Source organism: Oncorhynchus clarkii, chromosome 17, assembly GCF_045791955.1.
Source record: "Oncorhynchus clarkii lewisi isolate Uvic-CL-2024 chromosome 17, UVic_Ocla_1.0, whole genome shotgun sequence".
NCBI classification, from domain to species: domain Eukaryota; kingdom Metazoa; phylum Chordata; class Actinopteri; order Salmoniformes; family Salmonidae; genus Oncorhynchus; species Oncorhynchus clarkii.
Genome location: NC_092163.1, coordinates 38,378,778 through 38,489,778, shown reverse-complemented (window position 1 = coordinate 38,489,778; position 111,001 = coordinate 38,378,778). Strand labels below are relative to the sequence as shown.

The window sequence follows — 111,001 nt, the reverse complement described above, 5'->3', positions numbered from 1 at the left end:
ATTGTCGTATGTCTTTTCTAAACATTTTTGTGTGGATACAGGACCCATTGTGCTACAAATGCTACAGCAAGTGTATATTTTTATTGAAGTAAATGTTTCCTCGCTAATATGAAATATATGCTCCTTATGTTTCCTAAACAGTAGTGCAAGCGATGCGTGTTAACGTTGAGACCGAGTGTCAGGACTCTTAACGAAAGAGCACCCCCTTAAAGAAGATACTACAGTCAATAGGCGCTTAAGCAGTTGGCTTCTATGAATGGGTAGGTTACATCAAAGACATCGTGGAGCTAACGCAAGATATAGGTCGGAAAACATACCTCAATGCAGTGATGGGATATGCCATTGTACTCCAAATTTCACCTTTATCCACACTTATACATCAAGAAGATTGAAATACTACCAGTTTTCTATGAAAACTGCCATTTTCATCCTCATGCTAGCTAGCAGTAGCCACAGCAGCCATTTTGGTATGAAGATGGAGCTGCAGTAGATAGCAACCGTTTTTCGGGCTCCTGGCCAATTATGCTATTTTGTGTGTATTTTTATGCTGACCTTAACTTTTCTTGTAAATAATATTTCCGCCATCATTTCCTATGACAGGAAACAGCTTTCGGACATCCGAACAGCGATCACTAACCTCAATTTGGATGAAGATTTCTACTTCAGCGAGTCGGCAGCTGTGGATGTACTGCTTATTCCAGACCAGGCCCTAATTCCGGGACTTGAAAGAGGAAGAGACGGCGCATGAGAGGCAAACAAGAGGGCTGCCTGACAAGACTACGTTGGCGAGTAAATAAACACCCTCTACCCTCCGTTCTATTGGCGAACGTACAATCACTAGAGAACAAACTGGACGAGCTTCGTTCTTGAGTATCCTATCAACGGGACTTGATGAACTGTAATATTCTATTTTTCTCGGAGTCGTGGCTGAACAAGAACATGGATAATATTTACTTCTAGATTGTTTTTCTATGCATTGTCAATACCAAATGGCAGATTTGGGTACGGTTAATGGGGGAGGTGTGTGTCTCTTTTTTAACAACAGCTGGTGCGCAACCAAAAACAACAGTGTATCTGCATGGAGAGAGTCTCCTTGATGTATGGGGGAAAAGTGTGTTTATCCCCAGGACACACCCAAGCCCAGGTGTGTCCCATTTCGCTGACAACCCTCCCAGCTCCGCCCACCGACATCCTATTAAGGAAAACAAGAGCAGAGAAAAATAATTTGGCAGACCGAGTGGGAGGGTCGTCACAATATCCCAACCAGAACCGAGCCATCAAAGAGTCACAATGCCAATACAGGACTAACATTGAATGCTACTACTCCGAATGTGGCGCTCGTCGGATGTGGCAGGGCTTGCAAATTATCACGGCTTTCAAAGGGAAACCAAGCCGCAAGCTGCCCAGTTACACAAGCCTACCAGACAGCATAAATTCCTTTTATGCTCGTTTCGAGGCAAGCAATACTAGCCCATGAATGAGAGCACCAGCTGTTCCGGACAACTGTGAAGTTTCTTTACTGACATTTTCAACCTACATGTTTCAAGCAGATCACCTTAGTCCCTGTGCCCAAGAACACCAAGGTAACCTGTCTAAATTACTTTTGCCCATAGCACTTACATCTGTAGCCATGACATGCTTTGAAAAGCTGGTCATGGCTCACATCAACACCATCATCCCAGACACACTGGATCCACTCCAATTCGCATACTGCCCCAACAGATCCACATATGAAGCAATCTCTATTGCACTCCACACTGCCCTCTCCCTCTCCCACCTGGAAAACAGAAACACCTATGTGAGAATTCTGTTTATTGACTAATAGCTCAGCATTCAACACTATAGTGACCTCCAAGGTCAGGACCCTGGTACTGAACATCTCCCTCTGCAACTGGATCCTGGTGACCCTCAACACGGGGGCCCCTTCTGCGTAGCCACGCACGACTCAAACACCATCATTAAGTTTGCTGACGACACAGCTGGCCTGAACACCGACAATGATGAGACAGCCTATAGGGAGGTCAGTGACCTAGCAGAACAACCTCTCCCTCAACGTCAGCAAGACAAAGGAGCTGATCGTGGACTACAGGAAAGGAAGGGATGAGCACGGCCCCCTCCACATCGACAGGGCTGTAGTGGAGCGGGGTGAGAGCCTCTGTGTCCACATCACTAAGGAATGATCATGGTCCACACACATCAATAGTCCACACACATCAATACTGTTGTGAAAAGGGCACAACAACGCCTCTTCCCCCTCAGGAGGCTGAAAAGATTTGGCATGGGCCCTCAGATCTTTAAAAAATTATACAGCTGCACCCTTGAGAGCATCTCGACTGGCTGCATCACCGCTTGGTATGGAAACCGCTTGGCATCAAACTGCAAGGCGTTACAGAGGGAAGTGTGTACGGCCAAGTACAATGCATTTGGAAAGTATTCAGATCCCTTGACTTTTTCCACATTTTGCTACGTTACAGCCTTATTCTACAATGGATTACATTTTTTAAATCCTCAGCAATTTACACACAATACCCCTTAATGAAAAAGTGAAAACGGGGTTTGAATTTTTTCTGCCAATTTATAACAACACTTATTTACATAAGTATTCAGACCCTTTGCTATGAGACTTGAAATTGAGCTCAGGTGCACCCTGTTTCCATTGATCATCCTTGAGATGTTTCTACAACTTGATTGGAGTCCACCTGTGGTAAATTCAATTGATTGGATATAATTTGGAAAGGCACACACCTGTCTATATAAGGTCCCACAGTTGACAGTACATGTCAGAGCAAAAACCAAGTCATGTGGTCGAAGCAATTGTCCGTAGAGCTCCGAGACAGGATTGTGTCGAGGCTGACATCTGAGGAAGGGTACCAAAACATTTCTGCAGCATTGAAGGTCCCCAAGAACACAGTGGCCTCCATCATTCTTAAATGGAAGAAGTTTGGAACCACCAAGACTCTTCCTAGAGCTGGCTGCCCGGCCAAACTGAGCAATCGGGGGAGAAGGGCCTTGGTCAGGGAGGTGACCAACAACACGATGGTCACTCTGACAGATCTCCAGAGTTCCTCTGTGGAGATGGGAGAAACATCCAAAAGGACAACCATCTCTGCAGCACTCCACCAATCAGGCCTTTATGGGAGACTGGCCAGACGGAAGCCACTCCTCAGTAAAAGGCACATGACAGCCCGCTTGGAGTTTGCCAAAAGGCACCTAAAGGCTCTCAGACCTGATGAAACCAAGATTCAACTCGAGAGAAAGATGAACGGAGTCTAGTACAGAGAGATCCTTGATGAAAACCTGCTCCAGAGCACTCAGGACCTCAGACTCAGGCAAAGGTTCACTTTCCAACAGGACAACGACCCTAAGCACACAGGCAAGACAACGCAGGAGTGGCTTCAGGACAAGTCTCTGAATGTCGTTGAGTGGCCCAGCCAGAGCCCAGACTTGACCTCGATCGAACATCTCTGGAGAGATCTGAAAATAGCTGTGCAGTAACGCTCTGCATCCAACCTGACAGAGCTTGAGAGAATCTGCAGAGAAAAATGGGAGAAACTTCCCAAATACAGGTGTGCCAGCTTATAGTGTCATACCCAAGAAGATTTGACGCTGTAATTGCTGTCAAAGGTGCTTCAACAAAGTACTGAGTAAAGTGTCTGAATACTTATGCATATTTCAGTTATTTGTATTTATATACATTTGCAAACATTTAAAAAAAACTGTTTTTTACTTTGTCATTATGGGGTATTGTGTGTAGCTTGATGAGGAAGAAAAAAAAACAATTTAATCAATTTTAGAGTAAGGTTGGAACCTAAAGAAATGTGAAAAAAGTCAAGGGGTCTGAATTCTTTCAGAAGGCACTGTATATCACTGGGGCCGAGCTCCCTGCCATTCCAGGACATCTATATTAGGCTGTGTCAGAGGAAGGCCATAAAAATGGTCAAAGACTCCAGCCTCCCAAGTCATAGACTGTTTTCTCTGCTACCCCATGGCAAGCTGTACCAATGCACCAAGTCTGGAACCAACAAGACCCTGAACAGCTTTCACCCCCAAGCCCTATGACTGCTAAATAGTTAGTCCGGGTAAACTATTGGTTAACTATTTAACTATCTGCATCTCAACTTTTTTGCACTACCGTAACTCTTTTGACTCATCACATACGCTACTGTTTATTATCTATCCTCTTGCCTAGTCACTTTACATGTACATATAGTGCCTTCAGAAAGTATACTCCTTGACTTATTCCACATTTTGTTGTGTTAGAGCCTGAATTCAAAATGTATTAAATAGATTTTTTTCTGACCCATCTCACACAATATTCCATGATAGTAACGTGAAAACATGTTTTTCAACATTTTTGCAAATGTATTGAAAATCTAATTTACATAAGTATTCACACTCCTGAGTCAACACATGATAGAATCACCTTTGGCAGCGATTACAGCTGTGAGTCTTCCTGGATAAGTCTCTAAGAGCTATCCACACCTGGATTGTTCAATATTTGCACATTATTCTTTATAAAATTATTCAAACTCTGTCAAGTTCGTTGTTGATCATTGCTAGACAGCCATTTTCAAGTTTTGCCATAGATTTTCAAAACAAAATTATAATTCAATGTCATCTTGGTTAGCAACTCCAGTGTATATTTTGCCTGGTGTTTTAGGTTATTGTCCTTCTGAAAGGTGAATTTGTCTCCCAGTGTCTGTTGAAAAGCAGACTGAACCAGGTTTTCCTCTAGGATTTTGCCTGTGCTTAGTTCTCTTCCGATTATTTTTTTTGTTATAAAAAAGTCCTTGCCGATGATAAACATACCCATAACATGACACAGTCACCACCATTATTGAAAACATGAAGAGTGGTACTCAGTGATGTGTTGTGTTAGATATGTATTCAGAACATAGTTTGCAGTTTTACTTTAGTGCCTTATTGCAAACAGGAATATATTTATTCTGAACATACTTCCTTATTTTCACAATCAATTAGGTCAGTAATGTGGAGTAACTAGAATGTTGTTGATCCATCCTCAGTTTTCTCCTATCACAGCCATTAAACTCTGTAACTGTTTTAAAGTCACCATTGGCCTCATGGTGAAATCCCTGAGTGGTTACCTTCCTCTCCGGCAACCGAGTAAGGAAGGGCGCCTGTATCTTTCAGCCTCATATTGATACACCATCCAAAGTGTAATTTTAAACTTCACCATGCTCAAAGGGATATTCAAGGTCTGCTTTTTTTAGGGGCCCTTCTTTACGAGGCATTTGAAAACCTTCCTGGTCTTTGTGGTTGAATCTGTGTTTGAAATTCACTGCTAGACCAAGAGGCCTTATGTGTATAAATAAGCATTTTGCAACACTATAAGCATTTCGCTACACTCGCAATAACATCTGCTAACCATCTGTACGTGACCAATAAAATGTGATTTGATTTGGGTGTAGGGTACAGAGATGAGGTAGTCATTCAAAAATCATGTTAAACACAGTCCATGCAATTTATTGTGACTTAAGCAAATGTTTTATTCCCGAACTTACTTAGGCTTGCCATAACAAATGGATTGAATACTTATTGACTCAAGACATTTCAGCTTTTCATTTTAAATTAATAAAATAAAAAAATCTGTGACACAAAATCTCAATTTAATCAATTTTCAATTCAGGCTATATATAACACAACAAAATGTGGAAAATGTAAAGAAGTGTGAATACTTTCTGAAGGAATTGTATCTACACTGAACAAAAACATAAATACAACATGTTTCATGATCTGAAATAAAAAATCCCAGAATTTTTTCATACACACAAAAGCTAATTTCTCTCACATTTAGTGCACAAATTTGTTTACATCCCTGTTAGTGAGCATTTCACCTTTGCCAAGATAATCCATCCACCTGACAGGTGTGGTATATAATGAAGATGATTAAACAGCATGATCATTACACAGGTGCACCTTGTGTTGGGGATAATAAAAGGCCACTCCAAAGATGTCTCAAGTTTTGAGGGAGTGTGGAATTGGCATGCTGACTGCAGGAATGTCCACAGGGGCTTTGAACTGAATGTTAATTTCTCTACCATATGCTGCCTCAAACGTCTTTTTAGAGAATTTGGCAGTACATCCAACCAGCCTCACAACCACAGAGCAGGTGTAACCACACCAGCCCAGGATCTCCACATCCGGCTTCTTCACCTGCGGGGAATTCATTCTGATTGGCTAGCTCACAAGTGGGTGGGATATGCCCTCCAGGGTCCACTCGTGGCTGCAGCCCTGCCCAGTCATGTGAAATCCATAGATTTGGGCCAAATGAATATATTTAAATGGATTGATTTCCTTATATGAACTGTAACTCAGTAAAATCTTTTCACTTGTTGCATGTTGTGTTTATATTTTTGTTCCGTAAATACTGGAGATATAGTACAAGTCAAAAAGTACCAGTCACAAGTTTGGACACACCGACTCATTCAAGGGTTTTTCTTTATATTTACTGTTTTCTACATTGTAGAATAATAATGAAGACATCAAAACTACGAAATAACACATATGGAATCATGTAGTGACCAAACAAGTGTTAAACAAATATATTTGAGATTCTTCAAAGTAGCCACCCTTTGCCTTGATTAAAGCTTTGCACACTCTTGGCATTCTCTCAACCAGCTTCACCTGGAATGCTTTTCCAACAGTCTTGAAGGAGTTCCCACATATGCTAATCACTTGTTGGCTGCTTTTTTCTTCACTCTGCGGTCCAACTCATCCCAAACCATCTCAATTGGGTTGAAGCCAGGTCATCTAATGCAGCACTCCATCACTCTCCTTCTTGGTCAAATAGGCCTTAGACAGCCTGGAGGTGTGTTGGATCATTGTCCTGTTGAAAAACAAATGATAGTCCCACTAAGCGCAAACCAGATGGGATAGCGTATCACTGCAAAATGCTGTGGTAGCTATGCTGGTTAAATGTGCCTTGAATTATAAATAAATCACTGACAGTGTCACCAGTAAAGCACCCCCACACCTTTTCCTACATGCTTCACGGTGGGAACCACACATGCGGAGATAATACGTTCACCTACTCTACATCTCACAAAGACACAGCGGTTGGAACCAGAAATCTCAAATTTGAACTCATCAGAACAAAGGACAAAGTTCCACATGTCTAATGTCCATTGCTCATGTATCTTGGCCCAAGCAAGTCTATTTGTATTGGTGTCCTTTAGTAGTGGTTTCGTTGCAGCAATTTGACCATGAAGGCTTGCTTCACGCAGTCTCCTCTGAACAGTTGATGTTGAGATGTGTCTGTTACTTGAACTCTATGAAACATTTATTTGGGCTCCAATCTGAGCTGCAGTTAACTCTAATTAACTCTGGGTCTTCCTTTCCTGTGGCGATCCTCATGAGATCCAATTTCAACATAGCGCTTGATGGTTTTGGTGACTGGACTTGAAGAAACTTAAAAAGTTCTTGAATTTTCTGCATTGACTGACCTTCTTGTCTTAAAGTAATGATGGACTGTCATTTCTCTATGCTTATTTGAGCTGTTCTTGCCATAACGTGGACTTGGTCTTTTACCAAATATGGCTATCTTCTGTATACCACCCTACCTTGTCACAACACAACTGATTGGCTCAATCGGATTAAGAAGGAAAGAAATTCCACAATGAACTTTTCACAAAGTACACCTGTTAATTGAAATGCATTCCAGGTTACTACCTCCACAAGCTGGTTGAGAGAATGCCAAGAGTGTGCAAAGCTGTTGTTTCATAGTTTTGATGTGTTCACTGTTATTCTACAATGTAGAAAATAGTAAAGATAAAGAAAAACCCTGCAATCAGTAAATGTGTCCAAACTTTTTACTGGTACTGTATATCAAGATACTTTTGAACCTCTATAGCTGACTCTGCTGGTGGAAAACAGTAAATGCACTGAAGCGTACAGATTCCTCTCCTTTCCTGCCTAAGCAAGTTCTGTCTGACTCTGGCATCATAACTGGGAAGAATGGGATAAGTTACGCTTTTAATCATCATTTTATCTTGGCAGGTTTTTTATTTGAGAGAAACAGTGTCAATTGACTACTCTTCCCTCTGCCAGCCTCTAGCTGACTCGATGGTTAACCCGTCAACCTCTAGTCAATCTTTGTTTTCATTTTAACAATTTACTATCTGTGATGTGCTAGATGCCTTGCTTAAGATTGATGTAAAAAGAAAATCAACTGGAGCTGATATGCTTGATCCAATTTGCTGCAGCTCTCTGCCCCCGATTGCTGAATTTTATAAATCTTATTTTTTACCTGACGATTACAGTATATCTAGTACTATCCCCAAGGTTTGAAAGGCGTCCAATGCACTCCCCCTTCACAAAGGTGGTGACCCTTGTGAACTAAATAATTATTGTCCTATTTCTAAACTTTATTGCCTAGCTAAAATATTAGAATCTTTGATTAATTCTCAGCTAAGAACTTTCTTATCATTGAAATGTATTCTTAATGTACATCAGTCGGGTTTTAGACCAGGTCATAGCACTATCTCTGCTGCATCCCTAGTTATAAATTATGTGGTTAACTCTTCATTGACCTGTCAAAGGCTTTCAATACTGTTGATCACTCACTGATAATCAGAGGCTGGTTTAAAAATTACTTGACATACAGTATGGAACTCAATGTATATCTACTGATGGTGTTAAATCAGGTTTCCTGGATATTACAAAATGTGTTCCACAGAAGTCAATTCTGGGTCCTGTACTTTTTACTGTTTACATGAACAATATCGACTAATCTGTAAAAAATTGTAACCTGCACTTGTATGGCGATGATACTGTTGTGTATGCTATTGCCCCAACGGTCGACCAGGCTCTAACTGAACTAGTCTGCATTCATTATATTACAGAAAAACTTTATTGACCTGAAATTAGTACTGAATACAGGTAAAACTAAATACAGTATATGCTGTTCTCTAGAGCGCATACAAATAAGTCTGATGATTTAAGCATACAGTTGAAGTCGGAAGTTTACATACACTTAGGTTGGAGTCATTAAAACCTTTTAACCACTCCACACATTTCTTGTTAACGAACTATAGTTTTGGCAAATCGCTTAGGACATCTACTTTGTGCATGACACAAAGTTGTTTACAGACAGATTATTTAACTTAAAATTCACTGTATCACAATTCCAGTGGGTCAGAGGTTTATATACACTAAGTTGACTGTGCCTTTAAACAGCTTTGAAAATTCCAGAAAATGACGTCATGGCTTTAGAAGCTTCTGATAGGCTAATTGACATAATTTGAGTCAATTGGAGGTGTACCTGTGGAAGTATTTCAAGGCCTACCTTCAAACTCAGTGCCTCATTACTTGACATCATGGGAAAATCTAAAGAAATCTGCCAAGAAAAAATTGCTACAAAATAATTGTAGACCTCCACAAGTCTGGTTCATCCTTGGGAGCAATTTCCAAACGCCTGAAGATACCACGTTCATCTGTACAAACAATAGTACGCAAGTATAAACACCATGGGACCACGCAACCGTCATACCGCTCAGAAAGGCGACGCATTCTGTCTCTTGGAGATTAATGTACTTTGGTGCGAAAAGTGCCAATCAATCCCAGAACAACAGGAAAAGACCTTGTGAAGATGCTGGAGGAAACAGATACAAAAGTATCTATATCCACAGTAAAACGCGAAGGTTCAAGCATTCCAGGCAAAAGGGAAGGTTACGCAATACTGCTTCTCCACTGATCCAGAGTGGAGAAGAGGGGAGGTCCGTGGGGCGACGCACAATTGGCCTAGCGTCGTCCGGGTTAGGGAGGGGCATGGTCGGTAGGGATGTCCTTGTCTCATCGCACACCAGCGACTCCTGTGGCGGGCTGGGCGCAGTGTACGCTAGCCAAGGTTGCCAGGTGCACGGTGTTTCCTCCGGCGCATTGGTGCGGCTGGCTTCCGAGTGCGGCTAGGTTGGGTTGTGTATCGGAGGACGCATGACTTTCAACCTCTCCCGAGCCCGTACGGGAGTTGTAGCGATGAGACAACAATTGGACACTACGAAATTGGGGAGAAAAAGGGGTAAAAAAAACTGTATGATTTTTTGTATGCAATTGTCTCAAACGCTGGGTGCGCAATTACGCAGCTACTTTCCCGAAACGGACTGGATTCATGCCCTGCCTCCAGTCCACTTACGATATCTGAACAAGAGATCCTCATCGAAATTGCAACAAGCGGTTCTGTGAAAATTGAATTTAAATCAGAAGCCACTGCCAGATTTCTGGATAGGGATGCGCTCAAGAGTTTCTTGCCTTGGCAAATAGCGCTGTGAAGATACCTATGTGAGAGTGGATTCTCGGCCTTCACTAGCATGAAAACTAAATACAAGCACAGACTGTGTGGAAAATTATTTAAGACTTAGACTCCCTCCAATACAACCCAACATTGCAGTTATGTGCATCCTTTCAAGCACACCTTAACCTGTGGTGAGTTATTCACAATTTTTGATGAACAAATAAGGTTTTGCATGTAAGATGGCTAAATAAAGAGCAAAATGATTTATATTATTATTTGTGCCCTGGTCCTATAAGAGCTCTTTGTCACTTCCCACGAGCCGGGTTGTGACAAAAACTCACACTCATTATGTTTAATAAATGTATCGTATAGCGTGTGTGTGGCAGGCTTACAACGATGGCAAAAAACAACATTTGAGAGTGCGCTGACCCTGGTGCTAGAGGGGGTACGCAGCTGGAGGCTAAATGTTTGAAGGGGTACGGGACTATAAAAAGTTTGGGAACCACTGCAAGTCTGGGGCAATTCACAAAGCTGATTTGATTCTGATTCTGCTTGCATTTTGTATTTAACGTGTGTACTTTCTGTAATTTAGGGCTCATCTGTAAATAAGACCATGGTCTCAGTATGACTCCCCAAAACATTTTTGTTCAGTGTACCTCAATTACTTTGCACACCTGCACACAAACTCGGTACTGGTACCCCGTGTATATAGCAGTCATTGTTACTCATGCATTTATTACTTGTGTTATTATTTCTCTCTTAATTGTTGGGAAGGGCCTGTAATTTAACATTTCACTGTTAGCCTACACCTATTGTTTATGAAGCAATGACAAATGCATTTATATTTGCTCTTCTGGCAACTGTAGGCCTACTGCATGCATCGCTCAATGACCAGCAATTTGAGTGATGAAAGAAATGCAATGCTGCACACATCAAATAAACCACACAAACAGCCATATGAAATAAGATAAATATTACATCAATATACTTTATTTGTATCATTATTTTCTTTGAAGATTTAATATGGTGTTTTGGCTGTTGTTGATATCATACAATATCCTCAGGTTTAGTCATTTGTAAAAAAAAAAAAAAAACATTAATGAGGTGTGTATAAAATAGGTCACCACCAAAGTAAAGGCAAAGGTCAGTCCACACACCTCCTCAAACATATACATAAAAATGTATGCATTTGACCTATGCATTTCACACACACATTTATATCTCAAACACTCTTTAAAAGTGATGGTTATTTATTTGTTCAACTTATAGTCAGTCGTAATTGGGGTCTCGTTTTTGTTCTGGCATGATCATGAACACTTAAGAAAAGTTCCATGTAAAAAAGCTAAATAATGTCAGCATGCAACAGTCTTTCACAGAAAGACTAGATAAAGGCAACAAATTAACTCAAATCTACCCTGTCCTTCACACAAGGAAAAGAGAAGCTACACTCATCCCTTGATACATACAAAAACAAAGTATAGAAACAACTGACAAAAACGATGGTGCCTCTAGAGGTAATCAACTCTAACCCCTAATCCCTATGCACTTGTCCAGGGCCAGGTTTCCCAATAGCAATGGAACATAATGTTTTAACGATGTAGCTTTCCTACAAAACAGCCAAAGATGTAACATGAGTTTCCCAAAACACCAAGCAGAGAACATTCGCCAAGTGCGTCGTTGAGGCATGTGTTGATACGGATATGATCTAAATAAAGACAGCGCTGTTCTCGGATCAGCGTTCTCCCTTTCAAATCATACCATTCAAATTATTCCACAATACTGACAATGGATGAGCTCCTATTAGAGATCACCTATGGCTACAAACATTGAGGAGGCTTATTCTAATGCTTACCCTATAATGCACTAAATTAAGATTTGAAATCATGGGCCTCCCAAGTGGTGCAGTGGTCTAAAGCACTGCATCGCAGTGCTTGAGGCAACACTACAGACCCGGGTTTGATCCCAGGCTGTGTCACAGCCGGCCGTGACCGGGAGACCCATGAGGTGGCGCACAATTGGCCCAGCATCGTCCGGGGTAGGGTTAGGCCGGACGGGATTTCCTTGTCCCATCGCACTCTATCGACTCCTTGTGGTGGGCTAGGCGCCTGCAAGCCGACTTCGGTCGTCAGCTGAACGGTGTTTCCTCCGACATATTGGTGCGGTTGGCTTCCGGGTTAAGCGAGCAGTGTGTCAAGAAGCAGTGCGGCTTGGCAGGGTCGCGTTTCGGAGGACGCATGGCTCTCGACCTTAGTCTCTCACGAGTCCGTAGTGGGAGTTGCAGCGATGGTGCAAGACTAACTACCAATTGGATATCATGAAATTGGGGGAGAAAAAGGGGTAAAGGTACCAAAAATAAAATACTTATTGAAATCATTGCGCTAATGTAGACTACACATTAAATCTATTGAGGCAAAAAAATGTAAAGTAGCATATAAATAGCTAAACTCAATTGATAAGAAATTTATTTCAATATATAGGCCTATATAGCCTAATGTATTTATCATTTAATTCAGACATCTCGGTTTTCGTTTGAAGAATCTTATATCCTTCACTTGTTGGTAACAATTGCAAAGACATTGGCAGCTTTGTATTTGTAGTCACATTCGTTCTGAAGTTATCAGTGGTAACAGAAAGACAGATAAACATCTTGATTTTGTGTTGAGCGGAGATCTGTGTATAAAGAAGTGACGCGGAAGGGCAAAAAAAAAACATTTAAAAAGATGCACTTTGCTGAGTGGTCGTTAAATAACTACCCTTTTCTTGTGCAACTTCAGTAACGATGGTTTTGGGAAACAGGTCGGACATTTAACGATGCTCCTACGTAGGTTCAAACAACGAACCAAGCCTTAAGATACATTGGGGAAACCGGGCCCAGACCCGTTACTATTGGGAATGTCTCAGCAGAAGGCCAACAACTCCACGTGGCCTATCAAAAGTCAAAGGGAATCCCTGGACAACCACTGCCATGACCAGACCACTAACTGGGTGAAGAACCAGAAGACACTGCGTTCCGCACGGGACTGGTGTTGAATATCCCTGCCTAAGACCATAGCTAAGGGTGATCGTGAGAGGGGGGGGGAATAAATAAAGCTAATAGCAATAACAACAACTAAGTTTTTCAAATCAGTCAGAATCTAAATAAAATAAGCAGTCTCCATGATTATTCAGAGCAGAACACCCATGTGGCATTTAGAATCTACAGTCATCCCTCCTTCACATCAGTCAAAAAAAGAAGTGGCCGGCGCTATCTGATTGGTTGTACTCATCCACTGATTCTTCTCACCTTACGTCTGATTGGATAGTTTTTCCATCGCTACGGCTCTTTAGTTGCCATGGCACAGGGTGGCCCCGTACCAGCCAATGAGCATGTCCTCTAAGTTTCTTAGAAAAGTGTAAGTATTCTCCTGTTTGTTCCATCTTTAAGAACTTATTGTCCTCTTTTATCACACCCTTTTTTTTTGGGAGAGAGAAGGGGAAAAGTCTCCCGAATGTCCACGCAAGGAAACTGTCAAGCAAAGGAAACAACTTTCCTTAGGGGAAGAAAAAAACAAAAAAACGGTCCAATCCATGGAGTGTATGTGACTGTTGAAAATTGTAATAAAACGTTACACTTTCATTTGAGTTTCTCAGAGGCAGACCTCCCAGCTCGCTACAACATCACTGGTTAATCATCAATAGATATATATATATAAAAAACAAAAGGGGAGCAGAGACTAGGGAACTGAAAGAAGACAGGACAAAGTGCAAGGGAGGATGGAGGGATGCAACAAAGAGATGGTGATGAGATACATGTTGGTGAGGGGAGGGACAACACTGAAGGGATGACAGTGAGTGTAACAAAAGGAGGAGCGAAGAGGGGGACTGGGGTGGGGTAAGGAGAGATGGCGAGACATGAGAGAAGGCTAGCTCCAGAGTCCTGCGTAGTTGCCGTGAAGGCCCGAGCACAGCGGTCCGCCGGCCACAAACAGCTTGGTGCCAGAATCGTCGTAGCAGTGTGTGTACACAGCGTTGGGGAACGAGTTAATGTCCGAGAAGTAGCTCCTCCACGTCTCGTCGTGATTCTGGGGGAAGAGAGAGAGAAACAGGTGTGAGGGAGGAAGGGTGTGACAGGATGGCAGAAAAACAGAGGAAGAGAACACTGAGGGAGAAATGATTCTTATCGTTTTGTGCCAGCATCTTGTCAAGGCAGGTCCAAGACACACTAATCACTGAGGTGAGGTGTCACTTAACAGTTTACTTCCAGAATTTTTAAATATATCCTGTATAAGTTTATGCAAAGTTTGACCAGAAGATCTTAAGTTTTCAACCCAGCTTTCCACCAAAACCACAGCTTCTTTTTGTTTAAATCTTAAATAAGCTGTTCATAAATATGTTCTGTTTCATGACAGTACTGTTTCAATCTAGAAATGCTATACCATGTCATTATGGAGACACGAGCTAATGTCAATATAAAGAAATCCGTCAATTCAAATAAATTCATTAGGCCGTAATCACATGGCTGGGAATACGCATCTGTTGGTCACAGAACTTTAAAAAAGGGATGGGGCATGGATCAGAAAACCAGTCAGTATATGGTGTGACCACCATTTGCCTTGTCCAGCTCCTTTGCATGGAGTTGATCAGGCTGTTGACTGTGGCCTGTGGAATGTCATCCCACTCCTCTTCAATGGCTGTGCGAAGTTGCTGGATATTGGCGGGAACTGGAACCCGCTGTTGTACACGTCGATCCAGAGCATCCCAAACCTGCTCAATGGGTGACATGTTAGGTGAGTATGCAGGCCATGGAAGAACTGGGACATTTTCAGCTTCCCGGAATTGTGTACAGATCTTTGCGACATGGGGCCGTGCATTGTTAGCTAGATTACTTTTCTCCAACGTGGTAGTGGCCATCAAAGGTGAGGATTTGCCCACAAGTCTGTTACAACGCCGAACTGCAGTCAGGTCAAGACAGTGTTGAGGACGACGAGCACACAGATGAGCTTCCCTGAGACGGTTTCTGCAAAAATCTTCAGTGGTGCAAACCCAGTTTCCTTAACTGTCCGGGTGGCTGGCCTCGACGATCCCGCAGGTGAAGAAGCCCGATGTGGAGGTTACATGGCCTGCGATTGTCTGTACTGTCAAGTTCTCTAAACCGATGTTGGAGGCGGCTTATGGTAAAGAAATTAACATTAAATTATCTGGCAACAGCTCTGGTGGACATTCCTGCAGTCAGCATGCCAATTGCATGGTCCCTCAAAACTTGAGACATCTGTGGCATTTTGTTGTGTGACAAAACTGCACATTTTAGAGTGGCCTTTTATTGTCCCCAGCACAAGGCGCACCTGTGTAATGCTCATACTGTTTAATCAGCTTCTTGATATGCCACACCTGTTAGGTGGATGGATTATTTTGGCAAAGGAGAAATGCTCACAAACAGGAATGTAAACACATTTGTGCACAAAATTTGAAAGAAATAACCTTTTTGTGCGTATGGAAGATTTCTGGGATCTTTTATTTCAGCTCATGAAACATGGGACAAACACTTTATATTTTGTGTTTATATTTTTGTTCAGTATAGTAATAGGAACTTTCAACTTGACGTGTTCTGCTAAGAGGGGTATACTTTACAAAGTGGAAAAACAAATAAAGCGTACCAGCCAGCCCTTCCCTGTGGTGAGTTTAAGAATGCCCTCTCCTGGGCGCTGCCGGAACCCGCCGGCCGGGCTGGAAGGGTCCTCCAAGAACCTCTGGGCTCTAATATCATAGAACAGCAGGGAGCCCTGTCCCGTGCCCACTGTCACTATGTGCTCATAGAAACTCACAGAGCGGATGCCTGGGAAGGAGAGAAAACACAGACAAGTTAAACCTCGCTTTTAATAGCTTCATAAATGTAAAAAAATAAGCTATCACTAACTTTCCGTTCAAAAGTACTGCCTCTGCACTTGTTTGTAATGCCGCATTCAAATGCTCCCCGGAATCTCGTATTTCCCGACATGAGTGCTTTCAAGTGCTTTTGAAGTCAAAAGAACCCTTCAACCAATGAGATTTTAGCTAGCTGGCTAACAATAATTTAGCTAGCTTTTCTTACGTTTACAATACAACCAAACTATCTCCATTATTTACAATGAAATAATGCACCAATAATGTAAATTGCTTTGTTTTATCTTTGGTTGAAAGGTGAAAGGTCAGTGAAGTAATGCCACAAGTCGTTAACTCCGGTATCATAATTTTCTCCCGACTTTCCCACTCGTAATCCCGACTTGGAAGGCCATTCAAGTGACATTTCTGAGTCGGAAAGTCATATTTCCACATAATTCCGACACCACTTGAAGGCAGCATAAGTGCAGGGCGGGTCTTGGAGAATGTTTGGGTTTTGTTTTGCTTCTTGGTGGAATGTGTTTGTAGTACCTCGTGTTGCCTCTGGAGAAATGAAATGAAATGAAAATTAAAGAAAGTTGACAGAACATTTGTATGCTATTGTGTTGTTTACATAGAGTGCATTCGGGAAAGTAGTCAGACTTCTTCCCTTAATCCACATTTTGTTACGTTACAGCCTTATTTTAAAAGTGATTAAATTGCCCACCCCCATCAATCTACACACAATACCCCACAATGACTAAGTGAAAATATTGATCAGGGAGGTGACCAAGAACTCGATGGTCACTCTGACAGAGCTCCAGAGCTCCTCTGTGGAGATGGAAGAACCTTCCAGAAGGACAACCATCTCTGCAGCATTCCATCAATCAGGGCTTTATGGTAGAGTGGCCAGACAGAAGCCACTCCTCAGTAAAAGGCACATGAAAGCCCACTTGGTTTGCCAAAAGGCACCTCAAAGGACTCTCTGATTCTTTGGTCTGACGAAACCAAGATTGAACTCTTTGGCCTGAATGCCAAGCATCACGTCTGGAGGAAACCGGGCAACGGTGAAGCATGGTGCCAGCTAGGGTTGCACATTTTGGGAATATTCAGAGGTGGAAACTTTCCATGGGAATTAACAGGAATATGGGAATTAACTAATTTGTAAGATAAATGTTTTTAAAATGAAACGTGTATGGAAACAGGTCAATTAACACTCAGTAAAAAGCCTCAAGCAAGATAAAACCCACATGGTAGCAAAAACTAACTAGCAGAAATGGTTAACAAGTTAGAAATGATTTAAACACACTTTGCTGTAGGCGACTATTTACTAGTTAACAAAAATGTATATCATATAAAATATATTCACCCCAACCAGTATTGTAATCAAAACTTACCAGAAAGCATGTAGTCGTTGGCTCAGACAGTGCAGTAGTGTGGGCTCAATAGCATCTCATTAGTGTGCAAGATCTTGAGAATCAGTTGTACATGTGATGGAAGAATGCACTGTGCATGCAGAGGGTTACAATTCCATTGAATTGGGGATAGTTTAACCAAAATATGTCACAAGACCTAGAATTGCCATATGTGTATCCCACAAAAAAGGTTCACTGTTCTAAGCAAACTTTTTTGATGAATTTAAGCAAACTTCCCCAAATTCCAGGGCTTAAATTTATCGGAAAGTTTCCGACTCTTTGCAACCCTAGTGGCAGCATCATGCTGTGGGGATGTTTGTCAGTGGCAGGGACTGGGAGACTAGTCAGGATCGAGGGAAAGATGAACAGAGCAAAGTATAGAGAGATCCTTGATGAAAACCTGCACCAGAGAGCTCAGGACCTCAGACTGGGGCGAAGGTTCACCTTCCAACAGGACAACAACCCTAAGCACACAGCCAAGACAACGCAGGAGTGGCTTCAGGACAAGTCTCTGAATGTCGTTGAGTGGCCCAGCCAGAGCCCAGACTTGACCTCGATCGAACATCTCTGGAAAGTGTCTACAGAGAAGAATGAGAGAAACTCCCCAAATACACGTGTGCCAAGCTTGTAGCGTCATACTCAAGACTCAAGGCTGTAACTGCTGCCAAAGGTACTTCAACAAAATACTGAGTAAAGGGTCTGAATACTTATGTAAATATGATTTCATTTTTATTTATTTATATATATATAAATTCTAAAAAAAAACGTTTTTGCTTTGTCATTATGGGGTATTGGGTTGATTGATTGATTAGGGAAAAAAACGATTTAATCCGTTTTAGAATAAATCTTTAACGTAACAAAATGTGGAAAAAGTCAAGGGGTCTGAATACTTTCCAAATGCACTGTATCCATTAATGCACCCTTTGTATGTGCATTTGCGTATGTGTGTATGTCAGTATCAAACAGTGTAGTGTGGTGTCAACTCCTCACCGCTTCCTCTCTCCCGGGAACTGACTGATTTGATGTTGTGAGTGGGCTGGCGGGGGTCCAGGAAGGACACATGGGCCTGAGAGCCCACTGCGTACACCGACCAGTCCTGACCATACGCCAGACACACATTCTCTTTGCAGTGAGGCAGCTTCGTTGACAGCAGCTATGGACAACAGATATATTGACTTGTTAGACAGCCTTGTTGAGCTATATGACCAGCCCTAAGGACAAACATGCATACAAATCGTCTTGACCAGAAACATTTGTTTTTTTTTGTGGTATGTGAGGACATTCAACCAAATGCAGTAGGGTTCAACACTGACTTATGAGGACACCAAACAAGTCTTCATAATCTTCAAAGTCTGCAAGTACAGGCACAGAACAAAGCAAACATTGATAAGCAGAGCGGACCCTGAGATACTCAAACCGACCTTGCTCAAGTTTTGCTCTGCCTTCCAAAGGTGAAAATAGCCATCCAGGGACACTGCACCAAGCTCCTGAGAAAAAGTGAGAAGAGCTAGCATGTAGGTCCCCAATTACAGCACAGATGTGTACTGGGGAACACAGGCAATGGTTTGTCTCTGAGGGCTAGGAGGGTGGTGTGGCTGACCTTGTGGTTGTTGTTGAAGGCCAGGGCCCTCACTTTGCAGTTGTACGGGTTAGTGTATTCCTTGGGGATGTCCTCCAGGGCACGGTGGGAGATATGAGAGTAGCAGGGGACCCCCTCCTCATCCTGCTGTCTCATAGCCTGGCTCAGCACCCCCTCGGACACCTCCCACAGTCCCATAGAACCGTCCCGGGACCCTGGGGAGTAGCAGCATATTATTGGTTGGTGGATTTCATATGGAGGCATTATATACATGAAAAACTATCGAGGATGAACAAAAGTTTGAAGTTCTCCCGGTGGCAATTTGTCACTTCAAATCTAATTTTATTGGTCACATGCGCCGAATACAACAGGTGTAGACGTTACTGTGAAATGCTTGCTTAAGAGTTCTTTCCAATGATGTAGAGTTAAAAAATATGAGAAATAGTAACAAGGAATAAAATACACAAGAATGAAGCAATAGACAGGGAGTACCAGATCAATGTGCAGGGGTACAAGGTATTTGAGGTAGGTACAGTTGAAGTTGTAAGTTTACATACACCTTAGCCAAATACATTTAAACTCAGTTTTCAGAACTACTGACATTGAATCAGAGTAAAAATTCCCTGTCTTAGGTCAGTTAGGATCACCAGTTCAGTTTAAGAATGTGAAATGTCAGAATAATAAGAGAGAATGATTTATTTCAGCTTTTATTTCTTTAATCACATTCTCAGTGGGTCAGAAGTTTACATACACTCAATTAGTATTTGGTAGCATTGACTTTAAATTGTTTAACTTGGGTCAAACGTTTTGAGTAGCCTTCCACAAGCTTCTCAAAATAAGTTGGGTGAATAATGGCCCATTCCTCCTGACAGAGCTGGTGTAACTGAGTCAGGTTTGTGGGCCTCCTGGCTCGCACATGCTTTTTCAGTTCTGCCCGCAAATCTTCTAGAAGATTGAGATCATGGCTTTGTGATGGCCACTCCAATACCTTGACTTTGTTGTCCGTAAGCCATTTTGGCACAACTTTGGAAGAATGCTTGGGGTCATTGCCCATTTGGAAGACCCATTTGCAACCAAGCTTCAACTTCCTGACTGATGTCTTGAGATGTTGCTTCAATATATCCACATAATGTTCCTTCCTCCTGATGTCATCTATTTTGTGAAGTGCACCAGTCCCTCCTGCAGAAAAGCACCCCCACAACATGATGCTGCCACCCCCGTGCTTCACGGTTGGGATGGTGTTCTTCGGCTTGCAAGCATCTCCCCTTTTCCCCCAAACATAATGATGGTCATTATGGCCAAACAGTTCTATTTTTGTTTTATCAAAGTAGAGGACATTTCTCCAAAAAGTACGATCTTTGTCCCCATGTGCAGTTGCAAACTGTAGTCTGGCTTTTTTATGACGGTTTTGGAGCAGTGGCTTCTTCCTTGCTGAGCGGCCTTTCAGGTTATGTCGATATAGGACTCGTTTTACTGTGGATATAGATACTTTTGTACCTGTTTCCTACAGCATCTTCACAAGGTCCTTTGCTGTTGTTCTGGGATTGATTTTCACTTTTCGCACCATAGTACGTTCATCTCTAGGAAACAGAACATGTCTCCATCCTGAGCGGTATGACGGCTGCATGGTCCCATGGTGTTAATACTTGTGTACTATTGTTTGTACAGATGAACGTGGTACCTTCAGGCATTTGGAACTTGCTCCCAAGGATGAACCAGACTTGTCAAGGTATACCATTTTTTTTCTGAGGTCTTGGCTGATTTCCTATGATTTTCCCATGATGTCAAGCAAAGAGCCACTGAGTTTGAAGGTAGGCCTTGAAATACATCCACAGGTACACCTCCAATTGACTCAAATGATGTCAATTAGCCTATCAGAAGCTTCTAAAGCCATGACAACATTTTCTGGAATTTTCCAAGCGTTTTAAAGGCACAGTCAACATAGTGTATGTAAACTTCTGACCCACTGGAATTGTGATATAGTGAATTATAAGTGAAATAATCTGTCTGTAAATAATTGTTGGAAAAATGACAAAGTAGATATCCTAACCAACTTTCCAAAACTATAGTTTGTTGACAAGAAATTTGTGGAGTGTTTGAAAAACTGATTTTAATGACTCCAACCTAAGTGTACGTAAACTGTATGGTTAAGTGACTAGGCACCAGAATATATAAGTGTAAGCAGCAGCATATGTGTGTGTGTGTTTTGTGTGTGTTTGCACATATGTAGTCTATGTGAATGTGTGTGGGTTTTGTGTGAGTGTCAGTGTAGTGTGTGAGTGAGTATACACTATATACACACAATAGTATGTGGACACCCCTTCAAACTAGTGGATTTATCAGCCACACCCATCGCTGACAGGTCTATAAAATGAAGCACACAGCCATGCAATCTCCATGGACAAACATTGGCAGTAGAAAGTCCTTACTGAAGAGCTCAGAGACGTTCAACGTGACACAGTCGTAGAATTTCACCTCTCCAACAAGTCAGTTTGTCAAATTTCTACCTTGCTAGAGCTACCCCGGTCAACTGTATGTGCTGTTATTGTGAAGTGGAAACCTCTAGGAGCAACAACGGCTCAGCAGCGAAGTGAGAGGCCACACAAGCTCACGGGACGGGTCCGCCAAGTGCAACATTCAGTACTAAGTTCCAAACTGCCTCTGGAAGCAACGTCAGCACAAGAACTGTTAGTCGGGAGCTTCATGAAATGGGTTTCCATGGCTGCACACTTGCACACAAGCCCAAGATCACCATGCGCAATGCCAAGCGTTGGCTGGAGTGGTGCATCACGCTTCACCATCTGGCCGTCCGACAGACGAATCTGGGTTTAGCGGATGCCAGGAGAATGCTACCTGCCGAATGCATAGTGCCAACTGTAAAGTTTGGTGGAGGAGGCATTATGGTCTGCGGCTGCTTTTAATGGTTTGTGCTAGGCCCCTGAGTTCCAGTGAAGGGAAATCTTAACGCTACAGCATACAATGACATTAACGATGATTCTGTGCTTCCAACTTTGTGGCAACAGTTTGGAGAAGGCCCAAACTGGTCCATACAGAAATGGTTTGTCAAGATCAGTGTGGAAGAACTTGACTGGCCTGCACAGAGCCCTGACCTCAACCACATCAAACACCTTTGGGATGAATTGGAACGCTGACTGGGAGCCAGGCTGTAGCTGAATGGAAGCAAGTCCCCGCAGCAATGTTCCGACATCTAGTGGAAAGCCTTCCCAAAGGAGTGGAGGCTGTTATAGCAGCAAAGAGGAGTGGGGGGAACCAACTCCCTATTAATGCCCATTATTTTTGAATGAGATGTTTGACAATCAGGTGTCCACATACTTTTGGTCATGTAGTGTATAGTTTTGTGAGTGTAGACTCACTGCAATATAGGGTCAATGCAAATAGTCCATTGAACTATTTAGCAGTCTTTTGGCTTCGGGGTAGAAGCTGTCTCCGAGCCTGTTGGCCTGAGAGCAGATGCTCCGGTACTGTTTGCCAGACAGTAGCAGAGTGAACAGTCCATCTTGGGTGGCTGAAGTTCTTGGCAATTTTCCAAGCCTTCCTCTTGACACAGCCTAATATCGAAGTCCTGGATGGCAAGGAACTCGGCCCAGTGATTTGCTTTGAGGTTGAGGGCGGTGCATTTGCCATACCAAGTGGTGATGCAGCCAGTCAGATGCTGTTGATGGTGCAGCTGTAGAACTTTGGGGGTCCGAGAGCCTATGCCTAATCTTTTCAGCCTCCTCGTGGGGGAAGAGGCATTGTCGTGCACGCCTTCACAACCGTGCGGGTGTGTGTGTACCATGTTAAGTCCTTAGTGATGTGGACGCCAAAGAACATGAAGCTCTCGACCCGCTCCACTACAGCCCTGCATTTCTCTTGTTGTCCGCAATCAGCTGCAGGGTCTTACTGATGTTGTCCTGGCACCACACTTCCAAGTTTGACTACCTCCCTGTAGACTGTTTCATGATCGGTGATCAGGCCTACCACTACCGTGTCATCAGCAAAGTTGATGGTGTTGGAGTTATGCGTGGCCACACAATCGTGGGTGAACAGGGAGTACAGGAAGGGACTAAGCACCCACCTCCTACCCTCACCAACTGGGGCTGGCCCGTCAGGTAGTCCAGGATCCAGTTGCAGAGGGAGGTGTTTAATCCCAGGGTCCCGAGCTTGGTGATGATGTTGGAGGGGACTATGGTGTTGAACGCTGAGCTTTAGTCTATAAACAGCACTCACAAATACTGAACAAAAATATAAACGCAACATGTAAAGTGTTGGTCCCATGTTTTATCTATTTAATAGTCTGATGGTCTTGAGATAGAAGCCGTTTTTCAGTCTCTCGGTCCCAGCTTTGCTATACCTGTACTGACCTCGCCTTCTGGATGGTAGCAGGGTGAACAGGCTGTGGCTTGGGTGGCTGAGGTCCTTGATGATCTTCTTGCCCTTCCTGGTACACCAGGTCCAGTAGATGTTGTGGAGGGCAGGCAGTTTGCCATCAGTGATGAGTGGGCAGACCGCACCACCCTCTGGAGAGTCCTGCGGTTGCAGACGGTGCAGTTGCCGTACCAGGTGGTGACACAGTCCGATAGAATACTCTGTGGTGCATCTGTAAAATTTGTGGGTTTTAGGGGCCAAGACAAATTTCTTCAGCCTTCCTCACCACACTGCCGGTGTAGGTGGACCATTACAGATTGTCAGTGATGTGTATGCCAAGGAACTTTTCACCTTCACTGCGGCCCTGTCGATTTGGATGGGGTGTGCACCCTCTGCTGTCTCCCGAAGTCCACGATCTGCTCTTTCATTTTTGTGAGGGAGAGGTTATTTTCCTGGCACCACTCCACCAGGGTCCTCACCTCCTCCCTGTAGGCTGTCTCGTCGTTGTTGGTAATCAGACCTACCACTGTTGTGTAGTCTGCAAACTTGTCGATTGAGTTGGAGGCGTGCGTGGCTACGCAGTCATGGGTGAACAGGGAAAACAGGAGAGGGCTGAGCACACACCTTTTTTGAGCCCCTTGTGTTGAGGATCAGCATCGTGCAGGTGTTATTGCCCACCTTCCCCACCTGGGGCTGCCCGTGAGGAAGTCCAGGACCCAGTTGCACAGTTAGGGTTCAGACCCAGGGACCCAATGATAAGCTTGGAGGGTACTATGGAGTTGAAGGCTGAGCTGTATTAAATGAACCGCAATCTTACATAGGCAATCCTCTTGTCCAGATGGAACTGCAGTGGGCCTAGGGTGTCGGGTAAGGTGGAGGTAATATGATCCTTAACTACCCTCTCAAAGCACTTCATGATGAAGGAAGTGAGTGCTAATGAGGCGATAGTAATTTAGTTCAGTTACCTTCGCTTTCTTGGGTACAGGAACAGCGGTGGACATCTTGAAGCAAGTGGGGACAGCAGGCTGGGATAGGTAGAGATTGAATATCGCCTTAAATACTCCAGCCAGCTGGTCTGCACATGCTCCGAGGACGCAGCTAGGGATGCCGTCTGGGACGGCAGCCTTGCGAAGGTTAACACACTTGAATGTCTTATGCCGGCCATGGAGAACGAGAGCTCACAGTCCTCAGGAGCGGCCCGGGTCTCCTGCACTGTGTTATCCTCAAAGAGGGCAAAGGTGTTTAGCTTGTCCGGGAACAAGAAGTCGGTGTCTGCTACGTGACTGGTTGTCCCTTTGTAATCCGTGATTATCTGGAGTCCCTGCCACATACATCTCGTGTCTGAGCCGTTGAATTGTGATTCCACTTTGTCTCTATACTGAAATGTTTCCTGTGTAATTGCCTGTAAACTATTGCTTTATCCATTCCCTTGTTACTACATTTCTTGCCCAAGGATCCAATTTTATTTCATTTGTGTGCGCATGTTCTGAGATTGTTCCCTGGTATTCCGTCTGGCCCAGAGGCCTTACGAGTGTTAACATGTTTAAAGGTTTTACTCACATTGTGATCTTGCTCTGTGGCCAGTCTTTTAGATCAACAGGGGCTTTCATGCAGTACTCTGCTGTTTTCCTTGCGGCAAGTGTAAAAGGCATTTCACTCATATGGGAGTTCTGCGCCACCGGGCATCTCACTGCTGAATTTCCCTTTGTAATCCGTTAGTGTCTTCAAGCCCTGCCACATCCGACAAGTGTCAGAGCCGGTGTAATAGGATACCACCTTACTCCTGTATTTTTCTTTTGCATGCTTGATGTCTTGGAGGTTGTAGCAGGCTTTCTTGTATGCGTCCATATTATTGTCCCGTTCTTTGTAAGTGGTAGCTCTAACCTGTTATCCAGGGTTTTAGGTTTGGATACGTTTGCAAAGTCACTGTGGGGACAACATAGTCTCTGCACTTCTTGAAGAAGCCTGTGACTGACATGGTAAACTCCTCCGTGCTATCAGATGAATCCCAAAACATATCCCAGTCTGTACAAGCAAAACAGTCTTTTAGCCTTGCGTCTGCTTCATCGGACCAACGCCTTATTGAGCACGTCACTGGTACTTCCTGTTCCAGCTTTTGTTTTTAAACAGGAAGCAGAACGATGCCGTTACGGTCTGATTTGCCGAATGGAGTGCGAGGGCATTCTATGCATTTCTGTGGGTAGAATAAAAGTGGTCTAGTTTAGTTTTAGCGCCCCTAGTGGTGCTATATCAAGTGACTAAAAGCTTGACAGTTCCTTCACACTGGAAGCAATGCACCAATTGTTGTTTATGAAGAGGCACAGCCCTCCCCACTTGGACTTGTCCGAGGCTGGTGTCGCCCAATCGTACCGCTGCATGGAGAAACCACTGAATTTTATGTTCATAGATTGAGCCAGCCAAGTTTCTGCAAGGCATATAATATTGCAGTTTTTCAAGTCCCTCTGATAGGAGACTCTTGAACGAAGCTCATCCATCTAATTATTGAGTGACTGGACATTTGCCAATAAAATGGAGGGGAGTGCCAGTCAATCTTCTCTACGTCTCAGTCTCACAAGGATGCCAGCCTGTCAACGCCTGTGGCGTTTTGGTAGCCCATGAAACAAAGGAATAGCGTCCTGTGTGAACAAGGGAACAGCCTGAGTTGAAGTCAGATTTGAAGTCGAAATCGAGGATAGTAACTGTCGATACGACGTCCAAAAGTTCTTGGCGGTCATACGTGACAATAGTATCAACTTTCTGTACAAAAAACGTAAAGATAAAAAAATATTTTTTTAAAGTCTCTAAATAGCATTCGTGTTGAAAATAGTAAGATGTAGGATTTCAGTAAGTGCAATCTGTGCCTTAAAGGCCTAGTGTAGTCAACATTTTTACTGTGTTTGTACTGTCATTTTTACTGTGTTTCATATACATTTCCACACAGAGATTGGAATAATAATGTGAAATTGTGAAAATTATGATAATGCCCTTTTAATTTAAGAGCTGTTCGAAAAGACCGCCTGAAATTTCAGCCTGTTTTAGTGGGATGGAGTTTAGGCCTTCCATGGTGACATCACCATGCAGTAAACAAGTTAGACCAATAAGAAAGAGAATTCCAAAGCTCTCTGGCAACAGCAGCTAATTTTCAGTTTTCCCCTCCCCACTCAGACCACCCCCAGACAATCGTAGCAAAATTCTTGCCTGAGAAATTACCCTTTTCTAAGAAGCCATTTGTTTATTATTTTTGACTGTTTTCATTGATAACAATCACAGTAAGGTAATTAATTACACAGAAAGTATTTGATATTGAGATAAAAAAAGCTGCATTGGACCTTTAACACTTACCAGACACCGCCATGCTGTCACTGATCCATGCAATGGAGAAGATCCAGTCATTATGGCCATCCTGAAAAATAGAGAACCCTCCCATGAAAAAAAATAAAATATATATGTTTTCATTGTATTCCAGGAATTGTATGACAGGGTCCAACATTTACTTTTTTTCCCCTCACTGGTCCGCCAGGCTAGTTGGCCAAAAATCTAATAGCACGAACAGAATTTCTACTGGCCAAGACATTGGGTGGTTTATAAATACATTCGTTGACATGCTTGTTTCATTCAGCTAGTAATAGGCTACATTTAGTTATTATGGTATATTAAAAAGCTGTGTAATATAATTTAGCAATGTAAGACATTACTCTATTCTTAAATAATTGTTGTATTAATTGGATTAACTTTCGTCTCTAAAGTATGTAATTTTAAAATAGGACGTTTCCCCTTTTAAGACAAGGGCTTTTCAAAAGCGATATCTGGCTAAAGTACATCTTTTTTTCTGGATCAAAAATGGGTTAGGTGGTGGGTGTGGCAATGAGCACAGTTGGACCGGCAAAATGTGAGAACATTCTAGAGGGACCCATCTTGGCAGTGTAGAGAAATTGTAGCATGTTAAGCCAATTTCCTGCAATTCTACACAAATTTGCCTTGGAGCTGAGAGAAGATGTTGCCGTTTTAAAAATAGTTCCTGGCAATTCTATGCATTTTGCCATGGTGTTCTTTTGTGCAAACATAAAATACAGCTAAATTGATTATTTTTTGAATTTTAAATTCTCCCTGAATGTCTAACAATTATTTTGGTGATTGCTAGTTTTCAAAGATTATATTATTTAAAAGCATAGGTCAATTATCTTTTCGGCATACTTTATATCTGGTTTTAGTCGTTTAAGTTTACACTGAAAGCGTTTGTCCATCCAGAAAATTATATATATTTTTTTTTTTACGTTGTTTGGACGTTGGCCCAGCCAAGGATTACAATGGCAGAAGAATCAATGCAATAGTCTCACCAAGAAGAATGCTAGGTGTCTTTTTTGTAGCTTATTTTTGCAGACTATCAACAGTAGCAATTATTTTATTATTGTAAATCACTTTCCCTAAAATAAATAAGCTCAGCGAGTGGATTGATGAGCGCTTTTAATTTATTTTTTACTCTGGACAGCTTGCGTATGCCTTGTGAATGCATCAACTCATGTAATGCTCAAGAAGGTGACTCGCGAGGAGTGTGGTTGAATAAACAGCCAATCATATTGCTCAAATACAAGAGTTTTCCGTATTTAGTCTTCAATGGTTTTCATTGGCAGACTGCGACAGAGCAGGTAAACGTCGAACTGGAACGCCAAAATGTGCTGAGAAATTACTGGCACAATCAGGCCAGTGACTGACAAGATGGACTGCCCCAACATGTTTTTACTGGCCCCGGGCCAGCGGGCCATTGTTAATGCCAGACCCTGTATGATCAGACTTTCTTTTAGGCTGTCTCAGCCACCACTCACATCTCCCACGCAGACGGGGTCCAGGGTGGGCAGACGGTAGACAGCCAGGCTGTTGGGGTTGTCTCCGCCCGTGGCCAGTAGAGTGCCTGAGGGGTTAAGCTCGATGGCGTGGATCCCACAGCCTTGCTGATCCAGCCCGGACACTGAGCCACTTCCGAGGATTGTCCCCCCAACACCCCCGGAGCCACCTCCTTGGCCCTGCCGGTCCTTCAGCATGGGGATGCGTGTAATCTTCCCTGTCAGAACATCTGCCACAAATAGCTGTGGATAGGAGGGAAGAAACCTTTCATTAGAGAAATAACACATTCAATAATAATAATTCATAATAGGTCAGTTCAAGGTACTCCAGTTAACAGGAAATGTTTTTAAAGTTTTTCCTTTTTGAAAGAAGAAAAAAAAGAGTAAAGTAAGAGAGGGCAGTCTCTCACCGTATTGCACTTGGTTCCACACACCACCTGGCGGTGATTGAGCCACTGTGAGGCGAACACCTTGTTGAGGCGGCCCAGGGAGAACTCCCGCTCCTTCAGGATGCCCGGGAGGCGGCCGGCAGCAAAGCCCCGCAAGCTACGCTGGAGACGCCACTCATGCTGCTGCTGAGGCCGGATCTCACGGCCCTGGAGTGCGTACACCACCGAGCGCAGACTACGCCACCACTGCTGGGCATGCCGGGACGAGGAAGACACGCGTGCCCGCTTGTATGCAGACTGGCACCAGCCCACCTGACAGAGGAGAGAAAAAGATAAAGGTTAACAAGGCTTAAATGAGATGAACAGCACCATGTAAATCAAGTACAGTAACTAGATTTCCATCCAATTGGCGACATATTTTTATCCACATTTTTTTCCGACCAGTGGTATGTTTCCACCAAATGGGTTAGTTGGGGATTAAAATCAGTGCGAACTCTAGCGAACTGTTTCGGGTGGCAAGCATGACACCTGAAACAGATGACAATTTTTTGAAAACAGAGGAGACTGATTAGTTGCATTACTTCAGAGAATACAAACATCTTCCATAGCGAGCAAGAGACAGAGAGGGGAGGGGCACAGTAAAGGCAGGTCGGCCACCAGGCAGACAGGCCTAATTCACAGTTTTGACTATCTATCGGCAATCAAAAACAGGAATCACAATGTCTTGGCTTGTGGGGTCTAGAAACTTCAGTAAAGCAGAGCCTTTCATCAATGAATAGATTAGGATATTGAGATGAGCGAACTGCAACACTTATTTGCGCATGTGCATGAGTTCAATTCAAGCTGTTCAGTGTGGTACCCAGGGTACCAAAACAGTGGAGTAGTTGTGGAAATTGACCCACTATTACTTTCTGAAACTATGTTTAAAAATAAAATAAAACAATTTGCATACAGATTAAGGATCCCGATTCAGTTTTTTTTATTTTTTAAATGACTTTCACACCCCTACTGGGAACTCTGAAATAAACAAGCTCCGACTGGGAAAAATATTTTTTGAATGGTCATCCAACTAAGAATTTCAAATCGGAAACTCGGCATGATCCTAGAGCTCTGACTTCTCATACATGAAGGTCACTGACTTCACAATATTTCCCAGTCTGAGCTCGTTTTCTTCAGAGTTCACAGCTGTCTTGAACACACCAATAGGCCCTAGCTCAGCTGTCAGAAGACGACCAGGGAAGAGGAAGAAATGAGGCTCCAGCCTAGGTTAGGTTCATTTTTAATATATAAAAAATCTACTTAATGCGGTACATTTACCCTCTGCGCCTTTTCGCGCTTAAAAAAAAACAGAACCCTATCCCTCTGCCCAGTCTTAATCCCTCCTTACAATCATGACCCCCTCCCTTCCGCTGCACTTTCTCCCTTCCATGCACAGTACACTCATCCCCTTGAGGCTATGGTCATCACTCTCAGCCCACTGACCCAGATACAAGGAGCCAACTAGGTCAGGATCTAAGCGCACACACACATTCAGAGACCCTTTATAAAAAGGCAGGATCCGTACACACACACAAACCAAGATTGTTTTTAAAAAGCCATTTAAATAAATTGTCGGACAAATTCTCCAGGAGAAGAAAAAAATAAAATCCATTGCAAAATAGTGCTTTTTTATTAATTGATGGAAATACCAGTTGATGTGCTCCAACTTCAAAGGCAATTATATTTCATAAGCTAATAAATCCTCAAGCTGCCTGGAAATTATTGTAGGGTGTGTGTTTCTATTTTTACTAACGCAAAATACTTGAGGTCCTTGTAAGGGAAAGATTGGCGACGCTTGTTTGGATTTTCCCCATTTCCAGTGTGCCCGCTGAGAGGGCATTCTTTCTCCAAAACAGAGTAAAGTAATGAGGCTGATACGCATCGCAAGCAGCTCCAAGGAGTTGGATAGTTTTGACTTCCCAACAGTAGCAGCAACTTTGAGAAGGCCACGGTCTGCCGAAAACGCTAGTAAATTAGAGGCAAATTGTGTTTGTCAGGCTCAGTCCTAGCAGTTCTGCTGCCGCCCTAGGCAATATCCACATATGCCGCCTGGGTGTCATGTATCCAACAAACAACATTTACTATAATCATCCAGTAGAACTGTAAAAAAAAAAAAGAGTGCGATATCATCTGAGCTTTGGAAACAAGTGCTTTCATAAATGCATGGCGAGGGCCTCGTTTCACAGGAGCATTGTAAAATAATCTCTCTCGTTTAATGAACCAGCCTTAATTTTGCTTATTTACATAATCGAATATGACTGTCTAACATCAGTTTTACCAGTTCTTTATTTTGTGGTCCCCTAAATTGGCCTCTTTCCACTGCTGTGGTGCTGAATCGCAGCGGGAATGGGTGTGGGGAGGCCTGCCCTGGTGTTCGTAAACAGGCATGTTTTGTTATTTTTTTAGGCCTAATTAAAATGTTCATGCCTAGGCTAAATTAAAGTTAGAAGACTAGGTTGTATTTGAAAACAGCTGTGTTGTATTAATTAAAATGTTCATACAAATAGATTTTACAGGAGTTCACAAATATATTTTGAAGTTACTGTGTAGGCGACTTGCTCTTCTGGGTTAAATGTTTCTTTAAAAAATTAAAAATAACATATTAATTTATGATTTATAGCAGGGATGAAGGCACAACTTTTCAATAAAACCTGTCATGTTGGTATAGATCATTCTACTTTATTATTACAACTTTTAAGGCTAATTTCTACTCTGTTAAAATGAATTACAATAATCTAAATGTGATTTTGAGCACCGTGAGTGGACGCCCTAATGCTTTATGCACCCAATGTATATGCATGTCCGGTAAATTGCAACGAAAAAAAGGAAAATGTTATGGATGTGACAGGGTCCCAAAACACAGACAGCAAATGACACTGCACTCCATTTCAAATTTACAACGTTTTAGGACTTTCATTCCAGATCATGAATGTTTAATTTCAAATATTAAATGTTATTATCAATCACTTGAGTAACAGAATAAACAAACAAGAACTCAAACTCAATTCCAAAAGTTTTTTTTATAAGCTCATGGCTTTGTATTCTCTCTCACCCTTTAATCTGGGGGGGCGGCAGGGTAGCCTAGTGGTTAGAGCGTTGGAAGGTTGCAAGTTCAAATCCCCGAGCTGACTAGGTACAAATCTGTCGTTCTGCCCCTGAACAGGCAGTTAACCCACTGTTCCTAGGCCGTCATTGAAAATAAGAATGTGTTCTTAACTGACTTGCCTAGTTAAATAAAGGTAAAATAAAAAATAAAAATCTGCCAGCACAGGCTCTATGAAATGGTACCTCCTCCCCGTTGTCCACAAAAGAACACAGGGTGTGGACAACTTGACCTGCAGCCACCCAAACCTCGTCTTCCTTGGCTGGCAAGATGTATTTAGGGGCTGCAGGTAGCCTAGTGGTTAGAGTGTTAAGCCAGTAACCGAAAGGTTGCTGGATCAAATCCCTGAGCTGACAATGTAAAAATCTATCATCCTGGCCCTGAACCCACTGTTCCCTGGTAGGCCGTCATTGTAAATAAGAATTAGTTCTTATTTAACTTTTTTATTTTATTTTTTTAACACAAATCCTGTGTGGTTGGTTTCTCCTCAAGAACTGCATTTCAACAGCAGTTTTTTCTGTTACCAGTCCCACAAACTGCCTGTACTGTATATACACAGAGTATACCACAATCCATGTCTCAATTGTCTCAAGGCTTAAAAATCCTTCTTTAACCTTTCTCCCCTTTGTTCATCTACACTGATTTGAAGTCCATTTAACAAGTTACATCAATAAGGGACCAAGGCTGTCACCTGGTCAGTGTGTCATGGAAATAGCTGGTGTTAATGTTTTGTAGACTCAGTGTGTACCTCTAGACTAACCATAGACTCAGGGATTGATACACCCATTTCATTCCCTTGTTTATTTGAGCTAGCTGGACTCATTCCTCACTCATCCCTAATCACCTCTACTAGAGGTCGACCGATTAATCGGAATGGACGATTAATTAGGGCCGATTTCAAGTTTTCATAACAATCGAAAATCTGTATTTTTTGGGCGCTGATTTCCGATTATTTATTTAAATTATTTTATTTGTATACCTTTTATTTAACTAAGGCAAGTCAGTTAAGAACACATTCTTATTTTCAATGACTACCTAGGAACTGTGGGTTAACTGCCTTGTTCAGGGGCAGAACGACAGATTTTCACCTTGTCAGCCCAGGGGTTTCAATCTTGCAACCGCACAGATAACTAGTCCAACACTCTAACCATTGCACTCCACGAGTAGCCTGCCTGTTACGCAAATGCAGTAGAAGCCAAGGTAAATTGCTAGCTAGCATTAAACTTATCTTATAAAAAACAATCAATCATAATCACTAGTTATAACTACTAATCCAGTTTAGCAGGCAATATTAACCAGGTGAAATTGTGTCATTTCTCTTGCGTTCATTGCACGCAGAGTCAGGATATATGCAACCGTTTGGGCTGCCTGGCTCATTGCGAACTAATTTGCCAGAATGTTACGTAATTATGACATACATTGAAGGTTGTGCAATGTAACAAGAATATTTAGACTTAGGGATGCCACCCGTTAGATAAAATACCGAAAGGTTCCGTATTTCACTGAAATAAACGTTTTGTTTTCGAAATGATAGTTTCCGGATTCGATCATATTAATGACCAAAGGCTCTTATTTCTGTGTGCTATTATGTTATGATTAAGTCTGATTTGATAGAGCAGTCTGACTGAGCAGCAGCAGGCCCGTAATCATTCATTCAAACAGCACTTTTGTGCGTTTTGCCAGCAGCTCTTCGCAAGCACAGCACTGTTTATGACTTCAAGCCTATCAGCCTAATGGCTGGTGTAACCAATGTGAAATGGCTAGCTAGTTAACTGGGTGTGCGCTAATACTGTATCAAACGTCACTCGCTTTTAGATTTGGAGTAGTTACTCCCCTTGCGCTGCAAGGGCCGCGGCTTTTGTGGAGTGATGGGTAACAATGCTTCGAATGTGGCTGTCGATGTGTTTCTGGTTCGAGCCCAGGTAGGGGCGAGGAGGGGCACAGAAGCTATACTGTTACACTGGCAATACTATAGTGCCTATAAGAACATCCAATAGTCAAAGGTATATGAAATACAAATGGTATAGAGAGAAATAGTCCTATAAATACTATATTAACTACAACCTAAAACCTCTTACCTTGGAATATTGAAGTCTCATGTTAAAAGGAACCACCAACTTTCATATGTTCTCATGTTCTGAGCAAGGAACTTAAACGTTAGCTTTTTCACATAGCACATATTTTACATGGGACATATTACTTTCTTCTCCAACACTTTGTTTTTGCATTATTTAAACCAAAATGAACATGTTTCATTATTTATTTGAGGCTAAATTGATTTTATTGATGTTTTATATTAAGTTAAAATAAGTGTTCATTCAGTATTATTGTAATTGTCATTATTATTACAAAAAAACACTCACAAAAAAATTTGGCCGATTAATCGGTTTCGGCTTTTTGGTCCTCCAATAATCGGTATCGGCGTTGAAAAATCATAATCGGCTGACCTTTAATCTCTACTGTATATTTACATATGTCAATATGTTGATGTCTTTCCTACTGTATGAAACTTCATTTTTATGATGTGAAATGGTAAAAAAAAAAAAAAAAAATCACACAGGTTTTGCACTTTCATAGACATTTTTGTCAGATTGTAAATCACCTCAGACTTGACAGCTGCATTTCACAAGCACTGGCAGGGCAGACTACACCGATACAGACCAATATTGTCACTGGTGGTACCCGTACTTACTCAAGGAAGTACACAAACTCAGCATGACCGGTGAAGATGTATGGATTATTAAGACCTTAATTATGTTTTGAAAATAAGAACTTTATTATTCCATGCAATGCTCCAGTTAGCAGAACACACGATTGCAGTTCATATGAGAACGTGAAATAGATCACCCGAAATAGATCACACACAGATAAAAAATTGCCTGTTAACACTTCGGTGGCAGTAGGAAGGGTATGAACATGACCATTATCATGATCATGTTACACAGTGATGCTGACTAATGATTACCGACAAAGAGAGAAAGGTGATATAATTGGTTTCCTAAGTCCTTGATGAAAGTTAGGTTGCATAGAAAGTCTGCATACAATCATACTCGAAACGCGTCCACGCTAACTTTTTATTTTGCCCCTTTTTCGTGGTATCCAATTGTTAGTAGCTACTATCTTGTCTCATCGCTACAACTCCTGTACGGGCTCGGGAGAGACGAAGGTTGAAAGTCATGCGTCCTCCGATACACAACCCAACCAAGCCGGACTGCTTCTTAATACAGGGCGCATCCAACCCTGTTATGGAAGACAGAGGCCACAAATGTTGTAATTGAAAAAAAAACTGTTAAAACAGTGTGAGTGTGTAAGTGTGTATATTGCATCTGTGAAATTATTTTGTCATATTAAAGTAGAGGGATTTATGTTTCTACAACCGTACCGCAATTAAGAATCGATTCACATTTAGATTGAGTATTTGGCTGTTTTGGCTTCCAGAGCAAATTCGCCCTTTAAAGCCACTGAGTAAGTCCCAAATAAAATGTCACTTTTGTTGTTGTTGTCTGCTTTAATATACACTACATGACCAAAAGTACCTGCTCATTGAACATCACAGTCCAAAATCATAGGCATTAATATGGAGTTGGTGGAAGGTTTTCCATTAAATGTTAGAACATTGCTGAGGGGACTTGCTTCCAATCAGTCACGAGCGTTAGTGAGGTTGGATACTGATGTTAGGCGATTAGGCCTGGCTTGCAGTCGGCGTTCCAATAACGACAGAGCAGGGAAAAATGGTTTATAGGGTTTTTAAAAATAAATTCGCAAAAATGTCTCACAATTACAAGTTAAATAGCCCTTGATGGTTTTTGCGACTGCACTTGAAGAAACTTTCAAAGTTCTTGAAATGTTCCTCATTGACTGACCTTAATGTAATGGCCTGTCATTTTCTCTGCTTATTTGAGCTGCTCTTGCCATAACCTGATAAAAGGTGTGCATCAATTTAACCTTTTGTTTTTTGACAATAATATCTTTCCGCTAAGAAAGATAAGTTCCTTGTGCTTCGAAAACCGCACCATAAGCAATGCGCGTTAATGTTCAGACAGAGCACAGTGGCCCTTAAAGCTGCAATATGTACATTTTCAGGCAACCTGACCAAATTAACTTAGAAATGAGTTATAGATCTGTCACACATGGAAAGCAAGTCTAAGAAGTGTTAGATCTGTTCTATGGGCGCTATTTCTATGCTTCCAGTTTTTGCGTCTTGTTCACTTGCTTCAAAGCAGCTCAAAATACAATATTTTTGGATATGGAAAAGATGGTACAATGATTCCCTACACTATACATGCTTGTTTTGTCACAAACTGAAATTAGAATTTTAGCAACCAGGATATTTTTTTTGCATTGTGCAGCTTTAACAAAGCCCATCCCCTACAAAAAGATGCCTTCCTCCAATCACTTGTGTAATGTAATGTAACCAAGTCATGATCAAGGGCTAGAAAATACCCCACCTTCTGGCTTGAAACTTGTTGCAGGTGTAAAAAATCACTGTTTTTATTACTTTGAATTCTACCCCGTGATGTCACAGAGAAGCATTTTTTAGTGTGTTGGAGATTATGAAAATGACGTTTAAACGTGCTGGAATTGTCCTTTAACATTACCTACCTAATAATAACAACACCTAACAACCTAGTCCAGTCGAATAGGATATAAGTTATCTAACTACAATAACTACTATTATTTTACACTACTCTCAGATGTACTCTGGTATATCTCTATTGAATGACATGAAATCATATTTTTTCACCGTCCCCTACAAACCAATAAATAGTTAATCCAATGCATAATTGCATAATGTGGCACTGGTAGGCCTAACGTTGGGCCTAACCAACACGTCACAAGTCTAAATGTATTGTTAAAAACAAGTTAGGGAAACTGTCAATGTAATAAAATAAAAACAGAGAGGGACAGTCAAAGGAAATCATGAATGAGAACGCGAATTTACGTTAGCTAACTCGCCAGTGTGCTAGCTAGCTGTTACATTATTGGCTAACAAGGTAATTTAGCAAGTTCCGGTAGCTACCTAGTCGTCTATGAAGCTACAGCTATTTTATTACATTTTCAAAAACAAATTGTGCCTTTTAGCAAGCTTGATAGATAATGCCATGCAGCTAACTTCCAATCTGTTAGCTAACGTCACAGAGTCAAACATTCAACGCAAAATGGTAACATTCGCTAGCTTGTCAGGCTAACCAAGGTTTGCCTGAATCGCCACCGTTTTTGCCTACCTGTTGTTGGTCCTTGGACTCCCCTGCCTTCCTTTTCCTGTTAACTGTTTTTCTCGCCATAATCTGACACACACAAGCCTCTCACCCACATGGAGGGCAATACTGACGCTAGGTACTGGGTCATATAATGGCGATTAGCTATTTTGTTGTCTGGCTCTGACTGTAGCAGCATGCGGCGGGGAAGGAAGATCACATAGGGTGATGTTGACTAGCTAACGTTAGTCTACCCTCCGGGTTCCAAAACTAAAACTATAGCTACGCGCGTAGGTTAGCTTTTAACCGAATAAAATTTGCTTAAGTGGAGGCTAAATGTAAGGCTCTCCTCCATCTCTCTTTTTATATTTTCTCCATCCTTCTTTCTTTCTTTACAAAATAACGTCACCAACGGTAACAATATTGTGCCGCGCGCAACTGCAGTACAATTCAACAGCAACAAAAACGTCGAACGTGCACGTACACTAAAGCGTGCGCGTTCACAAACCAGTTGTAATTGACGTCATACTTACGCTTCGGAACTCTTCACGTGCATTAGTAAAATCACGCTGGCAATCTACTCCGGTTGCCGATTTCATAGCAGTCAGAGCCTACAAAGCAGGTTTGAGGAGTTAGCGAGGTAACTTTGGTCAACTCTTAGTTCGACTCAACTCAGGATAACCACTCATTATATTGAGAACATTATGTTTTTGTAATTTTTTTAATTGAATTTAACTGGACAAATCAGTTAAGAACAACTTCTTATTTACAATGACAGCCTACCAAAATGTATCCTGCGGGGACAGGGGCTGGGATTAAAAATATAGGACAAAACACACAACATGACAAGAGACACAAGATTCTCTCGTCTGATGAAAACCATATTGAACTCTTTGGCCTGAATGCCAAACGTCATGTCTGGAAGAAACCTGGCACCATCCCTACAGTGAAGCATGGTGGTGGCAGCATCATGCTGTGGGGATGTTTTTCAGCGGCAGGGACTAAGAGACAAGTGAGGATCAAGGAAAAGATGAACGGAGCATAGTACAGAGAAATCCTTGATGAAAACCTGCTCCAGAGCACTCATGACCTCAGACTTGGGTGAAGGTACATCCCCACAGCATGATGTTGCCACCACCAAGCTCATCACTAAGCTTAGGACCCTAGGACTAAACACCTCCCTCTGCAACTGGATCCTGAACTTCCTGACAGGCCGCCCCCAGGTGGTAATGTTAGGTAACAACACATCCTCCACGCTGATCCTCAACACGGGGGCCCCTCAAGGGTGCGTGCTCAGTCCCCTCCTGTTATCCCTGTTAATTCATGACTGCACGGCCAGACATGACTCCAACACCATTAAGTTTGCCGATGACACAACAGTCATAGGCCTGATCACCGACAACAACAAGACGGCCTATAGGGAGGAGGTCAGAGACCTGTTCGTGTGGTGCCAGGACAACAACCTCTTATTCAACATGATCAAGACACAGGAGATGATTGTGGACTACAGGAAAAGGAGGACCAAGCACGCCCCTATTATCATCTACAGGGCTGTAGTGAAGCAGGTTGAGAGCTTACAGTTCCTTGATGTCCACATCACCAACAAACTAACATGGTCCAAGACAGCCGTGAAGAGGTCACGACAAAGTCTATTCCCCCTCAGGAGGCTGAAAAGATTTGGCATGGGTCCTCAGATCCTCAAAAGGTTCTACAGCTGCACCATCGAGAGCATCCAGACTGGTCGCATCACAAGGAACTACAGAGGGTAGTGTGTACGGCCCAGTACATCACTGGGGTCAAGCTTCCTGCCATCCAGAACCCTTATACCAGGTTGTGTCAGGCCCTAAAAATTGTCAAAGACTCCAGCCACCCTAGTCATAGACTGTTCTTTCTGCTACCGCACGGCAAATGGTACCGGAGCGCCAAGTCTAGGTCCAAGAGGCTTCTAAACAGCTTCTACCCCCAAGCCATAATACTCCTGAACATCTAATCAAATGGCTAACCAGGCTATTTGCATTTCCCCCCTTTTTTTACGCTGCTGCTACTCTCTTATCTATGCATAGTCACTTTAATAACTCTATCTACATATCACCTCAACTAATCGCTGCCCCGGCACATTGACTCTGTTTCCCGGTACCCCCTGTATATAGCCTCGCTATTGTTATTTCACTACTGCTCTTTAATTATTTGTTACTTTAAAAAAGAAATTAAGGTATTTTTCGTAAAACTACATTGTTGGTTAAGGTCTTGTAAGTAAGTATTTCACTGTAAGGTGACCTGTTGTATTCGGCGCATGTGACAAATACAATTTGATTTGAGATATACCTACCAACAGGACAATGACCCTAAGCACTCAGCTTTGGGACAAGTCTCTAAATGTCTTTGAGTGGCCCAGCCAGAGCCCGGACTTGAACCTGATCGAAAATCTTTGGAGAAACCTGAAAATAGCTGTGCAACGCTCCCCATCCAACCTGACAGAGCTTGAGAGTATCTGCAGAGAATGGGAGAAGCTCCCCAAAACAGGTGTGCCAAGCAGGTAGCGTCCTACCCTAGAAAACCTGAGGCTGTAATCGCTGCCAAAGGTGATTCAACAAAGTACTGATTACTTATGTAAATGTGTTTCTTTTATTATTTTATTTAAAATTTAGCAAACATTTCTAAAAAACTGTTTTTGCTTTGTCATTATGGGTTATTGTGTGTAGATTGAGGAATAAAAACAATTTATTAAATTTTAGAATAAGGCTGTAACAAAACAAAATGTGGAACAATGAGTACTTTCCGAAGGCACTGTATATTCAAAACCAAATACTTTGACTTTTACTGAAGTAGTATTTTACTGGGTGAATTGGGAAAGGTATCTTTACTTTTACTCAAGTATGACAATTCAGTACTTTTTCCACCACTGTAAACGGTGCCCACAAACTGTTAGGGCCTACATAAAGATGTCCCAACAGCAGATCTTTCTTTTCAGCACCATGGAGTATATCCTTACCACTGCTACACCTGGCTATCAGTGGAGACTTATTTGGCAACGAAACAGTTCATTCAGCCTCATTTACTGCCTTTTTAAAAACATAGCTGACATGGCTGACTTGCTTAAATGTCTGAATCGAAATTATGGATTGCCTCTTATCCGCTCCTCTTTCCTTTATGCCATAGTTAGTACAATTGTCAGTAGAAACCACATTTATTTAATACCTCTCAATTAAGGATCTGCACCTTTTTTACATTTTTGCCTGAAATGACATTTCTAACTGCCTGTAGCTCAGGACCTGTAGCAAGGATATGCATATTCTTGATACATTTTGAAGTTTGTGGAAATGTGAAATTAATGTAGGAGAATAACACATTAGATCTGGTAAAATATAATACAAAGAAAAAACTAATATTTTTTGTATTTTTTTGGACCATCTTTGAAATGCAAGAGAAAGGCCATAATGTATTATTCCAACCCAGGCACAATTTAGACATTGGCCACTAGATGGCAGTAGTGCATGTGTACATTTTTAGACTGATCCAATGAACCATTGCATTTATGTTCAAAATATTGTATCAAGACTGCCCAAATATGCCTAATTGGTTTATTAATAACTTTAAGTTCATAACTCTGCACTCTCCTCAAACAATAGCATGGTATTGTTTCACTGTAATAGCTACTGTAAATTGGACAGTGCAGTTAGATTAACAAGAATTTAAGCTTTCTGCCAATATCAGATATGTCTATGTCCTGGCAAATGGTCTTGTTACTTACAACCTCATGCTAATCGCATTAGCGCACATTAGCTCAACCGTCCCGCGGGTGGGACACTGATCTCTAGAGATCCTTATTTTGATGTATTACATTTATATTTTCGTGAATGTTGAATATTGATATTCCTGTAGATTGAATTTGGCGCTCTGCAATTTCACTGAATATTGTCAAATCGATCCCGCTAAAGGGATTGGCGCGTGAAGGGATCATTAAGATGTATTCAACCTTTTCTGGCACATGGTGTTGGGTGTGAATGTTAAGCTTGGAAAAGAGACCCTTAAATCCAAACTTGGACGACACACCCTCTCCACCGAATATCAGGCAGGGGAAGTAAAATAGTGATTCCTTTGCAACACTTGCAGTTAGCCGCCAATTCCTTCCAAACCACTCATTGTTGAATTTGCGATTTCCAACTTGTTGTATAATGTTTATGTCCAATGGCCGATTAGCACCGTTTTCTCTATAATTTCTCTTCATATGACAAGGATTTGCCAGTAAGAATGTCGACGTGATTCATGATGATGGCTGCTTGTATAGTTTACTAGCTAAGATTTTTAAAGTATGACGTTGATATGATCAGTCCAATCAAAGCTACCGGTAGATATAACGTCATTTTATCTGTGGCCAATGAACTTGAGCCTTCTTGGATGGGCACTTCTAATGTAAATCTATGACAGCACCCAAGGGGGCTTCAACTTTCTAGCTCTCCCTGTAGATTTTGCAGTGACATAGTGTCCCCATGAGTGACAGTACACTGAGCTAATCACGACGCAACTAGAGTAGATTACCAACCCCTACACTCTGTATTTTTTGCTGACTTGCCCCTCCACTGCAGAAAGCACGGAGCCAAACTGAAATGTCTACATTTTGGAGCTGCCTTAAGAAAGCCAAAGAGTGACCATGATTGTATGCAGCTTTATTAACACTTTATTTATATATTTTTTTTACATTGTTTGCAAACAGATATGTGACACGTATTAATGCTAAAATAACATGCAAAACAGGCAACAAAAAATTGGTGGGGCTAGCTAAATGGGGCTCAAAACAGGTGGGGTTCTGCCCCACCTGCCCTGAATGACGGGTCTCCAATGCAGCCTTATGATTTGATATTGAGTATTATGCATCTATTTCATGTTGCACCATACAGTATGTGTCGTTCCACAAGTAAATTACGCAATTTATGAGGTTGAGTAGTGCTTGATGTCTTTGCTCTTCTCCAAATACCATTTTCGAGTTTTGAAATTGTGTAGAAATGCAATAAATGAGCTTCAACACCCCACCCCCAAATAAAATAACACCCATCCCACTTTGCCATACCCAAGGTTTAGCTGAACTGACGCCACTCACTTAATTGTCACGAGAATCCATAAAATAGTTGCATTTGTTATGTTCACTATGTAGTCCTAATGAATTATTGTTGTATGTTCCTTGACTCACCTTATGTTCTAAGGGAGCCACTGTACCAGCCTGCTCTAAACAGTTGTGTTAAGGGAATTTTTATCAATGATGACTAATTATGTATACATTACAATCAGGACTGACTAATCAGAATACTATTATGTTACTGTATATGTACTAATCCGAATATTCTTATGTTGCTGTAAATGTATGAGTTTTCTTTCTTGATCCCAGTACTGAATATAATGTGTGTGAATGTGGTCAAGTGTTAGAACAATGACTGTCTGTTCCTTGGTACAAACTAATCAGACTGGCTAGAATGCTTATCTACACGAGAAAACCTTGACTCGTAAATTATATTAAATTGATAGGGAGATGGATGTGGGAAGGCTTGAGATACAGCCTTTGTACTGGAACGGAGATGGCACGGGTTGGTGCTGGAACTAATGATGTCATTTTCAGTTTATAACCTGTGGTAACCTGTATCGTGTTCAGTACTCTTGAGAATAAACTCTGCTGTATGACTTTAAGACTGGGCTCTGTCTATTATTATAGAATAAGGGTCTTACAAATCCTTATGAATTGACAGAGTGTTTCATTTTAATTGGGTATTAAAACATAAAGCAATTTAATTCCTTTAACAAGTTGTTAGCTCACGTGCTGACAGTTGCAGCTAATACATGCTAGCAGTTTATAAAGAATTTAGCTAGTCTCATTCTTTCTACACTGAACAAAAATATAAAGGCAATGTGTAAAATGTTGGTCCCAGGTTTCATGAGCTGAAATACAAGATCCCAGAAATGTTCCATACCCACAAAAAGCTTCTCTCAAAATGTTTGGCACAAATTTGCTTCCACCCATTTTAGTGAGCATTTCTCCTTTTCAAGAATATCCATCCACCTGACAGGTGTGGCATATCAATAAGCTGTTTAAACAGCATGATCATTACACAGGTGCCCCTTGTGCTGGGGACAATAAAAGGCCACTCTAAAATTGTAGTTGTGTCACACAACAAAATGACATGGGTATCTCAAGTTTATGGAGTGTGCATTTCGCATGCTGACTGTAGGAATGTCCACCAGGGCTGTTGCCAAATAATTGAATGTTCATGTCTCTACCATAAGCCGCCTCCAATGTTTTAGTGAATTTGGCAGTACGTCCAACCGGCCTCACAACCGCAGACCACATGTAACCACTCCAGCCTAAGACCTCTACATCCGGCTTCTTCACCTGCGGGATCGTCTGAGACCAGCCACCCGGACAGCTGATGAAACTGTAGGTTTGCACAACAGAATAATTTCTGCAAACTGTCAGAAACCCTCTCAGGGAAGTTCATCTGCGTGCTCATCGTCCTTGACTTGACTGCAGTTTGGTGTTGTAACCGATTTTAGTGGACAAATGCTCACCTTTTATGGCGTCTGGCACACTGGAGAAGTGTGCTCTTCACAGATGAATCCCGGTTTCAACTCTACCGGGCAGATGGCAGACAGCGTGTATGGCATCAAATGGGCAAGAGGTTTTCTGATGTCAACATTGTGAACAGAGTGCACCATAGTGGCGGTGGGGTTATGGTATGGGCAGGTATAAGCTATGGACAACAAACACAATTGCATTTTATCGATGGCTATTTGAATGCCCAGAGATACCGTGATGAGATCCATTGCCCATTGTCGTGCCATTCATCCGCTGCCATCACCTGATATTAAAGTATGATCATGCACAGCCCCATGTCGCAAGGATCTGTACACAATTCCTGGAAGCTGAAAATGTTTTTCATGGCCTGCATACTCACCAGATATGTCACCCATTGAGCATATTTGGAATGCTCTGGATCAACGTGTACAACAGGATGTTCCAGTTCCCGCAAATATCCAGCAACTTTGCACAGCCATTGAAGAGGAGTGGGACGACGTTCCAAAAGGCCACAATTAACAGCCTGAATAACTCTATGCAAAGACTATGTGTCGCGCTGAATGAGCCAAATGGTCACTCCAGATACTGACTGGTTTTCTGATCTACCTTTTTTTAAGGTATCTTTGACCAACAAATGCATATCTGTATTCCCAGTCATGTGAAATACATACAGTATATTAGGGCCTAATGAATTTCTCCCAATTGACCGATTTCCTTATATGAACTGAACTCAGTAAACTCTTTGAAATGATTGCGTTCATATTTTTGTTCATAACACAGTTCCTAGAGTTCCCCAGCCGTAGCCTGCCTAGGCTATATGCCTGTGATCAAAATAACAGGTAGGCATAACATAGTTTTTTTCCAACATGTATTATTGGCTCTGGCAGTATTATTGTCGACACTTTTTAACTATACATGTCAGAAGAAGGAAGTGGGAGGCCCTAAATGGCAGGTAATCCAAAGAAAGATGAGGAGTAGGCACCCAGTACGTTAAAATAAAATTGTTTAGTTAACTATTAACAGAATATATTTACAAAGGAATAGATGTCGGAGCAGTCAGCAGAGAACATCAAGATGCACAACTGCAACGCGTTTTGACTAGTCTTCCTCAAGAAGTGGAGATCCATAGCACCCACTAGCGGTTACCCAAGATAGCTAGTTTTATAAAAGCCGGATTAGATCTAGCTTCAATCGTAGTATACCACTCTAGTTTGAGTGCCAGAGCGCAGAATAATTGAAATTACGAACCTAGCACCAAATTGTTATGACAGTAAACATTGGCTCAAAAACTGAAGTTGTTGCCAATAACACATTTACTTATTAACCCTCGAGATAAACAGTATAGCCAACTCTGCTAGGCTGAGTAAAATGATCGGAGTGAGGTGTTCTCTCATTTGTGTCTGAAAGTAACTAGCAAGCTACCCAACATTAGCAAGTTTAGCTTGGGCGCTTGACTGCCGTTGAGGTCAGAAAGCTCGAATCAACCCTACTCCTCCGCCAGAGCATCCAGTGTGCGCTCTGAACGCTCCGAGAGCATATGGACAAACATTGGAGTTTGCAGCCAAGTGCACAAACAGATTTGAGGCCAGGCTACTTGTGGTGTTCACAGGTCCTAGAAGACTGGTTACTTAAGTAGTAGTAGGTGTAAGCAGCAGTGTAAAGTAACCAAGTAAACATACTTTTAAGTACTACTTAAGTCTTTGTGTGCTTTACCATTTATATTTTTGTTTACTTTTACTCCACAACATTCCTAAAGAAAATATATACTTTTTACTTCCATACATTTTCCATCAGGTTGACATTTGTCATGAGTATTGTCCTGGAGGCAGAACTGAGAAATGTCCCCTTAGATAGGCCAGTTGCAATGTCAAAAATGGGCTATATTGTAAATATTCAGGAAAACAAAAAAAATTGCTTTTTGGTCTTAATTTAAGGTTAGGGTTAGCAGTGTGGATAAGGTTAGGTTTTAAGATTTTATGACTTTGTGGCTGTGACAGATAGTGACCACTCTGCAAAGCTGCCTCTACAACAAGATTCATGATGAAAAACGCTAACCTACACTTTTTCTCTGACACCCAAAAGTAATTGTTACATTTCAAATGCTCAGGCAGAACAGCAATATGGTCCAATTTATGCACCTATCAATATAACGCTTTGTCACCCCTACTGCCTCTGATCTGGTAGACTCACTGAACACAAATACTGCGTTTGTAAATGTGGAGTGTTGGAGTTTGCCCCTGGCCTGGCTGTCCTTAAAAAAAAAGTAAACAGGAACATTGTGCTATCTGGTTTGCTTATTGCAAAGAATTTGATGTATAGCATTTTTACTCAAGTATGAAAATTGAGTACTTTTTCCACCACTGTACTTAAGTACATTTTAAACCAGATACTTTTACTCAAGTAGTATTTATGTATTTTTTTCCATTAAGGTATCTTTACTTTTTTTAAGTAAGGCAACGGAGTACTTTTTCCACCACTGGTAAGCAGTGTGGTTATTGCTCTATGCAGCCCCTCAATAGGCAGCTGAGCTTCAATCATATTGCTTCCACCTATACAGCTCTTTGAGATCTGTGTGAACACAAAAATACATTTTTCACACTGGCAGTTTCAAAGGGTTCCAAAATGGAAGTGGGCATATAACAGTACAGGTCAGGCTCTGATGTCAAAGTTAGTAATATAATATGAACAGAACAGCCCATCTGCTTTGACTCAGGCAGCAAAAATAAAAGGCACCAATTATTTATTTTTTTCCCCCGACCACTCCACAACACTGGAAGTTTCTCACCTTTACCCACAATGCTCAGGGAACAATCATCTCTTTGCATGGTTGTTGATGTGTTTAACAATTGCTACCAAACCATTGTGCTGCTGTTCAAACCAAGTTAAAAACATACCAAAGCTAGAATTTATCTAATTATTTGTTTTCCAATAACAATTGATAAAAAACACCAAGACACCTTATCAATAGTAACAGCCACACCATTGAAAAGATGTGCATGTTTAATCACATTGAAGAACTGCCAAATGATTCAGGAGGTTACAGATTATTATTATTTCTTTACATAAAAACTTTCAGGAGCTACCAGGAACACCACATATCATTAAGACATCAAACTCCAGAATCGTCATATCAGATCAGCCCTTCCCAAGTCTCTCATTGACTCACAAAAAAAACTGTAAAAAAAAAAGTTAGGATTAGACACAATCATGTCCACAATGAAAAAAAAAAGAAGGCTAGCACTTATTGTTCTCTCAACCACCAACATGTTCTATGTGGCTTGGCTTCTTGTGCCCCCCTCCCCAAAGAAGTCTGTCGTGTTCAAAGGAAATGTACAAGTTATCAGGAGGCTGAAGTTCACCTTTAGTTCAGAGCAAAGTCTGGAGGTGGCCTGGCGTTTAGACGCTATGCTCACAGTCTAATAACGCATAATGGGATCTGGGGTGTTTTAGTATCTGCAGGCAAGTGGATCCTTCTGGGTTAAGGGGCACACACAGTCATATATGTATTGGCAACATACAATCAATAGAAAGATCAAACTCTACATATGTCCTCAATGCCAGACTCTTCTTATAATAGGCCGACGTGATTTTTGTCAACCTGCAACAATTGTTCGTTCACGTCTTGATGGCAGAACTAGATACAACCTCTGAGCGAAGTGCCAATTTTCAGTCGCGTTCCTATGTACTGCTTTTCAGTCCATCTCATAATGTCACAAGATCCACTTGATTACCCGAAGATCAAGAATGCATTCTAAAGAGATCTCCCCATGATTAACAGAGGAGATTGAGACTGTTGAATTCTATAAAAGAGATCTCCCCTTGATTACCAGAGCACGATCAAGACTGTTGTATTTTAAAGAAATCTTTTGTCATCTTCAAAAAGTAATCTTGAAGCGTGGATCGACTGGCTGCTTGGTTGGGAAAGGGCAGAGATACTTTTCTGTGCAAGATTCACACATGAAATGGAGAGCATCATCATGGCACTTCAAAAATACCTGTAGACTCATACACACAGATCAGTAGTCAAAAGAGTCGATGCAAGGTGAAAACATAGCTACAATGAAGTACAATTAGAACATAAAATATCACCATAATGAATTTGGTTCATATCTAACTGGTAAGATGTTTAATCTTCTGACCTGTTCTTGGAAGATTCCTATGCATGACACATGGGGGAGGCAAAACACATTCGGACCAGCATGAATGTGTGACGAGTCAGACAAACACTACTCATAGTTGATAGTGAAACACGAACTCCAATAAATGAGGGGAGTAATGACCGCAAACAACAAAATCAAATATTTTCTTCTACCGATTTCCTCCTCCAGTGAGCGTGTCTCCAGCAAAGGCCATCCGTCATTTTGGGATTTGCCCATTGCTCAGGGATGCCAAAAGTCCACTGGGTCTGAAAAAGGTGCCCATCTGTCACATAAAACATCTATTGCACAAAAGTTTTGGTTGCAGAACAACCTAAAACTAGCATTTCAATTTCTCTCGTCTCTCTGTCCAGTCTACCGACCTCAATAGGGACTGTTTCAAAGCACCATAATTTTGCTTGCTTATAATTTTGTCTTCATATTGATCTCATTATTAAATATCACTGTACTTTTTAAATAAGTCAATATCTAATGTTAGTGTGTGTGTGTCTGTGCAGTTTGTCACATCTCTGTGCCATTGGGTGTTTGTATGCGTTTGGACATGTTTTATATTTCCTGCAAAATAATTGACAATCTCTTCTCCACTGGCCTTGCAGTCTGTTCCAGTGCAGGAGGAGCCAACAGGCAGTAGGAACAGTTAACTACTGTTAATGCACTTCCTAAAACAGAAAGCAAAGAGAGAGAATCTCAACAAAAAAAAAGGACACCAAGAAAAAATAAAATGAATGTGTGTCCTTTCTAACAGAGACAAATGAACAAGCAAAGTAACAGCATAGAAAATATGAGATCTGTGAAAGCCAGTTGCAGGAATAGGGCACTTCTTGGAGTCAGTTCTCTGTTCTGCAATGATGCGCATTTGCGTTTTTAGGTTCTGCCGCCGGTCAGTCAGTAAGTCACACAGGGGCCGCTTGGCATCCCCTCCCCTCCACCATTTTGTAGGCCTGCTCTAAATAGCAGATGATGGCAGCTTAGTTAGCTGGGAGTGTCAGTGTTCACTGTTAATCTGTAGAAAGTAGAGCCTGGCTAGTGGTTCCTCACAGTTCTGGGTCCATTGGTCCTTTGTCCCCCCCAAGTCCCACCCACAGAGTCACTGCACACCACCAAAGTGCTGTCCAGCATCGGGTCACCTCTATATGCTCTTATGGGAAGTTCAAGCCTCCTTCAAACCACCACGGCACACACACACACAGTGATCGACAGACAAGGTAAAATGGGCATGTGGTCAGCATAAACTAACCCCCTCAATTCACAGGTGCTCATTTGTGTACATTTGCCCACTGCCCCACACTCTAGGAACACAAGGTCTTATTTCTCACTTATGGAAGTGTATGTGTTCACTATATTTCTTGGAGTCTCTCTTTTGGAGTCACTGTGTGTGAGTGGGCCAGAGTGGGGTCATGAACGGACGTCATAGCTACATTGGGTGGGGTGGGAGTTCTCCCCTCTGTGCTGTAACTAGGTTGGGGCATGGGGACTGTGTGTGTTTAGGGGTGGAGGGGCGGGTGGTACTGGGAGGAAGCAAGCCTGGGGCTGGAGGGTGGACGGTTGGGGGGCTCAACTGGCTGAGGCATGGGACATGAGGTCCTCCAGAGCCTTGTCCTGGTCGTTGTTGTGCAGCAGCAGCACCTCCTTGATGGTGTCCTTCTCAAAGCCCATCTCACAGAACCGCGTCATCAGCGATAGGAACTCCAAGGCCTGAGGAAATCATGAAAAATATGCATTGTAATTGGGTATTCTTGTTATGGACTGTTTATGTACAATTTAACTGAAAAATCTAATAAACAAAGATTGTTAAAAACATTTCAGAAGAATGTTGGAGGAGAGCAGTAGATGCTTGGTGTATCCAAGTTCAGGGAAAACTGGAAGTGAATCCAACCTTAGGCCACTCGACATTTGTGTTCAAGCACATCACAGATAAGAGTTGATAGCTGGCTATTAGCATCTTTGTTTCTGCATGTTGAGTGCATCTGTATAAACATGCACATCTCTGTGTGTGTGTGTGTGTGAGTGAGTGAGACTGTGGGTGGACTCACCTTCTCTTCAGAGTTCTGGAACATATCTAAGCACTCCTCTATGGCACTAGGATCAAATCCCCGCTCACAAAGACGCGCGTGAGTAAACAGGTACTCCAGCACCTGGGTCACAGGATGACAGATATTGTTGCTCTTTAGGTGTGGGCTTCCTGTGTAAGCCCAGACGTTATCTGCTAGCTAAGGGACTGAATCGACATTTACAGAATGGTTACCTGAAGGAAAATGGGGGAGGGTCTTGTATTTTGTAATTGATGAAATTTCTGTTTTAGAATTAGTTGCTTATTAGGCTATATAGATGTGTGCCTGATGCCACCCCTCATCTCTGATTCGCCGCTGGGTGCGCAATACAAGTGCGCCTATAGGCTATTTAGTGTGGTCTCAATCAAATTATCCATAGCCTATAGGCTACGAAGTGCATGCTCAGAGAAGCACAGAACAAAGTTATAATATTTCTAAGATACAGTGCCTTCAGAAAGTATTCACACCCCTTGACTAATTTCACATTGTTTTTTTAATGCCTAAATATCTAAATAGATTTTTTCCCCCTCACCCATCTACACACACAATATCCCGTAATGACAAAGTGAAAACATATTGAGAAATGTTTGCTAAATTAGTGAAAATGAAATACAGAAATGTAATTTAAATAAGTATTCAAACCCCTTTGCTATGACGCTCCAAATATAGCTCAGGTGCATCCAATTTCCTTTGATGATCCTTGAGTCACTACAACTTGATTAGAATCCACCTGTGGCCAATTCAATTCTTTGGACATGATTTAGAAAGAAACACCTGTCTATTTAAGGTCCCACATTTGACAGTGCATGTCAGAGCAGAAACTATACCAAGTCCATACATATTTGAGATATAATTGTGATGAGGCATATTTGAGGAAGGGTATAAAACAATTGAGTGTTGAAAGTTTTAGTGGTCTCCATTTGGAAATGGGAAAAAAATATGGAACTACCCAGACTCTGCCAAGAGCTGGCCTTCTGACCAAACTGAGAAACCGTGCAAGGAGGACCTTGGCCACTGACAGAACTACAGAGTTCCTTGGCTGACATGTGAGAACCTGCCAGAAGAACGATAGTCTCCACAGCACTTCACCAATCTGGGCTTTATGGGAGTGGCCACTCCTGAGAAGAAGTCATATGGCAGCACGCCTGGAGTTTGCAAAAAGGCACGTGGAAGACTGAGCATAAGGCAAAGGATTGTGGTCTGATGAGACCAACATTTTACTCTTTGGCCTAAATGCAAAGCGCTATGTCTGGACAAAACCAGGCACAGCTCATCACCCGTCTAACACCATCCTTATTATGAAGCATGGTGGTGGCAGCATCATGCTATTGCAGGGTTTCCCATACTCTGTCCTCGGGACCACAAGGGGTACACTTTTTATTTAATTTTTTATCCCAGGCATTTTTCTCACCCACGTACTATAAATCTTATGACTCACTTTTGAGACATGCTAATATTTAGCAATTTCTTCAGTGTACTTGAAAGTGCATATGGGGGTTATACATCTCAAATTCTTTGGAAGACTATTCCAAAAAAAGGACAGCAGAGTATAAAAAGTTGAATTCCCCATACCATTATTAAAATGTAAAAAGAATGTCAGTTTCACTCCTTTTAGTGGAATAGTTACCGTTATCCCAACCCAAGATAAAGTAGTTATAGGTACCATACTGTGGACAATCTTAAGTACAAGACTATTTAATTTGAGAGACTCTCTCCTCCACTTTGAGCCATCTGAGGCATTCAAAGTGGGAATGGTCAAGAGTATGTGCTGGAAGTTTAAGAATAATCCTGACTAATTTGATCGGAGATGTCTGCAGTTTATTTTTAATTATCTTGGGGGCACTATTGTACCAGAAAGAGCATGCATAGTTTTAGTGGCACTGAACAAGATCCACGGCCAATGCCACCATTACATTCTTATCCAGATATTTCGAGGTTCTTGCCAGAAACCTAATTTTATGGTTCACTTTGGAGATAACCATCTGACAGGGGACAGCATGGCACAATAAGTTATTTAGCACACATCCAAGATAATTAACTGCCTATTTTGCTGTGACTACTATGGTCACCTACTACCCCCTCTTCCCTACTCTTCCATACAAGATGGGTCCAATAAGTGACAGCTTATGGTAATATAGCCATTTACTGACATTCTGAAGTTAACCACTCAGGGCTTCCTCAACCATAGTTTTGTCAAACAGTGCAGAATCATCTGCATAGGGGAAAAGGTCACATGTTCAAGCAGTTTTCAGATAATTTATATTCAACAGAACTGGACCCAGCACACTCCCTTCCGGCACACCGCAGTTCAAGATTTTTGGGTTTAGACAGGGTCCCATCCATATCCACCATCTGTTTTCTTCCTATCAGAAACAGATCTACAATAATCATACCACAAAATTTCCCTCCAGATGTGGTCAGTCAGATACATTGCATTCAGACAGAATTCAGACCCCTTGACTTTTTCCACATTGTTACATTACAGCCTTAACCTAAAATATATGTTTTTATTCCCCTCAATCTACACACAATACCCCATAATGACAAAGCAAAAACAGGTTTTTAGACATTTTTGCAAATGTATTAAAAGGTAAAACTTAAATCACATTTGCATAAGCATTCAGACCTTTTATTCTGTACTTCGTTGAAGAACCTTTGGCAGCGATTACAGTCTCGAGTCTTCTTGGGTATGACGCTACAAGCTTTGGACACCTGTATTTGGGGAGTTTCTACCATTCTTCTCTGCAGATCCTCTCAATCTCTGTCAGGTTGGATGGGAAGAGTCGCTGCACACCTATTTTCAGGTCTCTGCAGAGATGTTCGATCGGGTTCAAGTCCGAGCTCTAGCTGGGCCACTCAAGGACATTAAGATACTTGTCCCGAAGCCACTCCCGCGTTGTCTTGGCTGTGTGCTTAGTGTCGTTGTACTGTTGGAACCATCGCTCCAATCCGAGGTCCTGGGCCCCCTGGAGCAGGTTTTCATCAAGGATCTCTGTACTTTGCTCTGTTCATCTTTCCCTCAATCCTGACTAGTCTCCCAGTCCCCACAGCATGACGCTGCCACCATCATGCTTCACCGTAGGGATGGTGCTTGGTTTCCTCCAGACGTGACGCTTGGCATTCAGGCCAAAGAGTTCAATCTTGGTTTCATCAGACCAGAGAATCTTGTTGATCATGGTCTGAGAGTCTTTACCTGCATTTTGGCAAACTCCAAGTGGTCTGTTATATGCATTTTACTGAGGAGTGGCTTCCTTCTGGCCATAAAGGCCTGATTGGAGTGCTGCAGCGACGATTGTGGAGATTCTCCTTCTGGAAAATTCTCCAGAGGAGCTCTGTCAAAGTGACCATCGGGTTCTTGGTCACCTCCCTGACCAAGGCCCTTCTCCCCCAATTGCTCAGTTTGGCTGGGCGGCCAGCTCTTGGAAGAGTCTTGGTGATTCCAAACTTCTTCCATTTAAGAATGGAGGAGGCACTGCGTTCTTGGGGACCTTCAATGCAGTTGAAAATGTTTGCTACCCTTCCCCAGGTCTGTGCCGCAACACAATCCTGTCTCGGAGCTCTACGGACAATTCCTTTGGGTCTGAATAATTATGTAAATAAGGTTTCTGTTTTTTAAAAACATTTTCAAATATTTCTAAAAAACCTGTTTTCGCTTTGTCGTTGTGGTATTGTGTGTAGCATGAGATTTAAAAAAATAATCTATTTCAGAATAAGGTTGTAATGTAGAAAAATGTGGAAAAAGTCAAGGTGTCTGAATACTTTCCGAATGCACTGTATAGTAGGCAAGTGTCGGTGGAATGGGATTTCCTGAAGCCAGATTGGAGCTCATATAGTAGGTATTGTAAGGAAATATGACTCAATCTGCTCAATCTTTTTTCCATGAACTTCGATAAAATACACAGGATTGAGACAGGCCGATTTTAGTTTCTATGATCTAACTTACTCCCTTTTTTATACAGAAGAGTGACCCTTGCAAGTTTTAGTTCACTGGGAAAAATCCCGAGTTCAATAGACAGATATACAAAATGTGAGTTACTCAGGGGGTGAGATAATTACCGTAGCATCCCTTAAATCTGTCAGGAATGTTGTCAAGGCTAGTTGCTTTGGAATTGTCAAGTTCTTTCCGCTTCTCACAACTGACAGATGCTTTTTCAATTGAAGAGGTATCTACTTGAATCCCCTGCAGTGAGTAAAACTGCTGGACTTGACTCTCCCCATAACCGGATTGACTAGGTAACTTGCTAACTAATGTAATAGCTATACCCAAGACGACTCAGTGGTTATCGCCGCCAAAGATGCTTCTTCAAAGTATTGACTCAGAGATGTGAATACTTATGTAAATTAGATTTCATTTTCAATACACTTGCAAAAAAATCCCCAAAACACGTTTGCACTGTCATTATGGGGTAATGTGTGTGAATCCTTTTAAGCTATTTGGAATTCAGGCTGTAACAACAAAATGTGGAATAAGTCAAGGAGTATGAATACTTTCTAAAAGGCCCTGTATGTACATAAAAAAAGGTAGGTATGTAGTGACTAGGCAACACGATAGATAATAATGGGTGTTATTGTTTAAATTATTAGCTCAAACACGTTTTTTGTGCTATTTTATTACAGCCGGAAAGTATTTCGCTACACCCGCAATAACATCTGCTAAATATGTGACCAATAAAAAATTGATTTGATTCGCATCTGTTATCCTCAAGTCTAAGAAGCAGTAGATCTGTTGCATGTGCGCTATGCTTCCTGTTTTTAAGTTTTGTTTTTGCATCTTTCACTTCCGGTCTTGAACATCAGGTCCAAACAGCTGAAAATACAATATTTTTGGTTAAGGAAAATATTTCACACCGGTTTAGATTGTACAATTATTTTCTACACTATACTTACTGTTTTTGTCACAAACCGAAATTAGGCAAACTATTAGCATTTTAGCAACCAGGAAATGGCGGAGCGATTTCTGCATAGTGCATCTTTAATCCATTTTGAATTCAGGCTGTAACACAACAAAATGTGGAATAAATCAAGGGGTATGAATACTTTCTGAAGGCACTGTATGTGACTGAAACGTGCTTGTCCCACCTAGCCATCATAACTCCAGGTAAAAATAAATTTAAACAACCTCCCAAACGTAATTAAAAAAAATATATTTTCACATCACGATCCCCTCAGTACTGTAAAAAAAAAAGTGCACATTCTCCCCCTTCACTAAATTACCTCAACATGTTTGACCACAAATAACAATAATTGTAGTGACCCTGTGTTTATAAAACGTGGATATTGACTTTGCCTTTTCAGCATACTTTTGTGGCACAGTCGCAGGGCTACGGGCCAGAAAGTTGCGGGTTCGCCAATCACCAGACAAGCTCACTCTCCCTGCCTGTCATTAAACTACGATCAGGACCGGCTGCAGACAATGATCAGCTAGGGGGGAAAATCTTTTTATTTTTTAACCTATTGATGCTATATTTATATAACATCTATGCAACACATTTTCCACCAACAGGTGTCTGTGCCAATGCACCACACAACCAATAAGCTAAGCATACCGATTTCGGGTGCTTCAACATCAAAGTTAAGAGTTTTTTTTTTTCCAACACCACAATCAAATAGATTACGTTAATCTCTACAGACAGAAAATAAATCCCTCCCTACCTTGTATCCAGTACTGAAGGTTTGGCTAGAAAATTGTAACAGAGGTCCCTTTTCATTCATCAAATGACATGACAGGTGCACAGTTTGGCTGCTAGAATTATATTTTGGACAAATGTGCAGATAGCCTACAGCAGACCTTTGAAATAGCCTAATCAGATACAAACATTGTGACTGGTTGTGTTTATGACACATAAAAAGGTATACATCTTAAAACATGAAAAATAAATATTTAGGCTATTTTGAAGCGTTAGGTTCTAGGTGTGCGATGAATAGCCGCTTGGATCGCAGGACACAGAACAGAGAGTGAGTTGAGCTTTCCTGAATAATTGGGCATGCTGAGAGCATATGAGGCCACATTATTATAGGTTGACTTGGGAGAATAATCAGCTGCAACACACAGCAGATCTCAGTATCAGAATTGTAAAAAATTAACTGCCAGACTGGCCTGCTAATGTGCCATTCCGATATTAAAATGCAATTTCATTTCCGTTTACAGCCAAGAGTATAATTTTGTACTCACTTGAATACAACAACGCAAATATTCACTGCATTGTGGTGTTGTAGGCCAGTCTACATACTTTTATTTCCCCCCAAAAACTATTATCAATGGGGGAGCTTTTTGAACTGTCTCATGTTTTCACTTTATATTGCAAATTGGTGCAGCTTTTAATGATTTTGTGTGTAGTATGATTTCTAGTTAGCCTGTTGCAGATCTGGACAAACGATCCACCTACACTATTGTCACTATGAATGGTGGATAGAGGGCAGGATAAACCATTAGACTACATTGAACTGTGGTGTAGTTAGCATGCAGAAAAGTCAACCCTGCAAAAGGGGGAAGGTAAACCATGAAATAAAAGCACTATCCTCCATGCCTCAATATATAAAGAAACACAACAACACCCCCCCCCCCCCCCCCCCAAAAAAAAAGATAAACAACCCTCCCCTATTTTGGACTACTGCCCCCACCCCAGTAATTTTCTGTCCCTTAATATTATTTGTTGATTAGAGGGATAGCTAAATACACAATATTGTACTCGAGTGATGCTTGAAGATGGGTATCCAAATAAAGCTAGCAGGAAAACTACCATAAACATCCACTGCATATCACTACATCGTTAGCTAATGTTTATTCACCATTAACAAGCCCCTAACATGTCTGTTGTGTCTGATGCCATCATAGCGTTGAGGGTGGCATTAAACCAAGGTGGTGGATGGTGTCGAGACAAAAAATGCTACGTAAATTCAAATAGATTTATTCACAACCACCATCCCCATTTTGTTGCCTGGTGGACTTCTAAAGCCACATGTTGTGAACACACACAATCACATAACGCAGGCACCTGATGATTTCAGAGTCAACCATGGGGGCAATGGGCAGTGATTGAGTGACTTCAGAATCAAATAGAACATTTCTTTATAATAGATCTCTATGGAGAAATGGGCTTAGGCTGCTGTGGCCTGGAGGAGGGAGATCGGAGGGGCGCACCTGCTCCACGTTCTGGCCTCGCCTCTGCATGGCCCGCAGGACCCCTTCATAAGAGTAGCCCATGGACACTATGGTCTCCACACATTGCCGTTCACTGGGGGACAGGCTGAGCAGTGCCCCGCTGCACGGGAGAGGGGGAGGACCTGCATTTATCTATGGAGGGAGAGAGTTTTTGTATAGTCATATCTGTATAAGGGTAAAAAATATATATACATCTTCCTCTTGTCCACAAAACCTCAAAGCCTTTGAGAAGTTTCAGAGAATTAAGAAAAACTTTCAGTAATTGAAACTAAGCAAGGCATGTGTGTGTGTGTGCAAAGCTCACCTGCTTTGGTGCCCCATTTTGAGTTTGTTGGGTATGACTGGGTGGCTCCTCTCTCTTCTGCTGGGGTGCCGGCGGGCTGCCGTTGGGTAGGCTACGTGGTACAGGGGCCAGACAGTAGGAGTCAAAGGTTGAGTCCCCGGGGTCTGACAGCTTGGGGAAGGTCAGCGAGCGGATGTTGCAGGGCCGGTCAGGGTCCATTGTCTGTCCCCGAGCCAGATCCCCGGCCCTGTCCATGTCCTGTAGCACCACAAGCCCGTTGGCTTTGTGGGCAAAGACCGTTTTGGCTGGAAGGCTGGTGGCGGGGAGCTGGGGTGGAGGGGTGCTGCCTCGAGATGCTGGCCTGAGTTGGGGTGCCTCAGGCGGGGATGGAGTCTGTGGCTGGGGCTGGCTCTGGAGGATGTTGCGCAGCTCCTCCCTATCGTCCAGTGTCTTGAGCTCCAGCTTGTCGAAGGGGTCCTCCTCGCGCTCAAAGTCAGCCAGGTTAAGGTACTGTGGGGTCGGGATGCTGGGAGCGGTCTGCCTGGCTGGGGCAGGCAGAGGGGTGAGAATAGCATTGTGGCGCAAGCTGGCCATCAGCGGGTTCATTGCGGGCGGGAGAGCGTCCTGCTCCTCGGCAGGGCATGGTCTCTTCCCCCCGCAGGCCGATCCCAAGTCAGGGTCCTGGGCAGGGGGCGAGTGCTCCCTGCTCTCTAGCTCCGCCCTGGCCACCTCTGCAGCCCGGGCCTCAGCCAGCTCCGCCCCCCAGCGCACGCTCCGCCTCTCCAGGGAGAAATCATACTGCAGTGCCCAGAGAAGAGGGAAGAGAGAACCGCCGGGACTAGTTAGTGAGCAGCAGCAGACATGGGATTAAAGGAATGGAGATTAATCAATCCAGCTGAATCTGGTCAAGTCATGAGCAGTGGTGTAAAGTACTTAAGTAGTACTTTAAAGTATCTTTACTAAAGTAGTTATTGGGGTATCTGTGCTTTACTATTTATATATTTTTGCGAACTTCTACTTCACTACATTCCTAAAGAAAACAATGTACTTTTTACTCCATAGATTTTCCCTGACACACAAAAGTACATTTTGACAGGAAAATGGTCCAATTCACACACTTATCAAGAGAACGAACATCCCTGGTCATCTACTGCCTCTGATCTGGCAGACTCACCAAACACAAATGCTTAGTTTGTAAATTATGTCTGAGTGTTGGAGTGTGCCCCTGGCTATCGGTCAAATTTGTGCCGTCTGGTTTGCTTAATATAAGGAATTTGAAATGGTTTATTCTTTTACTTTTGATACTTAAATACATTTTAGCAACTCCATTTACTTTTGATACTTAAGTATATTTAAAACCAAATACTTTTACTCAAATAGTAGTTTACTGGGTGACCTTCACTCGAGTCATTTTTTTATAAAGTTCTTTACTTTTACTCAAGTATGACAATTGAGTACTTTTTACACCCAATGGTTATGAGATACTCCTCATGAATGAGACCTATGTGCACATTATTCACATGATTGATGCAACCATGGTTTAAATGACACACTACCTTGAATAAGTGCCCCAAAAAACAATGGGACCAAGACCCATTTCTCAATGCCAACATTGACATTTTAACAATTAGAGGTGCCCCCCTAATACAGACTCGGGATGTGACAAGTGTGAAAATGTCTTCATGTTTAAACTGCCATTTGTTTATCGGTTTTCCATTAAAACAATAGAATTCACAATGCAGCTGCACTGCTGTCAGCAATGGTTTGGGTCTCACGGTGCATCCCTTTCAGATGGTTAAGCATTGCAACAGTACTAGCATTACCGTACCTCAATTCCACCTCACAAAGTTCATATTTCTTTCTCATTTAACTTCTCAAAAGTATTGCTGCGTGATCTGAAAAGTCAGTCAATTGATCAATAATACTCTTAGAAATGTTTCTTTAATTTACAATTAGTAGAAACTATGAGAAAAGAAAGGTTCAGAACTTTTGTGAAATAATAATTGAAAAATATATGGCAAATTTAAAACTGGATGGGGTTCAGAGATAGATGGGAGGGGTTGAAGGTAGCTGAAGGATGGGACTAAAAACAAACAAAACGATAACTATTGTAAAAGATACTGTGTCCATAAAATGTATATAGTATGTACAGTTGAAGTCGGAAGTTTACATACACTTAGGTCTTAGGTTGGAGTCACTAAAACTCGTTTTACAACCACTCCACAAATTTCTTGTTAACAAACTATAGTTTTGGAAAGTCAGTTAGGGCATCTACTTTGTGCATGACACAAGTCATTTTTCCAAAAATGGTTTACAGACAGATTATTTAACTTATAAATTCACTGTATCACAATTCCAGGGGGTCAGAAGTTTACATACACTAAGTTGACAGTGCCTTTAAACAGCTTGGAAAATTCCAGAAAATGATGTCATGGCTTTATAAGCTTCTGATAGGCTAATTGACGTCATTTGAATCAATTGGAGGTGTACCTGTGGATGGATTTCAAGGCATACCTTCAGACTCGATGCCTCTTTGCTGGACATCATGGGAAAATCAAAAGAAATCAGCAAAGACCTCCACAAATCTGGTTTACCCTTGGGAGCAATTTCCAAACACCTGAAGGTACTACGTTCATCTGTACAAACAATAGTATGCAAGTATTTACCCTATGGGACCACACAGCCATCATACCGCTCAGGATGGAGACGCGTTCTGTCTCCTAGAGATAAACGTACTTTAGTGCGAAAAGTGAAAATCAATCCCAGAACAGCAGCAAAGGACCTTGTGAAGATGCTGGAGGAAACAGGTACAAAAGTATCTATATCCACAGTAAAATGAGTCCTATATCGACATAACCTGAAAGGCCGCTCAGCAAGAAAGAAGCCACTGCTCCAAGTCTGCCACACAAAAGCCAGACTACGGATTGCAACTGCACATGGGGACAAAGATCGTACTTTTTGGAGAAATGTCCTCTGGTCTGATGAAACAAAAATAGAACGGTTTGGCCATAATGACCATCATTATACTAATTGAGTGTACGTAAACTTCTGACCCACTGGGAATGTGATGAAAGAAATAAAAGCTGAAATATATCATTCTCTACTATTATTCCGACATTTCACATTCTTAAAATAAAGTGGTGATCCTAATTGACCTAAGACAGAGAATTTTTACTAGGATAAATGTCAGGAATAGTGAAAAACTGAGTTTAAATGTATTTGGCTAAGATCTCCAGATCTCCAGATCTCCAGATCTCAACCCCATAGAACATTTTTGGAGGGAGTTCAAAGTCCGTGTTGCCCAGCAACAGCCCCAAAACATCGCTGCTCACCTCTGCATGGAGGAATGGGCCAAAATACCAGCAACACGGTGAAAACCGTGTGTGAAAACCTTGTGAAGACTTACAGAAAACATTTGACCACTGTCATTGCCAACAAAGGGTATATAACAAAGTATTGAGATAAGTATTTGGTCAATAACAAAAGTTTATTTTCCACCATAATTTGCAAATAAATTCATTAAAAATCCTACAATGTGATTTTCTGGATTTTTCCCCCCTCATTTTGTCTGTCATAGTTGAAATGTACCTATGATGAAAATTACAGGCCTCTCATCTTTTTAAGTGGGAGAACTTGCACAATTGGTGGCTGACTAAATACTTTTTTGCCCCACTGTAAGTGGTGGAGCATCAACTCCAAAATAATTGATTCCTCTACTCCTTGCACGTTGACTACCAATGTCGACTCCCATCTGAGTGTCAAGATTCCTAAGATTAAGTGTTTTTGAAAATGGAGGAGACTAATTAGTTGTGGTACTTCCGAGAACAAAAACACTTGCATCTTTCATAGCGAACTAGCAAGGGACGGAGAGAAAGGGGAGGGGCACAGAATAGGCAGGTCGGCCACCAGGCAGACAGTCAGAACTGTGCACTAGGCCGATCTGCAATGAAAGCTGCATCTCGCAATAGAATGCTGTATCTCACAATTTCTTGGCTTGCAATGTCTCGGAACTTCAGTAAAGCAGGTTATCATCAATGAATAGGCTACAATATTTTGATGAGTGAGATGGAAGACTTCGCTCTCACACACAGTATCTGGGCATGTGCATGGGTTTTCATCACGCTGTTCAGTGCGGTAGCACCAAAACAGCGGAGAAGTTCAGCCTCGCGCTTCAATGCTCTTACTTGTAACGGTAATTGTCCCACTAGGTCTATGCTGTTTGCTTTCTGCATCTACATTATATGGCTGAGTCTACCTTTCAATTACCCAACCTTCCCCCGGCCTTTATAGCCTTTCGTCTAGTTAGGCTATAACACAGAAAATAATGTTTTGTGAACTACACTGATTGTATTTTTTTTTAAATATTGTGTAAAAAAAATATATATTGCGTAACAGTTTTTTATATTGCGTAATTTAAGTGTTTTGGTTACGCATTTTTCTTAACGTTAAGGATCCCAGACTAATATAAAGAGGGTGCGATTCCAAGCATCCCAGTCATTGAAACCCTTGATGAAACAGCGTCAAAGTCAGAAGACTTACCTGCAGATTGGCGAGCAGAGTGTCACAGTCAGGCAGGGAGATGCCAACGGGAAGCCCCACTTTGGCAGGGCAGCGGAACTTATCGTTGATTTTGAAGGGAACGTCATCAAGGTAGCTAATGGGTCCTGGAAAAACAGTTTGAGAAGGCGGCCTGAATGAAAATTACACCAAAATGAGCAGACGGATGGAGAAAATGAAGAGGCAGAAAGAGACACACACTCACCATTGTTGTGGGTATCAGACTTCCTCACAGCCATTTAGAGTCTAAAAGACACACAGGGCTCATGAGTGGACGCAGTGAAACAAAAACAAGATATCAAACACCACATCTACCATTACAACTGTATCCCTGCCTGTCCATACCTGACCAGAGTTGCATCATGGTAAGGTTACAGGTTTTGGATACATAAAAAATAAGCACATCTCATCACATTTGAACATTGCTAAATGACAAATACAGACATTTATCTAGAGCAATGCATTCCACTAAAGTTAGGCAACATCAGGTAACACCACATATCAGTCATCTTTTTATTTTCTTTATTAAAACTGTAGATGTTTCAACCATCATGTTGCCTACATCAGAATGACTATAAGGTGGTGTGCTTCTGGTGAGCCCACCCTCTCCCAAAAAGCTCAAAGACAGCTAAGCAAGCCCCCCTCTGTGCAGACAGTAGCATGTCCCCGGGTGCACAGGGCCAATTAAGGCTGGGCAATATAGCTAAAATGTCAAATATGTGAAAAATAGTGTGATGACATATTTAAATGGTATTTTGTGTTTTTTTAAAGCTGCAATGTGTAACTTTTTGGGAAACCCAACCAAATTCACATAGAAATGCGAGTTATAGATGTGATTCTGAATGAAAGCAAGTCTAAGAAGCTTAATCAAGCTAGGCGTCTTCATTACTTTCTCTCTTGCACCAAAAGTTTAAGTGGTGATAGTGGACAGAATGTGGTCGGATCATCACATAATCGGCATATATATTACACTTACAGAATTTCCACGTGGGCGAGGATATTGGAAATTTAAATCAAAGTCTACTGGATGATAACTTAGTTATATATTATTCTGTCCTAGTTATAAACAACGTTTTACCGACATAACATAGGTACAGCAGATCCCCTTATTGTACGGGACACTTTTAAATGTACCTTTAGAGGCCATGCAATTCAGTACTCATCTATAAAACAAAAGCAATTTAGATAAAAAGAGTCCATATTAACAAAGGAAATTGAAGGACTAACAGTACAGTTAGATAGCAATAAAACCTGCACCATAGAGGCACAGAATAAGTTAGAGGAAAAACTAAAAGACATGGAGGAACTTATTCAAGACAGATACAGTGTAATATATTAATAAAATAAAGTGAACTGGATGGAATATGGGGGAAAATGCACCAAATTCTTTCTCAATCTTAAACATATAAATGCTACCAAAGAAAATGTATTGAAACTTGTTACAAATGAGGTCACGCATGAGTCACCAAATTATATTTTGAAAGAGGAAGTACTTTAAGAATATGTTTTCGTTTCAGTCTCCATCTCCACTAACCGAAGCGAATTGAATGGATTTTTTTCCCTATTAATAATTTAAAATTAACATCTGTACAGAAAGACTCACGTGAAGGCCAAATTACAGAGGAGGAACGTCTTGATGCAAATTAAAGCCTTTAAGGCTGGGAAAACTCCAGGGCTGGATGGCATACCAGTGGAAGTATACCAAACTTTTTTTTATATACTCAGGAGGACCATTATTATCATGTTTTAACCATTAAAAAATATATGGTAAATGGATGATGTTAAAAGATAGATGGGAGGGGTTGAATGGAGCTGAAGGGTGGGACTAATAAAACAAGATAACCAATGTAAAACATACGGGGTCTGTAAAATGTATATAGGTTCAGAAATGTTTAAATAGTACAGTTACAAAGAGAAATCAAACTGGATGGAGTCAGAAATAAAGGACTAAAAACAAACAATATCACTATTGTAAAATAGATTATGTCTGTAAAATGTGTATAATATGAAGGTAGAAGCCTAAGTGTTATTGTTTATTAGTTGACTCCAATTGGGGGAGGGGTGGTAGGGTTTGTGGGGAATAATAACGGTATATTTTTTTAAAATTTAAAAGTGTGTACAGTTGAAGTCGGAAGTTTACTTACACATATGCTGGAGTCATTAAAACTCGTTTTCAACCACTCCACAACTTTCTTGTCAACAAACTACAGTTTTGGCAAATCGGTTAGAACATTTTTGTGTATGACAAGTAATTTGTCCAACAATAGTTTACAGACAGATTATTTCACTGTAATCACAATTCCAGTGGGTCAGAGGTTTACATACACAAAATTGACTGTGCCTTTAAAACAGCTTGGAAAATTCCAGAAAATTATGTAATGGCTTTATAACCTTTGGATGGGCTAATTGACAAAGTCAATTAGTCAATTTAGTCAAAGTCAATGTGGCCATCACAAAGTCCTGACCTCAATCCTATAGAACATTTGTGTGCAGAACTGAAAAAGTGTGTACGAGCAAGGAGGCCTACAAACCTGAATGTGATGAAAGAAAAACGTGATGGGAATGGGAATGTGATGTAAGAAAAGCAGAAATGTATAATTCTCTACTATTATTCTGACATTTCACATTCTTAAAATAAAGTGGTGATCCTAACTGACCTAAAACAGGGAATTTTTACTAGGATTAAATGTCAGGAATTGTGAAAAACTGAGTCTAAATGTATTTGGCTAAGGTGTATGTAAAAATTCCATCTTCAAATGTATGTATACACACACACACACACACACACACACAACCGTTCAAAAGTTTGGGGTCACTTAGAAATGTCGATGATTTTTGAAAGAAAAGCACATTTCTTGCCCATCAAAATAACATCAAGTTGATCAAAAACACAGTGTAGACGACCGATTAATCGGAATGGCCGATTAATTAGGGCCGATTTCAAGTTTTCATAACAATCGGAAATCGGTATTTTTGGGCGCCGATTTGCCATTTTTTTCTTCCATTTTTTTTTTTAACACCTTTTATTTAAATAGGCAAGTCAGTTAAGAACAAATTCTTCTTTTCAATGACGGCCTAGGAACCGGCAGGTTAACTGCCTCGTTCAGGGGTAGAAAGACAGATTTTCACCTCGGGGGATCCAATCTTGCAACCTTACAGTTAACTAGTCCAACGCAATAACGACCTGCCTCTCTCTCGTTGCACTCGACAAGGAGACTGCCTGTTACGCAAATGCAGTAAGCCAAGGTAAGTTGCTATCTAGCATTAAACTTCTTATAAAAAACAATCAATCATAATCACTAGTTAACTACACATGGTTGATGACATTACTAGATATTATCTAGCGGTGTCCTGTGTTGCACATAATCTGACTGAGCATACAAGCATACACGTATCTAAGTATCTGACAGAGCGGTGGAAGGCAGAAGCAGGCGCATAAACATTCATTCAAACAGCACTTTCGTGCGTTTTGCCAGCAGTTCTTCGTTGTGCGTCAAGCATTGCGGTGTTTATGACTTCAAACCTATCAACTCCCAAGATGAGGCTGGTGTGACCGAAGTGAAATGGCTGGCTAGTTAGCGCGCGCTAATAGCGTTTCAAACTTCACTCGCTCTGAGCCTTGGGGTGGTTGTTTCCCTTGCTCTGCATGGGTAACGCTTCGATGTAGTGGCTGTTGTCGTTGTGTTGCTGGTTCGAGCCCAGGGAGGAGCGAGGAGAGGGACGGAAGAAATACGGTTACACTGGCAATACTAAAGTGCCTATAAGAACATCCAATAGTCAAAGGTTAATGAAATACAATTGGTATAGAAGGAAATAGTCCTATATTAACTACAACCTAAAACTTCTTACATGGGAATATTAAAGACTCAAGTTAAAAGCGACCCCCAGCTTTCATATGTTCTCATGTTCTGAGCAAGGAACTTAAAAGTTAGCTTTCTTACATGGCAAATATTGCACTTTTACTTTCTTCTCCAACACTTTGTTTTTGCATTATTTAAACCAAATTGAACATGTTTCATTATTTATTTGAGGCTAAATTGATTTTATTTATGTATTATATGAAGTTAAAATAAGTGTTCATTCAGTATTGTTGTAATTGTCATTATTACAAATACATTTGGTTTTTTGTTTGTTTTTAAAAATCGGCCAAATAATCCATATTGGCTTTTTTGGTCCTCCAATAATCGGTATCGGTGTTGAAAAAAATCATAATCGGTTGACCTCTAGTGTAGACATTGTTAATGTTGTAAATTACTATTGGAGCTGGAAACGGCAGATTTTTAATGGAGTATCTACATAGGCGTACAGAGGCCCACTATCAGCAACCACCACTCCTGTGTTCCAATGGCACATTGTGTGAGCTAATCCAAGTTTATCATTTTAAAAAGGCCAATTGATCATTAGAAAACACTTTTGCAATTTTGAATAAAAGAAGCAATAAAACTGGCCTTCTTTGGACTAGTTGAGCATCTGGAGCGTCAGCATTTGTGGGTTCGATTACAGGCTCAAAATGGGCAGAAACAAAGAACTTTCTTCTGAAACTCGTCAGTCTATTATTGTTCTGCGAAATGAAGGCTATTCCATGCGAGAAATTTCCAAGAAACTGAAGATCTCGTACAAGGCTAGGTACTACTCCCTTTACAGAACAGCGCAAACTAGAATAGCAAGAGGACTGGGAGGTCCCGGTGCACAACTGAGCAAGAGGACAAGTACATTCTAGTTTGAGAAAGAGATGCCTCACAAGTCCTCAACTGGCAGCTTCATTAAATAGTAGCCGCAAAACACCAGTCTCAACGTCAACAGCGAAGAGGCGACGACACACCAATACCATAGAGGTTAATATCAAACCATCTGTAAATACCAATAAAGTTGTTATATTACAAGGCAAGTTGGTTTAGCCACATAAGACAGGAACCGTCCCGCTAACCATGATTGGCTGATGTGCTGGACGTATTGGTCTGCCGTGTAACATCTTCTGTCTATAAAATGAGCTGCTTGTTGTCAGTAGATAATTCTTTCTAAAGATATAACTTTAGCCATGGAGAACGGCAAAAGTGTTGCTATGGCTCTCAATAACATTCCTGCCCTGAATTTATCAGGCGCTATCGAACAAAGGTCAAGACCATAAGACAATTTGTGTGGAACAGTAAACCTCCAAGGGCGAGTCTGGACAAATTAACATGGGATTATGGTCTAGGAGGTCTCCGGCTACCAAATTTTAAGATGTATTACTGGGCAGCACACATTAGATTCATTTCATTCTCAACTGAAACTGAACCAGCCCCTTTGTGGACTCAGATGGAAATGTATGCTCTAAATGATGTCAGGAGTAATACTATATTAACAAAAACGAGCAATCCCTGTACCATCCAATTTAGTAAGATCTTGGTATGAAATTCATAAACACACCTGTGGCAAAACAGACTCATGGATTGAACAACTACTCCATGATATCCATGACTCATAGATTTATATCCGGAGTGTACTCATTGTTAATGCAACAATGCCCAAAACCAGATATATATATATATATAACCAGATATAGTATATAAGTCAAGACAGCGAGGGGAATCCAATTTGAATACTACAATTGAAGAGGGGCTATGCCAAGATAGTGTGTCAGCGACCATCAAATCTAGATAGACTTATACATTACAACTTCCTCCACCAACTCTGACACCTCAGATGTTACATATATATATATAAAGTGTGAAACAAATCAAAATATATGTTATATTCTTCAAAGAAGCCACCCTTTGCCTTGACAGCTTTGCACACTTCAACCAGCAACATGATTCCATGTGTTATTTCATTATTTTGATGTCTTCACTATTATTCTACAATGTAGAAAATAGTAAAAAATAAAAGGAATGAATCAACTTGACAGGTACTGTATATATTAGTATATTATTAGTATTAGTATAATTAACCACATCACTGAGAGGGCCTGTATAGTGATTGCACTTTCACCCCAGTCAAAAAAAACGAACCAAGAAATCTGCCGGTCCCTAACAAAAACATTTTATTGTGAAAGATCCTTTGTAGTGATCAGAAAGTAATGGAAATTGTTGTCAACGTTTACATAGGCTACCGGCAAATGTCTGTTATAAAAACCTACTTTACCTCGGTCTGCCACATACCTTCCTAATAGTTTGAGCTTCCATCCCCTTGACAACAAATTGTGGACTTAAAATGTAATTTTTGCAGCAGGAGGCTACTATGAACGAAAATAGGCCCCCAGAGATGACAGTAATGTGTTACACTCAGCAAAATAGCTGTAGCCTATATCTTGAGGTTTAAGGGCCTGTGGCTATTGGGAAGTTTTTCAATATTGACAAGGCAATGGATTGGATGGGTTGAGTAAAGTAAAAACCTGGCACGCACATAAGCAGAAATCAACACACAAAGTTTAGTAAGTGAGAGGAGCAAGACTAATTGCATAACCCACACCACTGTTCAGCAAGCCCAGACCCATCGCCTTTATTATACGGTTACATAAGGCGGCTCCCAGGTACAGTTTGTCATGAGAAGACTCATTGGCGTACCATGGAGTGAGATCTAGCTCGATCAGCCAGAATGTTCTATCTATAAACAGTCAATGCAATGTCCACCACAGCAACATAGCTTAGTGTAGTGTAGTTTACTCAAACCCTAAACAACAAAGACACCTGAAAATTTGAAGTGCATAGCTAACTGTGTTAGCTCATCGGGGAAACATTTAACGAGTCATAACGTTACTTGTATGACTCGCAACCTGCATCTGAGGTTAGCAAGAGTATCTACAACTTTAAGGTGACAGGTAATTCATTATAGACATCTGCAGTGTAAAGTTAGCAAGCTAGTAGAAAACGTAGATATGATGTAGGCTACAGTGCAGTAAGGGCTAACCCGCTAGCCACTTTGACAGCTAGCTTGCTAGCTCGGCCTGGCCTGGTTAGCTACTGGTAGCTTTATCTAGTTTTGAATGAGTGATTCAACGTAATGCGACCAAGGCAAAAGGGACCTGGCGGGTATGTTTGGAAAACAATTAAATTGACGAGTAGATTAACATAGAGGACGACATATAGTTAGTTAGCAAGTCGGGATGTTAACAGTTTCATGACCAGTTAACATTAGCTGGCAAACGAGTAACGACGTTAAATGGATGACATGAAATAACCAAGCTAACGCGTAGGCCTTAACGTTACTTAGCCAAAAGAATGGCACATAGCTAACTAAGTACATAACTAGGTTACGAATACAATCAGACATACAGAACATATTTGCTAAATAGTTAGCTACTTAACTAGCTGGCCTGCTGCTGACTCGTTCACTCCCCCTGCCACCGCCCCTGAAAGAAAACTGACATAACATCTTCCACGAGTCCTCTTACCAGTATCTGCTCCGTCTGGCGTCTCCAAAAACGTATTTACACCCCCCGGCAAAAAATAATGTTTTTAAACTTTCTCTAGATAGAAGTACGTTTTTATTGGAATCGAAATCTCTTTCCTGCCTCATCGTTGGACGCCATCTTGATTTGTCAGTCTTCCTATGGTTCCTGTTTGATGTCACATTTTCACATCATGACGACACAGCCGAATATAAATATTACTGCGTTCAAACCTACTTGGAACTCGGAAATCCCAGTTTTCAAAACAACTGGGAATTCCGACTGGGAAAAATCGATGTGAACGGTCATCCAACTCGGAATTCCAACTCGGGAATTTGGGCCTAATTCAAGGGCTTCGATTTTCCGACCTGAAGATCACTGACATCATGATTTAACCTCGTATTTTCTGAGTTCCCAGTTGTTTTGAACGCGGCATATGGTGCTTTCGGGGCAACTGGGAGCTCGGGGATAATCATTTTGGTCAAATCATGAAGTCGTGATAATCCGGATGGAAAGTCGGAGCTCTTGAAAGATGCCAAAGTTTCCGACTTGAAATTCCTAGTTGAATGACTGTTCACAACGATTTTTTTCCCCAGTCTGAACAATTTTTTCCCGAGTTTCCAGTGGTCTTGAATGTTGTGTTGCTGCCATGCTATGTTGTTGTCTAAAATCTCTCTTTATGTACTGTTGTGTTGTTTCTCTTGCCATGATGTGTTTTGTCCTATATTTTTATTTAATTAATTTGTATTTTTAATCCCAGCACCGGTCCCCACATGAGGCCTTTTGCCTTTTGGTAGCCCGTCATTGTAAATAAGAATTTGCTCTTAACTGACTTGCATGGTTAAATAAAGGTTAAATAAAATAACTAAAATAACAACAACAAAAAAAAAACACTGAACTAGGAAGTAGGAGATTTGCCCTGCAATATTGAAGATGAAATTATAAGTAATTTATTCTTTGAATGTATTTGTAATAAGATCTTTTTTTAGATCAACTGATGCTAGGGTTCGGCTTGATGGTAAAAATGTTTGACTTTTGTTTGATGATAAGGATGTAGATCAGAACAAAGTATATACACTATATATACAAAAGTACCGCTTCAAATTACTGAATTCGGCTATTTGTATAAAATCGAGCATACAGCCATGCAATCTCCATAGACAAACATTGGCAGTAGAATGGCCTTACTGAAGAGCTCAGTGACTTTCAACGTGATACTGTCATAGGATGACACCTTTCCAACAACTTAGTTTGTCAAGTTTCTGCCCTGCTAGAGCTGCCCTGGTCAAGTGTAAGTGCTGTTATTGTGAAGTGGAAACGTCTAGGAGCAACACAGGCTCAGCCGTGAAGTGGTAGGCCACACAAGCTCACAGAATGGGACCCCAGAGTGCTGAAAAATCGTCTTTCCTCGATTGCAACACTCACTACCAAGTTCCAAACGGCCTCTGAAAGCAACGTCAGCACAAAAACTGTTCGTCAGGAGCTTCATGAAATGGGTTTCCATGGCCGAGCAGCCGCACTCAAGCATAAGATCACCATGTGCAATGCCAAGCATCGGCTGAAGTGGTGTAAAGCTCGCCGCCATTGGACTCTGGAGCAGTGGAAACACGTTCTCTGGAGTGATGAATCACGCTCCACCATCTGGAAGTCCGACGGACAAATATGGAGAACGCTACGTGCCCCAATGTATAATGTCAACTGTAAAGTTTGGTGGAGGAAGGATAATGGTCTGGGGCTGTTTTTCATGGTTCGGCCTAGGCCCCTTAGTTCCAGTGAAGGGAAATAGTAACGCTACAGCATATAACTACATTCTAGACAATTCTGTACTTCCAACTTTGTGGCAACAGGGGAAGGGGAAGGTCCTTTCCTGTTTCAGCATGACAATGCCACAGTGTACAAAGCAAGGTCCATACAGAAATGGTCTGTCTAGATCGGTGTGGAAGAACTTGACTGGCATGCACAGAGCCCTGACCTCAACCCCATCAAACACCTTTGGTATGAATTGGAACACTTGACTGCAAGACAAGTCTAAACGCCCAACATCAGTGCCCGACCTCGCTAATGCGCTTGTGGCTGAATGGAAGCAAGTCCCAGCTGCAACGTTCCAATGTCTAGTTAAAAGCCTTACCAGTAGAGTGGAGGCTGTTATAGCAGCAAAGGGGGGAACAACTCTATATTAATGCCCATGATTTAGAAAGGACATGTTCGACGAGCAGATGTCCATATACTTTTGGTCATGTAATGTATAATGAATCTCTTCATTATGTAAGGTAAATATTACATACATACATAAATGCAAGTAGGCAAAATATTTTTAATTGGTCTTGAATTTGATCTGAAAATGCTGCAAAGTCTGAAAAACAGTAAAGCAAAGCAAACCCTGTATTTTTGTTTAAATGTGTATACCCCTGTGTATACCTTTTGTCTCTGTTATTTGGTATACTGTTTTGTAAGATATGTTTCTATATTGTGTTATATAATATTTGTTGTTGATAAAAATGTAAAATTTAATTTAAAAAAGGATGGCATGCAATTTTATTCATAGTATTCTCTCTGATAAAAATGATAAAACATTAAATTGAATTGCACATAATAGTTGGGCATGTTTATTTTCTAAAATATAATAAAAAGTGGGAAATGCTACACTTTTGGATTACACAAACGTGACAGAAATTGGACAAAGAATGTCATTCTCTCAGAAAATACTAAATGTTATTTTAAAAAATCCTAAAACAATTAAACCACATTTTTTCACATCCCAGTGCAATGTATAGTATTTTTTGGGTCCATCATCCGTGGGCTACACTGAAGAGATGTTCCCAAACATTTTCTTTATAGGATTTGTGTCACCCTAACCTGGATTCATTACTTATTTAAGCCCATGAAATATATTCTGAACTGGGGTCAGGAGAATGTGATGGCTAGTCAGTCAAGTGTTTCCGTGGACCACTATAGGCCTGGAAAGAACAGCTAGTTTTCCCTTGAGCGCCCATTGCCAACGTCGTTGAGTTTATTGATAATTTTCATAAAACAGTGACTAGATTATAAAACCAACCTTGGGGATCCAATGTGGGTAGGAGATTGCGCAAAAGCATATCACCATGAGATAATTCAGCATTATGCATGATGACCTTTTCAGAACAAAATAGCACATGTGACAAAGCATATATCTTCATCTGATCCCGACTACAAATTTCTTTAAAGCCACAGTCCTTGACTTTGTGTTTCAGCCCAACAGCAGCCCCACCACTTGGTTTGTTATAAAGTTAAAGGATGGGGCTGAGGAAATATAACTACTCTCAAATCCAAACCCAGGTCCCTGCGACTGTTAGTCCAATAGCTTAACCGTTACACAAAGAGGTCCAGGTTAGGTGTTGTACTAACATGTCCCTTTAATTCACTCTCACAAGTCCCAAGTCCCTTGCAAGGCCCATACCTTGGGGACATACTTTACCAGGGTGAAAATCCCACTTCTAACACCAATATAGTGAATTGTATCTCAATTTGAGTCTCTTAACGAGATTGATGGGTGTTGATGTGAGCCCGCTACAACATTATCAGCTAATTACCATTGAAGAACAGGAAATATCCCAGATTGTGCCTTTAATAGTACTATCAGCCAAACTGGACTTCCTTTCCTTCCAATGCTTTGATCAAGGAGGGGGAGATGTCACGGTTTTCTGTATGTGAAGGAGAGTCGGACCAAAATGCGGCGTGTAGATTGCGATCCATGTTTAATAAACAAACTTAAAACACGAATCGATACAAACACTACAAAACCAAGAACGCAATGAACGTAACGAAAACCGAAACAGCCCTATCTGGTGAACAACACAGAGTCAGGAACAATCACCCACAAACACACAGTGAAACCCAGGCTACCTAAATATGGTTCCCAATCAGAGACAATGACTAACACCTGCCTCTGATTGAGAACCATATCAGGCCAGACATAGAAATAGACAAACTAGACAATGAAACATAGAATGCCCACTCAGCTCACACCCTGACCAACCAAAACATAGAAATATACAAAGTAAACTATGGTCAGGGTGTGACAGTACCCCCCCCCCCCCCCCCAAGGTGCGGACTCCGGCCGCAAAACCTGAACCTATAGGGGAGGGTCTGGGTGGGCATCTGTCCGCGGTGGCGGCTCTGGTGCTGGACGTGGCCCCCACTTCACCGTAGTCTTCCCCCACCTTGTCCTCTTCCGTGGCCTCCTCACCATGGCAACTCTTCTCAATGGACAGAGGGGCGGCCACTCGGGACAGAGGGGCGGCAGCTCGGGACAGAGGGGCGGAAGCTCTGGACAGAGGGGCGGAAGCTCTGGACAGAGGGGCAGCTGCTCGGGACAGAGGGGCGGCTGCTCCTGGCTGACTGGCAGCCCCTGGCTGACTGGCAGATCTGGAAGAGTCTGGTTGACTGGCAGATCTGGAAGAGTCTGGTTGACTGGCAGATCTGGAAGAGTCTGGCTGACTGGCAGATCTGGAAGAGTCTGGCTGACTGGCAGATCTGGAAGAGTCTGGCTGACTGGCTGCTCTGGCTGCTCCATGCTGACTGGCTGCTCCATGCTGACTGGCTGCTCTGGCTGCTCCATGCAGACTGGCGGCTCTGGCTGCTCCATGCTGACTGGCGGCCCTGGCTGCTCCATGCTGACTGGCGGCCCTGGCTGCTCCATGCTGACTGGCGGCCCTGGCTGCTCCATGCTGACTGGCGGCCCTGGCTGCTCCATGCTGACTGGCGGCCCTGGCTGCTCCATGCTGACTGGCGGCCCTGGCTGCTCCATGCTGACTGGCGGCTCTGGCTGCTCCATGCTGACTGGCGGCTCTGGCTGCTCCATGCTGACTGGCGGCTCTGGCGGCTCCATGCTGACTGGCGGCTCTGGCGGCTCCATGCTGACTGGCGGCTCTGGCGGCTCCATGCAGATTGGCAGCTCTGGCGGCTCCTTGCAGACTGGCAGCTTTGGCGGCATCCTGCAGACTGGCAGCTCTGGCGGCTCCTTGCAGACTGGCAGCTCTATGCACACTGGCAGCTCTATGCACACTGGCAGCTCTATGCACACTGGCAGCTCTATGCACACTGGCAGCTCTATGCACACTGGCAGCTCTATGCACACTGGCGGCTCTATGCAGACTGACGGCTCTATGCAGACTGACGGCTCTATGCAGACTGACGGCTCTATGCAGACTGACGGCTCTATGCAGACTGACGGCTCTGAACAGGCGGGAGACTCCGGCAGCGCTGTAGAGGAGGAAGGCTCTAACAGCGTTAGACAGGCGGGAGACTCCGACAGCGCTGGAGAGGAGAAAGGCTCTGGCAGCGCTGGACAGGCGAGGCGCACTGTAGGCCTGATGCGTGGTGCTGGCACTGGTGGTACTGGGCCGAGGACACGCACAGGAAGCCTGGTGCGGGGAGCTGCTACCGGAGGGCTAGGGTGTGGAGGTGGTACTGGAAAGACCGGACCGTGCAGGCGCACTGGAGCTCTTGAGCACCGAGCCTGCCCAACCTTACCTGGTTGAATGCTCACGGTCGCCCTGCCAGTGCGGCGAGGTGGAATAGCCCGCACTGGGCTATGCAGGCGAACCGGAGACACCGAGCGCAAGGCTGGTGCCATGTAAGCCGGCCCAAGGAGACGCACTGGAGACCAGATGCGTAGAGCCGGCTTCATGGCACTTGGCTCGATGCTCACTCTAGCCCGGCCGATACTCGGAGCTGGAATGTACCGCACCGGGCTATGCACCCGCACTGGAGACACCGTGCGCACATCAGCATAACACGGTGCCTGCCCGGTCTCTCTAGCCCCCGGTAGCACAGGGAGTCTGCCCAGGTCTCCTACCTGGCGTAGCCATACTCCCTGTTAGCCCCCCCCAATAAATTTTTGGGGCTGACTCCCAGGCTTTTTCTCCTGCTGCACCTTTGGGCGGCAACACTCCCCTGGTTTAGCCCAGGGTCCTCTCCCGTCGAGGATTTCCTCCCATGTCCAGAAATCCTTATTACGCAACTCCTGCTGCTGTTGTTGCCTGTTACCATGCCGCTTGGTCCAGTTGTGGTGGGTGATTCTGTAATGGCTTTCTTCTATCTCCTCCTCTGACGAAGAGGTGGAACAAGGATCGGACCAAAATGCGGAGTGTAGATTGCGATCCATGTTTAATAAACAAACGTAAAACACGAATCGATACAAACACTACAAAACCAAGAACGTAATGAACGTAACGAAAACCGAAACAGCCCTATCTGGTGAACAACACAGAGACAGGAACAATCACCCACAAACACACAGTGAAACCCAGGCTACCTAAATATGGTTCCCAATCAGAGACAATGACTAACACCTGCCTCTGATTGAGAACCATATCAGGCCAGACATAGAAATATACAAACTAGACAATGAAACATAGAATGCCCACTCAGCTCACACCCTGACCAACCAAAACATAGAAATATACAAAGTAAACTATGGTCAGGGTGTGACAGGAGATGCAGAATAAAAATAATAATAGTGAAGACATCAAAACTATGAAATAACCCATAACACACCAAAAAGTTAAACAAATCCAAATATATTTTGGATTATTCCATATGTGTTATTTCATAGATTTGATGTCTTCACTATTATTCTACAATGTAGAAAATAGTAAAAATAAATAAATACCCTGGAATGAGTAGGTGTGTCCAAACTTTTGATTGGTACTGTATATGTATATTTTTTCAGATTTTTCAGGTGGTGCTGCAGCACCCTCAGCACCCCTACTTCCTGCGGCTATGTGGTTGGTATGGTTTACAAACTTGGGAACCAAGCTCCAGTGAAGCCTTGTTATCGCCTGGACATGTTGAAATATCTTCACGCCTAGAAAAGTCTCCAATAGCTTCAAAGTACTGTAACACTTCAATCAAAGTGTGATCTGTTAAACTCTATCAATCATGTTTACAAGTCTCTTTAAAAAAACATGGTTATTTTTAAATTAAAGTGTTAAAATAAGGAATATTTAGAAGTAGGGTACTTACTGGGATGTAGATCCAGTCAGGGTTTTGTCTGCATGGCTTCCCAGAGGAATAACTCTTACTTATACTGTCGAGAGAGAGACACACCTCCACACCTCACCTCCTTCAACGCAATAAACTAAATAGACAGCTGTGTTTCGTGTGTGTGTGTGTGTGTGTGTGTGTGTGTGTGTGTGTGTGTGTGTGTGTGTGTGTGTGTGTGTGTGTGTGTGTGTGTGTGTGTGTGTGTGTGTGTGTGTGTGTCTGTGTGTGTGTGTGTGTGTGTGTGTCTGTGTGTGTGAGAGAATAAAATAATCTGCCAATATTTCTTGATATTCTTTCATTTTACAAAAAAATCAAATTAAATAGTGCATATTGTCCATTGGGTTTTATAAAATGTATTATAGTTGATTCTTTATATGTACAGTATGTGCGATATACAGTACCAGTCAAAGTTTGGACACACCTAATCATTCAAGGGTTTATCGTTATTTTTATTATTTTCTACATTGTAGAATAATAGTGAAGACATCAACACTATGAAATAACACATATGGAATCATGTAATAACCAAAAAAGTGCTAAACAAATAAAAATATATTTTATCATTTAGATTCTTCAAAGTAGCCACCCTTTGCCTTGATGACAGCTTTGCACATTCTTGGCATTCTCTCAGACAGCTTCACCTGAAATGCTTGTCCAAAAGTCTTGAAGGAGTTCCCACATATGCTGAGCACTTGTTGGCTGCTATTCCTTCACTCTGCGGTCCAACTCATCCCAAACCAGCTCAATTGGGTTGAGGTCTGAAGATTGTGGAGGCCAGGTCATCTGATGCAGCACTCCATCACTCCTTCTTGGTCAAATAGCCCTTACACAGCCTGGAGGTGTCACGCCCTGACCGTAGATTGCTTTGTATGTTTCTATTTTTAGTTTGGTCAGGTGTGATGTGGGTGGGTATTCTATGTTTTGTTCTATGTTTGTATTTCTAGGTGTTTGGCCTGGTATGGTTCCCAATCAGAGGCAGCGGTCAATCGTTGTCTCTGATTGAGAACCATACTTAGGCAGCCTGTTTTCCCACTATGGGGGTGGGTAGTTGTTTTCTGCAACAGCCAGAACTGTTTCGGTTGTTCTCGTTGTTATTGTAGTCATTTCTGTGTTCATTAAATAAATATGGACACATACCACGCTGCACCTTGGTCCTCTCCTTCCAACAGCCGTTACAGGAGGTGTGCAAACAGTGTGCAAAGCTGTCATCAAGAGAAATTGTGGCTACTTTGAAGAATCTCAAATATAAAATATATGTTTTATTTGTTTAACACTTTTGGTTACTACATGATTCCATATGTGTTAGTTCAAATTTTTGATATCTTCACTATTATTCTACAATGTAGAAAATAGTAAAAATCAAGAAAAACTCTGGAATGAGTGGGTGTGTCCAAACTTTTGACTGGTACTGTATATACTGCAATTCAGCTTTTAGATGAAATATTATCTTCTCAGGTAAGCTATTAATAATTTATGAAGCAACATGAGAAATACAAGCAATAAGCATGAGGATTAAAGACAGACACAAATAAATATCCGAGACACACGAAAGCAGCGCAAGTTATGTTGAATTTACCAATGGAAGTCATCAGGCTGTAATTTCATAAAGTAGATGACTTAACTGTTGTCTCATTTATACTAGCGTGTGTGTCCTATTGTACTTTAATAGTAATTTATACCCATGTGTGAATCCTTTATCTTATAACTATTTGACAACCAAGATTACATTTCATGTAGGCTACAGCAATAACCCGTTGGAACCGAATCTTGGCAAGGAAATGTTTTAGCCTACAACACCTTTAAACTTTCAATCTTGTAGAAGATTCCTCATGTGAAGGTGTGTGTCTGGGATGAGGTGTGTGGAAATACACTGTGGTTTGACGTGCAGCCCGTTGGCAGTGCTTGCTGTGACTTGTAGTGCAGTGCATGGCAGGCGGTATGGAAGCGGGCCTAAATTAATTGACAACTCAAATCATTGCCCTGGCCAGATTGAAATGTGTCATAGGCCGGATTCGGCCTGTGGGGCTTGTGTTTGATACGTGTTCTAGAGTGACTCTAACTTGTTTTGTTATTGCTTTAATGGTATGAATTGTAAATGGGTTTGTCCTTGTCTCCCTAGGCAGAAGGGTTTCCTCACACATTAATTGCCCTAGGTCTGTGATTTCCCGAGACTAGGGTATAGAGACTAATTACCATTGAGGGTTTTATACCCATCATCTGGGTGCCAATTCACCATATTTTGTTGCCACTATTGAAAATCCATTGTCTATCAACTCTATCTGTAAATTATACGTGAGGAAAAATTATATAGGCTTTAATTACATGAAATTACGTTATTGTCGATACATTAAAAACATGCCAAAGTGCACATCATTCTGAGAAGACCGCGCACGTTGGACGTGAGTCTAGCTACGCAAGTACGTCGTAGAGACACGCGCAATGATAACCGGAAGCATCGATAGGGTGAGACTATAATTCGATGAAATTCACTGTATTTCGTAAGTGCAAAGCTTTCACTGTCTTCCTTTTTAACGAAAGTTAGCTCGATAAAATACAGACCTCTCGACGTGGCGGTGCAGGAAATGCTGTGGAGAAGGCAGTTCCTTTTTTCGACGAAGTTACTCGGTGGGGTTTGAGCTGACGTGGGGAGAAGTTCGAGATGCCAGAAAAGAGCAGATAAACAAACAGCCAGCGGATTAATCAACTGAGTGACTGTCCGAACGGGGGCTAAGCAGGGGACACGGGGGAAATATCAACGAGACCAATTCGTCGCTAGAGTTTTGGACCCAAGAATGTCTCAAATAATTTTCTAACGTTGTTGTTTATCCCCATGCCAAGTGCCAGCAGTGGCACAAAGAAGAAAAATACCACGCGAGGAGAGAATTTTTTTCCCAATGTGTTCCTGTCCAGCTTGTCAAGATAGAACACTTCTGTCAATATGAAACTTGACATGATTTGACTGTATGCTTCACCAGTTACAAACTAAATAGCTTGCTATATCCCATTGAAAACAGTACAAGATAGTACAAACACTGCGTGGATCTAGGTAATTAATGTTTAATTAGTTTGAATCCATTTGAGTTGTCAAAGGCCTAATCGTTGCAGTCAGCCCCAGGCTTTGCTACACGATACAGAACATGTCCTACTTTGAATTCGACATGAATTTGCTATTTGCCAGCCTTGTCACTGCTTTCTCTGTACTCAAACTGCATGCAAATCTTCCTTAATAGCCTAATTAAACTATTGTTTAATATTGCTCCTGAGGTTGTATAGGAGCCAACCATATAAATGTATGGCCTGTGTATTTTTTTTGTAGCCAGTAAGTCAACAAGATCGAGTTATTAGTTGATTTGGTTGTTATTATACGTCAAACAGTAAACCTAGAAGGAGGAAATAAATGAATTCTGAAATGTCCCCTGGTGTCAGAAGTGGGATAGCCATGGCCCACCATTCGACGCCCAGTTCCCAGAAGGCCCTGATGATGGAGCTGAAGTCCCTGCAGGAGCAGCCAGTGGAGGGCTTCCGCATCGGCCTGGTGGAGGAGTCGGACCTTTACAACTGGGAGGTGGCCATCTTTGGCCCCCCCAACACACTGTACGAGGGAGGCTATTTTAAGGTGAGGCTACTGTGTAGGGGTGTAGCAGGTGTGTGGTGAGCCAACCGCGGAGGGAGGGGGGTGGGTCAAGGGTGGGATGTACAACAAGCTGCTTTGTTGCCTAAGGGTGTAGCAGGTTTGTGTATGTCTTCAGGTGTTTCTCCCTCCAATCTCGCTCGCTTTGTCTGTTTCTCGCTTCCTTTCTTTCCCACTCACCCCCTCCCTACCCAGCCTCCTTCCCCCTTGCAGTTTGATCGTTATGCTCCAGACTCCTATTTTTAGCTGTGGACGGATATAAATGGCACCTAAGCATAGAGCGAGCGAGGAAGAGAAGGGCATGATGAGACTCTTCTCCTTTCCCCTGAGTGACTTATTCAGTGTGTCTAGTACACCACATTAGCATAAAAGTCTGGTGAGCGGGAGCCCACATCCAGGCCATGGCATGTACTCTTCCAAGTGGGCAAAACTGGTTGCAATGACATCAGTGCAATGATTATTATAACATATTTTGTGAGTGATGTCATTGTCAGGTTGTATACTGGTTGTAAAGTGAAGTTTTGTAAATGTTTTTCTAGCAACCACAAAATATCTATTTATCTGGTTATTGGACCAAATAACTACTAGGGCTGTGATGATACCAGTGTCGCAATATTTTTTTTCAAAAATGAAAGCCGAAGCTTGGAAAATAAATAATTAATAATGTGATTCTGGATGACAACATGTTTGTTTCCAACATTAGGGTTGTTTTGCTAAAAAGTTAAATCCGCTTCGTGATTTGTTTCCTTGCCGCGATACTAACGAGTATCGCGATACTGGTATCGTCCTGGTCCTAATAACTACCAGTATTATCAGATAGCCTAACAACTAAAATGTGACGTATTTCTGAGGAACAAAGATACCATGTGACTAATCTAGTTGCATGACGTCTTCTCAACCAGAAAACCGGTTTACAATTAGAGAACAAACAATCTTGATTTCTTTTATTATTATTTTTGGGTCGATACCGATTTTTGGGCCTCAAGGAGGCTGATATTTTAGACTGATATTCAATATAATAAAAATGTAAAAAATTTGGTGACAATTTGCCAGAAACAGCCATGTATGCATTAATGAATCAATTTGAAAATCAAACAATACATTTAACTTTGGTAACAACAACAATCTAACTACATATACATAATATTTTATAATGGTAAATCTGGTAAATCTCTTGATAAACTGTGTAAATTAAGATGGCATAGTCCTACTCACAATATAGGTTAATACATATTTAATAGGAGTGTGTGCATGCATTGAGTTACTGAGCTTGTTTTGGTTCACCAGTGGTGTCTATGGTGCTACAGATGACAAACAACATTTGCGTAGAAGCACCACTCCAGCATGTCGTGCCTGTATGTAAGGACATCATATAGGCACTGCTGTTAGTTTGAGAATATAAAATAACATATATTCAATGGAAATTGGTCCAACATAACGTCATGATTTGTGATCACAGATAGTATTTTTATTAATTTTCTGTGATCGGGGAAACGTGTTTTTCAGCTGTCAGGACACATCTCTAAACAACTCAGCTGCCAGGACGAAATTAGAAACAACTCAGTTGGCTAGTTCAACTATCTGTCATGAAACAGGCAGGTTGTAACTTGAACCTATTGCTACGATTGGCTAGAGCGAGGCTGTAACCACGCTCTCTTTCACATCTCCTCACAGCTTTCTCCATTGCTCATATCACTTGTTACTGTTTATTGCTACTATGAGAACTAGCTCAATGGCGATGACATTTGCTTCCAAGCCATAAATATGGATAATATCTAACAATTAGAGCGAGGGTTGGAAAACAGATGAAATGACGATGCACGTTCTGTCTAAATTACTCTAATCTGCCCATAGTTTGAGAAGTGAGAATGCACACATGCTTGCTGATCTAAAGTTTATTGGTCTATAAACATGCAGGAAAATTCTTAGGTAGCTAAACCTATTGTCAACCTTTATTTTGGTATTTTAAAACACTACTTTCCCTGTTACGACAATCATCTAATCCAACTATTAACTGTCAATTTACGGATATGATTGTGGCTGGTCAGATCAACGCACCAGGAAATGGCTAATGTTACACTGCAAGTCAGATGGCTCGTTGCCAAAAAGGTTGCATGTTCAAAATGATAACCAGCTAACATTAGCTAACTATGTTGGGTATTAGCTCCTATCTGATCTTAGCACCATGTTTATCTAGTCAGCTTGCTAGTATAGTAGCTAATATAGCTATCTAACACCACAGATGAAAGGTGTTAGTTAGCAAAATAACATGAAGTCTATTGTTTGCACGTGTTAAAAGTGCTCTGTTTAGTAAAAAAAATATAGGGGCCATATAAATCACATTTTATTGGTCACATACATGTGTTAAGCAGATGTTATTGCGGGTGTAGCAAAATGCTTGTGCTTCTAGCTCTGACAGTGCAGTAATATCGAACAAGTAATATCTAACAGTTTCACAACGTGTACACCAAAAAACACGTAAATCTAAGTACAAAATGTATGTGTATGTATGTGCATATATATTAGTTAAGTTTGCATACACATAGGTTGGAGTCATTAAAACTCATTTTCAACCACTCCACAAATTTCTTGTTAACAAACTATAGTTTTGGGAAGTCGGTTAGGACATCTACTTTGTGCATGACACAAATAATTTTTCCAACAATTGTTTACAGACAGATTATTTCACTTATAATTCACTATCACAATTCAAGGTATTGGAATGGCCATCACAAAGCCCTGACCTCAATCCTATAGAAAATTTGTGGGCAGAACTGAAAAAGCGTGTGTAAGGAGGCCTACTAACCTGACTAAGTTACACCAGCTCTGTCCGGAGGAATGGGCCAAAATTCACCCAGCTTATTGTGGGAAGCTTGTAGAAGGCTACCCAAAAACGTTTGACCCAAGTTAAACAATTTAAAGGCAATGCTACCACATACTAATTGAGTGTATGTAAACTTCTGACCCACTGGGAATGTGATGAAAGAAAATAAAAGCTGAAATAAATCATTCTCTCAACTATTATTCTGACATTTCACATTTTTAAAATAAAGTGGTGATCCTAAATGACCTAAAACATCGAATCTTTACTCTGATTAAATGTCAGGAATTGTGAAAAACTGAGTTTAAATGTATTTTGCTAAGGTGTATGTAAACCTCTGACTTCAACTGTATGCGCACACACACATACATGTATGTATGTCAGAGCGGCATTGGACTAAGATAGTGGCATTTATATAGAGTACAGTATATACATATGAGATGGCCGATGCAATATTTAAACAGGTAAAGTGACTAAGATACTGTAGAATAGTATAGAGTATAGTTTACACTCGCGATGAGTAATGCAAGATACAGAGACATTATTAAAGTGGCCAGTGATTCCTAATCTGTCTATAGGCAGCCGCCCCTGACGTGCTAGTGATGGCTGTTTAGCAGTCTGATGGGCTTGAGATTGAAAACTAGCTTCTGTCTCTCGGTCTTAGCTTTGATGCACTTGTACTGACCTCGCCTTCTGGATGATAGCGGGGTGAACGGGCAGTGGCTCGGGTGGTTGATCTTTTTGGCCTTCCTGTGACATCGGGTGCTGTAGGTGTCCAGGAGGGGGATGTTTGGCCCCGGTAATGCATTGGGCAGACCCACCACCCTCTGGAGAGCTTTGCGGTTGTGAGCGGTGCAGTTGCCATACCAGGCGGTGATACAGCCCGGCAGGATGCTCTCAATTGTGCATCTATAAAAGTTTGTGGTGGTTTTAGGTTTTAAGCCTAATTTCGTTAGCCTCCTGAGGTTGAAGAGGCACTATTGCGCCTTCTTCACTACACTGTCTGTGTGGGTGGACCATTTCAGTTTGTCAGTGATGTGAACGCCAAGGAAGCTTTCCACCTTTTCCACTGCGGTCCCATCGACGTGGATAGGGGGGTGCTCCCTCTGCTGTTTCCTGAAGTCCACAATCATCTCCTTTTAGTTTTGTTGACTTTGAGTGAGAGGTTATTTTCCTGGCGCCACACTCCGAGACCTCCCCTTCTCTCATTGTTGTTGGTAATCATGCTTACTACTGTTGTGTCGTCTGCAAACTTGATTGAGTTGGAGGCTTGCTTGGCCACTCAGTCATGGGTGAACAGGGAGTACAGGAGGGGGCTGAGCACGCACCCTTGCGGGGCCCCATTCTTGAGGATCAGCGAAGATGTGGTTTCCTACCTTCACCCACTGAGGGTGACCCGTCAGGAAGTTCAGGACCCAGTTGCACAGGTCGGGGTTCAGACTCAGGGCCTCGAGCTTGATGATGAGTTTGGAGGGTACTATGGTGTTGAATGCAGAGCTATAGTCAATGAACAGCATTTTTACATAGGTATGCTTCTTGTCCAGATGGGACAGGGCAGTGTGGTGGTGATTGTATCGTCTGTGGATCTATTGGGGTGGTAAGAAAGTTGAAGAGGGTCTAGGGTGGCAGCTAAGGTTGAGGTGATATGATCCTTGACTAGTCTCAAAGCACTTCATGTTGACATAGGGTTGTTGTTGACATGCTATGGGGCGATTGTCATTTAGTTCAGTTACCTTTGCTTTCTTACGTACAGGGACAATGGTGGCCATCTTGAAGCATGTGGGGACAGCAGACTGGGATAGGGAGAGATTGAATAGCTCTGTGAACACACAAGCCAGCTGGTCTGCGCATGCTCTGAGGACACTGCTAGAGAGACCATCTGGGCTGGCAGCCTTGCGAGGTTTAACACTCTTAAATGTCTTACTCACGTCGGGCATGAAGAAGAAGAGCCCACAGGTCCTTGATAGTGGTCCGCAAACCTACCACATACGTCTTGTCTGAGCTGCCGAACTGTGACTGAGCTTTATCCCCATACTGACGTTTAGCCGGCTTGATTGCTTTGAGGAGGGAATAACTACACTGTTTCTTTTCTTCCATATTCCTAGTCTTCTTGCCTTGGTTAATTGCGGTGGTCCGCGCTTTCAGTTTGGCGTGAATGCTCCCATCTATCCACGGTTTCTGGTTGGGGTTGGTTTTAATAGTCACAGTGGGTACAACATCTCCAATGCACTTCCTGATAAACTCATACAATGTATCTGTATACACTACCATTCAACATTTTGGGGTCACTTAGAAATGTCCTTTCTGTTTTTTAAAGAAGCAAATTCTCAATTTTTAAAATAACATCAAATTGATCAGAAATACAGTGGACATTGTTAATGTTGTAAGTGACTATTACAGATGGAAACAGCAGATTTTTGAACTTTTTATTTGTATTGTATGCCTATGTAGCTATCAGAGGCCCATTATCAGCAACCATCAATCAATCCTGTGTTCCAATGGCATGCTGTGTTAGCTAATCCAAGTTTAGTATACAGCATTGTACGAGATCTTCAGTTTCTTGCATGGAAAAACCTTAATTTCTCAGAACAAGAATAGACTGACGAGTTTCAGAAGACAGGCCTTTGTTTCTGGCTATTTTGAGCCTGTTATCGAACCCACAAATGCTGATGCTCCAGATACTCACTAGTCTAAAGGCGAGTTTTATTGCTTCTTTAATTAGAACAACAGTTTTCAGCTGTGCTAACATAATTGCTAAAGGGTTTTCTAATGATCAATTGACCTTATAAAATGATAAACTTGGATTAGCTAACACAACGTGCCATTGGAACCCAGGAGTGATGGTTGTTGATAGTGGTCCTATGTAGTTATCAATAAAAAAAGCAGCCATTTACCGCTACAATAGTCATTCACAACATTAACAATGTCTACACAGTATTTCTGATCAATTTTATGTAATTTTAATGGACAAAAACTACAACAAAAAACCTTTCAATAACTTTTCCAGGGACCTGATCCAAAAAGGAAGCAGTGAAGTGTATCAAGTAAAACTCACAACGAGCTTATCATGTCTGCACAGGGCATGTTTTGAAACGGTGATAATACTATCTGATGTGAAGCAGAGCAGTGCCTCTCCCCAAAGGGCTGGCGCTGCTGGACACAATGTTCTCACAGACCTCCATGCTTGCTCATACATACGGACACACACTTGGCCCCCAATAGCTCATACACACTAACATGACAAACTAGGGGATCATTCTCATGCTCTCTGAATTGTATCCGGCTAATTGTAAGGGTTATTTGGCTTTAATAAATGGAATTAAATATGTCTGAAGCTGATGGTCATTTCTGTTGTCTCTCTCAGTCTCACATCAAGTTCCCCATCGACTACCCCTACTCCCCCCCGACCTTCCGTTTTCTCACCAAGATGTGGCATCCCAACATCTACGAGGTAAGTGTATTCCCAAAGTATATGAATCTTAACATATTTCAAGAGTTTTCTCCATCCAGAATTGGACTTTTTTGTGTTCCAACAGAACGGCGACGTGTGCATCTCCATCCTCCACCCTCCCGTTGATGACCCCCAGAGCGGGGAGCTCCCCTCAGAGAGGTGGAACCCCACCCAGAACATCAGGTACCTCAACCCGCTACAAACCTTGTGTTCTTTAATTATGGCATGCAATTGAAAACATTTTAAGTGTTTCGCTACAGAAAACAAAAATAAGCTTTTAATAAGAATTGTATTTGCTGCCTAATGAGTACACTTTGGCTCAACCACAAAGCTCAAACACTTTGTTACTCAAGATGCACTTGATATAGCTTGATGAAATGGTGGAATCAAGCGAGTAGTTCCAGAAGGGCAAACATTGCACACCTGTATTTCTAATGATTTCCCATTTGTATTTGACCTAGGTCAGGTCTATCGCACTTCACATGTTTACCCATTTTGAGCACAAAAAAAATGTAAATGAAAAGACAATCAACTTTTAGACTATATGTTGAAACAAATGACAGAGGACTACACATGCAGAAAAAGCCATTGACATCACAACCTTCCAGATCTTTGGGGGAGACCAAAAGACAATATGGAGTGTCATCATAATGCCTCAATTGGGGGTGTCAAAGGTTTAAAGGGCAGTGCTCAGGAGTAGACAGTCCCTAACAGTCAAAGTGCCAAAAAGATAATGCATGCCAGTCAGTGAGACACTTTCTCAACCCCCGGGGCAGGTTGAAAGTGCTGAGTGTGTGTTTAACCAAACATCCAGAGAGGAAGTAGCATCTAATGGAGCCACATGGGTGAAATGGTGAGGTAACATTGCTGTCACAGAGAAGCCAGTTCAAATAACTCAATCATTCAAGGAAATCAAGTAAAGCCACATTACTTAGAAACAAAGGTAAAGGACCCATTGTAAATGAAATATTCAGGTAATGTTTTAGAGGACATAAAGTCAAATTAGTAACGTGTGTGTACAGGACCATCTTGTTGAGTGTGATCTCTCTGCTGAACGAGCCCAACACATTTTCACCGGCCAACGTGGACGCCTCCGTTATGTTCCGCAAGTGGAGGGACAGCAAGGGCAAGGACAAAGAATACGCTGAAATTATCAGGTAGGAAGGACACATGCACACTAACCCAACCATTTGATTTACCTTTTTCACAACAAAGGTGACACACACAGTCACAGTGAGTGAACCCTTTGCGATGTTTCTCTCCCCAACCCCGCCCCCAACAGGAAGCAGGTGGTGTCCACGGTGGCAGAGGCGGAGCGCGACGGTGTCAAGGTTCCCACTACGCTGGCTGAGTACTGCGTTCAGACCCGGGTTCCCTCCCAAGACAGCAGCTCAGACCTGCTCTACGATGACCTCTATGACGATGATATGGAGGAGGAGGAAGAGGAGGATGAAGATGAGGAGAGCGACATGGAGTCAGGAGGAGAGGCAGGGGGGACCAGTGGAGGAGAAGGAGGGGTCACTACTGGCTGCTATGACGACGACCAGGAGGATTCTGGAAACGAGGACTCTTGATGATGATGATGATGATGATGATGATGATGAACGACCCACTCCCTGCCACATCCGATCCTAGCTCCCTCCTGATCCCGTTAAGCCTGGATCATCACCTAAAACAAATACTTGTACGTCTGGTACATTGATAGTAAATTAAGAACTGGACAAATTAGTGGATTCCAAATACAGGCGTGGTCGACCGCAAAATAAAACAAAAATATCTCCAAATATAATTTGTCTAGTTGAGAGCAGTCGGAAATGTCTTAATTTGTCCTTTTGATATTTGACTTGACCGCATGGTTTTGGTTTCCTTATTCGATGGTCACATAGTCAAAGCCTGCCTCCCTCGTCTGATGGATTGATAGAAGGCAGACAGTTGATGATGAACACAAACAAACAGCCGAGCCCACAGGAGTTTGTTTTGTTGCGAGATGTGCAGATATCTCCTTTTTGGAGAGGATCAAGTATAGTATCTGTTCATACCAGTTTAATATCCAAATGGAATTTATGAACAAGGAGTCGGAAAAGGGGCTTGCTCCATGTAACGACCCAGTATTGCAGTGCATCTGGGAACGGAGCACACACAAAAAGATGCAGCTGAATGGAATGTGTGCTACTGCGGTTGCTATTGTTTCTGTTCAACTGTCTGCATTTTATCATGACACTAGCTAGACGCATTTGCTTTCAGTATGTTCCGGGCTTAAGTCTTTAATTTTCTAACCAAATTCTCAGAACCCAGACACCTCTTGGCCCCTTCACACCCTGGTAGTCTTTCATATTCAAGTGTAAGCTGGTTGGCTTTCTTTCTGGATGGCTGAAATTTGGTATTTTTGTTAGCCTGGCAGGCTGTGTTGCTCAGTCAATGTGCCCCTCTTTCCGTCTCTGGCTTGTCTCACCCTCGTTGTCAGCCAGCCTCAGTCGTTATGTCTGTTTGACAAACACACAAATCTACAGACAAACTGCCCTGACTGACCCCACTTTCACCCCACACCTCTTTTCACCTCTGACCTCTCCAGAGCTGGGGTGTGTTCATTAGGAACCAAACGGCAGAAAACAGACAAACGGGGAAGGACTACCACTTGTTTTTGTTTTCTGTTGCAAAACAGTTTGCTACGGTGTTCCCTAATGAGTACGACCTTGTATAGGGCACTAGGAGGAAGTGCTGTCTCGGACATGGAACCAAAGGAGTTCATTCTCCTCTCCCGCCCTCCCTCTCCATCCATCCTTTCCCTGCCTCCAAACCTCAGGGCCTCCATAGACTCTCACTGGGAGAAAACCAGGGATGTAGTGGAGGACAAACGCACCTTAACACCGTCTACGCAACTATATGTTATGAAAAGTGTTCCTGCGCCTATTACGCTAAATTAGCGTTGTTTGCGTCCGCATCATTCATTCATTCAGCGTTTACCCACCTTATTTCTTTACTACTACATCCCTGGAGAGAGCTCACACTCAAACTGCTCCTCAGCTTGAGCTTGGTTTTGTTTTAATGGGTGTGTTTTTTGCAGGGGGGTGTGTTTTTAGAGGGAACTTCAGATCTCCAACACCATCGGTCCCCATGTCTCCTACCTTTTTCCCCTCCAACCTCTTTGTGAGTTAGTCAGAGTAGGTTGGTGGGAGGAGCTATAGGAGGATGGGCTTATTGTTATTGCTGCAATGGGATAAATGGACCAGATTCAAACATGTGGCTTCCATATGTTTGATGTGTTTGGAGAAGCTATAGAGCCCGTCCTCTATAGCTTCTCCCACAAGCCTCCTCTGGATTCAGTGTATTTTTTAGTTTTTTTTCTCATCGCCACCCATTTCTGTGTGTTGCCCTCTTCCATTGGCCATGCTTCACAAAACTACACCAGAAAAGGCTTCTCATCATACATGCTTGATATGCTTTCTTGGAATTGGCGCAAACTCCTGGAATTCTAGTAAGCAAGCCAGTTAGGTGGTCAAAATGGAAAGTGAAGTTAAATGAGTGGGATTCTGTATTTTAATCAACTATTTACACATGCCAAGAGGCATTAGCCATTGTTTGTTTGTTAGCACATATAGCTAAAAGAGCACATTTAGTTGCCATCAACTTTTATCAGCTAAGCGATGACTTGAGCATATGCCACATTGGTGATTCAGAGCTACATGGGCACTATTGCATTTTGTGTGTGAAAAAGGATGTTTCTTGAAACTCTCCTGCAAATACTTTGGCTAAAGAACAGCATAGGCCCTAAGTAGTAATGCTGAAGTTGTGTAAGTGGGGCAAAGTCACAGTCAGGCCAACCCATCAACTGTGCTCATTAGGCCTGCAGTTTTCACATGGGTGCGTGTGTGTTTTACCATTACCTGTTTAAAGGAACACAGGACCTGTTACACCTTTCACTCACATGGAGGTGCTGGCCTGGATTGTATGCCAAGGAGATTACGTTTCATCACCGCTTCCAGTGACGCTACAATCAATCAGTTTGGTAATAGGTGTGGAGTATTCATTTTCTGTTTGTAAGAGGGAGAGACTTGACTATTCAGTCTGAGGAAGACTAACAGAATCAAAATGAGAACTTTCCTCCTACCTTGCTCTGTTGAACTGGGGCTGGCGTCAAGTCAAAAATGAGTTGACCGATGGATCACATGGATTGTTCTTCTCAGCCACTGGCTGTTCAGGGATGTGATGTCAATGACCTGGGTGAGCCATGTCTCAATACTCTAAAATGACTTCCTCTCTTCACCCCCTTTTCTTCATGATCACTGATCGGTGAAAGGAGTGGATACATTTCCACCATATTGCTTTTTTCCCCCCAACCTGCCATGTTCTTTCAGATCTGTGGTAATAAAGAGGGCAAGGAGAAGAGGGAAGGAAGCCATTGAAGAGTGCTGAGATGCAGCCGGGGGTACTGTCTCATGCTCACTGACATTTTGCCTTGTGTGTATTAACTAGTAGGAGACTGTTGGAACAGTGTTTACCTGGTTGAAATGACACTCGACTAGAAGGACCACATGCTAAGCTGTCAAACTCAGTGTTGCAAAGGTGGAGAGCAGTGGACAATTTTTCTCATGTATTGTGTGGGTAAGTGTGTGTGGTGATTTTTATTTTATTATTTTTTAAAGGAGATTTTCCCTCTGAGGCTGAAAATGGTCTCATTTGGACAAAAATCAACTGTCACAGCCAGTGATGTGGACAATGCAGTCCTCCTTTTTAATTTCATTTTCTCTACCTTTTGTGTTGAGGATGCAAATGTCACCTATAAAATGTATATTATAAAATGTTGAATGGACAGGATTGTCTGAAATGTCTTCAAATGTTCATTTATTATCTGTTGTGAATGATGACATTTGTTTCCTAGAAAGCATCAGCTGCTGTACTTTGACATGGAAAAACTGGGAATGACAAATTGTTTTTCAAAGCAGGTAGTAACCGTTGTAAAGACACTGGGCCCTGTTTGAGTAGTTTTCAAATGAGTCTTTCCTTGAACCATTACTGAATCATCACGATTGTGTAGGTGAAAACCGGGGTTACACTACATACTAAAACACTGATCTGACATGAGATTGTATCCTCATCTTGAAAGTATCCAAACACTGCCCCAGTTTCTCACTGAATTTACCACAACTGTGCAACACAATTCTCCTGCCCTTTTTAATAAAATTCCTAATTAAAATGGTATGAACCATTGGGCTATGCAATTATGGAAATTAAGCTTGAAGAGGGAAAGTGTAGGACAATTAAATAAGTTTAAACTCCAACTTTTTGTCCAACTTTCAAAGGACACACAGTTTAACTGAAAATTAATTTAAGGTGAAATCAACCATGTCCTTTTGCAGTGTCGAGAACTGGCTCACTGCTCTTGGCTCTTCTCAAATACGTTTACCACAGGAGTGCACATGTCCCCAATGGATGTAAAGACCTGCTCATTTTAATTTAAATATGAATCAAGATTAATTATTGTCAAAAGTACCTTCATCTGATTTCGCAAGCATGAAATGAGCCACCGGCTGAATGATACCCTGGCTGGCCTGAGACTGAACTGGTGCACCTCCTGTGAAATACAACTTTTTGTCTCCACCTAGTGTTGATATTTGTTGCAGGAGCATATCTTGCTGACAGTGGAGTTGGGATTTATACACTACTGTGTGATAGTTAATTGGAAAAGGTAACTACTGCTGGCATTGAGATCATAAACCTAAATCACCATTTTACTGTATTTTCAATAAATATCTCAGGAGTAAAGCTGGAATATTGGAGTCACACAAGTTATGTAATAAAGGTCAATTTTGAAGAGATGGTTTTTATTCTTGTTTAAAGTGCAAGACAAGTAGGCTATTAGGCATAACAATGTTAATGTGCAATTCTGCCACTTTTTAACCTCATCTCCAGCACCCTACCAGTGTCTGCATATGTGAAAACGGTGCGTTTCTATGGTTAAGATAAAGGTCCTAAAACATGCTTCCCTGTAGCTAGGTTTCCATCCTATTGGAGACAGATTTTAATGCGAATATTCTTAAATCTGCACAAAAATATATGTGCATTTTCCCACAAGAGATTTTTTTTATCAAAATGACTTATTGCGGATAAAAGGCTGTGCGTGATGACGTAGGTCACATAAAATAACTTCCCATGTACTGAATTAAAAATACAAATTAAATGGATTTCCCTCGGTTTTGTCACAACTGCTGCGTTAGCACAATATAACCTATATAGCAACATAACCTATATACCTTACATTTTACTGTTTCCACTATCCAGTCTTTAGTTTTTTCATGCATCAGGTAATTCATCGGCATGACATGCTTGGATGGAAACCTGGTTTGTGACATCACAGGGTATAGGATTAGAAGTGGTTTTCAAAACCCGCAACGAGTTTCTAGCCAGAAGGCATAGCACACACCGGCCACGAAAGATGTTTACAATACAGCGTTGGTAATAAGGCATTATTTGTTCGACCGCAACTTCAGGGGTAGCTAGCTTTAGCTTGGTACCTAGCTAGCACCAATACAAACACCCTGAAAACAATGAACAGTAGAAACTGCAGACCTTTTTATTAATCTTAGCCATGATTTTGGAATTCTTGTAAGTATTGGCTAGGTAGCCACTTGTTGTTCGCCCATTGAAATTGAACTTCAGTTCATTAAATAAATAGCTAGCCAGTGACTTAACCCTGTTGGCCAAAGCTAACGTTTATAAGCAGCCAGCTAGCTTCATCTGGCTAGTGATGCTCGACCGGACCGGGTTATGTGTTGTGAAAATAGCACAATAGTGAAATTTGCGTTTTGCCTTCAAAATAAAAGTTAATATTTGAAAGTGATGCAGAATATTACAATTGATGGAATCACGCCATATGTAGCCTAGATCAGGTTAAACAATGCTAGAGTGTGGAGCAATTCAATTGTATATAAGTCTACTCAATGACACCCACAGAACACAACTGTGAAGAATTTATGCAAATATTAGCATCTTAGTTCTTATTGTGGGAAATCACCTCCCCAGTCAGTGCGTATTGACATTCATATTTTTATTTATTTAACTAGTCAAGTCAGTTAAGAAGAAATTCTTATTTATAATGACGGCCTAGGAACAGTGGGTTAATTGCCTTGTTCAGGGGCAGAACAACAGATGTTTACCTTGTCAGCTCTGGGATTCAATCCCAACGCTCTAACCATTAGGATACCCATGTCCCCATGTCATTGATCCACAATCCATAGGCTGTACAGTGAAATAAGTATGCCCCCAGTGCAATTCTATAGTCTTAACACATTCACAGTGTGATTTCAACCAATTTTTGTCAAATGAACAAATGATTGTCTATTGTTGAATTTATATAAGAACATTCCAACCTCGTTAAGCATGATCTATTCGATTATGTCATGATTCCACTATTTGTATTCATTTGCATTACTTTCTTTGGTAGACTTTTATTTTGAAGGCGAATCACAAATTCCACTTTGTGGCTAATCCTTATTGTGGCTAGCTTCACATAGGTGGGTCCGAACAACATTAATCAAATAAGAACTGTCTTCGAAATTAGGGGTATTTTAGATGATGCCACCTAGCTAGAAAGTTAGCTAACTATAGCTACTAAAATAGGTTGTCGTTTTGCTATGTTTTTGGGGAATAACATTGTTTGCGTCCATCAGATAGCTAGCTTTTTTTTATGACAAGCACTGTCCATAGTTTGGGGAAGTGTGACAGCGGCAGGTGCGCGAGACAACTTTACCAGCGTCATAGCATACTTATCGGTGAATGGTTGTGACATGAAATACGAGTGATTGTGTAATCAACGTGTAAAAAATGTATGAGCGTGTTAAATTATAAAGACCAAAACGGCGGGTATTTTCTTGCTCCTCACGTTACCGCGAATCTCATATTGTTTGAAAATAACTTTTGTTGATGTCATCGGGATTTTTTTTTCTCTACAAAACAGAAATGCGCCGTTTTCACATATGTAGACACTGGTATTGTCCTGGAGATACTCTGAGTTTGAAAAGTGGCAGAATTACCCTTTAACACAAAAACAGTGATAGTCAATTATTGGAAAGTACATTAGCATTTTCTGCCCATTCGTTTGCTGTCTATTCCTTGGGTGTATAGCTCACAGAAGGGAGAGTGGGGTATGTTGAGCCATTTTTACAGTCAGCATCACTACGTCAAGGGAAATATAGTATTCTTTCAAACAAAAATATCTACATATATTTCAAGATGTGTATCCCTGGAAATAATCAGAAGTCATGTAAACATAGTTTGTCCAAAAATTGGGTAAATTGAGCATCGGGACAGGGTAAGATGGCTCATCTTATTTGTCCGCTAAATTCTTGATATGTTTAGCATGCCCAGAATCCATGTTATTAGACAAGATCTTGTGTGCCTCTGCGACTCTATCATAGCCTCTCTTTCGCACAGGTACATGGTAATTATTTTTTTTTTCAATGCCAATGTACCTCTTCAGTGTCATTCGGTCAATTTTTTAAATCCCTTGCAGCTGTACTTTTTCTCTTCTTTCACTTCCTTGGTTGCTCTTTTAAGAACCTCAAGAGGGGCCAGACTTCTGCTTGTTTTACGTTTGTATACACGGAACATGATGGTGTCTGCTCTGTTAACAATAAATTCATATGCATGACAAACTGCAGAAACACTATGCATATTATGCATAAAACGGACAAATGTAATCAGTATTTGTATGGGGTATGTTGAGCAATTGGCTAGTTTGTTCCCACAATAATCTCAAATGTATTTTTATACGAAGTTGTATACATTCCCAACACTTACTTTGAAATTAGCCACTTTTTTTAGAAATACATTTCTTGATTTCAGACACTGGACGTAGATCTCCTCATTCTCGCGTTCCGATTGGCTGAAGGGCTACTGGCTATGTCATCTGAAAAAGGGGTCTGGAGTGTTCATAGTGAACATTGATTAAAGGTCCGCTCTCCGAAGGTCATCGCATTAAAACAAAGAATATATACGAATTAATTAACAACAAGAAAAATGACAGCACACATCTGAAAAAGGGGTCTGGAGTGTTCATAGTGAACATTGATTAAAGGTCCGCTCTCCGAAGGTCATCGCATTAAAACAAAAAATATATACGAATTAATTAACAACAAGAAAAATGACAGCACACATCTTAAGATAATTAACATGTTGATAGTTAAGATGATTGTTGTATTTTTAAATCTTTAGCAGGCTATCACTTTGCAATTCATGTATGATATATCCATTTACTAAATCATACTGATTGATTAATTTTAAAATACGTAATCCTTTATCTTACAGAGAAAATTATAGTCTGTCTGTGTGAATATCCACCTTGTGTTAGACAGAGATAAGAACAACATCCCTCCCTCCAGAAAGTGAGATGGGTAGATAGGGACAACTGAAATGGACCGGAGGGGCAAGATAACAACATGGTATACCGCCTTATTAGACTAGGCCTCTGGGTTACATATAAAATGAGCTCATTACAACTTCTGCAAGAGAGGAAACAAGCTGCTACCAAGGTAAACATTTAAAAAACACAATTTAACATTGATTTGAAACTGGGAATGGAAACTTGTTTTCACTTTCTGATGGAGAGAGAGGGAGAGAGTTTGTTTTTATTCAAACAATCTTCATTAAGGATAAAATACATGTATCTTGTTAGCGTCAATTGATATTGGTTGTGTATCTAAATAGGCCTATTAAATAGAATGCATCAGGGCAACATGAAATATGCAGTTTACTAAATTACATGGTTTAGCCAGAGGGTGTTGGACATGTGGCACAGGCTCCTGCTACTCATACTATTTATGTGCTCTCAGAAATGACTCAACTTGAACTGATATGCTCATTATCTGTAATACATCAAATATGCTCATTATCTGTAATGCATAAAATACTTAAGGGTCAGATTCCATCAAGTAGCCATGACAGATTTATACTGTCACTTTTTAATTATATGGACATGCTCACAGACAAATGTTTTGAAGATGTGAGAAATCAAATACATTAAGAATTGCATCTGCCGTTTAATCCAAAACATTTTGTCACTGTTGATGTATACAACATTAAATATTGAACTGGCACTATGTTTTGTACTACAAGCAGTGTTTGGAGTATCATCATACCCATGGAGGACAGGGGAGAGGGGGAAGAGCCTGCAGCCGGTCTGCACTTTGTGGGCACGAAGGAAGACCTGATAAAAGCCAAGCGGTCGTTCAGGACCCTGGAGGGCAGGGACATACTGGTGCTCTATCACCAGGAGATTTTCTATGCTCTGGACTTCCACTGTTACCGTGAGTAGAATAAATGGTCCTTCCTGTGCTTTAAAGATAGCCTAAGTTCCAGATCTGTTTGTGCTGTCTTGACAATTGCCATTACCAACTCCTGGCACCCTGTATATGTGGCGCTAACATGCGTCTTTTGTACTGATATTGTCAACATTATGATTGTGACCACATTTTTTTGATAGGTGTAGACGGTTAATTAATATTGTGATCTAATTGTGATCAGATCTTCCTGCCTACCTACGGAGGTACACTCTTAAAAAAAAGTTATATCTAGATCCAAAAGGGGTTTTAAGAACCCATTTTGCTTCCAGGTAGAACCCTTTACGTTCCAGATAGAACATAGAACTCTTTCCATGTAGAACCCTTTCCATAGAGGTGTAAACAGCACTTTTGTTTGTTGTGCCAATGATATGAGTTGGGCAAGTCTGCACAAACAGATCTTTGACTCAAGCTAATTCGAAGATGCATTCTGCAACATTCTCAGTAACGGTTGTTAATGTACAGTGCCTTCAGAAAGTATTCAGACCCCTTTACGTTTTTGTAATTTTGTTACGTTCTAGCCTTATTCTAAATTTTTTTTTTTTTTTTTTAAATCTCAGCAATCTACACACAATATCCAATAATAACAAAGCGAAAACAGTTTTTTAGACATTTTTGCAATGTATTAAAAACAGAAATACCTTATTTACATAAGTATTCCGACCCTTTGCTATGAGACTCGAAATTGAGCTCAGATGCCTCCTGTTTCTATTGGTACACAACTGTCTATAAAAGGTCCCACAGTTGACAGTGCATGTCACAGCAAAAACCAAGCCATGAGGTCGAAGGAATCATCCGTAGACCTCCTAGACAGGATTGTGTCGAGGCACAGATCTGGGGAAGTGTACCAAAAAATGTATGCAGCATTGAAGGTCCCGAAAAACACAGTGGCTTCATCATTCTTAAATGGAAGAAGTTTGGAACCACCAAGACTCTTCCTAGAGCTGGCCGCCCGGCCAAACTGAGCAATCAGGAGAGAAAGGCCTTGGTCAGGGAGGTGACCAAGAACCCGATGGTCACTCTGACAGAGCTCCAGAGTTCCTCTGTGGAGATGGGATAACCTTCCAGAAGGACATCCATCTCTGCAGCACTCCATTAATCAGGCCTTTATGGTAGAGTGGCCAGAGGGAAGCCACTCCTCAGTAAAAGGCACATGACAGCCTGCTTGGAGTTTGCCAAAGGCACCTAAAGACTCTCATAACTTGAGAAACAAGATTCTCTGGTCTGATGAAACCAAGATTGAACTCTTTGGCCTGAATGCCAAGCGTCACGTCTGGAGGAAACGGTGAAGCATGGAGGTGGCAGCATCATGATGTGGGGATGTTTTTCAGCGGCAGGGACTGGGAGACTAGCCAGGATCGAGGCAAAGATGAACAGATCAAAATACAGAGAGAGCTTTGATGAACACCTGCTCAGGACCTCAGACTGGGGTGAAGGTTCACCTTCCAACAGGACAATGAACCTAAGCACACAGCCAAGACAACGCAGGAGTGAATTCGGGACAAGTCTCTGAATGTCCTTGAGTGGTCCAGCCAGAGCCCGGACTTGAACCCGATTGAACATCTCTGGAGAGACCTGAAAATAGCTGTGCAGCAACGCTCTCCATCCAACCTGACAGAGCTTGAGAGGATCTGCAGAGAAGAATGGGAGAAACTCTCAAAATACAGGTATGCCAAGCTTGTAGCGTCATACCCAAGAAGACCCGAGGCTGTAATCACTCCCAAAAGTGCTCCAACAAAGTCCTCAGCAAAGGGTCTAAGTACTTATGTAAATGTGATATTTCAGTTTTTTTTTGTCATTATGGGGTATTGTGTGTACATTGAGGGGGGGGAAACAATTGAATCCATTTTAGAACAAGACAGAAAGTCAAGGCGTTTGCACTGGGGAGCATCTTTATACCGGTGTGGTAGATTTACTTTGTTTTCTATGGGATATTTTCCCACATAACATCTGAATGGTGTGTCCAGTCAGCAAATTGTTACAGTGCCATAAACTGTTTTCTTATTCTGCAATACTCTGATCCTTTCCTCTTTGGACAGATGCTGGGGGACCATTGCAAAATGGAGACATAGAGGTGAGTGACTTAGTATTGTAAGCTTGATCCAAATGAATGATCCAGATGAATAAATATCTCAAGTGCCACATACAGCCGTGGTGCCTTTGATCAAGGCACTTAACTCCCAAACTGCTCCAGGGTCGCTGCTCTGCAGCTGGCCCTGTGCCTCTCCAGGCCTGAGTGTGTGTTCATGTGTGTGTGCGCAGGGCTGTAACCAGGGTTTGAGTTTAGTGAGGTCCCCCACCCCCTCATTTACTGCATTTATATACAATTAAAACACTTTAAAATGCTATTGGGAGAACAGAAAAAAACAAGCAAAAATTACCCCAGCCTCGATCACACCTCGAGCACACCGACAGTGTAATTGCATTTTGGTACACCAGAAGTACATTCATTTCCAATGGGACGCTGCGTTTGCCTTGCAGCATTGCATTGCATTGCAGAGGCAGTTGCAGTGGGTTCTGTGTGGTGCATTGGTTGGATTTATCGAATTTACGCCTTGATCACACACAGTGTTTTGCGCAAAATGGTATGCAGCATCATTATGATATGTGTTCAACACTCACCTTCTGCTACCATTTCTGTCAAAACGTCTACGCATACAGTTTGACGCATATGTTTGATAAGTCAAATGTATGCACCACACAGAACACACTGCAACTGCCTCTGCAACGCAATGCTACAAAGCAAACGCAGCGTTCCATTGGAAATGAATGTACTTCTGTTGTACCGAAATTAATGTACTTCTGTTGTACCGAAATGCAATAACGCTGTCGGTGCGTCGAGGCATTATGGATGGTGTGACGCAATGCTGAGCCCCCAGAGGCACACAGAGGCCAAATTGAGCTCTGTGCCGCATCACCGAGCGCCTCTCAAATGTTTTAACAATACGGAGGGCTTCGTATAGCTCTGCATTGACATGATTGGTTGACGTTAGGTGAGGGCGGGAGGTCCTGTATAACACAAACTCACTTCCTTGACAACTTCCCTCACAACAGCTCTGAGCTGCTCCGAGAAACGCAAGAAGTATGATCCCCTGACCTCTGCATAGGCCAGATCACCATAAATGCTGCACGGCCAATGCAGACTTCGGATTGACCATGTAGCGCCTTCCACTACAATATAAATCTCTGCCCGCTGCTTGACACCTGACTATTCATACGCAGCTATTCACCAGTTGTGCACTAATTTCCAGAGAGTCGGTTTAAAAATGGCCTTTTATCCGGTGTTGTTGGTTTCACGGAGTTAACCGTTTGAGAGATTGGTGAATGTAGGCTACTGCTAAAAACGTAAATCCGGGGATGCAGGTTAATGTAATGAACAATCCACTGTTCATGATTCTTGTCTACTTGTTCGCAAAGAGGCAGGCGTGATTAGAACTCAGTCAGATCAAAAATATAAACATTCTGAGCTTTGATCACCACTGGGACCAACATAACCGTAATTGATTTTCTTTATTGTGTACAAAATATTTATTTTTATTCTTGTACTTTTTTTTCAAATGAGAAAAAAAGACCTTAGTGTCCTCATAGGTAGTTACAGCCCTGTGTGTGTTCCAGGTTGGTAACTGTGTCAGCAAATAAGTAATTGGTTTCACATTTACAGTTTGCTCCACTATTCATGTACCCTGGTTGGAAACGAGGTACTAGCGACATACCTTTTCCTCTGTACGTGCACGCCCAATCTAAATATAATCTATTTGATAAATATCTTATCTTGATTTCATTCTTCTTGCAGGAATTTGACGGCAAGCTGTGCATAGTGTGTCCAAAGCACAAGTACAAGATCTCTCTCGCTGAGGGGGAGGGCATCTACAGGGCCACCAACCCTTATGCCCCAGTGCCCACAACAATGTGGTACTCCAAGGGCATCAAGCAAAGAGTCCACACGGTGACCGAGACTGACGGGGACGTTTATGTCACACTGTCCCACATGTCCCGTTTTATCGAGTCTGACTACTTCCAGGGAGAGAAGGGCAAAGTAGAGAGGGAGAGAATGGAGGCCGAAGATTCTTCTAAGAAATCTAACACAACCTCCTGATGGACTGTATGTCAATAGTCTAAAATGGCTTCCTCTCCTTGCCTCCTCATTTGCACTGATCTGAAGGGAAGGTAAAGGAGGGAAGGAGTCGAGGAGAGGAAGCCAGGTCCAACTATTAACATACATTTGGGGTTTTCCTAAAGTTTACTTGTCTTCAAATGGGGATGTAGTAATTATGGCAACCTTGACATTTGATTTGTGTCCAGAGACTTGAGCAGCCAATCAGATCTCTGACACAAATATGCTAAAGGCAGGATGTGAGTGAACTGAGTTTAAAAACGACCAATCACATGTTTCCTTAATGTATGGGGTAGGGGTAACGTTATTGTTTTTTTTTTGGTGTACATTTCATACATTCCACAAGAATCTGTTTTTATGTGTTTTAGGCTATCACGTTACGTTATCTTATACAGATTATCTCACTCACTGCTCAGCCGACTTGTGAATTGTAGCTCCTTCTCACGTGGGATGAGTTAAGTCTACAGAGCACAACACTCCTGGGGTTCAGTAATAAAGCTAATAAAATGAGTGCTGATGGCTTGTTTTCTTTTGGTTTGGATGTGTAGCAGCCTATTATATAATGGTATTATGTCCCAGTGGGGATGAGCAGGATTAAGAAGTAGGCCTAAGATGTGTATTCAGTGCTTCACAGCAGCCTTGAACTCCCCTTTCTCTTGTTCATAGGAATACCTATTGATATTGTTAACATTGAACTCAATTAAATCTGTGGAAAGAGAAAATAACCCATAAACTCATTGATTACAATAATGCAGAAAAATACACTTGAGTACACAAAACATTAAGAACACCTGCTCTTTCCAAGACATACTGACCAGGTGAATCCAGGGGAAATCTATGATCCTTTATTGATGTCACTTGTGAAATTCACTTTAACCTGTCTCCTCCCCTTCATCTACACTGATTTAAGAAGGATTTTCAAGCTTTGAGACAATTGAGACATGAATTGTGTATGTATGCCATTCAGAGACAAAATATTTAAGTGCCTTTGAATGGGATATGGTAGTAGGTGTCAGGCGCAGCGGCTTGCGTCAAGAACTGCAACACTACTGGGTTTTTCACCATCAACGGTTTCCCATGTGTATCAAGAATGGTCCACCACCCAAAGGATATCCAGCCAACTTGACATAACTGTGGGAAGCATTGGGGTCAACATGGGCAATCATCCCTGTGGAACACTCGACACCTTGTAGATTCCATACCCCGATGAATTTAGTAAACTTAGTGTATCTGCATGCATGTATTGCTATTGTAATAGGCTACATGTGTATCTCGAAAGGATAGCCAATAGACCTGTGTCAGTTACCTCTCTCTGTGAACGTTTTCAGCAGGTTGCAGCAGAACCAACCCAGCCGCTGCATCAATGGTCTGCAATAAGCACCAAATTAACATTATCCCCAGGACATAAATTCATTAATTTAAGAAAAATATATTAATTACAAGAAAAACGTTCTGATGGGATGAAATGTTAACCAAAAACATGGAAAACGTACACTGTTCAAATAGAAAGACTCAAAACACCATCATTGTGTACTGAAACCATGAAAAGTAGTGCACCTAAACTAAGATCTGGTGTTTGGATGGGCTTTGAATGTAAACCTAATGTAAGTCTTTTGTTTTAAAACAGAATGGAAGTACTCTTAAACACTCAAAAGTGGATATTCAATCTGAATATTGGTGTTTTTAAAAGTATTGTGGAAAAGAAATTGGGGTTTCAGCACAAAAATCTTTTTGCAGACTCTCACACAATCCTTTCCAGTGACTCATTTTAGAAATGTATTGAGTGTAAGAGCCAGAGCTGATATATATCTCCATGGTTTGCTGAAATATGTTCATATTTTAAAGAAGATACAGGAATGTAATACTTTTCCTAGGGTAGACAATGGCACTAGGTATAGATTATTACAGTTTCCAGGCTCATTGTGAGATTATAAATTATGTTACAATCAAAATACTTAAAGTAAGTAAGTTATAGTAGAGGACACATGTATAAAGCTGGTGTATGTGTGATAATATGGATTTGAACCTGGGTCTCCTGCTTGTCAAAACACTGCCTTAGTCCATTCATCCAGTCTTCAGTCTTAACAGCTGTGCTGACCACCGTTGTTACATTGAGCACATCGGGGCCGATTCAGTCTTGAGATAAATAGACTTAACATGGATTTGAGTCAATAAAACATGGACATTTGTTTTACTTGATCCATGTTAAATCAACATATGTGCACCTATATTTTTTTTCAATACTTTATTTAGACAGATTAGAAACAGAAGGAGTGAAGGTGAGATATGCGGAAGTGGGGATTAAACCCACTCAAGCATATATCCACATGACTTGTAAGGAACTTGTAAATCACATTGAGTTAAACTCTGGGTCCCCATGTCAGAAGACACATGTTTAGATTAAAGGTCAAATGTGAATTTCAAACATTGTGCTGCCATACTGATCAGAATTCCCCAAGTCTGGGGCATGGAGGTGGAGAGAGGGCATTCATAGCAGGAGTGATTATTATTTGCTCTAGTGTAAAAACAGGCAAGTTTGTGTGTGCCTCCCCTCTCTTTGGGTCCTTCGCAAACTCAGACAGGCGAGAGCACACCAGACGCTCAGGTGAAACTGTCCAAAACAATCCAAGAAAGTGTGCGCCAGTGAAAACTTGAGTACAAAATGTTTTCACATTGAAGAAGGAAACAGAAAAGGAATTCACTCAACATGAACATGTGTTTTGTGTAGCATTACGGACGCTAATGGTTCAAGTCAGGTTTAAGCCAATAGTGTAATAAGTCCAAGCCAAGCAGACATTTTGATTAATTGATCAGTTTTCTTTACGCTAAATGTAGTTGTCAATTGACACGTTGTTGTTTGCACCGTTTGTGCATGTTTTTTTAATGCAAATTGCATCCGTTTTTAGTTAATACTGCTGGCTTGTTTGCCTACTAGCTTTATGAGCTTCATCAATTTTTTATGCTTGCCCCACATGCTGCTACAGTGAATAGCCACTGCTAGTCTGCTCTAGGTTTCGCCTTTCATGCCACATTATACCCTACTTTAAAATGTAATGTTATATTGTTGCTATATTTGCATAGCTTTATTCACATATTTGGATTTTGCTTATTGATAATGATATGTGTAATAATTGTGTATTCATATATCGATTTATTCATATTATAACAGTTAATAAGTAATGATGTATTGTGATACTATTTCTCTGTCTCCACGCAGAAAATCATGAATATGGGTCAATTCTAACCAAAGCCAATCAAGACAAGGATCAGACTAATGCCGACTGAAATGTAAATTTTCTCATCTAGCTCAACTGTACTGTGATTCAATAAATACTCAGGTCAGAGATGTAGTTATGTGTAAAGAGTCATAACTACATCTCTGCCTATCTTCTCTAACCAGAATCCCACCGTAGATGGTCATCTTTCACCTGCCCTATCTATACCCCTCATTCTTTACATGTATATTGTCGTACAAGCCTCTTTCTATTGGCACTTTGAAGTCAACCCAGGTTGGGCTGGCATTGGTGGGCTAGCTCAAATTGCGTTTCCACTGCCTCCGGAAATAAGAAATTATGTCATGTTGCTAGATAGCCAATATGTGACTGCAGTTGGCTTCGCTGATGTTGCTAGCTAGCAGAATGTTGAAGAATTTAATTCGCCCTCACCATGCTGCATTTAACTTCACTCTATACTGCTGTCAGTCAGACTCCGAGCCATTCATTTAGCTTGCTGACGTTAGCTAGCTGGTTAGCGTCGTCGCTAGCATTACAGGCTAGCTAGCTAGCTTAATTCCTACCTTGACATTGGCTATTAGCTAGCTAGCTAACCAAGCAAACCAGACGTAGCTAGTTAGCTAGCTTTCAATGCGACCAGGCCAGCTAAAATTCCTACTTAGTTCGCCTGCTAGTTTTTTCAACTCTGATTTGCTAGCTAACGTTAGATAGCTAGCATTTGAGGTCTGACTGGTCTCATACGCGTTTATTGTGTAGTGCGAAAATGAATGAAGAATCCAGCTATGGTGGTAATTTGTGTCATGTCTGACTACTGCAGTCCTGCTTGTCCATGAACTAGCTAACAGCAACAAGCCCAGAAGAGCTATCTAAATGTTGTCAGTATCCAGCAGTAATGAACTTGGTGGTTGTAAAATATATATATATAACAACCTTGGCGGTTGTATAGTAATGGCGTCACTCGACCCAACTCGAATTTGGCCCTAATTGGAAATTGGGCTTTAGAGGTAGCCCTTATTCAGGACTCCAATTACATTAGAGTGGAGCCATTCCACGTCGCCTTTTGCCTTGTAAGGGAAATGCCCAGACGCTCCGATGCTGCCCGACGCTGAGAAGGTCCTGTACTTTCCCCAATCAAGCATTGAACCTGCAACTTACTGTACAACAACACCCAATCCTGAGAATACGAATACGCTAAATATGTTTCAGATCTTGGAAGTGTCTTTATCAATCTACAAATGTGAATGACCTGTTAAGGTTTTGTTGTCATTTTATAAAATGCAAAGAAAATAAAGAATTTAAAGCTTCAATGTACTCATGAAATATTACTCTGGACAAACTTACAAAAGTATATTTTCACCAAACAATCATTTCTCGTGTTCTTTGTTTGAGCATAATACTTTGACCTTTTGGAATTACCAATGAGAGGTTTATCAGCAGCCCATACAAGAGCAGGGAACACAATAAGAGCGATTCTCATTTACAGTATTTTGAAACTCCAGAAGAAGGGATCTAATTCTGCACTACACAGGATTCGAAACACCAAAATAGTGTTTTTCAGCTTTAAAGAAAGGAAACGACACCAAAAGAGAAGGGAACTAATTCTGTGCTAGACAGGATTCTGAACACATAGTATTTAGAAGCTTTAAAGAGGAAACGACACCAAAAGAGAAGGGAACTCATTCTGTGCTAGACAGGATTCTGAACACATAGTATTTAGAAGCTTTAAAGAGGAAACGACACCAAAAGAGAAGGGAACTCATTCTGTGCTAGATAGGATTCTAAACATTGTTATAGTATTTAGAAGCTTTAAAGAGAGGATATGACAACAAAAAAGAAGGGAACTAATTCTGTGCTAAGACAGGATTCTAAACACTGTTATAGTATTTAGAAACTTTAAAGAGGAAACAACACCAAAAGAGAATGGAACTAATTCTGTGCTAGACAGGATTCTAAACACTATTATAATATTTTGAAGCTTTTAAAGAGGAAACGACACACTATAACAGTGTTTATGTAACGGATGTGAAATAGCTAGCTAGTTAGCGGTGGTGCGCGCTAAATAGCGTTTCAATCGGTGACGTCACTTGTAGTGTTTCATGGGAACACTACATCACCGCAAAATATACAGGTAGAGCTCGAAAAATTCAAGCCCCTTGGGTGCTGCCATAGAGTTACATTAGAAGTGCCCATCCATGAAGGCACAAGGGCATTGGCCACAGATAAAATTATGAAGAGGAATTATAAAGAGAAATTAAAGATAAAACGTATCGGTGCTCATCGGCCATTGGGCATAAACATAAACATTGCACAACAAGTTGGAAATCGCAAATTCAACAATGAGTGGTTTGGTAGGAATCAGTGGCTAACTGCAAGTTTTGCAAAGTAATCACTAGCCTGCTATTCAGTGGAGTGGGTGCATAGTTCAAGTCTAAAATTAGCCCACGAAGGACCACCACGCCACCTTCCTGTTCATGTGATCACATCACAACAAGGTGAGTCCAAACATGTATTTTATGCTGCTGAGTTACTTATGTAATATGCCAGGGAGATATCTATACTCTAGCTAAGAAAGTAATACTAAATGTATGTTGTATCGTAAGCTGTTAGTAGCCCATGTGACTCCCCCTAACAATTTGGTCCCTTTCCCCCTTTGGTCCCTTAGCCTATTGTTCTGACTTGGTGGTGCACATGTAGCCTATAGCATGTTTTAGAGAAAAGTAATGACATTTCAAAAGTGCTTAACAAATAGTTATATTGACTACGTCCATCCTAGCTCGCTCATTACTGTCTGAAATAAAATGATGGATTGCCTCTTATCCATTTGTCATCCCCTTATGACATTGTTTGTACATTTCAATTGTCAGTAGAAACCACATTTGTTTAAGCAAGTCAGCCATATCAGCTATGTTTTTTTTAAAGGCAGTAAATGAGTCAGGATGAACTGTTTTGCTGCCAGACAAGGCTCTGCTGATAGCCAGATGTAGCAGTGGTAAGGATTCACTCCATGGTGCTGAAAATAAAGCTCTGCTGTTGGGACAGGTTTATGTAGACCCTAACAGTTTGTGGGCACCGATTGTCACCATTATAGTGCAATTAATGTGTTGTGTAGTGGCTTTGCTGGCATGCCTCTAAAAAAATTTTTGTTGAGATTGCCGCACCAAGATTTACATGCTAAAATCGCCATTGTAAATGAGTACTATTTTAATAGTATGTTCAAAAATAATACATATGGGCTGTTAAGCCAATTATAGGTTACTTTATGAATGTTGCCTCCTGTTTTAGTTTATTGTGTTGGTAATTACTTTTGTTTTGTTTTTGATGATAATTGTTTGGTAGAGTGGAGGTCGCTAGCTACAATATAGCCTTGCTTTTAGCTAGCGGCTCTGTAAGCTAGTTTAACTTGCTAGAAAGTTATAGAAACAAGTTGAGGAAAAAGTAGCCTAACTGAACAAAACATGTTTTATTATCAACTGAAACAATATGTTTCCCATGTCTTAAATGAAAAGGTCACCTTTTACAATCTCCCAAAATAAATGCAATCCCTGACGAGAGACTAGGCCACTGTAACGGTCTTGAGCCTACAGACGCTGGGAGACGGGAGGAAAGTACAGAGTCAAGATTTAATAATAAATAGACATGAAACAAAGCAAAAACAGCGTCTGGACAAAATAAACAAAACAGCATCAATGCAGATACGAGGAAGAAACTGAGGAAGTGACAGATACAGGGGAGGCAATCTATGACATCATGGAGTCCAGGTGAGTCCGGTGAAGCGCTAACACACGTAATGATGGTGACAGGTGTGCGTAATGATGAGCAGCCTCGCGGCCTTGAGCGCCAGAGGGGGGAGCTGGAGCGGACGTGACAGCCACAGATCAAACAATTAGCCAGATATTTCACCGGATGTATAAATGTGAAGTATCTGGTTGCCGTTTCCACTCACTACCAAATATGGTGACTGATGAGCATAATCCCAGTGGCTGGCGGTGGGAGAAGATGGAGCGAGATAGATTTTGTCCGACATTCTGCACATTTTCTCATCGATGAAACATTTGATCTCAATACAGTTTTCTGTTTCCAAAACTAGAATCTATAACAAACAGAGTGGACTACGTTTTGTAGACTTTACCCTTTGCCAAAGTTTCCTTGCTTTTTCTGCCCACTATGATTAATTTGCTCCAATTGGAAATGACATGCAATGGTCTATCTTGGTTTAGTTATAAAAATATTTGACTCTCCTCCATCTTGTCTTGCGTTGTGAAATGCTCCCTATGCTCTCCGTCCAGTAGCGGAACGAGATTGCATGAAGATGACTTACAGCGTAATGAAATACGGCATAATGAAATAAGTCAAGATGTTAACGGGACATTAGAAAAAGAAAACTTGAGCAGATTTTTGTTTAGACCTAGGCCTATGCAATTATGTGTGAATTAATGTTTAGTAACGGGATGGGCCTAACAAGAGTCTAAGAACAGTATTGCAATAATAACATTCTAGCTTATTTATTTCCAATAAATTCACAATTCAAATTTTCAGGGGAAAGAGGAACGAGAACAATAGTAAAAGCATGGCAGGATGTCTTATTAGCAGGCCTTCCTGCAACCACAGACCCAACCATTGCATGAGCGGCCTGCCAGGGGCGCCGCACTGTTCAATGGACGTGGTGCTGAATTGGCAAGCTTTTACTGGAGTTCGCCCTAATCTTGGCACTGTCCAGAATGTTTCTGCACCGGATTTCCGCAGGCAAGTAAGTGCTGTCACAGGCTTCTTATTTGAGTTTGCAAAAATAGTAGTAGGCTATCTAATTTCAAACCCAAATAAATATAATTTAGGTCACCAGGCCTCGATATATAGGAGACAGTTGAAGTCGGAAGTTTACACACACCTTAGCCAAATACATTTAAATTCAGTTTTTCACAATTACTGACATTTAATCCAAGTAAAATTTCCCTTTCTTAGGTCAGTTAGGATCACCACTTTATTTTAAGAATGTGAAATGTCAGAATAATACTAGAGAGAATGATTTATTTCAGTTTTTCTTTCTTTCATCAAATTCCCAGTGGGTCAGAAGTTTACATACACTCAATTAGTATTTGGTAGCATTGACTTTAAATTGTTTAACTTGGGTCAAACGTTATGGGTTGCCTTCCACAAGCTTCCCACAATAAGTTGAGTGAATTTTGGCCTATTCCTCCTGACAGAGTTTGTAGGCCTCCTTGCTCGCATACACTTTTTCAGTTCTGCTCACACATTTTCTATAGGATTGAGGTCAGGGCTTTGAGATGGCAACTCCAATACCTTGACTTTGTCGTCCTTAAGCCATTTTGCCACAACTTTGGAAGTATGCTTGTGGTCGTTATCCTGATGTCTTGAGATGTTGCTTCAATATATCCACATAATGTTCCCCCCTCATGATGCCATCTATTTTGTGAAGTGCACCAGTCCCTCTTGCAGCAAAGCACACAGACAACATGATGCTGCCACCCTCGTGTTTCACAGTTGGGATGGTGTCTTCGGCTTACAAGCCTCCCCCTTTTTCCTCCAAACATAACGATGGTCATTATGACCAAACAGTTCTATTTTTGTTTCATCAGACCAGAGGAAATTTCTCCAAAAAGTACGATCTTTGTCCCCATGAGCAGTTGCAAACCCTAGAGTGGCCTTTCAGGTTATGTCGATATAGGACTCGTTTTACTATGGATATAGATACTTTTGTACCTGTTTCCTCCAGCATCTTCACAAGGTCCTTTGCTGTTGTTCTGGGATTGATTTGCACTTTTCGCACTAAAGTATGTTCATCTCTAGGAGACAGAACGCGTCTACTTCCTGAGCGGTATGACGGCTGCGTGGTCCCTTGGTGTTTATACTTGCGTACTATTGTTTGTACAGATGGTACCTTCAGGCGTTTGGAAATTGCTCCCAAGGATGAAACAGACTTGTGGAGGTCTAAAAAACCCATTTCAGAGGTCTTGGATGATTTCTTTTGATTTTCCCATGATGTCAAGCAAAGAGGCACTGAGTTTGAAGGTGGTCCTTGAAATACATCCACAGGTACACCTCCAATTGACTCAAATTATGTCAGTTAGCCTATCAGAAGCTTCTAAAGCCATGACGTAATTTTCTTAAAATGTGCAGTGTTGTCACACAACAACAATGCTACACAAGTTTTGAGGGAGCGTACAATTGGCATGTTGACTGCAGGAATGTCCACCAGAGCTGTTACTAGATAACTAAATGTTCATTTCTCTACCATAAGCCGCTTTCAACGTCGTTTTAGAGAATTTGGCAGTCCGTCCAGCCGTCCTCACAACCACAGACCATGTGTAACCACGCCAGCCCAGGACTTCCATTTCCCGGCTTCTTCACCTACGGAATCGTCTGAGACCAGCCACTCGGGCAGCTGACGAAACTGAAGAATATTTCTGTCTGTAATAAAGCCCTTTTGTGGGGACATTCTCTGATTGGTTGGGCCTGGCTCCCCAGTGGTTGGGCCTGGCTCCCAAGTGAGTGGGCCTATGCCCTTCCAGGCCCACCCATGGCTGCGCCCTGCCCAGTCATGTGAAATCCATAGATTAGGGCCTAATGAATTTATTTAAATTGACTGATTTCCTTATATGAACTGTAACTCAGTAAAATCGTTGAAATTGTTGCATGTTGCATTTCTATTTTTGTTCAGTATAGAATAGTGCAATGCGACTTCAAATTCAACATGCAAACTAAAGAGGTCCGTAAAATAATCTTAGTGTCCCCTTTGTCTCTTTGAATAGCAACATACTATGAGCCAGTTTCTCACCACAAAGGAGCATAATTATCAGTCGGGTTGAGAGTGATAGGCTTAGCTGTGCTCAATCGCCTGTGGAATAGCAGAAGTCAGTGGCCAGAAATTTGTGTGGGGGGGCATATGAATATGCTCTTGTTAATGATCCCGTTCTCTTCTGCTGACCTGCAGTAACCTCCGATGCACGCTGATAGAGCTTCTATCCCCTTATGTGACGCATTGTATTGCATCAAGACAAGACAAAGCCCAAGGTAACACGAATAAGAAAGCTGAACACGAAATAACTAAGAAATGGAATATTAAAATATGCTAATGCTTTTAACAAACATTGGGGTGCACAATCAAACAATGCTGAATTAGCAAAACATATATATTTTTAGGGGTCATGCCATGAAAAGGTAGTCTAATAGGCTCTTATGCCTTGATCCACTGATAGATTTATTGCGCAAAATAGTA

The 111,001-nt window shown here is 41.7% G+C and overlaps 4 protein-coding genes and 1 pseudogene across 9 annotated transcripts; 3 read left to right on the top strand and 2 right to left on the bottom strand.

Moving 5' to 3' along the window:
- Positions 1-11,207: 11,207 nt before the first annotated feature.
- On the bottom strand, positions 11,208-37,432 carry LOC139370779 (DDB1- and CUL4-associated factor 12-like). Of its 2 annotated transcripts, XM_071110538.1 has the most exons (10): positions 37,044-37,432; positions 28,698-28,988; positions 28,270-28,530; positions 26,789-26,849; positions 19,100-19,293; positions 18,921-18,986; positions 18,490-18,652; positions 16,637-16,648; positions 15,883-16,061; positions 11,208-14,310 (listed from the first exon to the last, which is right to left on the bottom strand). In XM_071110538.1, the coding sequence occupies exons 1-10, from the start codon at positions 37,101-37,103 to the stop codon at positions 14,152-14,154; spliced, it is 1,446 nt and encodes a 481-aa protein (XP_070966639.1). In that variant the 5' UTR covers positions 37,104-37,432; the 3' UTR covers positions 11,208-14,151. The 2 variants fall into 2 exon arrangements, with proteins under 2 accessions (XP_070966639.1, XP_070966640.1); XM_071110539.1 differs by lacking the exon at positions 16,637-16,648.
- A 9,109-nt stretch (positions 37,433-46,541) lies between these two features.
- Positions 46,542-69,324, bottom strand: LOC139370778 (ubiquitin-associated protein 1-like). Of its 2 annotated transcripts, XM_071110537.1 has the most exons (7): positions 69,161-69,324; positions 61,994-62,034; positions 61,771-61,895; positions 57,253-58,029; positions 56,928-57,080; positions 49,769-49,870; positions 46,542-49,430 (listed from the first exon to the last, which is right to left on the bottom strand). In XM_071110537.1, exons 2-7 carry the CDS (start codon positions 62,025-62,027, stop codon positions 49,290-49,292), a joined length of 1,332 nt encoding a protein of 443 aa, XP_070966638.1. In that variant the 5' UTR covers positions 62,028-62,034; positions 69,161-69,324; the 3' UTR covers positions 46,542-49,289. The 2 variants fall into 2 exon arrangements, with proteins under 2 accessions (XP_070966638.1, XP_070966637.1); XM_071110536.1 differs by lacking the exon at positions 69,161-69,324 and having other exon boundaries at positions 61,994-62,179.
- Positions 69,325-78,563: 9,239 nt separating this feature from the next.
- Positions 78,564-92,268, top strand: LOC139370776 (ubiquitin-conjugating enzyme E2 R2-like). 2 transcript variants are annotated; one of them, XM_071110531.1, is made up of 6 exons: positions 78,564-79,229; positions 79,610-79,799; positions 86,000-86,086; positions 86,172-86,269; positions 87,109-87,243; positions 87,369-92,268. In XM_071110531.1, the coding sequence occupies exons 2-6, from the start codon at positions 79,623-79,625 to the stop codon at positions 87,658-87,660; spliced, it is 789 nt and encodes a 262-aa protein (XP_070966632.1). In that variant the 5' UTR covers positions 78,564-79,229; positions 79,610-79,622; the 3' UTR covers positions 87,661-92,268. The 2 variants fall into 2 exon arrangements, with proteins under 2 accessions (XP_070966632.1, XP_070966631.1); XM_071110530.1 differs by lacking the exon at positions 78,564-79,229 and having other exon boundaries at positions 79,581-79,799; positions 87,369-91,900.
- Positions 88,082-88,228, top strand: LOC139371535 (U2 spliceosomal RNA; annotated as a pseudogene).
- Positions 92,269-93,579: 1,311 nt separating the features above from the next.
- On the top strand, positions 93,580-101,256 carry LOC139370777 (Rieske domain-containing protein-like). Of its 3 annotated transcripts, none has more exons than XM_071110532.1 (4): positions 93,580-95,613; positions 96,197-96,387; positions 98,460-98,494; positions 100,214-101,256. In XM_071110532.1, the coding sequence occupies exons 2-4, from the start codon at positions 96,222-96,224 to the stop codon at positions 100,514-100,516; spliced, it is 504 nt and encodes a 167-aa protein (XP_070966633.1). In that variant the 5' UTR covers positions 93,580-95,613; positions 96,197-96,221; the 3' UTR covers positions 100,517-101,256. The 3 variants fall into 3 exon arrangements, with proteins under 3 accessions (XP_070966633.1, XP_070966636.1, XP_070966635.1); XM_071110535.1 differs by having other exon boundaries at positions 94,218-94,227; positions 100,214-101,042; XM_071110534.1 differs by having other exon boundaries at positions 95,012-95,035; positions 100,214-101,042.
- Positions 101,257-111,001: the final 9,745 nt, after the last annotated feature.

Excerpts from the sequence above, each read along its gene's own strand:
- LOC139370779 (XM_071110538.1), bottom strand. The coding sequence starts at position 37,103 with ATGGCGAGAAAAACAGTTAACAGGAAAAGGAAGGCAGGGGAGTCCAAG. Across the intron at positions 28,531-28,697 it reads GTGGAACCAAGTGCAATACG|CTATTTGTGGCAGATGTTCT; the intron begins GTGAGAGACTGC and ends TCCTATCCACAG. Across the intron at positions 18,653-18,920 it reads CAGAGCAAAACTTGAGCAAG|CTGCTGTCAACGAAGCTGCC; the intron begins GTCGGTTTGAGT and ends TGTTGTCCATAG.
- LOC139370778 (XM_071110537.1), bottom strand. The coding sequence starts at position 62,027 with ATGGCTGTGAGGAAGTCTGATACCCACAACAATG. Across the intron at positions 57,081-57,252 it reads AAAATGGGGCACCAAAGCAG|ATAAATGCAGGTCCTCCCCC; the intron begins GTGAGCTTTGCA and ends CTCCCTCCATAG. Across the intron at positions 49,871-56,927 it reads GAGGCCAGAACGTGGAGCAG|GTGCTGGAGTACCTGTTTAC; the intron begins GTGCGCCCCTCC and ends CCTGTGACCCAG.
- LOC139370776 (XM_071110530.1), top strand. The coding sequence starts at position 79,581 with ATGAATTCTGAAATGTCCCCTGGTGTCAGAAGTGGGATAGCCATGGCC. Across the intron at positions 79,800-85,999 it reads ACGAGGGAGGCTATTTTAAG|TCTCACATCAAGTTCCCCAT; the intron begins GTGAGGCTACTG and ends TGTCTCTCTCAG. Across the intron at positions 86,270-87,108 it reads AACCCCACCCAGAACATCAG|GACCATCTTGTTGAGTGTGA; the intron begins GTACCTCAACCC and ends GTGTGTGTACAG.
- LOC139370777 (XM_071110532.1), top strand. The coding sequence starts at position 96,222 with ATGGAGGACAGGGGAGAGGGGGAAGAGCCTGCAGCCGGTCTGCACTTT. Across the intron at positions 96,388-98,459 it reads TCTGGACTTCCACTGTTACC|ATGCTGGGGGACCATTGCAA; the intron begins GTGAGTAGAATA and ends CTCTTTGGACAG. Across the intron at positions 98,495-100,213 it reads TGCAAAATGGAGACATAGAG|GAATTTGACGGCAAGCTGTG; the intron begins GTGAGTGACTTA and ends TTCTTCTTGCAG.